We start from the raw sequence: 144,179 nt of genomic DNA, 5'->3' as shown, positions 1-144,179 counted from the left end.
CCATCTGATAAGCAGTTTGTAAGAAGCTTCTTGTATTCTGCTGGCTAGGGCACCCTTATAAAAGAAAAATAAGTAAATTAAAATATGAAATGAAACAACAACAACATAAATAATAATAAAACAATAATAATTTTTAAACACATACTCAATGGTATTGCTGGAGCTGATCAGTTTTTGCAGAAGAAAGAACTTCATGCCAAGATGGAATATGTCATTTTACAGCAATTGGGTAGTATATGATCCTATTTACTACACCAGATTTTTTCTATATGTCCTTTGTTTTATAGTAATTATATACTCTTTGCCTCAGAATTAAAAGAGAACAATCATTTGGATTATTACAAACCATCTGCAGCCTGGACTACTGGACAGCTATAGTATCATGCTCATGTAATTATGTCTGTCTCTGATGATTTTTTCCCCCCAGAGAGAAATGGGAAAAAAATGAATTTAATTTATATTATAAATATATTTTTTTTATATTATATAATATATTTTTGTACTGATTTATGTATCTTTGCCATACCCAGGGGATGTTGTGACATGATCTACTTGCTGTCTCGATTATCTACAGACAACTTCCAGTAATTAAAAACAATTTCTCATCTGTAGGCTATTCTTATCTTTGAAAAGCATGGGAAACATCAATACCTGGTACATTTAACATTTAGCACGTGTGTTTTAGCTATAAAAAGACTTCTAATTATTGTCTTCATATTTTATTTTGCACTTTCCCCAAATCTTACATTTTACATTTCTGTAAAAATCATCTACTCAATATGGGGAAAGGTATCCTTAACTTACCCTCTTTCTCAAAATGTGCATTATTACCCATGACAGGACTGATCAGATAATGCTGGTCTTGCCACAGGCTGCCACAAATTTCCACTTCCTTGAGATTGTGGTGGCAGCAATTCACTAGGGTGCAAATTAGCAGACTCTATCTGGACTGGACTGCGTAAGAACACAGAAATCTCATGAAGCTTCTTGACCGTTTAGAGTGGCATAAAGTGCAGACAGGAAAGGTTTGGACCCAAAGCATCTTCGTCAAGCCTTTAAACTATGAGAGATTGCTGCATTGCAGTGTTTTTGTTCCTGTGTTCATATGTGTTCTTACAGTAATGTTGATTCAGCAAATGGCTCAACTAATTTTTTGTTGAGGCATTTCATACTCCTCTCTGAAAATACATACAGTACATATACCTGGACAATATCTAAATAAGATTGGGAAAAGTAGCGGGATTAGCCACACTTATTTGTAAGGAAAAGGAGGTCTCATATGTTCACTTCAACTAATGTATTGCAGTACGCACACACGTGGAAAAGGCATATGGCTATCCTGAATGTACGATGAGACCAAGCACTGGTTCAGGGTTGAGTGTTTAAAACAGGCAGACCAGGTGGGCCAAATGGTTCTTACCATCAAATGCCGTTTCTAATGATAATAGTAGAGAATAGGGTCTTTCTTCTCTTCATCCATTTCATTGTTTGCGTTACATATATTAATGTGCTATATTACCTAATAAATAGCACTGCAGAATATGATGGAACATATATTGTAAATCAATAAGAAATAATATCTACTTGTCAATGACATTATGGAAGTAATGAAATATTTGCTATGACCATGATGCCAACGAGAAAGACAACTCTGGGGGATCTCATGCAGTTGACTACTCACTTATAGCAATGTCTAAAGTAGCTGTGGAGGGAAGATCACCCTATTGGGAAGTTGGGTTTCCCTTTGGGCTGCAGGTCAATGTTTCAGCAGCCTTTGCTGTAGCCTGTTCATTTATAGTAATGTCTGTGCTTGGCGATGTCATGTTTCAACACTGCACTAAGAGAATGTTCTGGGCAAGGAAGAGGTCCTTGAATGTATGGGGGCAACACTAAATTAGAAAAGTAATTTTCCCCCTTTTCCTCCCCTGGCAACATTCAGCCTGACTATTTAGTCTGATCTAAAATAGATTAACAGACGAAAGGGAATGCAAAAGAACACTGTAAGGAAAAGCATTCTTTCTTAAAGGCCCTGTTACATTAGACACCCTACTGGCTGCTTTTAGTAAGCCAGTGGCCCAGAATATTTACAGTTGCTTTAGAGAAGAGGCCGATGCTGAGCATATGTTTGCTAGAGGCTTCTCTTTGGTGAGCTGCAGTTGACAAAGAAGCAACAACCTTAGCTTCTCTATATGTAGAAAAGAGGAAACGTCAGTGGGCATGTGGAAGAGTGTTGTATATATGTGATGGAGAGTGTATGTATGATGAATGGTGTGTGCATGTATGTACTGTATATATATATAAGAAAATGTGTATTATCACATAAATTAATTCTCTTCGTCTACCCTCCCCTCCATTCACACATATACACTTACAAGGTCATAGAAATGAAGAAGTGGTTGATGTTGACAGTTAGTGTTATCCTGTATCTAAGATGACCAATGGTTTTAATACCATGAATAATGAGCTGAATGGTTCTTATGTCCTTAAATTTTATGTTTCTGTTTCCACTAGCTGGCTGGTATAGGAGCACAGGCTGAGGCAGTGCCAGGCATGCATTTAGGAAAGTGAGATTTTGTAACTTGAGCTTTGTATGCTTTTGTTATTGTCCTACGGTTGCAAGGAATATGTATGCAATATTTGTTATAAAAGGTCTCATAAACCGTAACTTTATGAATTTGTTCCTGTGTGTCACACAAGTGCTCATGTGTTCATAGTCTGCTATCTAAGCTAGTTCCTTGCAACCAAGAAGCACCAATCGTGTCACGCTTGACGCAGCATATAACATACCTTTTTTTGATGCAGATGTCATCAAACATCCTTATGCAAGACAGGAAAAACTGTAGGTTCTCTTTAAGTTCTCTTGCTCTTCTGCTTTAACTTAATGCCAATGCTTCGAACCCTACTGGCAATAAAAATATGACACCCTTTAAACTCATGCTGTCTGCTCACCCTTTACACACAGTTATGGAGACAATGAAAGAAAAAACCCACAAAATCTGTCACTACCCATGAGATAAACGAACCCACAAAGGTGAGTGCAATGAATTCCCCCTTTAATTTGTGGTTCTGGTGACTAATATTTTCAGTTAAGAAATGTTATTGGTTCCACATAGGAAACAACCCTTTTTAATATTGACAGCATGTTGAACCCCATAATCCCATTCATTGTATCCCACAGAAAAGAGACACAAACACCCAACCCGAAAAGCAACCACCCCTCACAAAACTAATAAAAACAAGAAGTGTCTAAAAATAAACTAAAAAGTTCAGCTTTGTCAACTTACTTGTAGCTCTTCTCCAACTGGAATCTCTTCTACAAACTCTGCCACCCCCTTGCCACTCTGGTGACCACCATAAGAGAAAACACCAGGAGAAGAAAAGAGACCAACCTCCCAAAGAGAGGCTAAGAGCCCCACTTCTGAACCTCTTCATCAGCACTCACCGAAGAAATAGACACCAACACGTCCATACTTTGAGGAAGGCTTTCTGAGTATCTTCCATCTGAGCTGCCAACTCTCTGGTTATGGATATGTATCTCATGGCCTTGACCTTTAAAATGAATATGACTTATTCAAAGTAAAATCCCCAGTACTGCTATTTTTTGTGATATAACCACTCTTGACAAAATTTATTGGTACCATTTTGAGTGCACTCATGGGAATCTTACATTTATTTTGATTTCTTGACTTCAAACCTTAATAAAAAATACTGCTGATGTCTAGTTGTATCTCAAAATATAACCACTCAGGCTACCAGAATCCATTACGTTCCGTGGGACCAGTTCACTGGGCTGAGATATTATCTGTCACCATTAACCATTTTGGAAAGAAAACTAAATATAGCCTAGCATGGTCGAAACTAAAAATAAAACGTGATCTGTCAGCAAGCTATTTTTGTGCATTTAATGTATTTCTGCCTGTTCTGGCTTCAGAATTGATGAAACTCCTCCAGGAGGTTTTAACGGTTTTAACAATAAAAAAGGCACAAAAGTTAAATAAAGTCATCAAGATTCACAAAGACATCATTGGCATTTCTGCATTCATATTAATTGGTTATTTTGCTTTAATTGTGTTGTCATTAACATGTCCAACAAGCCCAAACACATTTGAAGGATGGGGCTATTGTTCTTAACACTAATTTAAGCTTACATGTGCAGCAAAACCTGTAATACTTCAAACTTGGTGTGTACGTGTGTTAGAAATCACTAACCACCACGTGTATATGTTGCAAGGTGGTTAACATCTTGCTAATGGTGGTTACAGGTCAGTTCTGTTGTGTATTTTAGCCAACAATATAGTTTTGTTGGGAAAGAATTCTGTAAGCAAGATGGGCATTACTTTTGTTCAATGATTTACTTTGAAGATATTTGAGAATCAATATCTTCACTAAAGCAAAAGCATTATGTGGGCAAAAATAGCAGTATTATTGAAGTGAAATCTGTTCCCCAAACACCTCTGCACTTCCTAATTTTTACTGCAATGCCTTGCGTAGTCTGAAGAAGGATGAAGATGCTCTGCACCACTGGAGCTCTGTGTCCTTCACCGTAATCCTCCTACAGCTCACCAATACCATTGGCCTCACCAGCTCTACCAGCTGTCTACATGGGCTCCAAAACCTTCCTGCCTAGGCCTAGCAGTACGGTTCCTGTGTAGGGCATAAACCAGGTGCGTCCGCTACTCAATGGACCGGTTTCAATGGAGCTCTCATCTCCTGAACCAGCCTCCGTAATGCTACACCTGGTGTGCTGTGCCCTGAGGCCCTGAGGTTATACCATCATGGCCATTGATTAGTAATAGTTGGAGCATGGCTTCATAACCAATATGTACCCACTTACCATCTCTTAAGAGGTGGAGCTGTAGGTCGGTGTCTCTCCCAGGTACGTATAGGATGCCTTAGTATATACTTTTTATTGTAATTGAAGAACCGGTGTTTGCAGTCAGTCTATGCAAGCACCCAAAAGAACGTATAGATGCATATATATAAATATAGGAAAACCGGACCTTTGTATGTATGGGAATTGTCCTAGCTACTGGTTCATGTGCCACAGAACAGTAGGGTGGACAGATAAACATACCTAAACACATTCTGAACAAGTTGACACCCAATAACTATGACTTTTCAGGAAAATATCATGAATTAAGTCACCTGCATTTAAAGTGGGCCTGCCATCCAAAACAATGTTTGCTTTATATATAACTTTCCACCCACAGATTTTTTTAAATCGGCCAGCACAATGTATAGGTGAAAAGTCACCCACTACAAAGTGACACCCACAGGTGGGCTGTAAGATGACCACTTCTCCATCTCCACTGAGAATCTGCCTGTTTAGTGTTTCCACTGACATGGGAGGGGGAGACAGTCATAACTGCTAGCAAAATATCAGTAACAATTGTATTTTTGTTGGCTGTAACCCTTTACCTTCCAGGGGGTTAGCAGTGAAAGGTTTAAAGACAGGCTCGTCAATTGCAGTAGCCTGACAGGGTCATTCAGATTATAATCACCTGCTTATGAATCAGCAGGAAAGCAAGCATTTTAATATCGATTTATTGATGCTAATCGATGGTCAATAAGTGTTTTATAAAAGCATACCACGTGAACCGAAGTAAAGCCATTCCCAGCACTCCTCCATTCCACCTGCCTCGCCCTCATCCCCACCCCGGTTAGCTGCAGGGGACATTCCTGGGCGTATTACTGGTTTTACCGCCCGGGAGCAAAGCAAACCGAACCGGTGCGTCAGTGTTTGGAAATGGAGTGGGCGGGGGAGGGGGAGACCGTGTCAACCACAAGGAGATGACCAAGTGATGTCAGGGATCGGGGAGGAGGAGAAGCGAAGTAGGAGGAGATCGCTGATTCTGGAGAGAGAAGGGGAAAAAAAGGGGTCGGGCAGAGATCATGAAGACTATTGTAAACACACGGGCAAGGCAATCCACACGGTGCAGGCAGCACAGCAACTCCCCGGGGCAGCCTGTCCCTGTCCCACCAGGGTCCGCACACAGCCTAGACAGGTGAGTCTGCCGCTGGGCACTCTGGATTCTGGAGTGGGGTGGGGTGGGTTATACTGCACTACAGGGGTCCCATCTGTGGGGGCATCTAGCCATGTTAAAGTCCAGAAGTGCCAAAACTTTTGAACAGGTGCTCCTATGCAATGCTATAGGTAGGGGGTGTGTACTTCTTTCAGTCCATGTGTCCCTATATGTTACCCATGTGTCGCTCTATAGATATTGATTTATAGTTCAGGCATGCTGCACCTGATCTAGAACATCAGTCTCTTATTCCAACATTATTAATGGCAGTATTTTTTTTTTCTTTAATTCATAAGAAGCCGTGGGGAATAACATAAAATTAATGAAATTATCTTCGACATCAGGGATGTGTTCTGCTCATCCTGCAGTAAACACTGGTGGTTTTCTTTGGTCCTCCAATGTAACAGATCTGTCAGTTCTAGTTTTTGTCATGCCTTAATTGAATATATGGATTGTGTAAATTGTTAGCCTTATATAAATAAAAGATAATAATAAATAATAACATATTCTGGTTTTGTTACACCCTTTGAATGTATGTACTGTAAGAAGCGCTGCGTAAATTGTTGGCGCTATAAAAATAAAAGATAATAATCCATAAATGGTCATAAATTGATGTTCCTTTAAAACTCTGTGACATCAAAGTCTGCATCATAACTACAAGCGATAATATAACCAAATAAATGTGTCATTTTACTCCTGTGACTCATATACCATTAAATAGTATACTACACCCTAAATGTAAACTCACAGTACGAACAGATCTAATAATTCCAATTATTTTATATGATTTCTTTAATCATATGATGATTTCTTTTTAAACTCAAAATAAAGAATTATGGCTCTTTATGTTCTAAATGATATATTTGTCTTGTAATGTATTTTAGGTCCCCTTCCCATTGAGGTTTAATTTAATATCGGCTCAGGCGCTGTATAAAATGAAGTGAATTGCCAATCCTAGCAGTTTATCAAAGTGTAAATGTCAGGATCTCGCCTGAAGCAGATCTGGCTTCGCATTAGCACCGGTTATACTGTATGTGAGAGCATAAAAGGGAGTGGCGAATTTCAAATCGAAGATGATCTCAATTGCTACCAGCGAGGGTTTTTTTTTTTAATTTTTTGTAATTTTTTTTTACTAAGGCCTAATACAAAAAAAATGGAAAGCTGTAATGAAGCAATGTTTCAGGAAATTGCCATTCCCAAGGGTTATTAATGGTAATTTCATAGCAGATTGCATTTGAAATGCTGGTTTCTTATGAAAAATGAACTCTTAAAGATAAATGAAAGCAGTCATGGAAAAATTTAATTTTATTTTGTGTTGAGGTTTTTGAGTATCGCTCGTTCTTAACCCTTCAGATATCACAGAGATGACCCCCCTCATCACTTTTAAAGTAGCCGTTCCACTTTTTATGCATCGTGTACTGCCCCAAACAGCGTATCCAAACAGGAATGCATAGTAATATGGATTTTGTACTTTGTGCAGAAGAAATGTTGAGGTGGTGCAGCTGCGCAGGAATGCCCCCGTCTGCTCTCTTTAATCCCTACCAGATCTGGCTGCTTGAAGCAGCCAATCACTGTAAAAGAAAGGACTCTTATTTAAATCAATGTGAGCCCAAAATGCACATGCGCAATGGGGTTTCTATAGGTCCCCTGCAAATCTTGTGCAAGTCAGGGCTGGATGGAGATGCAATCAATCAAATGCATCTCCTCCAAGGAACCAGAGCAGAGGAATCAGGCCAGATGTATAGAGATGATTCTGAGAATCTCTCTATGCATTTGGATGCAAAAAAAAAAAAAACTGCAGCAATTATAATGTAACACTCAGCTATCACATGCATTAACGAGTAGAAGAGGGCTAAAGTGAACCTTGAATTGCTTTCTCTACCATAGGAAACTATCGAGGAAACCTTAGCAGATATTTTTCATGATATAATTTCCTCTAAAGGGTTAATCACAAGAACACCACAACTTTTTTAAAGTTTCTAAGGCAAATAACTTGCTTTTGTTGTCATGTGACTATTACACGTTCCCAACAAATTCTTTAAAAAACGAAAAAACGTGACGTGATAAAAGATGTATTATTGTATTATACTTTCTGAGTACTTTAATATGCATTATTGAAAAAGTTAAACAAAAAAATAAATAAATCAATAAATCTGCAGAACAGTGTAAATTTAAAGGGAACACTTAACATGCATATGATAGCTAGAACGTCCCTTTAAGCAGTGTATCTATTAACAGCCCCGTCTTGTTATATTTATTATCTCTATATGCATTATACTATATACTAATTGGCTGTATAGAATTTGTTGAGTTTCAGGCTATTGCTCAAACTTTCAAAAGCATGTAAAGAGTTTCTTTTAAAACCACTTAACGTCTTCCTAGTACAGACTGAAGTGGATATAACAGATGATGGTGGTTAGTAGTCCAACATTTTCTTAAAATATATAGTTTTCAAGGGTCCCAAGCTCTTGTATGAAGTAATGGTCTAAAAAAGGACGTTGTATGAGCAGCTTTTGATTTAAAATAAAACAAATGAGATGCCTTGCATTTTTGTTTTAGTAAAGTTTTAATAAAAAAATCATTACCACTTAGCCTTAGTTGAATGTTTTGAAGAAAAAATATTAGCAATGGAAAACCGTCCATGAAAGTAGGAGACACTGCCACTTGAGTGACTGACTTGGTTGTTTGCCAGGGGTCATTGGCACCAATTAAATAGGCGACGGACAATGCCTACTTTTAAATAATATTTTTTTATTTCAGCAAGTTACATTCTAATACAAATAATTTCCAAAGCACAATATTTCAACCTTTTAGATACAATCGCCTGCTTTTGTTACAGTGCCCATCATGTCTGCATCTCAACATGGACATCCAAATACATTATTCTTATGTGTACTTAGCTATTGATCGGCCTTACCCCTGTAGATCAATTAATATACCTTTTGTGTGTTTCTAATTCCTGCTAAATGTTTAGGGCTTGAAATCCAATATCAGTGCCCCCCCTGGTTTATAAATAGCAAGGGTTTTTCCCCAAAAGGGTGACCATTTTATGAGACTGATAACCACACATCCTGATCACTGCCCGACGCAAATTCAAACACACCTAAGATAGCCACGCTGGGAACTCTCTATAACGCTGATGTATGTTCAACAACATAGCCAATCTAAAGAAAAAAAATATTCTCGGCCAAATGGCACTTAAACATGCAACTCCCAGTCACGTCACTCTGTGCCACACACTCGTCACACTCAGCCACACAAATGTAAGATTATGACAACAATTTCAGACACTGATGTAGTGATAGAGGACAGTAAATTCAAAACAAGGACTTTCATAGAGGTAAATCGTGGCAACTTGCCTTGGTGATTTCTTTTGACAAAGGCTAATTTCGCATTTATTATTCCATATATATGTGAAACTTTTGATTATATAATGGTAAAATAGTGTTGTCATTACATTAAATGTGTGTTGAATTCATTCAGAAACCCGTCCACCTTTCTGTATTGCTCTCCTAATGTAATCAGTGTTTATGCATTGCTAAGCAACCGAGCCTATTGTGCTCTGCTGTTTCCTGGACAACATGACATAAACAAGAGGTTTGACCAGCACAGCATCAGTCTTCCTGCACAGTTCAAAGAGGTTGTGCTCTGTGTCTAAGCTTTTGCACAGACACATCAAGCCGTTTCGGCCATCTAAGGCTGTAATTTTGGACTGAAAATGGTGACTGAGAAAGACAAGGGAAACAGAAAAGCATCGGATGCTGCAGCTGGCAAGAACAAGGCCGCTTTTCGCTCTGAAGCTTTCACAGTCAAGGCCATGATGAAGAACTCTGTGGTGAAAGCTCCTCCAGCAGCAGGAGCGTTCAAGGAAAGGCCTGCGAAGCCCTCAGCTTTCCGTAAGTTTTATGAGCGAGGAGACTTTCCTATTGCCCTTGAGCATGATACAAAGGGGAATAAAATAGCCTGGAAGGTTGAGATTGAGACATTGGATTATCATCACTACCTGCCTCTGTTCTTCGATGGACTTTGTGAGACAGCCCATCCTTATGAGTTTTTCGCTCGCCAAGGAGTCCATGACATGCTAGAACATGGAGGCCCAAAGATCCTGCCTGTTATTCCACAGCTTATCATACCCATAAAGAATGCCCTCAGTATTCGGAATCGCAAAGTTATCTGCACTACTCTGAAGGTTCTCCAGCACCTGGTTGTTTCAGCTGACCGAGTGGGTGAAGCACTTGTGCCCTATTATCGCCAGATTCTCCCAATTCTCAACATTTTCAAGAACATGAATATTAATTCAGGAGATGGGATTGACTACAGCCAGCAAAAACGAGAAAACATCGGGGACCTGATCCAGGAGACACTGGAAGCTTTTGAACGCCATGGAGGAGAAGATGCCTTCATAAATATAAAATACATGGTTCCTACCTATGAATCCTGCTTGCTGATTTAACATAATAAAATTGCTGTGGCAAATTGGAAGCTACGTTTTCAAGAACTTGATTGGCTTTTCCTGCTTGCTGATTTACCAGAATACATTTTCTGTGGCAAATTGGAAGCTACGTTTTTAAGAACTTGATTGACTGTTCCTTTGATTTAAAATAAATAAGAAAAATACCATCTGTAATTTGCAGGAATTCACAATAAATGATTAAACGACACATTGTTTCAGTAATTCTTTGTTGTAAAATGTGTTATTAAGAAGCTGTTTTAAACTGAGAAGGTTATATATTTTATTGTCACTGCTGATTTTTATTGGGGGGGGGAAATAGTTACTGTGCTTATTTTTGCAGTAGTAGTAGTAGTTTGATGTACCCCTCTCCTGGACATGCACAATACATGTAGACATTGTAACATGCTCATCATGCCCTCTTATTCTTATAATCTGTTGTCGAAAGTATTTAAGATTTATCTGGGTTTCATTTCCATTCAGAGAATGTGTTTTTATTTGTTTAAGATGATGTAATAGGTTTCTACAATTGTGATTAAAATAACAGCAATGCCAGATGACAGCCTAGACCAGGCATGTCCAAAGTCCGGCCTGAGGGCCAATTGCGGCCCGCGTTCCGGACTGATAAGGCCCCGCAGATAAGTTGCCCGAATATAGATCTGGTTTTTTGATATTAAAGGCAGAGTGAATTAACACCTGTTTAGATTTGTCATCCAAGTCACAAAATGAAAAGTATGCCGTTTTCAATAAACTTTGCATAAAATAGTTAATCTGCATTTAATTTTAATGGTTCAAAGAATGTCAGGCAAAATGGTCGGCCCTCGCACGCGTTCACTTCATCAAATCTGGCCCTCTTCGAAAAAAGTTTGGACATGCCTGGCCTAGACGTTCCCCAAGGATAATTGTGTACCAGGACTGAGCACAGGGTGGCCATTTCAGCCATTTCTCCAGGGTTGCCAACATCAAAAGTAACCAACATGACAACTCTACCTGAACGACATGGGGTTCTATGTGAGTTCCAGAGTAAATTATCCAGGCCCAGGAAATATTAAATTTTGGGCCTAATTAACGCAACCTGGAATTAAATTGGGGAAAAACATTTTCAATAAAGTCAAACCTGAATTAAATCCGTAATTCAGACCAATCCATATATCAATAAAATCACAGTGCTGTCATCACAATGGCCCCCACATTCCCCCAAATACAGTATTTTAAAAAAAAAAATCTTGATGAATCTTCCTTCAGGTTTATCAGATGTAATCTTTTTATTTTTTTTTTATAGGAAACAATTAAATATGATGCTTCAAACTAAATGCTAATGGTAAATCAAACTTTATTGAGAGTTTCCAAAAAGAAAGGGTGTGGCAGAAGCAGGGGTGCTACAAACCCAAATATCCATATAGCAGTCATGGATTACAGGCATACACTGACATCCGGACACCACTGGTACAAAGACAGAAATATTGTACATCCATTTGTGGTTAATCATATGATCTGGATAGTATCCAGGCAGGGGCATAACTAGAAACTACAGGGCCCTGGTGTGAAAATTGCCCCGGGGGCCCCCAACTTCACAGCTGGCCTGTGCCATCATTGTCCCCAAACAACTTGTCTGTGCCTTGTTTGCCCCTTGCCTCCCCCCTTCCAATATGCACTCACACACTCATACTCACTAACACATGTACACATTTATTCTAGCACATACTCCATGTCACCCACTTACACATTCATGCTCACACACACACACAATTACGCATCCATGCTGACACACACAAAGACACATCCATTCTAACATACATACATATCTACAAACACATATACACATAGATAGCCTTGGTTTCACCTTGTGGTCATCTTGACCTCAATACGCTCCTGTCTCCCTGTGCTGGTTCAAAATAGTTTAGAAAGGGCCCTTCTGACCTAGAGCGGTCCGTTCCAGGTCGGAAGGGCCCCTTCTAAACTATTTTAAACCAGTGCAATAAGACTGGAACAAAGGGCAGAAGGGTCCCGCTGCTGCGACCCCTGTAGTTACTCTAGTGTATCCAGGGGCCCCTGGAAAGAGTGTCCAAGCTGGTAAAGTACATACCAGCACCCTGCCACATTGGGCAATGTCCCTACCTCTGCTCTGCATCTCCAACAATTTAGTCTAGGATATACGCTACGCATCCCGCTTGGCGTCCGGTACCAAAGTGTGAGAACCTTGTATGTGTTCTCTTGTATTCCCATCGCTACAGGACACTTACTGTATGTTTGAGCGTACATATATCTTATTTCACTGCTGGTTTAAGATTTCTATCCCCAGCATCCCCTCCCATCTGCCCATAAATTCCTGCACCCGTTACACTATATGTCCATATGTTGCTTATCCCACCACTACGTCATTACCCCAGGTTTGGTGAGTCCAGCTATATTGCTTACCAAGGAGCTGAATCAGTGGGACTGCTCTGCTTTTTAACCCACTGGGACTCTCATGCAATTTAAAACCCTCTCTGGACACCATTAATGAGGCATCTGTGGCAGAAGAGGGCTGCTCAACCCTTAAGTTTTATCAGAACCTGCAAATATGCAAAAAAATATAGAAAGGGGAGCGTACCCTGAAAACCATTCAGATTCACTTCTCACTCAACAGTTGGCTGCAAGGTGAGGTTTTTTGTTTGCTTAAGAAGTAGCCTATAACATAACAATTTGAGGAGGGCCCTGCTCAAAGGAGCTTACAATTAATGTATGCTGCATTACCGGCTAACACTGATGATATGTAAGATTTAAGATCGGTTTGTATGCATTTGCATCTCATGTAGTTACATTGCTTTATAATCATATATATTTTTGGCCTCATGTCTTCTCTTCTGCCCTATTAATTGTTGATTGGTTCAGGCAGCCTTTGTGAGCGTGGGTGAGGAGCAGAGAGGGAACTTCAGGACAGGGAACTTATAAAATAATATGTAACTATTTTGTACATAGACTATTATACGTTATAGGCTTATTTATTTATGCGCAAGGTCACCATCGCTTCCTGGCGCCTAGGGTTTCAGCTACCGGTTGTACCAGCTCAATACAGAGCCGGTTCATCTGTCCAGCAGCCAGTTCTACATAGCCAACTTATTTATTCTATGTGGCACTGAGATGCAGATGTTTGGTGGGGTCGCATAACCCAGCAGTAGTAACGTGGCACCGGCTGGCTCCTACATGCGCATGAAATTAGTTGAGCACTGCTATAAGTAATGTTGCCAGAGCTCTGTTGTAAAGTGGTTAAACCCAGTGTGTGATTTTTAGCTTCACTTTATGTTATATATAATGTAGTGTGTGTACGCCGTGTGATCATACCGTTTATTTATTCCACCTTTTTCCATCCTGGAATCCCACACAAAAACCCAACAGCCTCTAATTTCAACTAAGGAAGGATCTCAAAGAAGCTCTGGTTTACATATTACAGGGGACAAGTACCATAATTGAGGTTTCTTTTTCTAGATCAAAGCTGGCTTAGTGGGTACACATGCCCTTTTTTGCTAGATAAAAAGTAATTCAGCCAAACATTATAATTTGGGACAGAAAACAACATTTAACAATATGCTATGATTTATTTTGAGGTTCTAATAACATTTTGTCTCTTACCTCAAAAGTCACTAGTGATTCTATGCCGGTAAGGTCAAAAACGAATTTTATTGCTGCACAAGCCATAATTTCCCTAATATATTTATATATTTTAAAAAAATCATGCATTTTTTCCTCTCTGCTACCTCTTTTCAAAATTTTCTAATTCTTTGCTGGTCTTATGAGGATCTTTGGGGCATAAACATATTTTTTGCTAGACACTAGAAGTTACATTTAAAGAAAATATGTTTATAGTCAGAATTCTATCTAAAAGAAAATAGTTAATAACATAAACAGCTCAAACCACACCACAATAGAAATTCAATTAAAAATGTAAAACCTGCTTGTGGGTTTACTCTAAAAACCTGAAGGATACATTTCTTGTCTGTATTTATCCTGGTCTTTGTGCAACTCTGTGAATACTGAAGAGTTATAGCTCTATAGGGTTTCACTTTCTGTCAAATTGAAGAACATCACAACCATTTGTTAACTCGTAAATGTGTTTGAATGAAGATTTTTTTGTTCCCATTTTCGATATTTTTGATTACTAAAAAGGGACGATGCTGTTTCATCTGGACAACTTTCAATCGATGTTCCTTGTAGTTATACTATTTTAGAACGCTATAAAAATTGATTTTGATTATGACATGAAATAATGCAGTGTAGCTTATTTTTTTTGACCTTGGTGTTAAGGCTTTTTAATATTTTAAAATGTTAACCAGGGAGGATAACGTTCCTAAATAAATTATATGAAATTTACAAAAACACTGCATTAAAGGAGCAAGAAAGATGAACTGAAAGTCATCAGAAACAATATATCATATGTTTATTTCTATCACTCTATGCATATGTGTAGGTATGTATGTGAATGCTTCTGTCTACATGTGTATAGATACTGTGTATGTGTATATATATATATATATATATATATATATATATATATATATATATATATATATATATATTTCTCCGCATCTAGGGTCAGGTATTGAGGCGAGAAAAGTAGGCATTACTTCGGCTTAAGATGTATTTTATTAATTATTTCATTTTTCCTTTTCTTTGTTTTACTTCATTATTTAATATTCCCAAGTGTTCAATATAATCATGGTGTAGTTTTCACTGCAGCAAGCATTGTAGATGTCTTATGAGGGCCCTAGAGTATATAAATATTGATGACCCTTTCATTTCAGTTAGTATGGGGTAATGTGAAAAGTATAATTTTTGCTACATTTGATTTTTGTAGATCCCTACAACAGAGGCCTTATTATAAAGTTAATAGCTTTACACAATAAAATTAACTTATATAGTATACATTTTTGTATGTCATTCAGTCATATTTGAGTTTGCTACACCAATCCCTGTTTCAGTGAAATTAGAACAGCATTTCAGTGTCAAACTCCCATTTAATTTATTCACCTTCACGGAAGGCAGGAATATGGAAAGGCAAGAACTGAGCCAGGTTAGCCATGCCAATGCACAGGACCTCTCTTAGACTCAATATAACTCAAGAGCTCGAAAAGGAGCATTGTTTTAGCTGTCTCTGCTGTGTCTCTTCTCAATACCACTACCAATAAATTACCCCAATCCAGTCCAAATCCATATGGGGTCTGGGACAACCTACTTGTAGTGGGCTTCCAAGGCTCATTGTCCCAATTGGTATGGTGGTAGAGGTCTGTGGAGCAAGCGACACAGACCTCAGCATAGTTGATTCCTCCTTTGTGGTTTGTGTTCCTTCTACTGATTGTAATGCTCAACAATATTAGAGAAAGAATAAGTAGAGGCTGCACAGACCTCCACTGATGCATATAGATCTCCAGTCCCTGGCAGACATTGAAGATAAAGCGAGTTCCTGGCCAACTTTACCTTTTGCCCTCACACTAATGATCCTGATATTTGTATTGGCTTATAATGTGAGACTGTATTATTTTTCATGTGTTTAAAAATTCACAGCTTTTGTAAGTATCGTATCTTGTGATCGGAAATAATACCAGTTTGATTGCTAGAACAAAAATACCTGCGTGCTGTCTACTGGTGCGTTTTATTGAGATGCCTTTATTGGTATACTTCCAGACACGAGTAGACCTAAGCTCTTGTCTTTTTGCTTTTTAGCAACTAAACATTTCTTGCCATTAGTTCCTTTGCACAGTGAGGATGCCTCTGGATATTGACCGTATTAATGAGTAGCTGCAGAGTTAGCTTACTTTAAGTAATGCTTCTGCTCACCAAGGCTTAAAATAATATTCAGGGATTTCCACGTGGCCCTGTCAGAATGAGTCATGCTAGGGCTAAGGGTTCCCTGAATCGTGATACACCGTGCGTCAGCTAGGCATCACCCTAGTCGGTTTTCCAAAACATTATTTTTAGTACTGGCACTTATTTAACTGACCAGGAATGACTCATAACCTGTGATAGTACCCATGTAATATACTTTATGTATCATTCAGTGTTTAGCCAAACTAAACACTTGGTTTAGAAAAAAAAATATTTTTTTCCAGGCTGGACTTTTTATATTTCATACATTTTGTTCTGTGAGCTAGACTGGATGCCACGACAGCTGTCAAAAATGTAATCCACATTTTGTGTAGATGGGTGTGTGTATGTATATATGCGGATCTGCAACAATTGGGTTTCATTTCACGTTGCTATATGAAGGGTCGCCTGTGATTAAGCTGGGGAGTTGAAATGTTTTAGCTTTCCAGCAAACTTGAAGAAAGTCTTTGCAATGTTGGTTATAAAGGAAGCATCAGCATCAGATATAATCTGTGGTGTTCCTGTATGAACTACGCTTCAAAAGGTGTTCTGAAAAGAATGCTTTTGATGTTTTTTTTGCTTGCTTCCTTTTAGCAGAGGTGTGTGAGATGTTTAGAATTGCTTACTCCACACGCCACGCCATTCTCCATGTGTGATTAGCTGCCCCTCCCCATAACTTGTGCGAAGTCTCAATATGTAAGATGGGTCTAGAAGTAGTGAAACGCGGAATGGAATCTACCTGCTTATTGCTTTCACCAGTTTGTTACAGAATAACGTATAATGTGTATCCTTGTCTCGGGCAACTTGGACTATGGGTTTAATTCATTAAGTTTGCAGAACAATTGTTGGTTTGAGTTACTGGTTTTATTCTGCTTAATGAAGGGTCAATCCTGACAAGTTAGAACTGCAGGACTATTGTGGTTGGCCTATATGCATACTTCCTTGAAGTATGAAAATCGTGACTGGGACACTTGGCAGGGCTCAAAATGCACAGTACTATAATGAGCCACCTTCTGTCGCCTTGCTTGCAGTAGACAGATGTCAATTTGGGTTGTCAATTTGTGTGTGTACAGTGAACAAATACTATATCATACCTACAAAGTGTCCCTCTTTTCTACACTTGTGTTGCTCTTTACAGAAACGTTAAAAGAAGTATATTTGTCAGCCCTAAAAATCACAGTAATTTGTATAGAAACACAATAGCATGTTTATTGATAAAATTGTGTAGATTAAACATGTTGTTCTGTGTCTCAATGCCTTACTCACATAAATAGGCCACAATGTCCCAGAAGGTCCTGTTGAAGCCGCACCTTTAAACATACTCCCTAAAACAAAATGTTCCCCTTCGGCCACTAAACTGTCCTAAAGCATGTTTGTATACTTCATGGTATATTCACTTTTAGTCCCTACTGAATTACTTATTCAAAAGGCCTGTTTTGCTTTGCTGAACACTACTCTCTGCTTTTGTTTTTAGGAAAATATCTTGTTTCTTCCACGCCATTAGAAAATTAAGGAAATGTCAGCAGAGGCTACAAAGGCATACTAGGATACAGGAGGAAAACACAAAGGACCAGACACACAGGTTAGTGCAAAATGACCACTCGTTACAGACCTGACAGTATCGTAGGCTTATTTGCAGCATAGATGTGAAGAACTGAAGAGTATCGCGTCACCATTAGATGATATGTCTGCTTTGAGGAGTAAGGAGGGCCAGGAGAGCTTGAATGTTCAATGGTCATCATCCTCTTCTTCCATGTTATCATCATCTTGGAATGAAGCTTGTTTTTTGGCATAAAAAGCTATATGGAATTGGTAATACGGGCCTTAATTGAGCCAAATTGGTGCAATAAAGGTTCTAGAGAGAATTTACCATCTGATACATTTTAAAAAATCCAGAATACACCCTAAAAGCTGGATGTGTGCTTCCCCGAAATTTGGTAAATTCATTTTATTTAGTGTCCCATCAGTACTTAATATTTATAGTGTAATTGTAGAAAACTGTAATAGCCGCAGGCATTAAAGAAAAGGTTTAATTCCTGAAAAAAAGGCTTGATTTCTGCACATTGCATTAGGATAATGGCTCCATTAACATGTGTGCAGTTGCATTTAAAACTCTGGTGGGAATCATGGAGCCAGACAAACAATTTGCCATTTTGTGTGAAGAAGATAATTTAAAATGCACTTTCACTATCTTTGATATGAGCTCTCTGGAGGTTTTTTTTAGGTTGTATGATGTAGAATAATGAATGTGGCATTCAATCAACTGCATAACACCTAGGAAATATATGTATCTTGTCCCATGTTTCACATTTTTTTTATTTTTTTGTGGAAAACCAAGCAGTTTAGATTATATTGAGATGTGTTTTTGGTGAAACTGCCTTTTTGTACGCTCATCAGAGACATGTGCACCCAAACCTACTTCCCAGGCATAAGGTATGTGCATAACCATGCATGCAACCAAGTCCCAGGCCAAAGGGGGAAAGCCCTGACCATGACCATGGTAACCATGACAATAGCAAGCTGTCAAACGGCAGCAGCAAACACTGCTTGCTTCACTGATCTCTGGGGAAACAAAGGGATATGGCTGCCCCTTTAAACTTAAACTGAGTAATTTAAAAATGCTATATGTAGCATCTTTTAAATACTCAGAGTATGAAAATAATAGAATGTAAGTAATGAAGAAATGGGATTGTAGGAATGGTGTTTTTGAGAATTATTGTTTGGGCAGTTTGTTAGTTCTGAGGGTACATCACACATTTTCGCTCATAGCCAGGCAGGGGCTGGACATAACACATGGTGGTCAGCTGCTGGCCCTTTAACTAGTTTCTGTTTACAGAGAACATGGAGTCGCTTCCCACCGTGGGCTGGTGTGCTTCAAATTCACACCACTGATTGACTTATATGCATTAAAGTGCTTCTGTTGGCTGGAGTGTTCCTTTTCAAGGAGAAAGCTTTTGCCTGCAAAGCTTTTTACACCACTAAAAATATGACAGGATAATGTGTGTGTGTTTTTTTTTCTGTCACATTTTCTTAAGGATATATTAGCTTCTCAACACAATGCCACAGATTCCCATTGGGTATTTACTTACCTCTGTTTGTTAACCATGTGCTTCGTTTGGATTCCAGTATCTACAGAAATCTTTTTTTTTTTTTTATCTTTTGTGCGATCTCTCACTTACCAAGGGACTGCTTGAACAAAACATTAAAACCTGAATAACCTGCATTATGAACAATTAAATACATTTTGTAATATAACTATTATTTGTCTGTCAGTTATCTCGGCAGTTATACATTGTATGCATGCCTAATGCCATGGGAAGAATCTAGAAATGTTATGATACATATCGAACAGTGTTATGGCTAAATAGTTTCAACAACTACCTCCTTGCATATATCCCCATTCACTGATCGCTAATATATCTAAATCATTTATCACCAGTTATGTGGGACATATTTTTAGTAACGATAGACAGCCTATGTAAGCGAAGCATCACTGTGATGATGGTAAAAACCTCTTCTTGCTCTATCAGCGTGTCTATCGGCGTGTGTTTATGGCTCGGGTAAACGCAGATTAGAAAAAGGGTGTGCCATGAGATTACGTCTATCTTCGCTGATGCATTTGCACAAAGAAGAAATTCTGAGCTACATGGTTAACCATGTGGATAAAGAAATACTGTATACATATTTTCTGTAACCGAGGTTGCCACCCGCATATGCCACTTTTACCCTCCCCCGATTTACCAGTGCAACCTCCACTACTGCCAGGGAGGAGGATCCGGGTCCCCTGCAGCGCTGCGGAGGATCTGGATGTTAGTCTTGTAGTCAGACCTCTATTTGAGGTCTGATTAGAAGACGACCTTGAATATAAGACGATGGTTATTTTTCAGAGCATTTGCTTGTCCTATAATCGAGCAAATACGGTATTATAGGTAGACCCACTTCAATGATTGTACGTATCCTAGAGAGACAACTATGAGCACCGGTGGTATTTGTGCCTGGGGGCTCCCAGTGACACATCGTGGCCCAAGGTTGTAGATTTGGTGGTCAGCAGCCTTAGCACCACTTTACTTGAGGCTGATTGCTGAGATCTTACTTGGAAGTGGCTTGGCTGCACTGCGGAAGTCTGTGTAGGCCTCTGCTATACTCTGCTCTACTTTGTGGATTGCATAAAGAACGCATCAATCGATAGAGAGTAACCACCTTATCGTGGTAGGGCAGGGACTCCCATAAATATCACTAGGGACACCAGGAGGAAAAAATCTGCCCCTAGCTCATGAAACTTTGATGGAAAGGGTTTGGAAGACTGCTCTTTGTTTCAGTGGAAAATTCTACTAATTTGGTCAGTCGGCTGTTTGACAGAATTCATTCGTGATTGATACAGAAGGAACATAGAGTTCCCACATACTATTAGCAAGAGTGCTGTAATTCTTACTTGTCAACTCTTGCTATGCAGTTTACATTACCAGTACTGTAGGTTACAAAATAGCTGAAGAATTTTGAGTGATCTGAATTCATTATATAACGATAGCTAATTACACGCCTTCATGGGGAATGCATACATGGTCGTGGACTATGTCCCTTCTCCAGTAATTTACATGCACCTGTAAGATTAACCAGTGAATACAACACAGTATTGTCTCAGCAAATACGAAAATATTTTGTGCGAAAGCTAGTATGTCAGCAGTGCTACCCGTACTTCTAAGAACAAAATGTGAAAAATGTTTTGGGCTGAATATAGCCACATAGATGTGAATAGTCTTGCCCGTAATACAGGTTTACAAATACAAATACAATACAAATCAACCATAGGTTTCCTTTTTGTTCAGGAACTGCAGATATTACAGAATTTGCCCCAGAGAACATGGAGTACTTAGTCTTATTGGGCAACATAGATAACATTGGCTGAGGGGAAGGACCACTGAAATTACTTTTGGGGAGGCACTCATATGAGCTACCTAGCTCTCCCTCGCCAGAACAGTCAGGACCCTTGGGGTCTCCACCACAGTATTTTTGGTGTCTTCATCAATCACTTTCTCTGTGGCGATAATCAATGTGTCGCAGTACATATTGTGAAGAAAAATCCAAAAACATGTGCACAGTGGTACAAACTGTGCAAAAAATATGTGCCCGTGTCCTGGCAGGACCCTAGGGGTCCTCACTGGACCTTGGGGCTCCAAGCTACCCAGCCTTAAGAACAGAGGACCCACTTTCTCTCACTCTCAGGACTCAGTCTTAAATGATACAGTTGCATAAGAAATGCAAAAGAAAACTGTTTATTTACATGTTGAAAGGGTGGCCCTGTATATTACATACTTGAATTAAGATTCTTAAAAGTCACCTCACTGAATAAATTATGCATTACGCAGGGTCAGCTCAGCCCTTTATACAGACAAATACTGTATCCCAGGGAAGACCCTTTATAATGCATATTGAATTGAGGTAGTTGAAAACAAGCTCTCCTATAATTTTATTCCAACTCTTTAGCAGATCTGGAGTAAAGCATGTTAAGTTATACACTCAAGGTGGGTTTCTATTACATGTATATTGCGTATTTTAATCTGTGTTCCGCAAACACCGATATTTGTAAACTAGTACTAGTGCATAAAACTGTATAATATGGGGAAAAAACAAGACAGATCAGCGTTAAATATCAATTTTCCACTTTGATAAAACAAAAACCCAGTCTCTGCTTTATATCACTGTGTCTTACATTTCTTCATCTCTTCATATATTTAGCATTATTAATAATAATACAATTTTCAAAAGTTCTAGACTTTTTTTTTAATCTTGCCCTGCTGAAAAAAAATGTATCTTCTTTGATTTCTTCTTCTTTTTTTTTCTTTATCTAATTCTCTTTTACCTCGATCTTGTCTACAAACTGACAGCTGTTTCTGTGGGCTAGACGGACTGCCAATAGTATGATTGTCTAGACTGCAAAGTCTATGTTAAATGGTGACCGAACATTGAATTCAGGAAAATTGTTCTGTAGCGCTTATTGTATATTGAAAATCATTTTAATTGCTTTTGTATTTAGAATAAGTGTCTTGTTTATTATGTCTTTTTTTGTAGATTTGTCTATAACAAGGAAGAGAAAGAAGAAAACATTTTCCTAATAAGTGGCCTCTCTTTCTGCACTAAAATATAATCAGGTTTTTCTGGAATTTGAAATATCTTCATTCGGAACAAAGTTTATGATCGTACATTGTCCGGTATTTCAAAGAAACTGTTATAAGGCTTTTTGCACAAATGGATGGCATTGAGACGACAAAGATTGAAGAATATACTGTGTCTCAGGACAGTGAAGTGCCTAATGGTTTCCCCAGATCCATTTCATCCAATAGTGAAGATGACAAAAATGTTAAGATTAAACCCAAAAGTATGCCCAATGGCCTGCGAAAAGGAGCTAAGAAGTATCCGGACTACATTCAGATTGCTATACCAGCAGATACCAGGAACAAATTCCCTTCGGAATGGTGGAAAACTGGCATTGCCTTTGTTTACGCATTATTCAACATGGTTCTCACCACTGTCATGATTACAGTGGTACATGAGAGAGTACCTCCAAAGGAGGTGAGCCCTCCGCTGCCAGACAAGTTTTTTGACTACATTGACAGGGTGACATGGGCCTTTTCTGTATCAGAAATAAATGGAATGATTCTGGTTGGAATTTGGATAATCCAATGGATTTTCTTGAGATACAAGTAAGTATAGCTGTATATACTTACACTCCAAATATTACAATTCATCCGGTTTATAAATGCAACAAAGTATTTTTCTGTTGATGTACTGGTGGAGGACATATTCTGCATAGTCATTTGAATAATGGCAGTCAAGATCCGATCTTTACTGAGTTCCATGGAACAGTGTTGTCACTGCTGAAGGAGTTTGGCAGATGTTCTGATGTAGCATATTCCAGTCCCTTCTGGGATTCCATTAACTGTCATTTGCTAAAAATTACCATTTCGATTTTTTTTTTTATTATTTTTTTTTCCCAGGCAGCTGCTTAGTTGCCAGCGTTCTCTCCTTCGCTATTGAGGCTTAATGTAGTGGTGACACTAGGGGAGCTTTGATATAATGTCATACCCTATCCATGTTATGTGGTGGTATAGTGATATGCAGCTTAATCTGCATTAAGAGACAGTAGCAAGATAATGTAACACCCTGACCTGGCTACATTCACCTTTATTATAAGTTATAGGGAGCAGTCAACAAAGTTACCCATGCAAGACTTGCACAGTGAGGGGGAAGATGGCTGCCAGATGGCTCAGCCCCGCTACACACTGAAAAGAGATTGCGGATAGGACACCCTACAGTGCCACCATGTACACGGTATATGATTGGCATCTTGGGTCTACTTTGTCAACCACATACATGGTAAGCACTGAAAGGCTTAGCTATACATGATGAAGCTTCTCCTACAAGATGGGCACAGTTAGTATGATGAGCAAAATGCATTGTTTTACTTATAAGTCACTTCAGTGAGGCATCTACACTGAAGAAGAAATAAGGATGCTAATTTAAGTTTTTCTACCTAAATGCTTCTGCCCCAGTTGTGATTAGTGCTTTTTGCATTTGTCCTGTCCAGTGCCTCCAGGAAGTCACTTGTGACCAAATTAGAACTCTCGGCAAAAGTGGTAGATGCCAATAAAAGCATGGAAGGTAGTAATAGATCTGACAGGAGTTCAGAATGCTTGTTGGTTATGAGTAGGTTTTTTATAGCCCTAAAGTTCTCAAAAGTATACATAAATTATGTAATACATGCACTATTCTTGCATATTTAGAAAGTTCTATAAATATATCTATCATATATCTCAGTAGTCCTCCACCCTTTCCCCGCCTTTATCCACATCCTCTAAAGCTGTTGGGAGACACGTAAGACTATTACACTTACTATTAGTAGTATTTTCTCATGTGGTTGTGTGGTCTGGTCTTTTATATGCTTTTTGTCATTTTGTTCTTGGGTATCCCTCTTTGTTCATGATTGGTTAGATTGTCTCTTAATTGTTCATATATACTTGCAGTTATTACGATTTTAACTGCAAAATGCTTCGGTTCATTATATGGACTTTTCTATTGGAACTTTGTGCAAAATTGGTAGCGATACTCAAGGCTATTCTTACTTCTCAATATAACTACTAGATAAAATAAAATCCAGAATCTACTTGAGGGACTCTTTTCAGCCCCAAGCTATTTCATTTTTGCAATCATTTTACAAAGGTTTCACCTCTCTCTTCCACCACGTCTAACGTGTCTGGTATTTTTCCTTGCAGATCAATTGTTGGACGCAGATATTTTTTTATTATTGGCACTTTATACTTGTACAGATGCATTACCATGTATGTCACAACCCTTCCAGTGCCTGGATTGCACTTCCAGTGTGCCCCAAAGGTAAGAGTCCCAAACCATCTACTCCATCTTATTAAATGCGGGAACACTTAACCTAAGTGGTATTCTAAAAGATGGTGCTGAAGGAAAGAGTTTCTGGATTTTCGGTTTTGTAAACTATGAGTATGCTTTTAGTATACGGTGATTGCCGTGGAGATGCGTGCAAGCCGCTCATCACCTTTATAACGCCCTAGGTTTAATATTAAAACCTGTAGATACAGAGTCAATATATGGAATTCTATTACTTTAGTGTGTCGTATATTTTATTAACGTATCCTTTTTAGATGTTATGGAGAACCCAGTTCTGGTCGCCGCGTACAATAGAAGCAGTCAGAAGCCATTAACACTTCATAAATGTGAACTCTGGCCAGTTGTATTTGTGCTGAAAGTTATAACTGTTTATCAGTTTCATCTCATGTTATAAAATACACTATCCTACGCTGTCTGGATGTAAAGAAATAGCATGCCCTTGATAACTCCTGGCAATGGGTGTTACAAAAGAGGACAAAGTGATTGGGTCCTGAGTCTCTTCACCTGTACGTCCTACAACCTCTGGGTGCCCTGTGTCATTAAATATCTCAATATTACATAATTGCCCTGGAAGAAACATTGTGGTTTATGCTTTCAGTTACACGGTTGTCATGAAAATGACAACCGATTGGTGCCCAAACGGCATCACTAACAATGAAGGCATATTAAAGTCTGGGGCAGATGGAGCTGTGGGTCAACAATGATAAAAGGGCCCGCTCCAATATAATGAAATCTAAATAAATACACACGTGACAGTTACCAGTTCATAAGCAAATCCTTTGCTGTTCATCAGAATAATAACATTCATTTCTAGAATTCTGGACCATTGTCTCATTCACACACATACAATGCATATACATACACAGTTATGCAGCCACTTAACATGCACACGTGCATTTATGCAGCGATATCCCCAGATAAATCCATATGAGAATGGAGGGAGGGCACCATTTTTAATATTGGCTAAATTGCCACCAAATCCTGAACTTGTTACTATTGGTATATTATGAAATTGCCAATATATTAGTAGCTAATCTGGAATTGTGCAGGTTTAGAGGTTCCTGTTTTTTTAATTGAGTCAACAAAGGATTATATACGAGTTTGTGGATAACCTCCTCCATTGAAGAACAGCCCTACAGGAGTCTTCTGATTGTAACATGCAGGGGATGTATGCTAAGGTTGTGGCTTTAATTATCTAGGGTGGTGAATAGTGCAAGGTGTTGTTTGCCTATCCGGGTCTGATGATTTGCCGTTAATGGCAGTTAATAAAACAGAGGTTACACGATCGAGACTGTCTATAATAATAATGGGTAGCTCTCTTTCTGGCAACATATGCTTCATTCTGTTGTTCATTATTTATGTATGGTTAGTTGCAAAACACAATTCGCACCTTTTTGGGTTTTTATATAAAATATCTAGATGTACCGGTATTTGACCATTATGTGCCACATTGTGTTACGTTATTCTGCATTCTTCCTATTCATTAAAGTGAGAGTTACGGTTTCTCCACCCTCCAGCGTAAAGTGCTGAGCTGGTCCTGTATAATGCATAATTTAATGGGTGACAAGACTTTGGAGAAATGTCACTGATTTAACTATACGCTATACAGGGCTAGTCAAGCTCTTACTGCAACAGAAGTTCACAGCGGTTATCTCTTCATAAGATATTTTAAAGACAAGGAGCTGAAACTCGACTCTCCCTATAGTCCATGAATATTTTTGGTTGTTTTTTTATTCATGTTGCTTGCTTCCTTTCCCCCTTATTATTATGGAGCTTTCATTCTCTGTAAAATGTATATTCAATAAAAATACAGAATAAAAAACCTTTTCAGAGATGAACCCAACATTGTTATAGTAAAAGTATAGGAGATAACAGAGTCTTGGCAAAAGCAGCAGAGCAGCAATGTACCTTTTTTGTTGTTTGAACATTGACTGCGCAAGTTGAAATTGAATAAATAAAGTAGTTTAACCACCTGTAATCCTTCCTCTTTTCTTTTCAGTTGAACGGCGATTCATATGCTAAAGCACAGAGGATCCTCCGATTGATATCCGGCGGTGGCCTTACCATTACAGGCTCTCACATCTTGTGTGGAGACTTCCTGTACAGCGGACATACTGTCATTCTGACTCTCACCTACTTGTTCATCAAGGAATGTAAGTTCCAATAGAAGGCTGTTCGGTCGTATCCCTGCTGAAAGGCCCGTTTGAATATGTGGTATGGAGAAATAACAACATACTCAAAGCATCAAAGTGTCGAAAGGCATTTACACAGAAGTATGGGAAAACATAGTGTAGATGACTTTATATTCCTTCATCCCAATGTTAGTTAGATCTTAGCAAGTCAGGAATGAGGAGGGATGGTTTCAGGTCCAAATTGATGTTTTGGCCAGCTTCTAGTACCATCGAGTTGATGCCTGAGCTGCCAAGTCATTCTCTGCAGTAGAGACTTACATTTATCTGAGTGCTGATCATCATAGTTGGGAACTTCTCAGCTCCGGCTACCCGGAGCCTTCCCTTGCGGGACGCGGCCAGGACTGCACACTGACGTCAGCCCGACATCCGTGGGCAGCCCCGCTGACGTCAGGGGAGTTCCTGCTGGCGTCGGTGGGCGGTGCCGCTGGCGTCCGTGGGGGAACACCCCTATGTAAAGGGAAAAATGGGCGTGGAGCAGGGTGTGTCAAGACCCGGAGCAGCGCTCACCCGGAGAGTTCCCAGGTATGCTGATCATGTTTCTTAGTGGATCCTGTCTGGTTCTGGCCTACACCCCTCCCGTAAGAGTGAACCATATAATATTTACTGTGTGGCATTGTAATTTCAATAAATACAAAGCAACGCAGTGAAAGACATAGGGGGGAAAAAAGGACAGTAAATTCATTTTTTTATAAAAACATATTATGTTCTGAGAGGCTGGATTATATTAGCAACGCATTTAATCCTTTTCTGGTCATAATGAGGCTGGCAGTTGTGTCTGATTTCCTCCAAATTATTTTCTGATAAAACCAGAACACCATTTAAAGAGCATCCTGTATCATTGTACAGTGTTGTGGAAGCCAAATTGCTTATCGGGGCTCTTAGCGTCAGGATGCGAAATGCTGTAATGGTTTCTTTTTATAGTCCTGCATAAGCTGGGAGGGATACTGTTATTATTGGAGCGTTTTCTGATTTACTCTCATTACTCACGTGGAACAGATGATGATGAGACTACTATTCCCTTAAGACAAAATGTCGTTTGTCCACGCCACAAAAATGTCAAAAATATGTGATGCATTATCCTATTACTCCGAGGAGCATTGTGACCTAGGCTGCTGCATAGGGAGCAGAATTAGGGAGGGTGGGGGTTTCTGCATGAATGATATCAGTATGAATATGGTTTCAAATGAAAGCCCTGCTTGTCTATATATATATATATATATATATATATATATAATATTTTTTTTTATGGGGAATCATGGTTGAGCAAGCATGCTAACTTAGCAAACAGCTCTGGTCTTTATGGTATGAAACACACTTGGCCTTGAAAGGGTAAATCCCAGTTTGGCAAATGTAACACAAATTTGCTTGTGTGTAAACAATGAAGTGACTTTTTTTTACTGTGCATGAAGTTGTAGGGGACCTAATTTAAATAATAAAGAAACATATATATGCAAAACAAACCTCAAAATAAAGACACCACACAATGCATTTGGATGAACCAGGCCGTGGAATTTTATTTAGTTTCAACATTACATACAAAATTACTTTCATATAACTTATAACCGATACATATAAACCAAACCACTTTAGCCCTTGGCACAAGCCCCAGAGAACTTACTAAATCAAAAACACCAATTGCCAACCGCCCTATAAGCCAGCTGGCATAACTTTAAACATCAGTTCACCCCATTGACTTGTAGGGTAACCATACTCTCCTAAAAGTCACGACAATAAAATATTTATTTATTTATTTATTTATTTTTAAATAAAGAATAAACATAAGGGAGGGTGGGAGGGCGCATTTTCATCAGGTCTTCCATCTTCCGCTAACTGCTTTGCCACTGCTCACCAGTCTCAAGGACAGTGCAGTATCGGCTCGCCGGTTAGCAAGGTGAGTAAAACATTTCCCTCCTGCGCCTCTATTTATAGTTGAAATTCCCGCCGCAGCGCGAGCTAGGGCTCAACCAACCTAAGCGCAGCGCGAAGCAGGCGCGAGGCACCCGCGAGACACTGAAAAGCCCGGGAAAGCACTAGTGCAGGCGCAAAACACCATTTAGTAATATAACACATTTTTTTTTCTCTCCTGACCTTTATTTGAACCCTGTAATCAATTTGTACTAATAACTAACCCTGTCCCCACAACCTCATGTCAGCCTGTCCTATGGTTGCAGGCTTTCTCATTACCATGTGTTATATCAGTATCACATGATAGTTTGTTTTACTGTGTATACACTGTGTAAATATGACTCATATGTTCTTAAACCTGGCACACTAGCCATTGTATGCACTTTAATGCATATGATGGCCGAGTGTTACCTTATAATCAACCTTTTCTTTTTTTTTAAATCAAAATGCATAAAGTGAGTTATCGGAATACTCTTTATACACTTGGTCTGTTACCCCATCCCCAGTTTCTTGAAAGCCTCTCTTGCTCAGCGTAGGGAAAACATTTAGGTACTTGCCTCCATCCAGTGCTGGCTTGCAAATCTAATTAAAGATTACAGATACATAAATCACTACCCTTAGGTCAAAAATGTTGAGAGAAACTTGCGCATGTACAGTTGTGTGAAAAGAGGAGTTGACCCAGGGATGTATCCTGGCCTAGGCTCACAGGTCCATGTGCCAGCAGTCCCCGGTAAAAGACTTGGGGCCAGACCTCAGTATTCTGTTATCTGAATCTTTGATCTCCCCAATCAGCCTATTTACTCCATGGAGGCTGCGGCATACCCTCCGTAGACTTCATTTAAAGGCACTGCACACCTTTGACACACGGTCCTCAGGAAACTGAGCTGGGGAAACAGCACCTCACCTGGAAAGTTCCAAGACAGAAGTTGTGCAAGTACCGGTATCTTGGAAGTCTCTTGCTTTGCATGTTTATGACAGGACTTGCATAACCAAGAAAACTTTTGTTCCTAAAAAAAATTATCACGGTGTGCAGTTTTGAGAATGTTATACAGAACATTACAGAGATGCCTTCTACTTGGGTCTTACAACACAGTAGAGCCTAAATAGGTCTGTCTCCGAAATTATACAAATATTTGGCAGGCCCGTCTACTTGGGTATCACTTGGTCCTTGAAATGTTTATTCCTTTACCCCTGTAAGACTTGTAATTTTGATAGCTGAAAATATTTTCTCTTGCAGATTCTCCTCGTCACTTTTGGTGGTATCACCTAATCTGCTGGCTTTTAAGTGCTGCTGGTGTGGTCTGCATTTTAGTAGCTCACGAACACTATACAGTGGATGTCGTCGTTGCTTACTTTATAACAACAAGGCTATTCTGGTGGTATCATGCCATGGCTAATGAAAAGGTGAGAGGATGGTAAACTCTATACATTTCCATATGTTATGCATTAGATAATTTAGTATTGCGTATTTAGTACACGTCCACAAGCTTGGAGACCATATATTCTCCACAATGTCACCTTTACATTGGGCCAAATTGTAGAACACCTTCAGAGGGAAGGCCATGAGAGCTTTTAAGCATTGCAAAGCTATATCAATAAAGAAACTGAATGAAGACATACTCCAACAATGCTGTATAATGGTTTAATGGGTTCAGTTTCATTGGAAATATGCAATGGAAGGTGTCTGTGTCCTTCTTTTTTCAATGTAAGGAAGTTTTATTTTACTGAGATGGTGATAGATAAATAGAACAAGCTCCCATTAGAAGTGGTGGAGGCTAAAATGAATTAGTTTAAATATGCATTGGATAGGCATAGGGCTATTCTAATTCTAAGACAAGACCAAGGAGTGTACATCAGGAACAATGGGCAGACCAGATGGACCAAATGATCTGCTATCAAATTTTATGTTTCTATAAAATTTGTTTATTAATGTTGTCTTTTTGTAGGCATTGAAGACTTCATCCGCAACAAACTTCCTTTCCCGTGCCTGGTGGTTCCCAGTGTTTTACTTCTTTGAAAGGAACGTTCAGGCCTGTATTCCATGCAGCTTTGCCTGGCCAATCTCTTGGCCTCTCGGTTGCTTCAAGTTCTCATGTAAAAAGTATTCACGGGTTCAAAAGACGGGAGAGGACAATGAAAAATCCACCTGAACTGTCATGAAAGCAGAAGGCAACTTTGAATGCTATTTGAATCAAACTGTTGTGCTCTAAATTAACCAAAGGAATATTTTCTTATTTAACAAATACAATGAAGTGGACCAAGTTTGATGTATTTCATTTGAAAAAAAATATTTTAATGGGGATACAGAAGCATCACAGTCAGTTTTGTGTCCCCGTCCCTTTTTTTTGGCAAGTATTACATTTATGTCAAGGTTGCAAAACACACTAGTGTATTGTACCCTTATTGGATGAGGGCAGTTATTTGCTTTAGTGGTGACCAGGAGCTGTATATAGAATATATTTATATAGCAATTGATTTGTGCTATTACAATGGTGGTTATTGGTATACAGCAAGGTGTGTGGGTCACATTGACTCCAGAAAATGGAGTTTCTTTTAGTGTTGGTATACATTAGTGGCAGCTTGCAGATGTCTAAAATTACTTTCCAAGACCTGGTGCTGTAACAGTACGTCAGGTGTCTCAACGTTAGGTTATCTTTTCCTCTGACAAAGGTTCATTTTCATCAAAGAGCAGGCTTGACCTAGAGAATGCCCAAAGTTTAACTTGTGTACTTTGTGTACTTTACATGTGTAAAGTACTTGTGTACTTTACATGTGGTAGTTATTATTATGAAATAAGTGCCAAAAGGCTTTAATCTAGCAATTACAATTAAATATTCTACAAGTGTTGTCCTCTAATACAAGTAAAATTTACACTACAAACCAGTGTTATTCCCAGTACATTGCTAGTTTTTTATGAAGGTCCCTGAAGCTGGAACAATATCATCATCATCATCATCATCATGCTTCCTTTAGATGAGGACATGCTTGAAATTTCCACAGCAAGTGCATAGAAGAACCATAGCTTTTTTAACTGGTGCATAGAACATCACATTGACGTACCACTCACAGTCCTATTTTATCATACAACATTCTTTATTAATTCTGTTTGTCTTCCGGTTTAGCAGTAGTATACATTTTGGCTATGTGATGGACATTTCTCAACGCAGTACTAGAATGTTTAGTAATATATGTTCTGGAGTACCACTGACAATGCAGGCTTGTTTTCCATTTAACATAGATGATATTTGCAAAAAAGTTAATCGGTTAAAGATGCTGAGACAGTCTATCTCAACTTAGAGTGACTATTCGCTAAAGTCAAAGTTAGTTCAATAACAGTTAATATCTGTCACTTCCCGGAAATGATAAATTGTGTTGTGATAAAAAGGTCTCCAACTTAACTCAAGTTGAGTGCTGTCAAGTTCCCCCCTAGCTGGCAAGTTTAGTGAATAGTTTATTCCTACAGTCAAATGAATATTTATTACTACTACAGTCAACATGAGAACTTCACTATTGGTTATTGCAGTTATTGACTACAGTAACTATAGTTATTGAATCTATCTTGTATGTTGTTGGGGGTACTACATGGACTCGTGGTGGGAAAACTGTCTTAGTATAGTGCCTCCAGTTTGAAAGCATGGATACCAACATATTCAAAGTCTTCTAAACAAAAATGATTCCAGCTCACCCAGTTATAAAGCAGAACTGTTGGAAACAGGGAGAATGAAACAGATCTTGAAATTATTGTTCTCTGTTGCTATTTGCAGAGGGTTATTACCTCATTAATGTAAATATTTGATAAATTCAGAAGCAGTCATGCCCTAAGGGTCCACGTTATACTCATGCGACTTTAACATATTAAAAAAGAACCACAAGGTACATGATCGTTTATAGAGTCAGAGTAATGAATACATTGATTATTGCTGTTAGTGGTGTTGCAGTGCTGGCTTCTGTGTACACCATATGTCACAACGCCTCATTACCCGTACTACCCCCCTTTCTGTCTCGTCATCTAGTGTTTTAGAATTTTTTATATATTTCGGTTAACTTTTTGCATTCGTAAAGAAAGGTTATAATTTATTTAAGTATATACGATATCCTAAATAAATCAGTTACAGATAATTCTTGAAGGCAAATACAACAATACTGCAACGTTATGAGATGTAAGACTTAAATTTGATGCCAACATGTTTTTATAGGGCTGGTGTTTGCTTAACTCTCATTTGAATTTACCTTCTGTCTTTTAAATTTTCATTCTACGATTATATGTTTTGCTTTTCTGCGTAATGACTTGAAGTGATAATTTCCTACTGAATGCTCAACTCCGAAGCCTATTAGTTTACCCCACAGAAGAGGCATGTTCAGCGATGACCACAGGAAATTATCGGTTCCAACAGATTCAAAATAAAATGAAGTATTTTTTCGAAGTGTGCAATAACATGTATTTACATTTCTGTACGTGATTTGTATTTTATTTTTTCTTCTTCTTGTATGTAATATGTCTCTGTATAGTGTGCTTATATGCTCAATTAACCAAACTCATAACAGGGAGCACAGGTCAACATTTCACCATTAATAATAATCCAACCAGTATGTCATTTTATTTCTAGCCTACTGTTTCTTGATACCAAAAGGTGACTTAAATGGAGCTTTTAAAAATATATATATATAATTAAATAGCTTATTTTTGTATTTAAAAAATAAAGCCTTATTTTCCATGGATGGACAAGAGAATGCTTGTTTTGATAAAAAAAATACTTTTAAAAGGTGCTGTTAAATGCTTGTGAAAGTAGTCTCTTCCTTGAGTGTGATAAAAATACATTATTTTATATTGTGATTTAAACATTTATTAAACCTGTTATAAATTGGCACTTTTATTTTTTCTATGTTTGATATGTATTATGATCGGTCCAAAATAAACTCAGTAGCGCCACTGTTGAGAGTAGAGGCCAGGCTCCCCTACCCAGCTAGGTCCAGTACAATTATACTGAATGTACCCCCCGATGGCGGTCTTGTCCCTGTCCTTCCCTTGGGATTCCCATGCCTACTTGCCATCTTGATCTGCCTCGGCGCCTGTGCCATCAGACCAGGCCTGACCATGGATCCTGCCTTCTGCACTCACAATACCATTGGGTCATTGGGTACCTTTGACCTAGTGTAAATCGTTGCTGTAGCACATACAATTCTGACTCTTCTGAGCAAACCTGTAACACTGATGAAGATGGATATAAAAGTGCATATGATGGCTAGAGTGTTCCTATATATTTATAAAAAACATCACAATTCTTTTAAAGGGCCACATTTTGGTTTACACTTAAAGAGTCATATTTAATTATTTAATTAAATGCAGTGTTATACAGTATATCACACTGTAATGTGGTTTAGCATTGAAGAAAAGTGGATTTCCTTTCATTGTGTTCCAATAAACTTCCTTTATTTCCAGATCTGAAGGCAGCCATTGTTGCCCGTTGTGGGATATTTTGGGTGACTTTCCCTGCCCAAACACCCCACTGAGTTGATACTCACAGACTTTTATTAGTCCGGATGTCCGGCTGGGTGGTTAATAATGATCCAGTCTGTTTACCACAAGGCAATATGATAAGGCGTCAGGGTGTTTGCTTAGTCGATTGGTTTAAGATAACAAGGCTAGAAGAAATCCCTAATATGCAGCTGCCTGAAAGCATTATGTAAAAACATTTTAAAACTGAAAACCAATATTAATGCGATACTACTAGATACAATCTTGAGGGTCCACTTGAAAGAAATGGAGTATGATCAATATAGTTTGTCCCCCTACCATTTATAGTATTACCACACAAATAAGATTGACACCCTAGAGAAACAAATATAACAGTTTGCCAGTCCGAGAGTAACATTAATTGCAAAATGGGATGCTTGTAAATGTTAATCACAGAGGAATTACTAGCAATATCTATGTAAAACTGTCACAGCTCTAGTTACTAGACGTGCAAATTGGGCCAAAATACTATTCAGAGGAATTTTTTGATTAGTTTTTGGCCCATTTGGTGTTCTGACAAGGAATTCCGTTCCCTGCCTGTTCTTTTTGGACTCATTTGGTCATTTTAATTTCGGGAGCGAAATTTGTTGTTTGCCACCCAAATTTACTCTCTGACTCTCATTTTCGTTCACTCTCTCAATCAGGGGAGAGGACGTCACTGGAGATTATCTTCGGGCAAAATGGCGGAGGTTCTCTACCCCTATCCTCCAAACGTATCCTGTAACAAGTGTAGTTTTAGTAACTTATATTACTAGACTAACATAAGAGTAAATGGTATGGCAGGAAACATACAACAGCACAAGTAAGGCTAGGAAAGTTGACGGTGGTAAGCAGAAGGTGGGGAATTTATAAGTCAGTTGCTTTCCCTGAAGAAGCTGATTTTAAGGTAATTTCTGAATGACTGAAGCCTAGGGCAGAGTCTGATAAGCTGGAGTAGGGCATTAGGGATCTTACAGAAAAGGAAGGTGAAGATCATCAGATGAGCGGAGGGAATGGATAGGTGTCTATTTCAAAACAAATGAGGAGATGCAGGTTGGGGAGCTGTTATGATCTTTGCAGGTAAGAGAATTTTAACAGACACTTGCCGTGCATGGAGCCTGTTGACCCCACTAACCTCTTGCAATTACGAGTCGACTAATTCTGTGTAAAGAATTTGTTCCAGTATGGGGGGCAATTCCCCCACTTGGCCAGTCTGCCCCTGAATATATGTACTAGAAATGCCACCTTATGTATTAAAAATGCCACCTTATATATAAACAGTGGCAAGAAAAAATAAGGGAACCCTTTGAAATTACCAACATTTATGTAATAAGTAAGCTTTGGCAAACACTAACTTACATCCACCAGGCAAGCCTGTGTTTTTCTCCACAGAAATCCTATAGCGCAAGGGATTCTGAGTAGGTCTGCCTTAAAATATTATATGATCATCTAAGTTACAATAATGAACAAACAAAATTGGTTTTCACTTATAACACACATTATTGTATTGTTCGTGTCAATATTGAATACATCATATAAACATGCACAGTGTGGGTTGGAAAAAGTATGAACCACAAAAGCTAATTGGAGTCAGGAGTTGGCAAACCTGGAGTCCAATGAAACAAGATAGGAGATGTATTTTAGAGCTACACTTTGTAGCCCTTTCTAGCTTCATACAAATCTACAACCAAGATTTGTATGAAGCTAAAAGGGCTACAAAGTAATCTCAAAAAAAGTCCATATTCGACAAACGGTTTATAAATGGAGACTATTTAGTACAGTGGGTAGTCTCCCTACAAGTGGGCACCCAGCCAAGAAGAAACAGAGTAACAGCTAAAGGCTTGAAGGAATCAATGGAATCGGTTAACATCTTTGTACTTGAGTCTACCATATGCAAAGCATTTAACAGGCATGGAGTTCATGGCACAGTACACAACAGAGAAAGTAGTTGGTCTCTAATTTAACATCGCTGTTTGCCTGAAGTTTACCAATGAGCAATTGGGAAAATGATTTGTGGACTGATGAAACTAAAGTTGAATTGTTTGGGAAGAACATGCAGCACTAAATGATCAGATGAATTGCAATCTATTGCAAAGTCCCTCTTTGCCATGAAAATGAACTCAATAAAAAAAACATTAAAGCCCTGCCCCAAAAGGACCAGCTGACATGTCAGTGATTCTCTCGTTCACACGGATGAGAGTGTTGACGTGGACAAGGCTGGAGATCACTCTGTTATGCTGATTGAGTTAGAATAACAGACTGGAAGCTTTAAAAGGAGGATGGTGCGTGAAATCATTGTTCTTTCTCTGTTAGCCGTGGTTATCTGCAAGGAAACACATGCTGTCATCATTGCTTTGTCAAAAAAAAAGGTCTTCACAGGCAAGGATATTGCTGCTAGTAAGATTGTACCTAAATCAACCATTTATCGGATCATCAAGAACTTCTGGGAGAGAGGTTCAGTAGCGAAGAATGCATCAGGATGCCCAAGAAAGTCCAGCAAGTGCCAGGACCATCTCCTAATGTTGATTCAGCTGTGGGATTGGGGTGGCATCAGTGCAGAGCTTGCTCAGGAATGGCATCAGGCAGGTGTGAGTCCATCTCCATGCACAGTGAGGTGCAGACTTTTGGAGGATGGCCTGGAGAAGGGCAGCAAAGAAGCCACTTCCCTGCAGGAAAAACATTAAGGACAGACTGGTATTCTGCAAAAGGTAGAGGGATTGGACTGCCGAAGATTGGGTTAAAGTCATTTTCTCTGATGAATCCCCTTTCCTATTATTTGGGGCATCCGGAAAAAACGTATCCGTAGATGACAATGTAAGCGCTACCATCAGTCCTGTGTCATGCCAACAGTAAAGCATCCTAAGACCATTCATATGTTGGGTTGCTTCGCTGCCAAGGAAGTGGGCTCACTCACAATTTTGCCTAAGAACACAGCCATGAATAAAGAATGGTACCAACACATCCTTTAAGGGCAACGTCTCCTAACCATCCATGAACAGTTTGGTGACAAGCAATGCCTTTTCCACCACAATGAATCACCTTGCCATAAGGCAAAAGTGATAACTGGCTCGGGAAACAAAACATCAAAGTCTTGGGCACATGGCCAGGAAACTCCCCAGACCTTAATCCCATTGAGAACTTGCGGTCAATCCTCAATCGGCGGGTGGACAAACAAAAACCCACAAATTCTGACAAACTCCAAGCATTGATTATGCAACAATGGGCTGCCATCAGTCAAGATGTGATCCAGAAGTTAATTGACAGCATGCCAGGGAGGATTGCAGAGGTCTTGAAAAAGAGGGGTCAACCCTGCAAATATTGACTCTTTGCATAAACTTAATGTAATTGTTGATAAAACCCTTTGACACTTATGAAATGCTTGTAATTATACTTCATTATACCATAGTAACATCTGACAAAAATAAGAACACTGAAGCAGCAAACTTTGTGAAGACCAATACTTCTCAAAAGTATTGTAATTCTCAAAACTTTTGGCCACGACTGTATACTTACTTTAAAGATTTGAGTGATTATTTCTTTCCATTAAATTAGTTTGCCCTTTCATGACTACTTTATCTTGCCTCTTTTATGGTGGCTTTATCCTAATTATGTTATTTAGAGTTTGCAAGGGTGAGTGGAAGAAAAGGGAGAGGGCCATAGAACAAAAAAGTTAGTTAAATTGAACAACCACCCATCAGAAGTGGTAGGGACTAATACAGTGAGGGAATTTTAAAAGAAATGCACGGGCCAGGTATACAGCTATCCTGAATCTAAGACAAGACCAAGGATTGATCAAGGTCATTATATCAGGGACAATGGACAGGCTAGAGAGGCTTAGTAATTTTGCTAGATGTCAAATGAGAATCATTCTTTAAATTCAAATATTTGCTTGGGTGGAAAAACCTAAGACCAATTTAAAAAAAATCACTGCAAAATACTGCAAAGGATTTATTCTTTTTCAATATACCTGGTCCATATTCCCTTGTTGCACCTTTATATTTTGGAATGGCACTAATAAATGCGAAGCCTCTTCCCTAGGTGAGCAGCTCCCCCTAGTGATCTAATGCAGCACATACATGGTGAATGGAAAAGCACTTGTAATGATCCAATAAACCAATCAACATTTACAGGGCACTAAAAAAAACACCCAATACAACACTAATCACTGTACTGTACTCAAGTGTATGATTTAACTTGCATTATACTTATCAGCTCTCTTCAAATGCAGCACTAGCTGTGGAACATTACCTCAAAAACCACCCTGCCCGAAACACTTAACTTTTATTAAGTGGACCAGAATTTTAAAGTAAAATACGATGACTTGTAGGCAAAGCAGCAGAAAGTGTGCACTGTATTTGGTGGGATGAAGAAAGTGGAAATATGTCTACTGTCCTTTATTATGGTGATTGGTGGAGTTTTCAGGATAAGTATGCTAATTGTCCCTTTAGAGGAAAAGATGGTATATTAGGCATTTTATGTCAGCAGACCTCTGGTGTATTCACACATTGTAATCAGGCAGTTCAGGTAATTAGTTGGTGGACATTTGCAGCCACACATGTTGGTTTGTATCCAGCTGCTTCGGTTAAATTATATCAGGCGGTGCGATATTTCTTAGAAATACTAATTTATTAATATTAAAATGATGATTGAAGACAATTTATTTGCATTTTTGATTAAATTGATGTTATGCTGTATTACTTGTTGACCCAAATGTAACACAACTTGTATTGTCCAATCAGAAACCAATGAAATGGTGAAAATGGGGGGATGCTTTCCTCATTTTTTTCCCCAGTGCAAAACGATTCCATCAGTGAAAGAGCCCGATACTGTATCAGAGGCTACAACAGTTCCATCAGTGAAAGAGCCCGAGACTTTATCGGAAGCTACAATGATTCCATCAGTGAAACAGCCTGAGACTGTATCAGTGGCTACAACGATTCCATCAGTGAAAGAGCCCAAGTCTGTATCCGACGCTACAACGATTCCATCTGTGAAAGAGCCCGAGGCTGTATCAGAGGCTACAACAATTCCATCATTTAAAAAGCCCGTGACTGTATCAGAGGCTACAACGATTCCATCAGTGAAAGAGCCCGAGGCTGTATCAGAGGCTACAACAATTCCATCAGTGAAAGAGCCCAACACTGTATCAGAGGCTATAACAATTCCATCAGTGAAAGAGCTTAAGACTGTATCAGAAGCCAGAAAGATTCCATCAGTGAAAGACCCCGAGACTGTATCAGACGCTACAACGGTTCCGTCATTGAAAGAGCCTGTGGCTGTATCAGATACTACGCCTTGTAAGATATTGCTAAACACATATTGGGGTCTTGTTTGGCATTGCTTGGAAGCTGTAAATTCATACCTAAAATACAATAGGTGTGAAAACAAAACCACACAAAAAATTTCTACAACAAACTTTGACATAGGCTGGTAGTGTGCAGGAGGGAAGCAGCTCGGAAGATGCAGGTGCGGGAGGATCCATGACACAGCCCTGGACACAGGAAGGTAAACTTATCATATATTACACATCACAGCTAAGGTCCATCACACCTATCAATCACAACTCACTCTTATCACCTCTACCAATCACACTTCACTGCTATTACATAACTCACCTGGATCTCTTCTTTGGTAGACCAGTGAAAGTTTTTCAGCTCCCTAGCAGTCCTCACACGCTGATTGGTATAAATTCAGGAAATAAAATCCTGTGTAAAGGATTGGTGTTCTGGGATTGAGAGAGATCTCAGGTATGCCGGGCCTGGGGCGAAGGGAACTGAAGCATCTGGTATTGGGGAACACCCACTGGGCAGCCCCCTTATGCTGGGGCTCTGGTATACCAGTGTTTATTCTTTAAGATGGACACAACATGGAAAGGTATAGAGAGAGAGAAAGTGCTACGGAATCCTGTGAGCTGTGTGGTGGGGGCCTCAATGGATGCATCCACCTTCTTCCATTGCTCTGTGGCCCTGCTCTTACGCACACTCCTCTGTGGCTACGCAGCCCCATACGCAACAAACCGCGATGCACTGTGTGTTCTGACACCTTTCTATCAGAACCAGCATTAACTTTTTCAGCAGTTTTAGCTACAGCAGCTCGTCTGCTGGATTTGACTACACGGTACAGCCTTCAACCCCTACGTGCATCGATGAGCCTTGGCTGCCTATGACCCTGTCGCCAGTTTACTGCTTTTCCTTCTTTGGATCACTTTTACTGTTCATTGCAGACTAGAAACGCCCCACGATAACTGCAGTTTGCACTGACCCAGTTGTCTAGCCATTACAACAAGTCACTCTTGCTTCTAACACATTAATTTTAAGGGCAAAATGTTCATTTGCTGCATAATATATCCCACTTCCTGGGACAACAAGATGATCAGTGTTATTCACTTCACCTGTCACTGTCTTTAATGTTACGGCTGATCGGTGTATCTTGCACTTTCCAGTGGGGACCACAACTCTGTTTGTGTGTGGGGTAGAAGCTTGGGGCACCAGCTGCAAGTGTGGCAGGGGGGCTCTGGCTATTTTGTTACGCCACCGCTCAACACAGTAATCGTTGCGAAGGACCATCCCTAGCAAATGTCTCCAGTGAGAATGGCTGACCCTGCATGGTGTATTGTCATCCACCCCCCCCCCCATGTACTATTTGGGACATCTTTGAAGCAGGCCAATTCAAGCTGACCCCATCAAACCATTTTTTATTTTTTTATTAGAAACCCCAGTGAATTTCAAATGGTGGGACTTTAACACTTTCCATGCACTATTTCTACCACCAATCTTGCCCATTGCACTGCCTATGCAATGTTGTGACAGTGGTTTGATATGACCTTAAATAACACATATGACCTTAAAATTGATATGATCTTAAATAAACACACACACAATAAATGACACCTGCCCAAATGCTGTGACGTACTTTATTGAAAACAAACAGAATAGAGCAGTTAATCGCCAATAAATCACCTAACCACTTAAGCCATCTGCAGGGTCCCATCTAAACATTGCAACATGGTGTATCATCGACAGACCAACTGCCAGGTACTGCTGGTCGTTCCGACACAGCGGGTCGGGTTAATCCGTGTCACCCACTGACGTCATCATACACAACCTCTAACATCTAACCATGACCCAGGCATTAACGCAGGGGCTTCGGTGCGCTTAAGGGCCCCTTAGTACATTTCAAACGGGGTCGGGCATCTTCATACAGCAGGTAGGAACACTCTTTAGCTGCCATCGTGAAGAGGATGTCCCTTTTTGCTGATAGACCAGCCAGAGAACGTAGCGCGCTTCAAGACCTACCTCAGGAGATTGTTTCTGGCCATCATATTCAATGCTTCCTCGACCAACTCTACTTTATTACTGTGGCCCATCTGTTTAATGTCTGTAAAAACAAAACAAAGGAGAGTCATTTGCCCCAAACTAAGCTCACATTGGAAAGTATGCTTAACGCTCCCTGAGCCATCACATATTAGTCGGCTCGTGAACCAGACACACTGGAAACTGAATGTACGACTAAAGGAAGCTGTCAAACACTACTTTAGAGATGATGTCTAGGGGGGCGTGAAGCTTAGTAAGAGGTGCCGTTCCAGAAAATATGAATTACACGCGAGTACGCACATAAACCTCGACAGATCCGTCCTCTTATTCTATGCTCTGAAGGTTTAATTAAACCTAAAAAGCTTTAGTCAATCGCAACAAGTTATGGAGTGCCCTTTTGGGGTTTATGCCAATTCACTATTCATTATGAAGGGAAACAGTTTATGTAGGAATTACTGTAGGAATAGATAAGATGATTGAAGAAACCTTGGCAATCTACCTATACATTATACAGGGTCAGCCAAGCTCTTCCTGCCGCAGAAGCTCACAGGGGTTGGGCCTTCATAATGTATAGTGAAGTCAAGGAGTGGGAAGCACAACACTTTACTGGATTCTTTGTGTCAAGTGACGACCACCACCACACCAGGCGTAGAAGATGTGCGAGGACCTGGATAATTCTGGGACCTGGGAAAGGACACAGGGTGGATAGGAGAGTGGTGGATAGGCAGAGAGCAGACGTGCTTAAGGGGAAACTAACATTAGCATTCAGTGGATAATCACCTTTCCAGATCTGAGGTATCACGTCTAAACGGTTTTCCATTTCCAGAGCTTGCAGTGGATCAGTCATGCCTTTGATGTTTGGATAGTAACGCTAAGGAGACAAAAGGAGAACATACACAGGGCCGGCCCTACAATGGAGCCGACTGGGGCAATTGCCCCAGGCGGCACTTTAGAAGGGGCGGCACTTTGCCGCCCCAAGCGTTTTTTTTGGTTGTTTGTTTTGAAGCGGAGGAGAGAGAGAGGGGTGCCGAGTAGTTTTCGCTTACCCGCTCAGCGCCCCTCTCTCTCTCCTCTGCGGCGAGTCTCCCTGTTCAGTCTCGGTGCCGGCTTGTAATGATGAGCGCCGGAACTGGCGTCAATTTCCGGCGCTCAGCATTACAAACCGGCACCGTAGCAGAGCAGGGAGACTCGCCGGCAGGACTCTTTAAAGGTAAGTACCGGGGGGGGGGGGGGTAATGGCGTCAGCGAACTTTAAAATGCCGCCGACCCCCTCGCGTCGGCGGGGGGGGGGGGGCGTCATTTTAAACTTCGCCCCAGGCGGCGTTAAGTCTTCGGCCGGCCCTGAATATACATATAAAAAGGTAACTAATAATCACAACAGCCTGCGAGTTAATCTTTTTGTGTGTGGACCTACCAAGGGATGAACTCTCTATAGCACTCCAACTGATGTCTGTAAATTGGTGAGTGACTGTAAAAGTGTTTGTGTGTATCATGGATGTATAATTGATTTGTGGAAACAAGCAGGGTGCTTATGGGAAAAAGATGGCACAGGCTGGGCTGTTTGGGGACAAAGATGGCAAGTCTTGTGGGTGTAATCTGGGTGCTGATCAGGTTCTATGTGGACAGTGAGGACGCCAGGGCTGACTTTGGGGTGTGCAACCTGTGATCTATGCCTGTAATTTAGGGGGGGGGGTTACCTATACCTTTAAATGCTGAGCTTTGATGTAAATTCCAGTTGATCTATACCTGCAAAGCTGGGTTTGTGTGTTATTCTGTTGATCCATATCTGCTATGCTGTGTTTCCATATCACTAAAGTATTACCATGGCAAATTACAATCCTCCAGAATCTTAACTTAATCGCTTTAGTCCCTATGTACGTCCTGACTTTCTTGTTTTGTTTTAATTTATAAAAAAATAAAAAATACCCCAAAGCCGATTAAGTCTTAACTATTAAAAAAAATCCTACTCTATTGGGTACCAATTAAGGGATGGATGTGGCCCCCCAGAACATTTTTTTTTTTTTTAAAGTACGTAGGATATGTCTAATCAGGGAATACTGTTGAACATAAATGTGTTAATTGTTCTACGCTTTAGGTGTCCCTGTTGAAGACTAAAATATAACCTCAAGAGTAGGTGAAGGGTTGAAGGGTTAATTTGGTGCAGCTTTTGTATCCAAATACAAAAAATACTCGCTCAGGTAACTCAGTAGAAAAACTACTTGATGCATAACTTGACAGGGTTCAAGAACAAAAATATATTTTTTTAAAAAATTGGTTGCTCTGAAACTGTTTTTGGTCTGCTGTCAAGATATACATTCAAGTAGTTTTTATACTGCATTACCTGAGCGCTATGTCCTTTGTTTTTATCTCTTTGATTATTCATTGCAATTTTTTTTAATATACCATTAATTTTTTGCATGATTCTATGGTTTCAAATGAAACCCTTATTTGTTCTGAAAAAATGTGTAACTTATGTAGGTGCATCAAACACGGAAGAGTGGAATCTTAATTAAACCCACATATGCAAATTAAAAACAAAAGCTCCTGGACCGAAGGGATTAAGCAGTTTTCCTGTATCATACCATTAACCCGTCTATATGTCACAATAGCACAATTATCCTGGCTTATAAAACATGCCAATGAGATGATAATACGTTGCTAGGCTCGGTTCTACAGAGGGGGAAAAAAATATTCTCAACTTCCATCTGGCTCAGGTAAAAAACGACAAAGGCTCAAGTCATTGCCTTGATAAATGTATACTTATACTATACAAAAGGCTTGTGTGGGAGGGGGTAGAAGATCACCCTGGGGTGTACAATCACTTCCCATCACTGTGCATTTGTCATTTGCAACAGAAACCTCAGCACAGTTTGGCTGCACATTTATGTTTGGAGGTGACCTACAATTGGATCTATGCTGCCTGGTGTGTACATATTGTTACAATTGTCCTACATGACAAAAGTGAAAGAATATAAACAGATTTCAATTTGATATAAAAGCATTTTAAAAAAAATGACAGACAGAATTCTATGAGAAAAACCGACCACAGAACAAGGGTTTTTATGTAGATTTTTACCATAATGAGCTGCAACTTCTCACTGCATTTCTCTTTCATTACAGGTGCAGCTAGAATAAGCGCATTGAAAGTGTGGACATCCGCTGCAGAAAATATAAAAATAAATGACACAAGTAATAACCATCTGGGTAATTCTAGCCCAACACCAGCAAACTAGTCACAATTGTTACACAGGCCTTTGCAGGGGCAAGACTGACTCAACAGTGACTAAAGTTGACCATGTAGCACAATTCGCTGGCGGTTTCATGCAGCCGACCACGTCAACCTCACTGAAATCTCCAGCGATGCATTCAAGCTCTCTCTCTCTCTGTCTGTGCCAGTGAGTGTCTCTCTCTCTCTGTCTGTGCCAGTGAGAGAGCGAGCCCGAGAGCAAGCGGGAGAGTGCAAGCAAGCGACTCATTTGTTATAGACTAAATGCCATGTCTGTAATTGAGACCTTCACAATGTATATGAAAATGCGATAAAATAAAGCAACAGCTGTATATGTTTAAAAAATAAGTAATAATAATAATAATATATGTTCACGAACAATTAAATGAACATAACGCATGTAATATATCTGGAATTGCAATTCAAAATCTTGTTTATACTGTTTTCTTCTTCTACAGTCTATCTCAACCACTCACAAAACATTAACTTTTTAGTGACATGGGTAGATTAATAGATTACGTCCTCATGGTGGCGGCTTTTTGGAATAGGAGCCAGGCATAAGCTGTTGCCCACGGAGTATCGTGCAGCGGATAAGTGCAAAGGTAGGGGGAACAGCTCAGCTGTGTTCGTCGGACCGCCATACACAAGGGAGAATATCCAAGAAAGGCTCCATTGGCTGTGTCTTTCTCCTGCTCAGATGATTAGGGACCACACAGGGTTAAGGTGTGAATCCAGGACAGATGGAAGACAATTGGAGTCATAAAAAGGACACGTCGGTACCCATTAACACAACAATCGTTATTAGGAATATCTATGGGTATGTTATGAAACCGCGTTAGAGTAAATAAAATCTAACAGACAATGTTTCTGGAATTTTTCTTGCCTTTATGACCATGGCAAGACCATGGAAACAAGATTTCTCACTATGAACTGTTTAGTTCCTATTCCTGTAAGGGACCTGCGTGAGCTGGAGGTATGAAAGTCCTTTAGCTGGATAGAAACTAGATTTCTCACCGTAAACCGTCTAGTTTCTATCCCTGTAAGGGACCTGTGTGAGCAAGAGATATGAGTCCCTTTGCAGTATAAGAACTAGGGATTGTTATCCTTGGTATGAAAGTCCTTTAGCTGCATCCTGAATCTAAGACAAGACCAAGGATTGATCAAGGTCATTATATCAGGGACAATGGACAGGCTAGAGAGGCTTAGTAATTTTGCTAGATGTCAAATGAGAATCATTCTTTAAAAACAAAACAAAGGAGAGTCATTTGCCCCAAACTAAGCTCACATTGGAAAGTATGCTTAACGCTCCCTGAGCCATCACATATTAGTCGGCTCGTGAACCAGACACACTGGAAACTGAATGTACGACTAAAGGAAGCTGTCAAACACTACTTTAGAGATGATGTCTAGGGGGGCGTGAAGCTTAGTAAGAGGTGCCGTTCCAGAAAATATGAATTACACGCGAGTACGCACATAAACCTCGACAGATCCGTCCTCTTATTCTATGCTCTGAAGGTTTAATTAAACCTAAAAAGCTTTAGTCAATCGCAACAAGTTATGGAGTGCCCTTTTGGGGTTTATGCCAATTCACTATTCATTATGAAGGGAAACAGTTTATGTAGGAATTACTGTAGGAATAGATAAGATGATTGAAGAAACCTTGGCAATCTACCTATACATTATACAGGGTCAGCCAAGCTCTTCCTGCCGCAGAAGCTCACAGGGGTTGGGCCTTCATAATGTATAGTGAAGTCAAGGAGTGGGAAGCACAACACTTTACTGGATTCTTTGTGTCAAGTGACGACCACCACCACACCAGGCGTAGAAGATGTGCGAGGACCTGGATAATTCTGGGACCTGGGAAAGGACACAGGGTGGATAGGAGAGTGGTGGATAGGCAGAGAGCAGACGTGCTTAAGGGGAAACTAACATTAGCATTCAGTGGATAATCACCTTTCCAGATCTGAGGTATCACGTCTAAACGGTTTTCCATTTCCAGAGCTTGCAGTGGATCAGTCATGCCTTTGATGTTTGGATAGTAACGCTAAGGAGACAAAAGGAGAACATACACAGGGCCGGCCCTACAATGGAGCCGACTGGGGCAATTGCCCCAGGCGGCACTTTAGAAGGGGCGGCACTTTGCCGCCCCAAGCGTTTTTTTTGGTTGTTTGTTTTGAAGCGGAGGAGAGAGAGAGGGGTGCCGAGTAGTTTTCGCTTACCCGCTCAGCGCCCCTCTCTCTCTCCTCTGCGGCGAGTCTCCCTGTTCAGTCTCGGTGCCGGCTTGTAATGATGAGCGCCGGAACTGGCGTCAATTTCCGGCGCTCAGCATTACAAACCGGCACCGTAGCAGAGCAGGGAGACTCGCCGGCAGGACTCTTTAAAGGTAAGTACCGGGGGGGGGGGGGGATAATGGCGTCAGCGAACTTTAAAATGCCGCCGACCCCCTCGCGTCGGCGGGGGGGGGGGGGCGTCATTTTAAACTTCGCCCCAGGCGGCGTTAAGTCTTCGGCCGGCCCTGAATATACATATAAAAAGGTAACTAATAATCACAACAGCCTGCGAGTTAATCTTTTTGTGTGTGGACCTACCAAGGGATGAACTCTCTATAGCACTCCAACTGATGTCTGTAAATTGGTGAGTGACTGTAAAAGTGTTTGTGTGTATCATGGATGTATAATTGATTTGTGGAAACAAGCAGGGTGCTTATGGGAAAAAGATGGCACAGGCTGGGCTGTTTGGGGACAAAGATGGCAAGTCTTGTGGGTGTAATCTGGGTGCTGATCAGGTTCTATGTGGACAGTGAGGACGCCAGGGCTGACTTTGGGGTGTGCAACCTGTGATCTATGCCTGTAATTTAGGGGGGGGGTTACCTATACCTTTAAATGCTGAGCTTTGATGTAAATTCCAGTTGATCTATACCTGCAAAGCTGGGTTTGTGTGTTATTCTGTTGATCCATATCTGCTATGCTGTGTTTCCATATCACTAAAGTATTACCATGGCAAATTACAATCCTCCAGAATCTTAACTTAATCGCTTTAGTCCCTATGTACGTCCTGACTTTCTTGTTTTGTTTTAATTTATAAAAAAATAAAAAATACCCCAAAGCCGATTAAGTCTTAACTATTAAAAAAAATCCTACTCTATTGGGTACCAATTAAGGGATGGATGTGGCCCCCCAGAACATTTTTTTTTTTTTTAAAGTACGTAGGATATGTCTAATCAGGGAATACTGTTGAACATAAATGTGTTAATTGTTCTACGCTTTAGGTGTCCCTGTTGAAGACTAAAATATAACCTCAAGAGTAGGTGAAGGGTTGAAGGGTTAATTTGGTGCAGCTTTTGTATCCAAATACAAAAAATACTCGCTCAGGTAACTCAGTAGAAAAACTACTTGATGCATAACTTGACAGGGTTCAAGAACAAAAATATATTTTTTTAAAAAATTGGTTGCTCTGAAACTGTTTTTGGTCTGCTGTCAAGATATACATTCAAGTAGTTTTTATACTGCATTACCTGAGCGCTATGTCCTTTGTTTTTATCTCTTTGATTATTCATTGCAATTTTTTTTAATATACCATTAATTTTTTGCATGATTCTATGGTTTCAAATGAAACCCTTATTTGTTCTGAAAAAATGTGTAACTTATGTAGGTGCATCAAACACGGAAGAGTGGAATCTTAATTAAACCCACATATGCAAATTAAAAACAAAAGCTCCTGGACCGAAGGGATTAAGCAGTTTTCCTGTATCATACCATTAACCCGTCTATATGTCACAATAGCACAATTATCCTGGCTTATAAAACATGCCAATGAGATGATAATACGTTGCTAGGCTCGGTTCTACAGAGGGGGAAAAAAAATATTCTCAACTTCCATCTGGCTCAGGTAAAAAACGACAAAGGCTCAAGTCATTGCCTTGATAAATGTATACTTATACTATACAAAAGGCTTGTGTGGGAGGGGGTAGAAGATCACCCTGGGGTGTACAATCACTTCCCATCACTGTGCATTTGTCATTTGCAACAGAAACCTCAGCACAGTTTGGCTGCACATTTATGTTTGGAGGTGACCTACAATTGGATCTATGCTGCCTGGTGTGTACATATTGTTACAATTGTCCTACATGACAAAAGTGAAAGAATATAAACAGATTTCAATTTGATATAAAAGCATTTTAAAAAAAATGACAGACAGAATTCTATGAGAAAAACCGACCACAGAACAAGGGTTTTTATGTAGATTTTTACCATAATTAGCTGCAACTTCTCACTGCATTTCTCTTTCATTACAGGTGCAGCTAGAATAAGCGCATTGAAAGTGTGGACATCCGCTGCAGAAAATATAAAAATAAATGACACAAGTAATAACCATCTGGGTAATTCTAGCCCAACACCAGCAAACTAGTCACAATTGTTACACAGGCCTTTGCAGGGGCAAGACTGACTCAACAGTGACTAAAGTTGACCATGTAGCACAATTCGCTGGCGGTTTCATGCAGCCGACCACGTCAACCTCACTGAAATCTCCAGCGATGCATTCAAGCTCTCTCTCTCTCTGTCTGTGCCAGTGAGTGTCTCTCTCTCTCTGTCTGTGCCAGTGAGAGAGCGAGCCCGAGAGCAAGCGGGAGAGTGCAAGCAAGCGACTCATTTGTTATAGACTAAATGCCATGTCTGTAATTGAGACCTTCACAATGTATATGAAAATGCGATAAAATAAAGCAACAGCTGTATATGTTTAAAAAATAAGTAATAATAATAATAATATATGTTCACGAACAATTAAATGAACATAACGCATGTAATATATCTGGAATTGCAATTCAAAATCTTGTTTATACTGTTTTCTTCTTCTACAGTCTATCTCAACCACTCACAAAACATTAACTTTTTAGTGACATGGGTAGATTAATAGATTACGTCCTCATGGTGGCGGCTTTTTGGAATAGGAGCCAGGCATAAGCTGTTGCCCACGGAGTATCGTGCAGCGGATAAGTGCAAAGGTAGGGGGAACAGCTCAGCTGTGTTCGTCGGACCGCCATACACAAGGGAGAATATCCAAGAAAGGCTCCATTGGCTGTGTCTTTCTCCTGCTCAGATGATTAGGGACCACACAGGGTTAAGGTGTGAATCCAGGACAGATGGAAGACAATTGGAGTCATAAAAAGGACACGTCGGTACCCATTAACACAACAATTGTTATTAGGAATATCTATGGGTATGTTATGAAACCGCGTTAGAGTAAATAAAATCTAACAGACAATGTTTCTGGAATTTTTCTTGCCTTTATGACCATGGCAAGACCATGGAAACAAGATTTCTCACTATGAACTGTCTAGTTCCTATTCCTGTAAGGGACCTGCGTGAGCTGGAGGTATGAAAGTCCTTTAGCTGGATAGAAACTAGATTTCTCACCGTAAACCGTCTAGTTTCTATCCCTGTAAGGGACCTGTGTGAGCAAGAGATATGAGTCCCTTTGCAGTATAAGAACTAGGGATTGTTATCCTTGGTATGAAAGTCCTTTAGCTGCATTGAAACTAGATTTCTCACTATGAACCGTCTAGTTCCTATCCCTGTAAGGGACCTGCGTGAGCTGGAGATATGAGTTCCTTTGCGGTATAAGAACTAGATATTGTATTCTTGTAAAGGACCATTGTTAGCTGAAGGTATAAAAGTCCTTTAACTGGATTGAAACTAGATTTCTCACTATGAACCATCTAGTTCCTATGCCTGTAAAAGACCTGCGTGAGCTGGAGATATGAGTCCCTTTGCAGTGTAAGAACTAGAGATTGTATGCTTGTAAAGGACAATTGTTAGCTGAAGGTATAAGAGTCCTTTAACTGTATGGAAACTAGATTTCTCACTATGAGCCGTCTAGTTCCTATCCCTGTAAGGGACCTTTGTGAGCTGGAGGTATAATTGTCTCTTGGCTGTATAAGGACCTGTGTGAACTGAAGGTATAAAAGTTTTTTAGCTGGATGGAAACTAGATTGCTTACTATTATTATTTTTATTATTTATTGTTTTATATAGCGCCATCAAATTCCATAGCGCTATGAACAGTCTAGTTCCTATCCCTGTAAGGGACCTGTGTGAGCTGGAGAGATAAGGGTCCTTAAGCTGGACGGCAACTAGATTTCTCACCATGAACCATCTAGTTCCTATCCTTTAACGGGACCTGGCCACGATGGAGCAAAATGTCCTTTACAGGGATAGAAACTAGCTCTCTTTACATGAGTTGGATAGTTCCTATCCCTGTACAGGACCTGACCACTGGGGGGCAAAAGGTAATTTTGCTGGATAGAAAATAGCTCACACACACTGAGCAAGCCATTTCCTATCCCTGTAAAGGACATGGTCCTTCTACCACATAGGAACTAGTCACAACCATTCATTTATTCCCCCCACCTTACCTGAACTGCAGATCTTCTCATGCGGCTCGCAGACTTCCGTGGGGGCCGCTGTTTCCCTCTGCGTTGCTCTAACAGGAACAGGAACTGAGCGGAGTCATGTGATGCGATTTGCATTCACGTGACTCCACTAAATTCCTGTGTCACCGCGACGGATTAAGAGACGCTGCTGAGCAACACCGGGTTAAGCAGCAGGTCCCATTTCCAGTAAAAGGAAAGTTTTTAGACCCCAATTTTTTCTAATTTGATATTTGGTTTTCTTTACAATATCTGTACAATAATTCACATAGAAGGTTATCATTTTTTTCACTTTTTTGAAACGAGTTTGATCGCTTCTGTCTGAACTCCAAATACACATTCCTCAGTTTTTTGGGTTATCTCATATATCAATGTTCTATTTGCTATAGCACTGTTTGATTGCTTCTGCCTGCTGACACTAGTAATTTGAATTTGGTTCTCATTTTCCTCACTATTTCTGTGAAATAATTCACGTCGAAGGTTATTACATTATTTTTTACCTTTTTTGAAGTGAGTTTGATTACTTCTGTCTGAACTCCATTTTTATTTTCACAAAAATTTAAAAATACCATTGCTCCTGGTTCTGCAGTATTTGTTTTCAAATTCACATTCCTCAGTTTAAACATCAGTATAAGCCTATTGCTATACACTAAGCCAGAAATTGACATTTAGGGGCAGAGGCCTACAAGCAGCCTGCCTGTGCCACAGCTGCCCCTCAAGCAGCCTGCCTGTGCCACCGCTGCCCCCCCCCATCGGCCCGCCTGTGCCATTTCTGTCCCTAAACACTAACTTACTGCCTTCATTCATTCACCCACTCACACATTCACTCTCTCGCACCCCCTTACCTCCTTACCTGATTCCCCTCGTCCCGGGGCCAGCCGCACAGACGTCCATGTGGCCCGACGCCCACCTAACGCTGAGTTTCCTCATACAATGCGCGGGCGCCACAGCCCCCTTTAGGTACGCTTCTGTCCAGACAGACGAAGCGTTACGGAAACAGGGTTCGCTGAAACTAAACTCGGTCTTCGGGTTAATACGCGATGCGCGCCTTTAAGGGGGCGGAACCCGCGGCGGGAATCCCGTCTCTTCAGCAAATTAGAAGACGCGCTAGTAGTCCGTGTCCCGCTGGCGTAATGTTTGGCAACATTAGGCGATCGAGCGACCCTATATAAGCAAGCAGTGACCGCGACAGGGAAGCGGGCTGTCAGCGGGACGGCTGGCGGTGGGATGGCGGGACTAGCGCAGGACAGCGTGTCATGGCGGGAGCTCGTGCATTACTGGCTCCCTGCGGCTGAACATCTCACTATGTCAGCTGTGCTCCTATACACGTTGTCGTTCGTGGGGCTGTACTGGCTTATGGGCTCCTTGTGGGCCTATTACCTGATCATGTCTAGGAATACCCCTCCTGGCCCTACGCCTCTGCCCTTCCTGGGTAACTTCGGTTTCATGCTTGTGCCCGGGCGGCTGCTGCAGTTGCTAAGTTTCGGGAAAGACAGCGGGAGGCTGAGTAGGGTACCGGCCGGGACATCCCGAAGGGGCGCCTTCTTATACCCTCATATTGTTCTCACCAACATGGCTAAAACGTACGGGAAGATGTACAGTCTTTACATCGGCACGCAGCTCATAGTCATCCTCAACGACTTTGACACCGTGAAGGATGCCATGGTTAACCACTCTGAAGTGTTCTCGGACCGACCGAGCGTCCCCATGGTGACCATCATTACCAAGAGGAAAGGTAGGGTTACACACAAGACTTTTTTGAACATTTGGGGCGAAGAAGAGGATGTTTTTAATGTATACGTCTCATCCTGTTTTATTCATTAGACTCCAATTAGTCTTATTATTAGGGGTTCACATACTTTTTACAACCCACACTGTATGTTTGGATGATGTTTTCAATATGGACAAGAACAATACAATAATTTGTGTTCATTAAAACAAATTGTGTTTGTTCATTATTGTTATTTAGATGATCAGGTTAAGAGTTCCTTTTTTTGCCTTCTTGTATGTATGTATGTATTTATTTTAGATCTGAATCAAAATTTGCATGTATTATAAATCTCGGCAACCAAAATTCTTTTAGGTAGTAAATCCTTGAGGCTGTCTAAAACATTTGTTGGAACTATTTGTGGAAATGTTGTTACAGACAGCAACATAATCTTTGTAAATCAAGGGTCATGGTTGCTTTAGTGTGCTTCTCGTCAACACGCAGTATTCACAATAACTCCGAAACACGAGCTCTGAATTCCCCGTCGCCCAATAACTGTGTTCACAAACAGTAACTGAGAGCCAGTAGACTTTAATAGAACCCGCTGCTGCAGAAGGATCAGTCAGCTCTTCTATCTTTCTGACGAGTTTTCTGTCCTGTATCCTGTATAGCTTTGTGCTTTTCCTCAAAAGAGCGACTGACCCTACCACAATATTTCTCAATCTCTATTGTGTCCCGCTCTATAACTCACAGACAAGAGCTGGAACTTAAATGTGTATACTTATTAAGGTCACAAAAGCCATCCATTTTCAGCAACAAATTTGTTTTACTTATTGGGGGGGGGGGTTGTATTTTGCTTTTGAATGAATGGAATGCTGTCATGCCTAGACTTAGGCGGGAAATGTCAAGTCAAATTTTCAGAGCTATCATAATAACTACAGCAGATCCCATTAGTACATGCTGGTTTACTCTACCTCAACAATTGCGACACTGTGGCAAGCGTGCCACAAAGGCCAACGTTGGGTGCAAGTTGGGGCTTCTCAGATTGGAACCCATGTGCTGTTGCAGACTCTACAAACCAGATCACCATGGTAACTAGAAACCACTTCCTGGCTCCTAGGTTTTTTCCATGGCAAAGGGGTGAAAGCTGCCAGGGCTGCCACTGTAAACCTGGCACCCTATGGTTTCCTGTGAGGGCATTGTAATGCACGTCACGCCATATATATGTATGTATGTATGCATTTAAGTAAATGCTTGTGTGTGTGTGTGTGTGTGTGTGTGTTACGGGTTTTTGTTATGGAAGGTGATAACACTGCACTGCACCAGGTGTTGGCACCAACATGTAGTGTGAGGTCTGCCACTTGGTTTCATACAAAAAGTTTGGCAACGCAGGCCCAAAAAATGTTTGCCATCAAGCTTGAGATCTGAGTTTGCAGGTAAGTTGAGGCTCAGTATGCATCATGAATGTTTTTTATCCAAAAGCAGTGCGACGGCTTTTATTAAATATATATATATAATTAGGCCGTCAAATCTTTTCTTACACGAGAATTTTATTGGGGTTCACTCCTCATAATGACTGGTGAAGTTGGTATGTTGAAACCACTTATCTCCAAACAAATAGTTTGAATATTTTCCTCAGTAGAGGTCGTGCTACTATAGTCGTGCTATATTCAGGTACCATTTTTACAAATAATAGAGTAATTAATATGTAAAAATATTCCTGATCATATATATATCTATATATATAGATAGATAGATATCTCATTGTTGACTTTATTTGCATTCGCCTACCCAGAATTCCATTGGATTTCTTGGCATGTCTGGTAGATGTGGATGAGCGTTTAATAATGCTTCTGCTACATATATAAAATATACACAAAGAATTTGTAAGCATTTAAGAATCCATTTGCCTTAATCCTATTACAAACATTAATCATCTTCTGTTTTAGCAAAATTCCTTAAATTAGAACCTAGACTATTCACAACTTTTGGCATAGCTCAACACCTCTGTGCAAACCACCTATATGTTGTGTTTGTGGTAAAGATATTTGTTTTAAAGGTGCTGTTCCACTTACTGGTCTGAATGTAGCACTTTTGTAGCTTAATATAGCCTTAGGGACATAGCTTCTGGTACTGCACAAACCCATCCATGGAATTCTTTGATTCATGTGAAATCTTACCTAACCTAACCTGTTCCCCTTATCTGTTACTTCGTAATAGTTTTGGGAACCTCCTCAAGTGATTATCTTCTTCTGGGTAGAAAGGGGCAGTTCATTTATTGTGCCCTGGAATTAAACCTTTGGTAAATTCACAATATGTTCTGATAATGCCTGTGTTTTAGTGCTGAACTTAAAAGCATTGTTTATTAACTAGATTAGATAATTCCGATACTAGGTACAATAATATTCTTGTTTGTCATGCACAGTGTCCTTCAGGGTTGAACTTTCCGCTGGCAGGAGTGAGCTCGTAGACATAGCAGTTATGCAATGCCATGGTCACTGATCCTGCATGGCTCGCATTTACTTAATCTCTAATTATGCTTTTACGATAAGGAATGCATCTGCTGCTCTGTACTGCAAATACTTTATCCATGGTGATCTATACAATTAAGATGAAGACCTTGAGAGCCCTACCTTCCAACTATCAAGTCAATTTTGGCCACTACTCCGGGCGAGTACATGAGTCTTTACCATTCCGTATTCACATCATCACTGAATCTCATACAGATACCTTGAGCGTTTTACTAAACAAGCCTGTTGATGTTTATTCACTAATTTGGGGGCTTAAACATTAGTTCGATTTCAAATAATTTAATTCATTATCCAGGACTGACCCGGACAACTTTCTTTCAGACCAGAATGACTGAGCTGGCCCTGCATTTTTCAATCTCCAACTTTTCACCACTTAGTAAATTAGCCCTTACACTCCCAGTCAATGATTTCACCAGGCACAATGACTATTACGGGAGGCAAAAATTGGCATATCTTTTCAAAATGTTACCATTCAAAATCCCAAGACCCTGGTTAGAGATGGTTCAGACATCTTTTGACACATACAGCTGGAGAGGAAAGAGACCAAGAATGAACTTTCCCAATATACATTGGGTATATCAAGCAAACATAGTAGCACATGCTAGTTTTTTTTTTTTTACATGGTATATTATTGAATCCGACACCATCTCTAAAAAGACCTAGATTATTATTTATGAATGAAGAGTGGGAAAAAAATCTAAATTCAAAATCAGAATGGAATGTCATAAAATTAGGTCTGACTGGTTTTATTGAATCTGGTGTGCTACGTCTTCCCCAGGACAGACTTTGGTGTAAGAAATAATATCCCTTATCAACTAAAACAATACTTTAGTCATCTCACTCTGAGACTGTAAAAGCAAAGACTTGTGTGTTCTGTAACCTAATTTATACATGATTTGTTTCACATGACTAGCTAACAAGCAGCGTTTTCTTATTTTAATTCTTATTTTCATGCACTGGGTACACAGTGCCGACAATTCAGTTCAGAACATCCAGATTAACTCAATGGAAAGAGATTCCCAGTATTTCTTTTTTTATTTTATTTATTAATAGTAAGAATCATATATGTTTTTTTTTAGATTTAGAAAATTAGACGATATGATCAAGAAATAGTATCTGAAGGAAGCCCTTCTTGTACTGAAAAAAAAAAACAATATATAAATTTGTGTGGGTTCAGTAAACAGGAGAGGAGAAAATTACAGCTAAATACAAGCACCGCAACAGTGTTAAACAGTCTTGGTCACAAATGGTACAAAAAAACCCCCAAAATAACAGCCTGGTCCTTAACGGGTTAAAGAAGTTAAATTAGATAGATATTTCAATGTGTTTTGCCTCTGTTATCTTAGCCCAATCTACTAGACAAAAAGACTCCTTATTACATTGCCTGTGGTAAACAATAGAATAACTTGTTGTTAATCATACAGCGGGACACTGTTACTAAGTCTATGGAGCATAAGCATCACAGTAAAGAATCAACTCAGTGTGGTGTTTGAGTGGGGAACGTCACCCAAAATATCATGACTGACAGCCCCCAGGTCTGCAGATAAAGGAAGTTTGTTGAAATGATCAGTGCTATCCTACATTACTGTATACAGCACTGTGTTTTATGCCACAGGAGATATGTTTTTTTTCTTTTTCATGGGACTTCCCTGTTAAGGTGTGTTAATTAGGATCCAGGCACTTAACCCAGCCTATAAGTCATTACTCAAGTGATGTACAAATATGTCACCATAAGACCATGGATCATGTAGACATTGCACATAATAAACTGCAAAATACTAAAATATTGCATCTTCTGCTCTCAGGTATAGTGTTTGCAAGCTATGGACCAGTATGGAGACAACAGAGAAGATTCTCTCATTCGACACTCAGGCACTTTGGGCTAGGAAAGCTTAGCTTGGAGCCCAAAATCAACGAAGAGTTTAAATATGTGAAAGAAGAAATGCTGAAGTTTGGAGAAAAGCCCTTCAGTCCATTTCAGATCATCAATAATGCAGTTTCCAATGTCATATGTTCCATAAGTTTTGGGAAACGCTTCAACTATGAAGATGAGGAGTTCAAGACGATGCTGAGGTTCATGTCCCGTGGGTTGGAAATCAGTTTGAACAGCGAAGCCATATTGACCAATGCATGCTCTCTTTTGTATTATCTACCCTTTGGGCCATTTAGAGAGCTCAGGCAAATCGTGATAGATATCACAGCCTTTCTGAAGAGAATCATTGCAGAACACAAGTCCAGCTTAGATCCTGAAAACCCCAGAGATTTTATTGATATGTACCTGCTTCACATCGAAGAAGAGCTAAAAGTGCAGGCAGGGAGCAGCTTCAATACTGATTATTTGTTCTACATCATTGGTGACCTCTTCATCGCAGGAACTGACACGACGACAAACACTCTCCTTTGGTCTCTGTTGTATATGTGTCTCCATACTGATATACAAGGTAATATTTATTTATTTCCTTTGTTTTTTTCTAAGTGAACAAGAAACACTTTTCAGACACCAAAATACAAGGGGTTCAAACACTTATTTGTTCCTGGGGAGTCCTTTGTCTTGACATGGTTATGTTCTGATAAGCAGGTTTCCATTTGTCTGAGTAGGTGACAGAGAAACCTCATAACAAAAGACAGCGTTGACGTATATGGATTTGTTCCAATTTGTAATTTATAGCTCTTTATAACCCACTGCTTATAGCCATAGTTTGAGGTTCTTACACTGCACAAAGGTTATTTGCATTTTCAATAAAAACCATAAAAGCAGCCCTTTTTAGTGTAATCCAGTAAGTTTAGGCAGAGAAGTAGAACCTGACAAAATGTTTATAAAGTAAAAAGTAATCTTTTGCCTGGAAGAATAGACATTGTCTTGGGAGATATTAGAAATCAGAGTGATTTCACATGACAGGGTCCCGATAAAGTATAATTTCCCAGATGTTCAAAGTACATTATGAATGCTTAAAAATGGGCTCATTCCCAGCTATGTTGGTGTCCTTATGCTTTCTGTCTGACCTGAGGAGGTCAGGTAGATATGATTGTGTTTAGTTGGAAGCTCTACTCGGGCAAAGTTTAGAGAGGGAACATGCCACATGGAATGTAGCAATCAATATTTTCACATATCCATGACATAAAGGTGCATTGTCAAACAGTACCATGTTGGGTATATGTGGACTTACACGCTAAGCTGTCTGTTATTAAAGTGGACATTTTTGTGTGTGTACACTTATTTTTATATATATACCGTATTTGCTCGATTATAAGACGACCCTGATTATAAGACGACCCCCCAAAATCTGAATATTAACTTAAGAAAAAAAGAAAAAGCCTGAATATAAGACGACCCCAAAGGAAAAAAGTTTTACCAGTAAATGTTAATTCATGTAAACTATTTTTTTAATAAAAGCTATGATTGAGAAAAAGATTTTTTTTGTTTTTATTTCTTGTATTTTCCAACCTGCCCCCCTGTTACGCACATCTGCCCCCAGGCTTGCCACTCCAATATGGCACTGTGGCCCATGATATGCCTTTTAACCCTCTATATGCCACTGTGCCCCATGGTATGCCTTTTGACCCCCTATGTGCCACTCTGCCTCCAGAAATGCCTTATACCCCTATATCCCATTCTGGCATTTAGGGGGTTAAAATGCATATTATGGGGCAGAGTGGCATATAGGGAGGTATAAGGCATTCCAGGAGGCAGAGTGGCATTAAGGGAGTTAAAAGGCATTGTATAGAGCACTCTGCCTCCAGAAATGCCTTATACCCCTATATGCCACTCTGCCATTTAGGGGGTTAAAAGTCATATTATGGGGCAGAGTGGCATATAGGGAGGTATAAGGCATTTCAGGAGGCAGAGTGCTCTATTAAATGCCCCCTTAACGCCACTCCAGAAATGCCCTATGCCCCCATTTAACACACACACACACCCTATACCCCCATTTAACTAACTAACACACACACACACACACACACACACACTCTCTCATCCCCCTTCCCCCGCTCTCCCCCCTCTCTTACCGGTGCTTCCAGCCGGGGCAGCGGGTTGACGTCGCCTTCTGCTGCAGCCGGAAGGAGGTGTGGCTAGCAGCGGGGGTTTGTATGCGTCCGTCGCGTATACTTTCCCCGGCTGTCAGAGATCAGCTCTCTGATCTCTGACAGTCGGGGAAGGTCTATGCGACGGACGCAGACAACCCCCGCTGCTAGCCACACCTCCTTCCGGCTGCAGCGGACGTTGTCTACGCGGATCGTGTAGACGTCAACCCGCTGCCCCGGCAACACAGAGGAAGCAAGGAAGCACCGGTAAGTGTGTGTATGATGGGGGGGGGGGGGGGGGTCGGATGAGACAGGAGGATCCAGGTCCCCTGCAGCGGTGCGGGGGATCTGGATCTTAGTCTCCTAATCAGACCTCTATTTGAGGTCTGATTAGAAGACGACCCCGATTAGAAGACGAGGGGTATTTTTCAGAGCATTTGCTCTGAAAAAAACCTCGTCTTATAATCGAGCAAATACGGTAATCACACTGCAGTACCAATATTACTAGTAATTATATATATATATATAAACTATGCACCTCCTACATGAACAAAAGTACACGGCCACCTGACCATCACATTGTCATTGTGTGCTACAGCATTAACATTACATGCAGTTCAGTGTTTGTGTACTTTACACCACTCAGCTGACACTTGGCACTGTGCATAGTGATCTTTGGTTTGTGTGCAGCTGTTCAGTCATGGAAACCTAATTAACCCCTTAACGACCTATGGACAGGCCAGGCAAATCACGCAAAAATGGTCAATTAACGACCGATGACGTACCTGGCAGGACATGGCATTAAACAAGCTTAGAAAGTGACCTATGATCACGTCACTTAAATGGTCTTGTTCTAATGCCTCAATGTCGAGCATCAGGGGCCATGTCCTAAAAGTTTAGGAGGAGATCAATGATGCAGGAGCCTCAATCTGCCTGAACAGATTACACATGCAGTGTTTGAGGCCTGATGGCGAAAAATCACTCTTATGTACCTGCTACACATTTCATATTTTTTATGTCCTTTCAATAGAAAAAGTCCAAGCTGAAATTGACACTGTAATTGGACGTGGCAGACCTCCATCGCTGACTGACAAGTCCCAAATGCCATTCACAGAAGCTACTATCATGGAGGTTCAGAGAATGACTGTGGTTGTCCCTCTTTCAGTTCCCCACATGGCATCTGAAACTGCAGGTATGTAGTAGTAACCCCTTCATGGCAAAGGGTATTTGGCACCCAAGGCAGATCCTGTATTTGTCAAGGATGTCAATATTTTCAAGAATATTGCACATATTTCAAAATCAACTTAAACGTCACCGGCATTTTACCCAGGGTGGGCAATCAGTGGGCAATCAGATTCCTTCTGCTTACCCATTGAAATATATATACAGGGACAACTCCGCCATTTCCTACGTCATGGAACATGCATGGTTTTCTTATCTATTTGCATTGGCATATACATATACATAATACATAGTCCTTGGCCATCGACATCCACTGTCTCACTACTTCAGCTGAAGCAGACATGCCCCATAAATAAGCTATGTACATACTTGGAAACTTCTGAGCTCTGGTTACCCGGAGCCTTCCCTTGCAGGACGCGGCCAGGACTGCCCACTGACATTGGCGGGCGGTCCCGCTGACGTCGATGGGAAACACCCTCATTTAAAGAGAAAATGGGCGGAGAGCGGGGCGTGTCAAGATATGTCTCCGGGTTTGAGTTATGGCTATGTATTACAATAATGGTTTTCAGACTGCTGTTATCATATCTATGGTCCCTAGGACCTTCAAAAAGAAATATTTGCGGTGGTCCTCAGGCCCACCAAAAAGGATTGAGAGTCACCGGATTTCAAAGCTCTGTTACTGTTCTGCCTCTGAACATTTCACTAGTTTAATAACGTATTGTTGACTTAAGTAACGCTGAAAGGGTACAAATTAAGATTCTCTTTTTCATAACTATGCCTCTCTGATCTACTGAGTTTAGTAATGCATTTTGATATTTTTCTGATATCCAGGAGTACTCAAATTTCTTATCTGTGACCATGTCGTAATTCTCAATAACACTCTTATCTTGTGCTTATCACATGGAAACCTTGCTGACTTTACTAATTTTATATGTGCCTAGTGTTCCAGGGATATACGATCCCTAAGGGTAGCGTGGTGTTGGCCAACCTGTGGGCTGTACATAGAGATCCGAAGGTGTGGGAGAATCCAAATGATTTTAACCCTAGTCGATTTATAGACGAACATGGCCAAATCCTTAAAAAAGAAGCATTTATTCCTTTTGGAATTGGTAAGTTTATTGACTCTCTATTTGAATTCTTCGCTGAGTGTTTTTAACCCGCTTGCCTAGAGAACTGGGCAGAGGATCTGTCTCATTCCAGAGTATTTAATATCCTACATGAATATTAAACACATTGCTAACAGAATTAACAAACTTAAATTGAAGGTCTTGCACTTTCCACAGATTACTTTTTTCAATTAAACAAACCAACATGCTCATGTAACGCTGTTTACATTTGTGTTTAAAACTATAATGTCTAAAATGTAATCTGTATTATTCCCCAGCCTTTGATAACTTATTGACATTCTGGTGGCAGCTGCTCAGGCAGATTGACATACCTGGCACCAGAGACTCCTGGTGAAGTGCTGCTCAATATAGGAGCAATATCATAACTGATGGGCTAGATTTGGAGAGCTTCATGTGACCTGTTTTTGATCACGCTATAAGGGTTTAAATGGACAGACTAGATGGGCCAAGTGGTTTTTATTTGTGAAATTCTGTGTATTCTTGCTACACACCACAGCTAGCATATTCCCTCTGTAGTAAATTGTTCTGAAATGCTTGCGCATGTGTATCTCTCTGGCTGTCTCCAGTGACAAATTGTGTATAAATTGTAGTGAGAAATGTAGTCCTCACACTTATAATTAATATTCTCTTCTCCTTGCCAACAGGCCGTCGTGTTTGCATGGGGGAGCAGCTGGCCAAGATGGAATTGTTCCTAATGTTCGTCAACTTACTGCAGTCTTTTACTTTTAATTTTGCCGATGATACATTCAAACCGATTTTGGAGGGACGTTTTGGTCTGACACTCGCTCCTTACCCATATGACATTAAGATTACCAAGAGATAACGTACTGCGATGTGGCATTACTCTGCGACCAGAGTGCTGAAATACAACTTTAGAGTTGTGGGCACTAAATTGTGCGGATTAATTAAACCAAATCAAACCTTGACTATAACGTTATTAAATATAGCGTTATGTTGAGAGCTTTTGCTGAACTGATGCACATATTTAGAGATACACATATATCGCACATAGCTTGTGCATTCTGTGTAAATAAGAACAGAGGGTTTGCTGTTAAACAACAGTGTGTCCTCCGTCTTTAACTGGAAATACATTGAAATGTACAAATGCAGAGAAAAAGTCATAGGATTTTTACAGTAAACCGTAACTTTGACTTTTTTCTCCAAAAAGGGACCGTGCCTTTTTAGCATGGCTGATATTTTCATCCATGGAGACTGACTTTAGTTGCGACAATGACAATATAGTTCCACGCAAAGTGATAATTATCCTTTGTATGGTAATATGTATTCTTATAATTAGGGCCGAGCAATTACACCAACGGAGCAAACGGCCCTGGAATTCCGACGCGTTCATGCCACTCATCTGTTGGGTCCCAAAACACTGGGCAATTATCCCCCCTCACTGGTACTGCGCGCCCTGAAATGACCTCACTTCCTGGTGCACATCATCTAAGAGGGAGGATGATTGCCACCCAATGTTGGATCGCCACTCAGTGAAGGAGCTGCAGGCCACAAGGAGCATACAGGAGGGATATGGAGGATGTGGAATGTACTGTGTGTGAGTGTTGTATATCACATACTGTATCTCACAGAAGTGAGTACACCCCTCACATTTGTGTAAATATTTTATATCTTTTCATGTGACAACACTCACTTTTGTTGCCAAGGTTTACACAATGGCTGTGTGTTGAGTTATTTTGAGGGGACAGTAATATACTGTATACAGGCTGCACACTCACTACTTTACATTGTAGCAGAGTGTTATTTCTTCAATGTTGTTACATGAAAATATAAATAAAATATTTACAAAAATGTGAGGGGTGTACTCACTTTTGTGAGATAATGTACATGTATCTGTGTGTGAGTAATGTATTTTTGTCTATATGTGTATATGTTTGATGTGTGTGTGTGTGTGTGTGTGTGTGTGGGGTGTGGGGGGGGGGGTTACGTCCTGTATAATTGCTCCAGGGCCCAAAGCTCCTTAATCCGGCCTTGCTTATAATCAATGCATATATTTTCTAATACAGAAACACGAAAATACACTGAAGCTAATTTTAAAAAAAAGCTTATAGATAGATATATCTTTTGTTTAATATATCTTCCAGGGCTCAATGTTGGCATTGAGAAAAGACTAATGCAAAACACAATGCAAATTATCGACCAAAGTACTGCTGCTTATATATCACTGATTTGCCTTATTCTTCTAGATTGTTCAGGGGGTTGACTCTGCTTCTTTTTATGTAAATTTATATTTGCCAGTTCTTTGTAATGACTGAAACAAAAATAAAGAAAAATAACCAAAACGAAAAAACAATTACCCTGCAAATTTAGCTCTTCACGTTCACTGAAATCTGTATGCAGAGCACTGGCTCTTTCATTAGCAGTTGTGGATCTGACAAATTCTAGGCGTCACACTATTTGCACACCAATCACACGTTACAACACTTGCAACCATAGTCTATTTACTAAAACCCTTGAAGGGTTTCTCAAGGGAAAAGGAAAGTGGTGGTAGGTTGTGTCATCACAAATTAAACGAACAGTTTAATGTTCCTGACATCTTTATTATAGAAGAATGCAAATTAAAGTACCTGAGATGTGTGAATGTGAGTTCTTCACTTAAAAGGTGTTGCTGTAATGCCTCTGTGTCGAGGCATTAAGCAACACAGAGAACTGCAGCAGGGGCCCTGTGAGGCCCCTCTCCGGGCTGTCAACCTCCGCCATATGGAGGTGGACGACTGTTGCATGGCGGCAACCATTAAAAAAATTTAACAAGTTTCCAAGAGCTCCTTAGAACTTTGGTACTGCATTTAACCAAGTCAATGGAGCCCAGCTTTCAAATTACAATGCAATTAGTAAAATCTATTTAAAAAAAAAAAAAAAAACGCAGTAACATATAAAAATAATTATCTAGTGATGTCACCATCAGGGGAACCATCTAGTTCCAAAAAGAAGTTAAAAATTAGCGCTATATCTTCCCAAGTATATTGGCATGGAAAGAGTTAAAATACTAGCATTTGAAATACCCATGGGGTGTTCAGTTTTTTGTTTTTTAAATGTATGGTATTTATTGAATTGGCTGGGTTCAAAGATGTCCAAATAGGACATGGGAAAACACTATGCACCTCCCAAATGTGGTATTTTAGCCCCTCAACAACCCAACAAACCCATGCATGGGTGGTATCACTGTACTCAGGAGATGTTGAACATATATTGAGTTGTTTATTGTCAGTGACATACCAAATGCTGCAAATTCATACCTTAGCTACAATGTGTTGTAAAACACACAAAAAATGACTACCACAAATTTTGTCAAAAGCTGGTGGTAGAAAAGGTTAAAATACAAGCATTTGAAATACCCTGTGTGTGTTTGGGTGTCAATGTGGCTGTGTGTGTGTGTGTGTGTGTGTCCCTGGGTGTTGGTGTGTCAGAGCCTGTGCTGGGGTGTGTGTGCCTGGGTGTCTGTGTGGCAAAGCCTGTCCTGGTGTGTGTGGGTGTTGGTGTGGCAGAGCCTGCCCTGGTCCTTATCCAGTACACATGGATGCCAAGGAGTGAAGATTCTGCGTATTATTTATTTACATAAAAAGGCCACCAAAATCCTCAGTACCAGACCCATTATGATCTTAATCCAGCCCTACCTGTCAGGAATGTTGGGCTTTTGAGGACCCTGCTCATGAGTTTACAATCTAAGTTTGAAGCAATCAGTGGCGGGAAAGTGCTCCAACTGAGATCAATGTCTGCACTTTTCACACTAGATCCCAAAACATTTCAACGCAGTTATGTGGATGCAGTCTCGGTGCTGGGGGCAAGATCTATGCCTGCAATGTAGCTGCTGCCAATGCAGGTGGGGCATGTTTATAATGTGCTCATATGAATCTGCCCCAAGAGCTTTATACAAAGGGCGGAGAGAAAGGTGGCATAAATCCTTGCACCAGCCCTGTAGCTGAGGGGTGTGGAAACACATGGGACATGATGCAGTAACCCCTCATGCATTTGCAAAATGGAACACACAAACACGTAAAGGGACCATGCAACTATCATATGCATTCAAGTGGTATGATGGCTGGAGTGTCTCTTTGAAGATGATTTAGCTTCCATCTCTTTTGCTGGAGTTGACTAATGGAAAATGCTGTAACACATGCACATGCGTATTACAAACACAATGCATATAGGGAGATTCTGCAGAATGCTCGTATGCATTTACAAAAGGAATACCACGGAAAAGAGACCTCTCCGCTACCTTATGCATTAAAGCTCATATCATGGCTGCAGCGCACTGCACACAGAAGTTCCTACTAACATAACATCAGCCAAAGACCTCAGGAAAATAACACACACGTCGCCTAATAAACACTAGGTGGCAGCACGAAACTGCAGCTTCACAACTGATAAAACCCTACCGCACAACCAAACGTATGAAGAGCCGTTCACCTGTAGCGCTGTACAAAATAATCTGGGCGCGGGGAAATTGTCACACTCGACTTTTCTCTAGAGTTTTACGCATTCTGGGTATATAACGGTCACGTTTTATAAGAAATATGTGTGTTTTATTATTTTGCTTGAGTGGGTCGGTTATGGCCACGCGTTGGGTTTAGGACTGTCGTCCTATCCCGTTAAAAATTCCGTCATAACTTTACGTTCTGACGCGTGCAGCGCGGACAAATATCAAATAAACGCAATTCATATAAAACCTTATGCAACAAGTTTGACAACCGCCTTGACAAGACTCCTCAGAATTCTGTCCGAACGTTGGCACCACCCCCTTTAAAAGTCACGTGTAAATTCTGCCCAATTAAGCACTAGGGTCTCCTCGCTCCTCCGTGGTCTGACGTCAGTGGCTGTCAGTGCGTCGTGCCCTTCAGCCTGCCGTCCGTCTGTCCGTCCAGCTAACAGCAATCATGGCCTCCGCCAGCCAGCGGCTCCTACTCCGCTGCATGTCTACCGCCGCTGCAGCCCCCATCAAAAAGCTGGTCATTAAGCACGTGACGGTGATCGGAGGGGGCCTGATGGGATCCGGTATAGCGCAGGTGGGTGACCGCCCCCAGGGTAAATGAGGAGGGGATGTATCTGTTGCTGTATACGGTGGGTGTGCTTGAAATCAGGTGTACCAGAAGCCAATGTCGTGAGTTTCCATGCCATACGTGAAATAGGGCTGCCCTGCCAATCTTGTCTGTTCTTGGACACATCTAATTTTTCCATGCTGCTCAGCACCACCTAAAAGTGCTTCCCTGCATAATGGGGGGCTTTAAAACTCCAGTTACTTAAGTACTTGAATGATGGGAAGCTCTTTGGGGTGGTCAGCAGCATGGAAAAAATAATGGTGTCCCTGCAAAAAAAAAAATGGCAGGTATGGCAACCCTGGCTGCAGACTACTATGTATGTAGTGCTATATTTGGCACATAATTTAACGGGACAGCCTAATGCCCCTGACACCCCCGCTAGTGAAGAATGTGTATTAGAACAATTTCATAGGTATTCTCCGAACTTACCTGAGGCTGCGGCTGCCTTCACGGTCTGCCCAGACATGCCGCTTGATTGGCTACTTGAAGCAGCCAATGAGTGGCAAGAAAGCATTCTCATTGAAATTGGTGGGAGCAGTTTCTGGACGTGCGCACAGACCCCTGCCCCCAGCATTCCTGAGGTAAGTATATCACGTGCGGGGCAGGTAGGTGTGGAAAGGGCCAAGGGGGACACAGCCAAAAGTTAAACGCACCACACACACTATTCAGCCTCTTGTGTTGCCTGGGGCTATGTTTATCACATTGGAGATTATTTATTTTCTTATATTTAATGAATCTTCATCTGCTAGTTTAGGAAGATCCGATTTAGCAACAAAGGACTTTCTTTAATTTTCACTCTTACTGGAAAAGTTATTGAAAGTACCTAGTAATAGTTTTTAGAAACCTGTCCAATTTCTTTTGGTGAATAAAAACGCTTGTCCTTTTCTACTATTCTACTTTTGTTTTTGTCTATTTTACTTTAATCTTAGTATCTACTCTATTCCAAAACGAGTACCATGTTGCTTTTACTTAATTCGATTTCAGTTATTTAATCAAGATTACTTTTCTTAGCCTTGTCCAGATTATATAGCTGAATATATAATTCTGATAAAAATGTTCCCATTTTCTCTTTAATACATGTTTTAAAGCGCGCTAAACTTCACCTTATCACATTCTATAGGGTTCTGAACAAATTCCCCTGTTTTCTCCCTTCTAACATTTGATTCAAGTAACCATTAATTCACTCTCCGATCATTCCTATTAACATATTGTGAGTCTGTTTATAAATCTATTATAATTAGAGCATGGTCCGATCAAAAAAGTTTTTTCTCCATCGTTGGGATGCATCACACGCCAGATATCATAGTAATTACTTAAAACTCTGGTGTTTATTTAACTGTCCCCTCCTATAAAAAGTAGTCCCATCCTATAGTTTTCTATATGGTTCTTTAAACTATTCAAACGTTCTCTTGGTTTATCATTTGGGGCATATAAAATAACAAAAGTGTACATTTATCTTACACGCTACTATAATAAACTTTCCATCCTCACCAAATCATTCAGATTGTTTCTTCTTTCGTCATATTATACAAATATTATCTATTATATGGTGAATTTATTGTTGCTATTTCAAAGGTTATTGTAACCCACTCCACCTACATGCCCTTAGTCCCCCTGGGTCTTCTCTGACTCTCCTCCATACGTTCTAAACTTTCCATACATCCCTAACAAAAGCAATGATCTGAAATATCAATCAGAGTATCTACTACCAGCACCCATTTCTTCTACTAGTGTAGACCTCTCTCCGGTGTGGATGGTCACGGTGAGTCCGATATTACAAGATAAATGGATTTCCTGCATAATCAAATGAAATATGAAGGAAAAAATATCTGTTGAATACCATGATTTCTCAATAAAATCTTAGTTAATTGTATATCAATTAAATAATAAAAACGCCTTTGTGTTTAAGTAATAGGAAATGCCATCATATCCCGGCGCTCCGACTCAACATGCTGGGACTGAGGGACTGTGATGGAGGGGACTTTCCATGCTTTTATATACTCGGGTATAATACGCACCAGCCTTTTCAGGACTCTTGAAAAATGGGTAGATTGTGCTGTACACAGGGTTTTACGACAGATACCCTTTCCACCAAACAATGAAGTGTATCCACTCAATCATTGTGTGCGGTCTTCAACTTCATGGAGTGGCTAGAAGCTCATATCTATGGAGAGAGGCTTTCCTTTTTGCCTGGTGAACATTCGTTTCCAATGTACATACCCTACCGTTCAAAACCTTGGGGGGCACTTTTGGGGCACTTTTGTCCATCATAATAACCAGACAGATCAATCGGTAATACGGCACAGACATTAATGTACAGAGGCTCTTTATCAGCAGTCATCACTCCTGTGTTCCAATGGCATGTTGTGTTGGCTAATCCAAGTGGTCAACTTGACTATAACCACCAGTTTCCCAAGTTGTCCATGATAGGACTGATAAGTCTTGCAGAATTAGTGGAATGTCTCAGCAGAATGGTTGGTTGTGTTCCTCTCTATTAAGTCTTTATCTGTTAATTAGTATAGATTTGTTTTCGCCGCTATGTGCTGTATTTTGCAAGCATTGCATATACCGGTCCTAATGTTATTTTCGCAGCCAAGTAGACGTAGCAATTGAGACTCAAGGTCACGTAGGCTTGTCACTGGGCCTTAAGATGGACTTACCTGATCTGAACTCTAACGCTGTAATCCGCTGTTGCTGTATCATGTTTGGTAGAATTTTTCAGGAACTGGCCAAAGAGTAGTAATTTATCTTTCTCTTTTCTAAGAACCTTGTTTATTAAGTATCACATTTAGTACAGTGTGCTTATTCTAGTTGGGAAGTATTTAACATAATTACGTTTATCTCACGATCTGAACTCTTGTAGAGATGAATAGGATTTTTATGGATCAATGGCCAATATATTGTAAATAGGAAAGTATGGTATAATTTACCATTTCCCTTTTTATTTTTTAGGACACTCCGTGTTTTTATGATTCTTTTCTTTAATACTCTTCTATGATCTACAGTGATTGTTGCAGTATTTTATGACTGTACAAATATATTTGGGCGATGTTGGGGGTTTATTTTCTCATTGCCATGAGATGAAGAATGTCATGGTACCGCATAAACTGCGTATAAAGAAGGGACAACTTGGCAAGTTGTGCAAGAGGAACTCACCAGTATTGGTGCTGTATTTTCCATAGTACAATGAGATAATATCTCTCTGCAAATAACTGCTTAGTGAATAATCCCAATGAAGGTCCTCACAATAGACAAGATGAACTGACTGTAGTAAATGCTGTTAGTACTAAAAAAACTAATATATAGGTGGTCTGGTTGGAGAAGTTTATTTTTTTAAGTGGTCTGCAAAGAAGAAATTGTGATTATAGATATATGTCTCCGTATCGCATTCCTCTAAAGTGTGTAGATTTGCAGTGGACCTGTACGCTTTGCAGAAACAAACCGCTTTATCAGCCAGGTGAGCGGTCTGGGGAGGAATAAGCTTGAATCTGTGGAGCTATTTAGGATAGTTGGAGCCAATGGGTGTGTGCTTTAATTCAGATTGCATTTGGCATGCTAGCAAAATCTCATGACCTGTACCTAAAATTACTTGTCTACCAGTACGTAGGCCTGGGTTTTTTTAAAAAAAAACAAAAAACCTCATTAGTTCCTAACTTTCACGTCATGTTCTGATTCCTAACATTTAAAAAAAAAAATATTTAATTTAATTTTTACTTGTTAAATAGAAATTCCATCAAATCTGTGCATTTAGTAGTCTTATTCCCCACAACACTTTCTTGGTTTATTATTCTATCACCTTTTCTGATAATTTAAGCTTATATTAAAAGTCCTCTAAGTAGGACTTATTGTTCAGCTCTGTGGCATATGATGGCACGGTTATATGTGGCAAGTCATTGGTTTGGAGGTTTGGCTTAACATACCTGAATAAAGTTGCTTATAGATATGTATTTTCCTTTTCTTCTTGCACCCCCTTTGTAAGATGAGTTAAGATTTAACTTTGCTCCCGCGTGTAGGTCCGTAGGGTTGCCCTTTGGCCCAGTTTAATAGACGACCTTGAATAGTGACAGCCATGCGTTTCAGAGAGCTATCTTCACTATACCTATCAAATGCTTTCGCTATTTCCTTATCGTAAGCTATTTTTTTCTGCAACAAAATATTAAAGTCCAGTCAGTCACTGTTCATGACTGCATGTGATTGTATGTTTAAAGAGCTGTGCCAATGCACTAAATCTAAAGGGGTGATATTCAACATCAGTTATTGAGCTATAAAATATTTAACGTTTCGTCAATGAAAGCATATTCCCTAACTATTACCCCCCCACCCCAATGTATGTGACAGATGTATGCAGAATACCCTGGACCATACGAGCAACAGTCTAGTGTATATACAGCAGCACAATATGCAGCCAAACCACATTCCAGCTACCATAGGTCTGAGTGGCTCCATGCGTGGGGGATTTGTCATCTCTATGCCAGATCAAAGGACCCTTGTGGTTGCCCTACCTTTGTTGCATCTCTGAGCAAAACATCATCCCATAGCAGGATATCCAGGAGAGACGTGTACAAGTGACCCAAGTGTGTATTATGCTGAGGAACGTAGTCTGCATGCAGCCAAGTGTTTTTTGTGAAGAACATGGATAGACGGTCATGCAGTGGCTGGTTTAATGAGTTGCGTGTGACAAGATACCTGGTTTGTGTAATAGTTTCTAATCTTCTGTACACATTATATGTCTAATCTCTGTTTTTTTAGGTGGCTGCAGCTACTGGTCACACAGTCGTATTAGTGGACCAGACAGATGACATCCTGAAAAAGTCTAGAAAAGGTATTGAGGACAGCTTGAAAAGGTTGTCCAAGAAGATGTTTGCTGAGAAGCCTGAGGTGACATGCTGGTATTTTACTTACGTGTCTAAAATTCTAATGTCTTTTTCTTCTGCCCCATGGTTTTCATCTAACGTTCTTGTTGTTTATGGCAAGATAATCTGATAAGATTTGCCTGGTTTATCTAAATGTTAACAAACTGGCATACAGTGCAATTTGGAGTCTGATATCAAATGGCAAAACATGCAAAAATAGCCAGAATGTGTGATTGCTGAACGCTAAATAGCTGCTGCTTGTTTTAGCTTTAACGAGTTACAATAGAAGATGCCATTTTAAGGCCCTATATAATATCTACATTTTAAAGGTGCTGTTCCACCCATTTCTTTAAGCATTACTACTGAATCACATAAAGAGGTAAGGTTTGGGCATTAACAGTTCAGAGGAAATACTAAAACCACAGATCTAAAGTTTTTGTCATGCTAGTGGGGACAATGTTTTGTCTAAATTAAAAGAACCTAGTGGAGCATTGACTAGTGGAGCCTCCCAGTCTTTGCTATTGAAATGATCGTAAATGTGTGTGTGTGTGTGTATCTATATATATATATATATATATATATATATATATATATATATATATATATATATATATATATATATATATATATATATATATGTATGTGCCTTACTACTTTTTTGTCTTCCTAACTCTGCAGGCTGCGTCCCAGTTCATTGAGAAGACCTTGTCAAACTTAACAACTAGCACGGACCCAGCCACCGTAGTACACAGCACCGATCTTGTGGTGGAAGCCATTATTGAGAATTTGGACATAAAGCACGAGCTCTTCAAGAGGCTGGATAAATTTGCCCCAGAGTGTGTACATTTTGTGATATAATCATTTTTAAATGATGCTGATCATTGCATGTTTTGAATTTCACATCTGAGATAGAAAGCTCTTCTGAGCCCACGTGGTGTTCTTGGGTTTCATGTTTAGACAAAGAGTGTTTTTTTCTTAAGCAATTTATTTTATGGCTTGCAACATTTAGGTGTAGGTATCAAGGCCACTGCATTAACCCATTAGTTGCTGTCAGATAAGTTTCTAACTATTTCCAGATAGTATGCTAACAGCACCTTAGCAGGTGAAGGTTCTTGTGGCATGCAAGCAGAGGTGGATTAACCTCAGGCGCTACCATCGACCTGGCCCAGTGTAGCACCCCCTCAGAAGACACCAAGATGTGTGAATGAACTGGTTGAGCAGCAGCACACCTGGGAGGACTGATCGACCAAGACTTGAATGCATTGCTGCGCGCAAGTCAGATCTAGGCCCGAAGCGCCTTCCACAAAGATTATAGTCTCTGGCCAACCTCAAAATGCAGTTCATAAATAGTTAGGTCACAGATTCTCTACAGTTTGTCTCTACTATAAATGCATGTAAGTATACAACAAACTAACTGTTAATGAATCTGTTTCAAGCTGCTACAAGACCTTGTTGTAATTCTTGCAGACACACCATATTTGCTAGCAACACATCGTCATTGCCAATCACAGATATTGCCAATTCCACAACCAGGCAGGACCGGTTTGGAGGGCTGCACTTCTTTAACCCAGTGCCAATGATGAAGCTCGTAGAGGTAAGTTGTTGGTTGATTGTTAATGTGTATGTGCTGTGTGTATTATTACTATATTAATAAATAATAACAATATAGTTATTGGTTTTTATGATCTTTAATTTTTTTACAAGTCTCTTAAGACTTATTGGTTTTTCTTTTATGGCCTCTCTAATCAGGTCATTAAAGCTCCAATGACCAGCCAAACAACGTTTGAATCTCTGATAGATTTCAGTAAAGCTCTTGGAAAGACTCCGGTGTCCTGTAAGGTAAGCAAATGAAAAGTGTGGATACAGCGCCTGCCAGAACTCAAGTTCTGTACTTCAGCATAAGCCTTATTTATATTCAAGCTTCTCATTCTAAGTCAAGGATGTAATCTTGGCTCCTGCCCCCAAAGCTTCTTGGTTCACGTTTTGCTGCTGCTGATTTCTGTATTTATTGTCAGCCAGGCAAAACGTGTTTATTGCGTAATTGGCAGCCAGCGTTTATTCATTCAGTAATATTTTGCACGTGTATAAACATGCGTAATGACATGTACCCAGACACAGTGATTAGAATCTAAAACAAAAACGCATTTAAATGGATCCCCTCAACACCGCTTGTAGGGGAGCTAAATGATTTATATGTTTGATATGATTTTTATGTTTTATATGTAACACAAGTACAAGAGGGAAGATTATTTCAAAGGAGGAGAAATGTTAGAACAATAGGTAGTAGCACAAAACTGGAGGCTCAGAGGTATAGATGTATTTTAAGGAGGTTTTACTTTACTGAAAGGGTGGTAGATGGATGGAACAACCTCTCATCAGAAGTGGTAGAGGCTAAAGCAGTAAGCTGATGTAAACATTCATGGGATAGGCATAAAGCAATCTTGAATCATTTCAAGTCACTTGAGCTGTAGTGTTTAAGCTGTAATGTACACAGCCTTTTCTGAGCTGTTTAACCAAAGTTATTTATTGCTTGTCTCTACTCATTTTGTATCTTTCATTTATATACTTGAGTTTGGGGCAAAAACTATCCAACTTTCCATAACTGTTATGTTTATTAATTAGGACACTCCTGGCTTTATTGTCAACCGTCTTCTTGTACCCTATTTGATGGAATCTGTCAGGCTTCATGAGCGTGGTACGTGGATGCTAATATTCTTGTGATTGCAACTGCTTGCTCTAAATCCTATATATCGTTAAACATATATTATACTTCATCCAATAGGCTCTAATATAGCATGGTATCAACCTCTTCTAAGAACTGTTGAGTAGCATAATACATCATCGGGCATTCCTAAAGAGAAAGCTTTGGGTGGCCTTCATACTAAAATCAGCTTCTTGGGTATGATATTTTTATACACAGTTGAGGTACACTCATATGCACACTGATGTGCACTGAACACATACTAGTCACCCATACATATACATCGCTCTCATCCACACACATCACTCTCATCCACGCGCACGCTGCCCACGATCAGCTTACCTCTGCTTGGCAGCGCTAGTAGTGCAGAACTGCCTATCTCTGCCAGGAGTTACAGAATCATCTGACTCTATTGCGGTGTTTTTCTTCTGTAACAAGGATTAGTGCTATAATAGTGAGATTTTAGCATTTATGACATCCGTTTCAAACTTTGGCTTAGTGATACCATCACCAACCAGAAACTTCACTTATTTACACGTTTTTGCCCCATCTGATTTTCTGTAAATTTTGGCAGTGAGGGTAATTAGATCTTTGATCTTCAACCAAAACCTAATATTATATAAAAGGGATCTGACTTAAGAACGCTTATGAGATTTATTAATTAAGTAAATGTATACAGTACTATGTTTTAAAGACACATATGTTGATATCTAATGAAAACTCTGCCACTTTTCGTATGCAAACTGCAAGTCTTAGAGGTTTTCTTCTCCTTTGTTAAACCTGCAGGACATGCATCAAAAGAAGACATTGATGTTGCGATGAAGTTAGGAGCTGGTTACCCGATGGGCCCTTTTGAACTCTTGGACTATGTTGGCCTTGACACAAGTAAATACATCATTGACGGTATGTACATATCTAGTATTCCTGTTTTTGTACTCTTACAAATAAATTTGCTCATGTTTAGGAGTGAACACATTCCATGTATTTTTCGCAAAGCAAATAGTAAAACAAATTATTTCTCGTTTCCTTTTCTCTTCCGTATTCATAAACAAATGATCTTAGTCAGGGCCGGCCGAAGACTTAATGCCGCCTGGGGCGAAGTTTAAAATGGCGGCGGCATTTTAAACTTCGCCAACGCCATTATTTACCCCCCCCCCTGGTACTTACCTTTAAAGAGTCCTGCGGCGAGTCTCCCTGCTCTGCCACGGTGCCGGCTTGTAATGCTGAGCGCCGGAAATTGACGCCACTTCCGGCGCCCAGCATTACAAGCCGGCACCGGGACCGAACAGGGAGACTCGCCGCAGAGGAGAGAGAGAGAGGGGCGCCGAGCGGGTAAGCGAAAATCACTCGGCGCCCCTCTCTCTCTCCTCCGCTTCAAAACGAGCAACAAAAAAAAAACGCTTGGGGCGGCAAAGTGCCGCCCCTTCTAAAGTGCCGTCTGGGGCAATTGCCCCAGTCGGCTCCATTGTAGGGCCGGCCCTGATCTTAGTTGAGATGTGTGTTTAAAGCCGCCACGTTTTATATTGCTGTTTGTAGGGTGTTCTTTAGGGAATATTTTAGCTTTGGGCATAGTACCTGTCCAGGAACAATCCCTGGTGATAGACCTGTGGGGACATAGAGCACAAGAAATGTGTTTACTGGTTATGTGGGCTAAGTTAATGTAATCTTCATTGGGTGATTATGGAAAATAGAAGACAGGGTATTCAAGGACATTGGTGTCAGCGGCAAAGATGGTGAATAAGCTTGTATATAGTTTGTGTCCCCTGCAAACACATAAAAAGAAATATACACCCCCCCACTCCTATGTAAGCCTTGCTTTTTTAAAACATGTAAAGCATGGGACACCTTGAACGAGTCTGATAACGGCTAATGTAGGTTGGCATAGCACATCAAGGGTGCTTCTGTTATAAGCACACACATCGGTGAAAATGTAGCATTTATGATTTGTGTAAAGATATTGTAATTACAAATGAGTCTTATGCAGTCATGCTATCAATCGTGTCTGCTATTGATGGTGGACAGCTCAAAGAACCAAAGACGTAGTGGGTCTTCAGCCCGTATATACCCACCTATATGCATCCACGCACAATTCTTTCAAGCATTGCATTCAGGGTAGACTGGGTATGTCTGCTTCGGGTAAACTTTATGTACTTTATCTATACGATGACTGCCTCAACTGATTATATGTCGATTTTTCTGTGTCGCCTCGATTTACGTCTTTTTGTATATATACTCTCTAGGATGGTACGAGATGGAGCCAGACAATCCTCTGTTTGCTCCTAGTGAATTGCTGAATCAGTTGGTCGCTGAGAAGAAGCTTGGGAAGAAGACTGGAGAAGGTTTTTATAAATACAGATAAATCTACGCTGAAGCCACCCATCCTTCATATTTGAAGGATATATTTTTTAGGTTCTGTACATTTTGCGGCATATGCCATGCTTGCCATGTAACAACTGTATAATGACCGTTATGTTTTTCAATGAAAATATAATCATTACCGTTGTACTAGCTTGCTTTCTGTTTAACAGGAAATTCATATTGATTACTTTTGCATACTCGAGTCTGTACACACACTAGTGCCTTAGTCTAATAATTCTCCATCCACGGTCAAAATGCTTTTTTGTACAGCTACCTAAAAATGTTATAACTGAGCTGCTTTTTTGGAGGTAATAAAACATTGCCAAACTTGTTTCATGCGCTTCATTCATTCCATGTATGGAATCCAGACCTTTCATTTTAAAGTGAAGACTACTACCAAACATGTTTAACTTCTAGAACTTCTGTTAGTAGGTTGTTTCCAGTTATCTACTACTCTCTCAGTAAAGTTTTCCTTGCATAACTTTGAATGCAAGCTCTCCCAAGTTTATGGTCTGTCTAGAAAACATGGTAAACACTTTTCTTGAATGTTGTTCTATCAAAACTGTTTGGATGATGGGGTGGTCTGCTTGGACTAGGGACCTGTGCTCCATTTGTATGTGCTTCTTTTTGTATACTTTTACGTTTACATACTAGACCCATTCTGTGATGGACTCACCACATTGCCGGTGGAGTAAGTTGTAATAAGGTTTAAAAAAAAAAACCCCAAACATTTTCCCTCCTTTTTTTTGTACAATCAATACCTGGATGTAACATTTATGTATGGGGACTGCATAGTGTGGTCACCCCGGCCAGGAATCTCTGATACCAACTTGGGAATGTGTAAAGAACATTTTATAAATGTCTGTCAACATACAAAAAAGAGATCCTACAAAGTAGATGGTCTCACTAAAGCCTGTGAGGCAGACATGCAACCTGGCACATGAATCACAGAAAAGAAATGCCTACGAACCAAATGACTTAAGGCAAAGGTAACTTGGAATTCTGTTCCCTGTGGCTTCTCTGTCTCTAATCGTACCAAGGCACACAGGGGTCAGTCCCTTCATTGCCCAAAGACCATCATTGCGATGAGGACGCTGGGCCCCTGTGTAACGTCCCTTTTTTGCCTATTGGCAACACAGCAGCGTTTGTGGCTACTCCTAAAACTCAAATCATATTTGTGATTCTCCTTGATCTTTAAGGTACAAGTGTTCAGCAGAGTAAGTGAAAGCAGCACCTTTTAAATAGCACGCCTGACGAGGAAACCTGCTCTGCGTGAGCATTGTTGGAGCGTTTTTTTTAGCCGTGTAGCCGCTGTTTCTGAGCACAGGATTGCATTTGCCATCTCAATGGAAAATGTTCTTAGATGACTGTAGAGATCACAGTCCTGCCTTCCTATTTTAAAATGGCACAGACTGGCCGTTGTAGGGTAAAAGGAGTGCAGCTTGCAAGTCATAAGACAAACAAGATGTTGATGGAATGAAGGGCTACACGAGTGGAACTAGTTTTGTGAGTTATTCATTACTACAGGCCAATAGTATGTTGTAGAACTATTAGCTGCCACTAGAGGGAGTACATGCAAATGAATACAATACTAGGTAAATCAGATGTTATTGTGGATCTTTTCATAACCAGGCTCAGTTAAATTAAAATAAAAAAGTCAAACACAGCCTTATAAAGTGATGAGATTTGACTGTTTCACTAAGACCTGGAAAGACCATGAGCAGAAGGGAGAACAATAAGTAGGGGCACTGCTATAGCTTCCTTCCTAGGGGTTTTTATAGGTGGAACTAGAAACATAGAATTTGATTGAAGATAAGAACCATTTGGTATATGCATTCAGATTCCTGGGTTGCTGCTAGAATAATAATGACCAATATGGTGCCTCGATATTAGTGTCAAGAGAAGACTTTAAATTGCATGACAGTCTCATGGTTAAAAAGCAGTGCAGTCCCTGTGATTTAGCTCCTTGGTAAGCAATATAGCCATGTAATGTTAGATAAGACTCGCCAAACTTGGCAAACTTTGACATAGTGACGAGCTAAGCAATATATGGCTATATTGTGTGACAGAATCCCCAATATTTATGCCTTAGGTGTTTTTTGAATGGCATTCGCTGGGTATGCGCTGAATTCTTGTTCTGTTTTTTTGTACTTATTGGTCATTATTATTCTAGCAGCAACCCGGGAAAATGAATATGTGTGCCTTCAATGCTTTTTAGGTTGTGCGCTCCCCTTTGGCAGGGCCTTAGGGAGGGTGAGGCGAGAGAGGCACTCGCCTCGGGCGCAGAATAACCTCAAAACACTGTGGCTCTCGTTTTTTGGCCTTCTATTTCTAGCAGGGAGATGTGACTTGTTTTCAAACAACAGATGCTCCAGAGATAGATAGAAACCACAATCCAATGACTATACTCTCGTCACTCAGCCTTGCCATATTTTTAATGAATACAAAAATATTCTCAAAAAAAATGCAGCAAATCCTATCATGTCAAATTGCACAAATCAGAAAGGTGAGCAGCATTATTTGTAAAAAAAATTTTGGCAAATGGTTAAGAATAATACTTGTTTTCAAATCTGTCTATATTGGACACTCAACAAATAGCCCTTTTAAATTTTTAAATAATTTGTTGTCTTAGTCTTCTACATTTAGCTTTAAAATAGCTATTGCCTGTAGCTAGGGGGGGGATAGTTTCCATTTTAACTTATTCAGCCATTTTCTTGCCAAATGGATCTAAGCAATAACTCTTTTTTTTTTTCTTATTTCCAGTTACTGTTTTTGTTTTTTTTGGATCATTGGTAACTTGCAGTGCTTGGCCTCGGTTCGCCATTTCCCAAGCTTTATTCATCACACTTGTGGGTATCATTTGACAGTCAATGAGTTGGCAGGGGCTACTGCCAGGTTTTACGACCACAATGCACTTCATCTCCTGACTTTGCAGTTATATTTGGGTTTATGTCCATTTGTACGTTTTTTTTTTTTTAGAACGTCCGGTAAAGATGATGTTTAGTCTTCGCTTTGCACAGTCAGCTGAGCTTCTTTGAAAAGGTGTTATTTCTGTCTGCTCAGGATGTAACTGAAGCGTTTTGGAAAAGCGGTCAACATTATTATATTCTCTTACCAAGGAAACACTTATTTTGTGTATCACTGTTCCTAAAAAAGGTTTCCATCAACCACAAAGCGTGAAAAGAACTGCTTATGTTGAAGAACATAACCCATAGATATTAAATGCGTAGCCTACAGACCCATATAGACCAAAACGTTCATTTATTATGTTTATGTTGGTTCTGTGAAGGCAACTGAATTAAATGATGATTGGGGTTAGTGACACTTAGAGGAACCATACAATTAACAAAATAGGAAATGCTAATTGTCAAACACAAGGCTTAATGATGTTTCAGGCTGTGGCCCTAACTTTGTTGTGCAAGAAAACTATGCCAGAGGATACAACACCAGATGGGAAATTAGATTATAGATCTCAATTACCAATTACTCAGTGTCTGCTCCAGTCAACTGTTGCAGAGATGCTTTCACAGACCACTATTATTATTATTGTAACTTTTTTTTCCTAATATCCCAACTTTCTTACTCATCCGAAGCAAGTGGCCTGCTAGACAATACTAGCCCTGTATGTTTGTGTGTAAAAAATATTTTGAATACCGGGCCAAAAGCTGCCACCTTTACATGTTGCAAGGTGACCAAAAAAATAAATCACATGACATATTCAGACAAATAACTTGACATTTTTTTTTATTACAAAGCTTTTTTTAAAAACATATGCTCAGCACATTAACTTATATTGGAATGACAAAAAAAAATTGACATTTTTTGGGTGGCAAAGTCTGTGCCTTGCTATTAAAAAGTGGGATACATCAAAATGTGGTTTTTTTTTCTTCCAAACTGGCATCAAATTCGACTATCGGCTAACAGAAGAAAATACAAAAACAAGTACAATACAGTACAATTTACATCGAAGTGCTGGGCTTTTTTTTTCACAATGTAAGGAGGGGAGTACATTGCTCTGTTCTTAAGAAATATGTTGAGTATTTCCAATGGGCAATAAGTCTTATATTAAATAATTATTTGACATAACACAAGAGTCTGAGTACTGGACTTAGTTATTAAAAATAAATGGTCCTTCTAAAACACTTTTGCTGTAAGAGGCACTGTTGTATGATGGAGCCCCTTTGCCAGCAAAAGGGTGAAAGTCTGACACAGCCTGAATACAATGTTTAGAATTTATGACATGTGATGTTAAACCAAACTATCTAATGATCACCTGTTGTACGAAAAGCCTCAGACATATGAACAGCCATTTTGAACACATAGCCATTCAAACAAAATAAAGAGTATACCATGATAATATACCATCTTTTACACATGTGCCAGTCAAGACGGAAGATTAATGTTAAAATATTCATGTTTTCGTGCAAGAAGAAAAGCTCTTTTTTTTTTTTTGCAAGAAAATGGATTCCACTTTATACCCCTCACTAATAAAATATACATCAACGCTAAAATCTGATATATAAAAGCATTCAAGTCTTATGGAGAATAAACAATACAATGATGAAATACAAAACAAAAAAAAGAAACAAAAAAAAACAGTTGATCCTTTTGCTGCATTCTTAAATAAAAGAGGTCAGCAAGAGACAGATTGTCTCCTCTTTCTTTATTGTCCAAGGTCAGCACTATGTTTGGTCTGTGGCTGGATTAAATAAGGACCTTCACATACGCACTGATTCCTGCAGGTAGGAAGGCAAGAAAGGTGAGAAATAATAAATGTTTCATCTCTGACGACATCCCAATGTCTTCCTATCCTTCGGGATTTGGGTATAGTAGCATTATGTGAAGACCTGGCAAGTACCAGGGATGCCAGACTCCAGGCAGTGATTGTCTATACGGTACAGTGTCTCTAGCAATGACAGGTCAAGGTCACTGGCAAGGCTCCGTGTGGAATAGCATTGCTGGTTGGTGATGAAGATGTTGTGGAGTTTAACAAGCTTCCATCTCCAGGAGGCCACCTGCTGTTGCTGTCTTTGCTTTACACGTTGAGAATGAATTCTTCTTTCCTCCTTAACAATACAAAGAAACAAGACATTAGTTTGTGTTCCACAATTCTGGAATTATCTAGCAAACAGTGGGTATTATTCACAAACTATTTTGTAATGATGTATTATTGTATTCAATGTTTCTTCGGTTTTTTTCCCTACATCCTCAGATGAGGCTCCCATGGATCAACGGAATAAAAATATCACGGTGAGATAACACTGCCATGGAGCCTACCATTGCCTGGTTCTTCCTGAACATGTCAGGCAGTGTGACTTTTTGCCAACTGGATGAAGTGGCACTACTTTTCCTGCTTTATTCCTAATCAAACAAACTCAACAACCGCATTGCAGAATTTCATACACAACAAGGGGATTTAATATATCTAAGCACAGAAGACTGTGTTCTTGATGTATTCCTGTGGTTAACCACATACTCGGATGGTTTCATTCTTCTGCATCAAACTGTCCTGTTCAACAAAGAGTATAAGACTAGCGACAAACAAAACAATGACGGGCTAAGACATGTTCTACCATTTTAACTCTTCCTAGCTACATCAAAGAGCCAGCAAATAACCCTCATTATCATTGGAAACTATTTTTCATAATAGCCACATTTAGGCCAAATACCTAAAACAGAAGAAACAACCCATAAAAGAATAATTAATTAAAGAACTATCTTAAAAAGATCATGATACCTATAAAAGGGAGTAAAACCCCCGATTGGTGTTGATTTTGCACCATTTTTTGAAAAGAAAAGTTACTGGATATGTTTATGTTAATGTTCCTTACATTACAGGAATATTCTAGCTACGCAGACTGAACTGTAGGTATCGCAGCATTTTCCTGCTACCGTGTCTCCAAGCGCATGTTACAGGACTAATGGTCCCACAGAGCTTGCTTTTTCATTTGCGTTAAACAGAAGCCAAGCAAACTTTTGAGGAATACTAGCAGCAGCACCCTACAGCTTGTGTTTACTTTTGGCCTTTCATCCCCAACGTTCAAAGGGTTTAGTCCAGGTTGCTCTTCCTGGGAAGGTTTTCCTTTCAGCCTTACAAGAAAACACTGGGCTTCCTGTTGAGGAAAGGCCCGGAGGCGCCAGGCCATTAGGTTCACAACAGCCTGATACAAGAGCAGCGATTCAGAGATACTCTCGATTAGGAGCCAGGAATGTCTGCAGCACAGAGAGAACTAAAACGCTACTCAGTTCAGACCATTTCTTCCCTGAGCTGCCTTTGAAGTCTGGAGGTTGTAATAATTATCACAGACCTGTGCCGGACCTCTGCTCTGTATAAGGGGCTGTGGAGTTGGATGGAATTAAATGACCCCGTGGCAGAGATGCCTAATACATAAGCACACAGAGTTGACGAATGTAGAAGTCCGGAAATTGACAGCGGCACTAAAATGGCTAAAGTGCTGGTTTTTCATAGCTACAGATAAGGTTTCACATGGAAAAAGCTAAACAGTATAAGCATTGCAGTGATACGACTTCAAGCCAACCAGCCTTTTGCTTGTGGAAAATGCGCGTAAAGTTAACTATTGACGGGGAAGTAATAGTTTGTGTTTCTTCATGTTATAGATTTGAAGTGAACTCTATGCAGGAACGCACAATTTCATCAGATACTGTTGCACTGGCAAAATGTTGCAATATCATGTCCACAGTTAGTTTAATGTTACTACTAGACTGACACAAAGCTGTAACCAGGGTCCCTAGCATCTGGGGCAAGATTGGAGGTCCTACTCTGCACTGAACTCACAGGTCCAGGCTGCTCAAGTGCACCCCTCAGCTTGTGGTGCCTGGGGCAGCTGCCCATATTGCCCCATGGATGTTACAGCCCAGGGCTGAGGCGACTGGCACTTGCATATGGGCTGTGTTAGCGAAATAGAGAAGAAGTATAGATGACAGTCTGATGAACCTCCTATGATTACACCAGGTGTCTCTAAAAGGGTCTCAGGCTAGTGTTTATTCGTGTTACTTTGTCGTTGCTGAAAGTCATCTTAAAATAATCCTCACCCTTTGTCTAAAGTCAACTAAAGAGGCCTGCAACAGCTATGGTAAATAGTCAAAAATATGGCTCGTTTCAGTTAACAAATAAGAACTGAACATGCCAGATCTTTAAGAAGGAATGCAAACAAGAGGTATTATCAGTAGGTGAAGCCACAACATACTTCAGGAATGAAACATGGGATGAGAGAAATGGGAAGTGCCTGGTGAAGGAGACAAGACACCTATTTGTGTCAATTTGTACCGTACTAAACGCTGACTCCTCCTGACTGGATCTGAGAAGATGTGAGAATAAGTGCGGAGTGCTTACTAAACGTGTGATTAATACTTCAGATAAAATGCCCTTTAAAAGTATCCATCAACAAAGATAGTTTCAGCTGCTAAGGAGTCGCTGTCTCCACTGCAAATTGGCTTCACTGATCAACACTCTCTACTTGTGAGGGGGAAATTGTTTACATGTCCAAAAGGGAAAATATTTTTTTAGTAATAAGGTGGGACGGGCTAGGCCAACGCTGCCAACCACATGTCTCATGTGTGTTAGCACTCAGAGGGTTAAAACAGCTACATAACTAAATAAAGAAATATATATACTCATTTTTAGTAACTAATCTTCTGGATTATAAACTGGTCAACATGGACATCACGACCTTGCATTCGTTTTATCTACGTGCAAATAGGAATTACCCTATAGACTGTGTAAATCACCGCATTAAGAGTTGGCACATTCTATTCATTTATGAATTGTGCGGTCCTATATAATATTAAATAAACATCTGTAGTCAGACTCGAATAAATGTGGTCAGTGCAAAGGTCAATGGAGTGGGTAGAAACGACCTCGCATGACTAGGGTAGGTTTCTTCTCCAGGTTTTTTAAGCTGTCAACACCAGAAACAAACACCAGTTTGTGCGGCAAAGCACAAATAGTTTTGTTCTTTCCATTCTTTTTTGACATATTGGCAGGATGGGGTTATCATCTGAAATGAATTTGCATCTATTTTGAGGGTTACTGACTGATTTTAATTATAGAAAAATTCCACATAATGCTTTGATGCAAACGGACCCAACGGTGTTGCCGACTAAGATGCACGGTGCATTACAAGCTGCGGGAAGGCTGAACGAGGAGCACCACTGGGAGAAATCACTGTGGCACCATTTTTGCAGACAAAAAAAAGGTTAAATCAGGATCCTTTTCATGAAACCACAGGCATGCACCAAGCAGAATGAGCACAGCCCACATCTGAGACTTCACTGGGGGCTTTTCACAGACGTCTTGCCAAGCCAGGCATGCTGCTGCACAGCCCAATCCACAAGCAAAGTCGGCACAATCAAAGGCTGCAATTACAGCACCCTAGCTGTGGCTGAGCTTCAAAGAAAGTGCTGCAAGTCACATTTTACATATGTGAAGTCCTAGGCTCCATGCGCAATAAAAGCAACTGTGTACTTATTATTTTTACTCCGTATTTAATGTTACTTTTGTGAGTTTACTGCTAAAACCACAATAGATACCCAGGGCAAGCTTCGATGCCTTTTCAAGCTTCGACTCTTTTGTTTAAAACGCTCCAAAGCTGCGCTGAAATTGGAGAAACAAGTCTCTAAGCTATTTGGGGTTTTTTGTTCCAGTTTGTAAAGAAATATTGGACTTTTTCGGGTTGAACAAAAAGTATTACAAGAAAAATGGGAAAAGGCATCTGACAAAGACAACACAGCCAGAATTAAATGAGGGGCCCTGAATAACAGGGAAATGCCTCGCTCCAAAACTAAGGCACGCTCTACTCTCTTTCTTTCCAAATCGGGGTTAGCAATCGCCCTCAAAGAGGCCACCAAATGATAGTTTTAAGTAAAACATTTCAAACTCATTTTTATTCTCTTCCTTGACAGCTAAAACGTCTAATTCCAATTTCCTACAGCACAAATAACAAGAATAAATGGTTATTCCTTGCCAACATCCTTCTAACCATGGCCACTATAAAGCTTTGCATGCCGCACAAATTAAGTGTAATAAACCATAAGCACTATGCGGCAGCTGTTTAAGCTCCAAACTGTGCGATTTTAAAACCAAAACCGCACAATTTAATACAGGGATATGCTCCAAGCTATTCTGTAGACCAGGACACCACATTGTGACGGGAGTATTTGCAAAGGTTTGAAAATAACAAGATGCGCATCCAGCACAGACATCACCGGGGATCCTAGTGACTAATTATTTCATAGAATGATGCGTAAGTATGGAACAAATCATAGGGTTCTTACAAAAATGGCATTCTGTTATAATCTTTGAGAACACAGGGATCCAAAGCACTGAACCTATTAATTTCAGAATACTCTGTCCTATCTTTTAAAAAGAGATATTACATTGGGAGATAATCTAAAACATCCTCCGTCATCCATAAATGGAATAATAGCAAATCAAACAATTACTTAAGGAACAAACCACAAGCTGTGTAATTACATAGGACTATAGAACTAACAAGGTTCATCTTTCTCCAGTGAGACAGATGTGCGTATGTGTACGTAGCTGCATGGGGTGCAGTCCCACTGTGTTTTGGTTGGCACCATTTTCCATGCCCTCCTCTGCTTTACAAATCCTCACAAAGTCTCCTTCTGCCCAAACAGAGTAGGGCTCAATTTAATATGACCTATGCGCATGGTGCAGTCGTGTTTGGAACATGTGACCCATGTACTTGCCTCCCAGGCCAAAAGGTAACAGCCCTTCCCCAACTAGCACCACGCTTAAATAAGCTTGTGATCCTCCTCAGCCATTTCCATGTTTGTGTTTTTAATGATACAATTTTCTGCTTGTTAGCTAATTATTTCCCCCTCCCAACTGAAATATTTCTGCGCTAATCCTTTTCACTTCCTTTATTATGTCTGCCCTACAAAAAACATACTTAGCTATATTGAATAAAAGAAAATAGATATGTAACGAAACATTCAGATCATATATATATGTATGACACAGATTTTTGTGTAGATTTTGTGCACGGATGGGTCCCTAGGGTAGTGCATTTGGAGAGCAGGGCAGGCCAATAATGCAACTCCAGTTTTTGCAGATGGATGTCTGCATGGACCAGTCTGAGATCCTCCTGAAGCCTGCATCATGTGCAGAAAGAGGACATTTAAACAAGCTCTTTTAAATATTTGAAGGTATTTCTTCTATAGAGTAAATGCACTAAGTTTGCCTGTAAACAGAGGAAATGCTCTCTTCCACTGGACCCAATTAAGATTATACCATCATAATTCATTAGTCTATACCAGCCATCAATGCAGGATCAGAGCATATCTGATCTTCCATTAAATTCATTAGTCAATTACATAAATAGCTATGAAAATGTCACAAAAGTCACATAAGTAGTCTTGGTAAAGAGCCACCATCTAGTCACACCTCCGACCACCTTAATATTGGGCAGTATGTCAGAGTGAAAGGAAATATAATGTGGTAGACAGCATACACCAGGGTAAGGCAAAGTGCCCGTACAAGGACACCACTGTCTGTGGCAAGGTTGGTGAAGGCCCCTAGAACACCATTATATTGCCCACCACAGACCCCAGTAAATCTCCAGCATGAGCAATGTTGGTGCCTACTTCACTTCTGGGGTATCTCCTGTTATTCTGTGATGACTAAAGTTGGAGACAGCCAGTCTACACACTTTAGAACATAAAGTAGATGACCAGTTTCTGTGTTGTTTTATGGAATTGGAGCTGAAACCCTGTGCATTGCCAATAGGTGTCAGTATGCTACCAAGAAACCACAAATATAAACTGCCCCTCAAACTACAACTAATCTATTCTTCATTTTGTTGGCTTTACCACATGTGAATCCACGTTGTTGTATGTTGTAGCCAGTGAACCACTCTGAAAGCTTGCTTCAATGCTAGCAAACAATACCAGTTCCTGTATGTTTCAAGGCGTGTAATGTAAATTATTCCTAAAATGTTGTTGACTTCAATCGATGGCTTTAATGCACATAATAATAAATTAAATACTGAATTTTAAGTACAGTTACAAACTATCATTCCTTAGCCAGTATTTATAGCTTGTCACAGGGGAGAACTGCATGTATTTAAATCAAACCTGTCTACTTTCCCTATCATGTGAAATATATACCTTTAATTCATCCTTCCTGCAAAACATTAACACGTGGCACATTGTGAAGTTCTTATTCAGAACACAAACAACATTTGAAACCATGAACTTTGTTGTTTAACAACTTTTAATAGGACAAGACGGTAGTAAAGCTGTCTGGCCTCCAGATGGCTTTATCGATACAAACTGGGCACTTTAAACATATGTTTTAAGTATTCCTAATGAAAATAGGTAGTGAAAATATAGACCATATATGGATTAATTATAAAGCCCTGCTTCGATTTGGAATCAGAGTCTGGAGAAATGTTCTAGACGTTTAATCTAAGTTGCATAGGTAACAAGCCCTCTTTAACATCACTACAAATCGCTGGTTTTCTGTGTTACGCTTCATAATAACATTCTCGGCCCTTTTTATCCGGCTGTTTATTCTGTCCCTGGCTGTCTAGTCTGCCTCTCTCGTTGGGGAGGTGGTCTAAGGCAGGATGAGACACAAACGATGCCACAGGATAGTAGAATGTGAGAATGCTGAACCTTCTCCAAAGGATCGCGGCTGAAGATTCCTTTGTGTTTATGGAACTCATTAAGTTACTCAACTAAAACCAGAAATCAGAGAGGAAACTCTGCACCATGATTAAAGACGAATGAAACAATATGAAACTGGCCCTGGGACAACATTTTAAATTACACACTGTGGCCAATATATGGCAAACTGTCAGTAATATGTAGGATACTGGGATTTAAGAAACATACAGAATACACCCAAATGTTAGAAAAATTATATATATATAGGTCAGGATGGAAGTGAGAAGAAAAAAGAACCGGGGCGGGAAGTGAGCACAAAGGAAGACAGTAACAGCAGGAAAGCTGGAGATGTTTGCAAAATATCTAAGATTGTTACTGTGTTTCTCTTGTGGACTGGGGTTTTGCGGAACTGGATACGTGCCGAGTTTCACTTAGAGTTTATAGCCCCACTGCTATGGATGGTTAGACCTGCCGCATTGCTGCAGCAGTACCCCCTTCCTGCCTCATATAAGGATCAAGAGAAGGGGAGAACTTGGCCATCTGACCTGGGAAGGTCCCATGTAGGTTGTAACAGTAGAAGCAATGAGTGATATAACTGGTAAAAATATTAGATATATTTGCCTTTCACAACAATCATAACTTTGAAGCCATCGGGGAGTCTCATTCCCCTTACTCATTTTTATTATTATTATTGCTTCCACACATTTATGTTCAAATTTCAGCTCACGTTGCCATTTTTTTACGGTTATTTCATACATGTTGTGATACTGGCCCTTTAAGTATACAGAAAACAGTAGAACATCCGCACATCGGAATCGCTCACATTCACAGATGGTGCCCAAATGTCAGCCACAGGCTCGGTGAAATGTTACCAGTATGGAAACATATTTCAGGGTATTATATTCATGAAAACCAAAGGGAAAGGCCAATTACGCCCAACTGCTCACCCCTAAAATACGTATGAACGGTTATGGTGCTGGGATATCCTCCAGAGTCGGTGAACATCGGGGCCTCCGGTGTTACAGGCTTTTAACAGAAGGTTTTTGTCTGGTGGCTGAACAGATGTCTTTATTAAAAGAGGGCACTTTTGCAGAATGACATGTTGCAAGCAGTAAGACCACACAGACCGCCAACAATGGAACGGGGCCAAATGAAAGGAAATGCCTACCATTCTAAAATTCCGTTTATATACCGGGCAAGGGAAGAGACAGCGAGCTTTAACAACTGCACATGAGATTCGCAAATGAGCAAATTACCTGCCTGCATCTACAGATACGTTCTGGCTGACTGTGACAGGCAGCAACACGATTTTGGCTGCACCTTTAAGATCTCAGGAGCCAGTGGTCTGGAATCCTACTCGACATTGTAAACATTTCGCTGTAGCCAAAATGGAGGCTCCTTTTAATGTAGTTTGCTGACAAAGTCAAGTTTATTATTGGACTGTTTATCAAAGACTGGCTACAGAACTGAAGTAAAACCAGACCTACTTTCCTCACACCCAAAGCAACCCTTCTGAATGCATTCCTTCATTACCCGTTTTAACACTTTTTCTGCTTTGATCAACATTTTAGTATAAATAAAAACAGCGCTATAAACGAATATAGATAAAACGTGTCTGATTGCCAAGACCTAAGTTTACTTCAGAGAACCCAAAATTTGATATTTTAAACTCTATGGTCATTAGTTTTTGCATCCGCTGAAACGTAAGCTTGGCGCAGGCAGACATGTTAACTGGGCACCTACCAAGTTCAGTGGCGTTAGGAGAGTCTATAAAAAGATGAACTTGGAAGGAACATGTAGCCAACTGGGTTAAAGTGTTAGGGTCTAGTGACGCCTTTTTCTTTCTTTTAGGGATCAGTAAAGCAAATGATGTTGGCTTTAGTAATGACTTTCTTTGTGTGAAATGACAGATTTTACTCTTCCCGACAGATGCTTCTCTTCCAGTGTATGGTGCATACTCCCTATGTACTTTCCTCTAGCTGGAGGGTACAGGAATCTCCTGTATGTGCCGTTGGCATGCTAGCCTACTAAACACGTGAACATGCCATCAAGTGATAGGGGGTGAGGACATGCAACAGGAGGGCTAGCGCGGCTTCAATATTTCACACTTGGAAAATACAACGATTTTCTTTCTTTAATACTGAATACAAATATGTATTTTGTACCTTTTAGGTATTCATTTAAGTCAGCACACAGCCGGTATAAAAACCACCAAATATATATATATATATATATAGATAGTTCGATTTTGATATTTCAATCTAAATAATAAGTAATAGCGTTGCAGTCTTGTTAATTTTAGTAATAAGCAGCAACGTGCTTATCTCTTTAGCCGACAAATGGTTGGTTTATAGCAGATGGGAATTTCAGAAAGCATGTTATACCCCATCTTATTGAGACATTAAAGCTAAAGAGATGTTCTTACCATGCTTCAGATGTAGGCTGCTGTCATTCTTGGTGGGCCTGCACCTGTAGAAAATTTTGGTCTTTTAACAAGATTGTAAATGAAATGTTCACACTGTATATTTATCTCAATGTATCGTTTTGGACATCTTACATATAATGGTTGTTATACCAGCTATTGGGTTGTTTTATACCGATGAGTGATCTGTATACCACGATTTCCTGCAATAATTAAACGATACGTACTCAAGTAACTGCTGATTTTATTTCAGAAATATTTGTTGAATGCACCGTGCTGCCCTGTACTGCTATATTTTAAAATTGCTTCTATAACCAGAGGTTTTTGCAGGCTGTGTTCAATTAATACTGCATGAAGCATCACATGATCCTCAAAGACCATCTGCAGGTCAATTGACCCCTCTTAATGCATAGCGAGCTTAAACCGCAACTCTCCAGCAAACTCCTGCTTTAATTTTTGAGCCTTTTCCAGTTTTTTGTTGACTTTTTGGCTGTAAGAACCAGAACCAGGAGAAAGCAACTTGAGACAGGTGTCTCAAGAAAAAACTATTTTTGGAGGACTAAATATATCAATGGAGATTAAGAAATTGAGAAACCACAAAAGCAGTTGTGGTGCCTAGAAAGTTAGCACATGTTAGGATAAGAAGCTCTGCTACACTGGCGTGTATTGACTGAGTTTAACACATAATTCAATTAGGCGGTCAGTTTGAAGGGCTCATAAGAGAATGCCGGCGACAGTGGAAGGGAAAATCGCATTGTACACGGATTGACCTTTGGATAAATGGACAGTCTGACAGCCTTTCACTCTCTCTATCACTCTGCGCCTATTCCTTGCCTGCCGTGAGTGGGTTAAGCATTTTGATCTCCACCAAGTGCTGCAGTTGCCAGAACGATGCTTCTCATTCCATGGAAACAAATGTGACTTTCAACCTAGCCGATAACATTACATAATGTTTGGGATCGTTTAACAGCTGCCCGGAAAAATTAACAGTCAATAAATATGACAGGCGGACCAAATGGCCTGGCAGAATAAGAGCAACAGAGGTCAGATCAAGAAGAAAACTTGTCATTTCAGAATATTTCCTATTATGTCCAAGGTTTATTGTAAGCCCTTTTGTCACAACGGCAGAGAGGTTGCGTGTGACACTGAACACATCAACATGTTCGCCTACTAACAACACAAAGAAGCTCATGGCGTATTGCAGCCTATGAATTAAAGCGGGTAACATGTGGCTCAACCTTTCACCGAGGTTTGTTCATTAAACCGGGGCACATGAATGCTGAGGTCTGGCCGTAAATAAGTGAATTGGCCTGCGCAGCAGACTACATCTCCAGTTTCTTATTGAAGTCAAAGTGAACCCACAGCAAATCTGAAAACTCAGCTCAACAACACAAGTAAAAGAGACCAAAATAAACGAGAAATAACATATTGATAGCGTCTCCTAAAGACTGCCTCGAATACAGGAGATCTGTTTGGCATTAATTGAGAGCACGGAGGGAAATCCATAGATACCGTCTACTGGTAATGTTTGTATGGCGGTATAATGGCGTATAAAACAAGCACAAATGTCATGTTGCATTTCATTTGAATGAAGCAGTATCTATTATGGAAATTTCCACCTCAAAAGCTGGAAAACGACATCAGATATTAGAGAACTAACCTGATGTGGATTCCTGAAGCTTTTCTCTCTTTCTCTTCTTCTTTTTACCCTGCAACAGTAAGCGATATAGTTAGATGTCTATATACCTTTAGGTTTCTGTATTCTAAGGTTAACGGGTCAATTCTGAGTGTAAATAACAGACTTCCATAATAAACTCAGTCTAATAAAAATGTAGTACTTATTCACTTATGTTTGTCCTGTTTGCTAACATTTGCCTGTTCGTATGTTTGCTGATCAGATCACGTTCCTTCGGTTCAATAGAGGAAGGATGTCTAAGGAGTAAGCACTGTCACTAGACTATTTCTGTAGCAAAGTCCATACAGAGGTGCTAAGCCGCTCTTTGCTGCATATATCGGTCTATTTCGCCTTGCCAGCTAAGCCACATTTAATCCTGAACCCAGCTACAATGTATGCATTGGTAATCAATGAAAGCTTCCTTCCAACTCCTATGAAACAACCTTTCTACATGAAAGACCCGCTGGTTGATGACACCAGTGAAGAAAACAGATTGCTTCCAATTGGTGTAAGTCCTACAGTCCGTCATAACAGCCACATAGAAAATTACCAAGTTTTTGTAGGCACATATGGAAATTACACGTGTTTAAATTTTTCTGCATATATGGAGCTGCTTCAGAGCTACGACATAAGCAGCATAACCATGGAAATATATACGATCATAAAACTTAACTTAACATAAATCGAGAGTTTCACTGAAAATGTCTCGGCTGTGTCAGGGGAAAACGCCTTTGTGGAGAGTCCACTTTTAAAAAGCCCACTTATGACCCTGATCGGAAAAGGAGTGACGTTTTATTCCACCCCAATGTTTACAAACAACACCAGGATTCAGTTAGCATAATCCTTTGATAGTTAGTTACAAGATCATCACGGAAATGAACCGTGTAAGCACAAGAAAGGTTCGAATACAAAACATTAACGGAGAATTAATTAGGATTTTACCCTTCATGTAAGTGAAGAAAGTATATTACATGTCCACAGACACTTAGTCATTCTAGCGTGATTACGATCACTGTGTGTATAATGTTTTTTTAATTAATTATAAAAAAAAAATACTCAGAAGTAAGAAGTCTACATTACATTTTAAGAAAACCAATAAATCACCTTAATCCTTTCCTTCTTCCTGGCATACTTTACCCTTCTGACTGTGCAAACATTAATAACACAAAAGCTAGAAGTAGCCTAACAACTAAACCCTTGGGTTTAAAAAATGTAAAGGTTTTAGCCAAATTTTTACGTTATCTTGGCTCCTTTGGTTGATTCGCATTTGCTGTTGCAATTTTCAGAAGATGAGGTAAATCTACTGAGATACACCTCATTCCCTATTGCTTACTGACGTCAGTACTTGACTCAGTCAATGAGCCGAGACCGGATGTTGACAGAGCAATCTTCTCGTCCTTCACATGCAACAAGGATGGCTTTTATTGTTTCACAAAATATTTTGGGGGAAAACGTTGTCATCCTTAAAATAAGCCAAAGTTTACTGTCATTTAAATCACAGAAATAGGTAGATTGGGGGTTGGGCAATTGTCCAAAGGAAATACTTACATAGTTGTCTCTTGCAGACCATCCTGGGTAGAGCTGCATGTGTAGCTGCCTTTCCTTGCGGGCTAATTCATAATATTTGGCCTGTTCTTCACGGGACAAAGCATGCCACTAGATGGAAGTGAACAATGTATTAAAATATCTATAGAAGGACAAAGTAATCAAAAGCAATGGACACCAAACACTAACATGTTACAGAGCCCCCCCAAACAGCTTACTGCTGCCATTTTACCTTGGGCCAGTCTGAGACTGCAGAAGACATAAGTCTACAATGGCTGATCGTTTTGCCTTTTATTGCGTTTTCCATTTAACTACATGATGTAGGATATATCTTTAAGGCTTTTAATAACGTTTTAGGTTGTATATGTCAAATTTAAATGAGATGATCTGAAGACAAGCTTTTTTTTACAACAATATGATTATAGGGAGCTTCTATTAAATGCGTCAGATACCTGTTTGTCTAAATTAACATACTGCCATTTGCTACACGCTCAATCACAAATCCTTCCAAAAAGTGTCACCATAATCCCTTTTTGTTGCCAGCTTTCCATCAGCCGGTGTGACATATGTGCCTGTGAAGTGAATAGGCCTATGTTGCCATGGAAAATGCTATGGTGGCTGTACAGGTTTTAAGAGAGGAAGGGTTGATAGCCTTAGGCATGGAGATTAGACTTTTGCAAAGGAGAAATAAAAATGCTTATCCCAGTGAACATGCTTCTGGAAAATTTGGAAGTAAAGGTTGAAAAACAAGGAAAAATCTACACAATATAAAGGAAATTATATTTTTTTGTGCGTAATTAACACTGATCAATGATCGGTGGTCAGGGTACTTGGGATCCACTTGCAACAGCTGTATGACCAAGACATAAGTCAGCAGCTCCTTATCATTAATGTCTTATTCCGGTAGCTCTGTGAAATGCACCTAATTAGCAGCCGCAGTTCTATATCAATTTTTTAACTATGTGGAGATAATAACTGTGCTAACAGCTCTGGCATAGTGAATATAGATTTGTTAAAGGAACATGCATAGCACATGCTAAGGTAGACAACCAGAGACGGGATACAATGATTCATTTCAAACATTCAAAATAAAGAAATAGGTGATTCTATTTAGTGGTGTAAGCATGCTGTACAATCACAATAACCACAAAAATACTTCAGACTTTTTACTGAGCTTCTGTGTGCAATTATTTATCATTTATAATGGACCCTTCTGACAATGCCACTGTGATATATATATATATATATATATAATTTAATTTTTTATTTTTTTTGTGTTTCATACAAAAGTCACTTGTCTGATTATGTGATTGCGTGAAAGAATGATCTTGTTAATATTAATGTGGAGATAACAATCTGCTATTATTTTAAAGATTGTTATGTGTGTATCCCCCTACAGCCCTGTCACATCCACTGATAACATTGGAAGATTCAATCATTTAAAGGAAAAAAAATCTGTGCATTCTCATTCTGAAAACATGTCATATACGACCGGGTAGTACTCATTTTAGCGGCCCCCATTTAAAAACCCCAATAATGGCCACTCCTCTGACTATACCCCCAACTAAACCCTCAGACACACCGCCTGAAAGAGTGCCCAGGAAATGGCTTCTCTAAAGGTGGTAATCCCATGGCCGAGGCACAGCCTTTTAAAGAGTGTCCAGGACACGTCTAAACAAAAGATGGCAACTCTATGGTGGATGGTTGAGAGGCTGCAACCTCCTATGTATACAAAACTTTGAATGCCAAGTTGGAGTATCTCTGGCACCCAGTTTCCATAAGTTAAACATTATTTAAAGTCATGGAAGATACATTATGCAATGTGCAGCCTTTAGAAGAGGCATCTATGAAATCCAACTTTCCACAACCTACCCGTCTCCCAAGAATCTGGTTGATGGCGGCACTTTCTTTAAGGGTGCACTCTGCTACTACATTCGCTCTCATTTCTTTCATATACAACATGAAAGCATTCAGAGGTTTTTTTATGTGAGGTCTTTTTGGCTCCTGCTCCTTTCTCTGATCATGATGAGATTTCCTGAAACAAGAGGAAAGATCCAATGAATAAAGCTACAAATTCCATTTAAAGTAACAGGACATTCAATAGGAGAAGCAAAATAATATTTTTATTGAAAATAAACTTTATTGGACACTTGGTCTGATCAGTAAACCCTTGTCTGCTTTTGGCTCTTGGAGTTGGACACCTTGAAACTTTAGATGGTTATATATTACATATTATATGATTCTTATACTACTATGCTAAGTCATGACTCAAGCTGCAGAGAGCCTATGGGATGGAAGGGTATACTATTCAATTTCATGAAGTACTTGAATAGTAGGGATGGCTACTGACACAACCTAATACAAATTAAAGGTGCTGTTACTAAACAAAACACTTACACATGCATTAGGTCGTCACTGTGGGGATGTTCTTGTTTAACCTGAGGATTAACAATAGCGGGGTGAGGGATTCCAGTTGCGTGAGGCCCTGAAGGTCCGGGAACCATGTGATGTGAATACCTATATAAACAGAAAGAAATGGGTAACACACTGACGTTTATTAAGAACATACACAACAATATGTGAACTAAACAGAGTCAAAGGGGATAATAATAATTACTCTTTGATGCCTTTGAACTGCATTTTAAGACCAGTCCAGTCCTACAAAACCACGTATTTATTCAGACGAGTTTTGAATAAATAAGCAATGCTTTATATTTTGAATAGTTAATATCAGGAATATACATTTGGGTTTACGTGGACAGTGTCATCAAAAAGTAAAATTAAGTAACTATTACAGCACTGACTTGCTTTGCAGAACACTAACAAAAGCCATGTTTACTGTGACAGTCTGGGGAAATGACAACTGCTAACTGGCTGGGTTCAGGATCGATTCAGACATCCAGATCTAAAGTCCGTCATGCGGGTTAGTGGAATAGGTTCTTCATCTAGTGGCTGGGTTCAGGATCGAATCAGACACCAGATCTAATTTCATGCTACACGGGTTGTGGTCCCAGAAGCAACAAACAGGAGGGCTTTAGCAGATCAGCAGAGTGTTTTCTACAGAAAGCCTCTGACAGCTACGAGGGGGGAATGTAATCATATACATTAATTATTGTAAAACATAAATGATGTGGCTGTTCCTTTAACGTAATTATTTTCAAACCCGTAAAACGATATATAGTTTTACAAAATCATTAACTTCTCCTGAGGGCAATAATTATCAGATCTTATAGTTGATTGAAAAAAGGCACAGCTAGAAAAGAAGAGACCAACAAAGAGAGGTAAGTATTATTGTTTACATGAACACTTTGAACTGCTTAAATTACATTATGTTCCCTTTGATTGGATCTGCTTCCCACTTTGAACTGGATTAACATATTTAAAAGGAAGAGTTCAGACAGAATAATTGATTCATTCCTAGCTGACCTGGCTCAATCAATTCAGTTCAAACAAGTTTATTGATTGGCAGATTTCATGTAGAAATGGCTTTAGAAGTTGTAGGCGTCTACGAGGCCATAGACACGACAATCCCTGCACTGAATGAATTATCCTCTGGAAGGGAGAAGTGGGGGGATTAAGATTATTTAGCTATCCGAGACTAAAACAGATTTATTTTTTGGTAAATTCCTAAAAATAACACAATGTTCTTTTTAGAACAAAGCTACAAGGGAGCTTGCAGCCTAAGAGCCAAAAAATGTCCCCTAATTGTAAAACAGACACTAAGAACAAAGGTGTGATAAATGGGCGATATTAAACATATGCTGTATAGGTATAAGCCTATCGACCCTTTCAAAACAAGCAGAAGTTAAAAAGTAGAGGACAACAGGAATATCATCTATGACATACCAGATATTAAAGAGGCAACTAAAGCGCTGAAGTACTATCAAATAAGTACAGAGCAAAAAAGGAGTAAAATACAGGCTACCTAATCCATAAAATCTGTCTCTCCACCCTGAGGCGGATGTGAAACCCTTCACATACTAAAGTATTTGAGCTCGAGTGGCATTAACGGACACTAATGGCAAGAGAAATGTACGCAGCGTAGGCATATTGACAAAATATATGTCACATTGATTTTAAAAACGTAGAAAAAAACAATAATGCCATGCCTTCCATTTTACTGAAACTGTTTGAGGACAACCCATGTGAGGAACCAGTGGAGGATCCAAAGGAACTTACCAACCAAGAGGTGGTGTCATCTGGCCCACGCTTCCTGGGGATAGCGGGTAGAAGGTAGGTAGATCTGGTGCTTGAGGATGTCTGTGAATGCCTGTCAATAATGCACAGTGTTACACTTTGTATCAAGTACCAGATGTCTCAGTACACAAAACAGACAAAATAATACTTTTTTTTTCAGTGGTGTGCCCGACAACAAACAATCTTAAGCGCAAAAAAAAAGTGGTAAGTACTGCTATCTTACCCCCGAAGACATTAATTCCTTCTTAGCCATCAATGGATTAGTCGCTGTCCTCCAGTACTGTTCTATTTTTTGATGGATGAGCAAAAATATACACGAACAGCATGCATAATGCAATAACCATGAAATTTACATTTATAAGGTGCTTAGGCTACTTCTGATCTCTGGTTAACCCTTGTGTTACACAGCCGTTAAAATGGCCCAATACCAAAAATGGACTATTTTATTTCTAGACCAAAATAAATATTTTTGGTTTGTTTGTTTGATCTGGCTTCTTTTAAGCTTGGACAATCAATTAATATTACACCACGTATTCAAGAATGACATTTAACAGACAGATTAGGGTTCGCCCCTTAAAACCAACTCCCTTGGGCTGTACAGGGAAAAGAAGTCTCCACATTTGCAACCAGAGAGGATCAGTGGCTAATTATGAATCGTTTTTAGGCTCGTAATGCACGCACTTGATATGATTCACTTGGCTCCCAATTGTCACTCTGGCTTCTACTAAGCTTTTCATAAAACTGACGCCTTTGGGCTGCAAGGTCAAGTTGCTTTCCATTGGTAGTACTTTTTATAGAAAAAAAATGATAAAATTAAAAAAAAGAGATCCCTTAAGAATTTACACATCAACTAACAGCCCAGGGAATTGCAAAGCCCTACAACTCAACCAAGTACCTTGCAATAAAAAGCTAATCTCGGTCCTCTGTGGACGCTTGCTTTTCTGTACCATAAACCTCAATGTTATTTCACAAAGAGGAAGGGTAATGGCATTACCACTATCATTAACCCCTATATTGTTGGATGCTTTCATTTGCTTTGTTTGGAAAGCAGATACCGTATCACCACCTTTTTTAAATGAAATAAAAGCACAAAAAGCTTTTTTTTTTTCAATACAAAAGATCAAAACATAAAACTGAGTTTTGTGTAGTTCGGGAACACTATACAACTAAGGTTCCGCAAAAAAAAAAAATCAACCACAGGAGCATTTTAAGGGAACTTAATTAAAGTCTGCCCAGAAGTCTGTTTCCTGTAGGTAAAGCCTCCGGTTTTATGGCCTAGATCTAGAAACGCCATTAGCGTGAGTTTATTTTTGTGTTTTGTTCTTATCACCTGAGAAATGACCTTAGAGGAAAAAGGTTGCCTAGCGGGAACAGATCAAAAAAAAAGGATGACCACCTGCGGGACGGAAGGTCAGTGAGTAATGAAAAACAGCAGAACCAAGAGGCAGGAAAGCTTGAGCAGTATCCAGGTCGAGACTTCCAGAAATTTCAAGAAATCTGCGTTTTACAAGTCGGAGCTTGATTAATCCGCTGCCAAACAGACACACGTACAGTTGTGTGCCGTTAGACATCTTTAGTATGAACTGGGAACAACTGCATATTATCCCATAGCAGAGTGGGTGGTAGGAATGTCATGGTCCTTTGCCAGCCATGTCGCAATGTGGAATTTCAACATTTGTTGCATAGGAGAGGTATCCTAACAGGTAGCTATTCAGCTGTTGTGGAACTTTTATGTTGAGGGCTTTGGCTGGGCACATGTTGGCAAGGGAATGTTTGAGTTCTTAGTACACAGAGGGCGGTGGATAAGTGCATCGGCCTTCCAAGAGAAGTGGTAGAGGTGTTAGAAGTGATGAGGGAATTTAAACATGCACGGTAAAGGCATGAATGTAAGGAAAAACCAAGGATTAAGGTCTGAGTTATTAAATGCTAAAATCCTTCACCAGCCATGTTTTCCATATCTCGATTACAAAACTGGATTTGTTGATTGTACGTTATGAAACATATAATGTAAATTATGCAACATAATTACTGTCTCCCCTAGTATTTTGGTCAGAAACAGTAATTTAGAAATAATGTTATTTATACAACTTCTCCATGATAACATTTTGAATAATGTGCCCAATGTTTCAAGTTTGCTTTGTGGCACTTTAGGGCTACAGCTTGATGTTGGCCTAAAGTTTAAGTTGCCATTGCTACCGATATTGTACAGATGGACACGCTAACCAGTGGCGTGGCACGGGCCAGGCCAGAACCCAAGGTTGGCATGCCATGTTTGAGCCAGCTCATCTCGCTATCAAATATTTCATGAAAAATTATATATTTGCTTCAGAACAAGGGTCCAGAGACTCAGCCCCACGCTGATATGCTAAAACTGGCTCTATCTTTGTTTAGTTTTTTAGTTATTAAAGACAGAATAACGTTAGGGATGAAGTAGGCTTGTTCTTACTTGCCACCATGTTCTATTGTTTACAATACCTGGAGGCATGGAGTTTTCCAACTCCTGCAATGTATGGAATAACATTACCGGTGACAGCGGCAGTGATATGAAATACTTTGGGGTGGTGTACAGATGAGGCCCAGCTTGTTGAATTAATATACTATAAATTTAAGGATGGTCTACTAAAGCCTGCATTTTTTCCCACTGTCACACAATTACTTTTCAAGCATACCTCATACAAAAAAAGGTGTGCGGGCACAGCTTTGGGTTAGGAAAAGGAGTAATCATATTAGTAATTTCCCTGTCAAACGAATGCCTCTGCTGGGCTATGCTTACTACCTGTGGCCAGCTGCTCGAACCACTGCTGCGATTTCTAATCACAACAAAACAACCTCATCAGAGTAGCCGTTTAAGATGTCGCTTTATTTCTAGAGGATTTTAATCCTATTCTCCTGTTGGGTAACTTAATCAGCCCATTTTAAGATTCCTGTTTTAACATTACATTTTCCCATGGTTATAGTAACAGCAGTATCTCTCCGAGCCTCTTCTAATTCGATTAGGGATTGAAAGGTACTCACCTAAACAGTATTGGTAAAAAACAGCACAACAGACAATTTCTATCAAAAAGTATTGCTAAAAAAATAATTCTAAATAAATGATTCTCAAATGTAATAAATAGTACACTTGCAAATGGTGTTAGAATGTCTCGCCACAAAAAAAACTTTTTCTCCTGTTTCAGCCAAAATTATATATGCCTGTAGTCCCCCGACTAGTGTGAGGCTAGAACTCTTATGGTGCTCAAGTGGACCCTATATGAGAATGACAAGCTTTGCCGTTCCACCACAGTGGAAAGCCACCTATTGACTACTCTTGGCATAGATCAAAAGCGAGGATAGTTTCAGCCCCATGGCGGTGCCATATGCAACTATCTTCTCAAATGTAGCAGCTCATGTGCTGAAAACAAAAGGACACATTGCCGAGTTGCTTTGGATTTAGTAAGTTTATCTTTTACCTTGTTTTGATCCAACATCTGGAATATGTGATGGGTGCGCTCCTGGTGCAAAGTGCTCGTCACTGTAGGTGATGAGGGGTGTGAGAGGATGGACAGCATGTGATGGTTGCACCACCGGCACCTTGTTTGACTGTAACACAAAAAAAAATCAAGATTACATTTCCGACACGTTTTAAGAGATAGAAATTCCTGAGAAGCTGTGCAATAACATCACAGATGGAAATAAAGTATTAAAGCTAAACCAGGCACCTGGCATATGGGGATTCGTCTGCTGAATGCTAACAGGCTCTATACAGATCCTGCTTTTAACTTGTACGAGACGCCATGTGATGCCACCTAGTAGACGCCACGGTAGTAGTGCAGCAGCTCTTGGCTCCTGAGTTTTGTCAACTTCTCCTACGCGTGCAGGTAATTTGACGAGCCCCGAGCTGAGCTGATTTTATCAAAATATTATGCATAATGTTTTTTTTTACTCAAACACCTTAGGCACTGTAAGAGTTGGTACGGGAGAATTGCATTTTAGCTCCTTGTCTTCACTGTACATTACGAAGAATCTCCACAATGAACTTGGCTTGTCAGGTATAATTTATAATTAAATCAATGAGATTTCCTTTGCACACATTGAATTATGCAATATACAGGGCCAGCCCAGCCATTCTTACTGGAGGAACCTGCCGTTGTTGGTCCTCTCCTGCAAAGTCTCCTGTCATCTCTCCCTATAGTGGAAGCAAGGCGTTTTTCTCATTATACAAGCAATATGGAATGGTCTGCTTGGGTATGGCCTTTGCACAAAAGGTTGTGTGGAACATAAGAACAACTCCCAGAATCTAATATCAATTCAAACACCCAGAGATAAGTCTAACAATTCATACTTATGCATGATTATCCAAACTGAAAAAACATACTATTCTAATACAGTATAAGGATGACTGTAAATAATTACATTTTATAAATTTACGGTCATTTTGGGGGGGAATTTAATCCTTATTAGTCATTACGAGTTGGCTATAATCTTTGGATGATTAATACCATTTCAAAAAGTGAGGCTTTGGAGTCCCCCTTTTAAGCTGCATGGTGTGTCATCTGAGCATTTAGAGCCATGGACGCAACCGATATTACTAACCAAGGGTGTAAATGTGGGTTTATAATATCCAGCCAATTCCCACAAACGTTTCCACAGCCTGACGGTTTAATTCTAGACTCAGCCCTTTAATGTAAAGTTGCTAACAGGCCAAAGATGCAGATTATTAACAATAAAACACTAAAAGTTTTAGAGTTTAGTGCACAAATACTAATTACAGCTTCTGCCCTTAGGACAGGGAAGGAGATTGCAGATACCAACTGATAACATCTGAAATTTTGTAACGAATGGGGTTTGCACTTCTTCCCGGCATTTTGTATATTTGCATTTATTTTCTTTAGGCTAACATGCAAGTTTCACATGTTCTTTAAAACTCGTAGATGCTAAACTTCCTTGATAGAGTTGTAGCTGGGGTAGAAGTTATATAAAAGCCAGATTCGTATTATTATTTGCTCTTTACAAACCACATTTTACCCCTATTATTGCTATGCAACCTGGCACCACAAACATTGATGTGTGCACATGCACGGTGCCACGAAATGCTATGTGCAGTGACAGACAGAAGGAGGTCGAGGTGAGTGTGCATGTGCGCATGGCAGACATATTGGACAGGATCTGGAACCACTTTGGCACTGATCAGATAAGTTTAGCTTTTTACAGATATTTTCTAGAATTTTTGCTAGCATAATGAATACCATATTTAAAGTGTCATACTTACCTCCAGGAGACCCTGTCATGGACACGTTTGTGGATGATAGGTCCATTTTACCCATACATTAAACAGCCCATTTGAAATACATTCACCCTATAGTTAATTAAATGAGCTGAAAGTATTCATTCCTCTCTAAATCACTATTTAGTGAATCAACCCCAATGCAACACAACAGTATACCATAATAAACACGATATTATTTTTTTTTAGAAAAATATACATTAGATATTACAATATTTGTGATAAATGCCATTTTTAATGAAACTGGAAAAAAAATAACAATAATAAACAAGAAATGAGGAGCTTTTTCAATTTATTTTAAAAACCTTTCTTTCACACAGTACTGTCTCGCTATGACGTTTCAATACAGTATCTTATTAACGCCTGGCCTATCCCTCCAGTCATAGAGCTCAAAAAATATCTGGTACCATGAATTCTCACTAAATTATGCTATCCTAGCTCTCCTCTTAATTTTACGGTTTTCAATACAGATTTGCTTTCCTGTGGGAAAGAGATAAGAACCTAAGGATTTTAATTTAAGCTTCGGCCTTGTCTTATATTTCGCCGGGCGGTGGGTGAAAAGCAGCGCTGGTAGGTATGTGCAGCTTTAAATTCCTCTATTTTTGTTACGAAATAACAAAAGAATTATAAAACCCACTAATATGCATATATATGAGTTAAATTCCACAGAGGTAATTTTTTTGCCTGATGCAATGCAACCATTTTAATACAATTTGAATGTTTTACAATTAGAAAACTACACTCTGTAATTTTATTATATTCTTCACAAGTACATTAATAATTGTGGATATTCTCCACTTAACACTTTTCTATTCTTTCTACAACACAATCTATGGTGTCTTGAAACCAAAGTTAACGCATACTATGACATCGCAGGACAACTAAAAACATTTTAGTGCCGATTGCTAATATTAGCAATTAATGTTTAGCTGGGAGTTTACTGGGTGTCACCTGGAGTCTCTGGGTAAAACATTGATTCTCCAGGGCTCCAGTTTAATGTCTTCAGTCTCCGGGAAAGGGTAAGGTGTTTCGTCACACCCATTCCCTGCTCGGCTTCAAGGGGTTTGGACTATGAAATACGGCATGGCTCACAACATTCGATTAGACTTCAAACGGGCAGGCAGTAGGCAGGAGTGGGCAGCAGCTGAGCATGGGAATGGATAATACTAGAATATCTATTATCAGCAATTAGTAATTTAGGGGTGAGATAACTTTATAGGGAATAATCATGTAGATTTTAAGAACAGTTAAGGTGGATGCCCCCATACATTTATGGTGGATTTTTAGGACATGCATGTGTGGTGCCCATTTGTGACAGACAGATGACCATATTTGCTCATTGAAAGGCTTAGAATGCCAAAATAGTCTGTAGCTAACATTTAACACAAAGAGTGTGAGAATATGTTAAGCCGTATTCAAAGGTCCATGAAATCTTATGAGATAAAATGTATCAGAGGTTTCATGCAACAAATAACCAACATTTCAGCTGGGTTACCTGCAAGTCTGCCGAGGACCTGAGCATCATCAAAAAATTCCCACAGAGCAATTTGTTTTGTTAAAGGGAGTTTATTCTCATATGATTTATCTTTAATCCATGAAAATCAGTACATCGCCGTGAGGCATTCTAGATTTTATCTAAAAATAGAAATAATCAGAAGTTTTCTGGAGCCACATTATTGACGCATCAAAACCAGCGACAACATAATATGCCCTAGTTACGAGTATCTAGCATCTGATCACCAGCACAGCGTCCTCAATCCTGATAACCACCAGACACATGCCAGGCGGTCGCACATACAGACTTTTTAGCGGCCAGTTGTCTTAAAGTTCCATGGCCGATTTTAATCGCCAGACTTGATAACCACAATCTATGCCTCGAGCTATTCTAGTAGAAATAATCCTCAAAGCCCTCCAGTTGACATAATGCAGACTGACCTGTCCTATGACCTACTGTCCGCTACACAAGTTTCTCATGTTTAAGCAGAAGTAATTACCCTAACTAGCTTCTTGTCCTTTGGCAAAATAGCTCTGAGCACCAGCCTCTAGACTCTGATGTGCTGCACAAAAGCTAAGTAGAAGCAGTTCATGATTTATTAACAGATCTGTTTTCCCCTATGAGTCTTGCAGTTTTCAAGGCAATACCACATGATATTCAATCCCGGGTGTATAACACATTGCAGAACCTTACAACGTGATTATTTACAAAGTCTTTTTGGCAAAGAAAAGACAAAGAAAAGAAGCGTCTTCAAAACAAACTGTTTGTTCTCTTTCCACATACTCCATAATTAATCCACTTTTTTTCTCATTGGATTTCTCTTTTGAGCTAATACTTCTAAGATGGGGAGGGGAGTGAAATCAGTTTGTGAACGCTTATAGGATGAGAGTATTTAACTATTCAAACCCTGCTTTCTATACACGCCTTCAAAAATATTAGAGCGGAATTAAAAATAATCCTCAATGAGTTCCACCATCTTACTTTTTATTCTTTTTGAATGTTTATAGTTCTTCACCACCATGGCACTGCAGTGGTGGAGGAAAAAGACTGGGTCATTTTTGCAATCAATGACCTCACAGGGTGTATATTATTGAATTTGATTTAACAAGAGAACTGAATAGCTCGACTTGTAATGGGCCTACTGGTGATTTACTGGAGTGTGAGGTCAGAGATGTTCCCTACATAATGAGCAGACAAAAGAAACCAATTTATGGTTTTGGAAATCTATCCGCTGGTTATGAAATAGGACATTGTCTCCCTGCCCATGGTGGGACCCTTGACTTCTAACCTCTGGCTTTCTTTATAACTGCAGAACTCAATTTTCAGAGACAGTAACAGAATATGTCTACCCCCCAAAGCCAGTGTTTCCCATAACAAACTTAATTAACTATACTCTCAACTGAACAGCACAAGAGTCATCCATTACTTTCTTCAGTTTTAAAACATCCAGGCTAGACAAACACTAACAGTCAGGCATCCATGGCTCAGAAATTCGAACTGCTTTTGCCCATTAATTTGTTATATTTATATGTATCCCAATAATTGGTCCATTTATGGCTACCAACACATCACATTGGCTTATATTCCAACCCAAATTCCATAACTCACATTTCATAAATGATTATCAGGATCTTCTATAAGAGATCACTAGTCAACAAGGAGGACTCTCCAGGTTGTAAATACCATGCACTAAATGACCATAATAGACAGATCTTTGTGTCCATTAGTAAACAGCTAATCACAGACTTCTTCTATGAGCCACAGGAAGACAATAGTCTTCTGTCACTCCATGCCTCGGGGAGGAACACAAAAGATCTGAAACTTAGGAGTCACAAATGTTCTCAGAGCAAGGGAATGGCTGCGGGTTTTACTCATTAAACAGCGTGGTAGGTGAGATGTGGTGAGAATAACTCCATGTCACTGATTTAACTATACATTATTAATCTTTTAAATGTCATGTTATATTTAACCGTGCATTCTTCAGGGCCAACTCAAACACAACATTCTGACATTCACACATCTTTGTTTTAAACCAGCACTGAATGTTATATTCACAGTTATTTCATTTTTTAGATGTGGCGGGGGGGTCTGCAGAATCTTCCCTGCATTTAAAAGGAAGACTGCACAAAAGTTTAATGGGACTACCTATCTGTCATATACATTAAAGTTCATACGATGGCTGGAGTGTACATTTAAGACAAGCTGAAAGATGTTCACAGACTCAAATACTATTGTGTGGAACAAAAATGAATCAACATGCTTAATAATATCCGATAAATAACATAGTGTATCAATAATACTGTAATCAATCTCAAGCAGATCTTGCGAAAAGGAAGTTGTGATACCATGAAATACACATAAGTTGGTTTAAATTTGTAAACACAGTTACATGGCCTTATTTAGTGTACTATAAACGATAAAATGTAGGGTTTTGGAAAAGTGACAGACCCACTTCAAACCAAGATGCATAACCCATTGTATGAAAAAGTTTATTACTGTGAGGTTTACATTTCAGGCAATGAGAAGTCTGTATTACAATTAACCCCCACACAAAGGTAAAGGTTCCATATCAGTAATCAAGGAATTGATGAACATTTCCGACTGTGCCACCCAATGTGTTTCTGATCATTTATGTAAAGTTGAAATGATCTTCTTATGTTTGTTTTCTAAATGTTATTCTTTAGCTGTGGCTTTTATGTACCGAACCCAATGACAGTGACGTAACGTGGTTTAAAAAAAAAATTCTTTAAAAATGAACTGTTCTCCAGAAAGAGTAAGAATTCTTAAAGTCCATTGGAGAGCAATTGTTTCTTGAAATAGTTAAACAAGGACATCAGAAAGACGGAAGGTCATCACATACTTCAGTACCTCAGTGTGAAAACATCAGGCTTTCCCGAAGTTGCTTTTTTCACCCCTTGTTCATTATCTCACTGTTTGCCAGCACGATCAAAGTCCTGAGAAAGGTCAGGCATTTCTGGAGCTCAGATACTTTGTTACATGAAAAAAACAATCTCTCCCCCATCCCACAACTTCCTTTGACTCTCTCCACTGCCCCGCAAGGCCCAGGGCACGCAAAGGACTTGAAAGCTTTTCATGTTTTTTTTTTTTTTTCTCTGTGTAAACGGCTGTGAAAACCAGTCTGTAAATCAAGTCCACAAGCCCAATTCTGCCTGTCTGATGAATGGCAACACCTGCTTTTAGTTCTAGATTGTAAACCATGTCCTGGGGTAACAGTTTGGCTATGGAAATATTTCATAAGAGGTCTGGTTCTATGTCTCCACCACTAGCCTAAAGACCAGGGTGTCTTCACGTCCATGAAGATAGATCCAGTAGGATTCTGTTCTCAATTCCACAACGGGCCTTCACAAACCTTATGGGTTGTGGGCCATATGTATAGATGCTGTGAAATTAACTGACTTCCAGACGAGGTTGAAGACTAAACTAGCTAACACTAGGTTGATGACAAGGAAAGTTAACCATGTAACGTCTTTATATACAAATCCCTTGTGATTAAAAAAAAGGATGTATCTACCCTCTGAGTATACATATCCATTGTATAGCGATGCAGGATAAGATAGTGCTATACAAAACAATAAATAATAATAATCATATTGTCCATTAAGTCAAGTATTTTGTTTCTGTAGCTGGATAAAAGGATGGTCAAAGAGTATTCTGGTGCTGAGGGTGAAGATACTAAACTTACAGTCCATGCATCACCAGTTGGGTAACTGAGAAATATATTCATAAATATAGGATGAGAGACACAAAGAATAAAAGGAAATGCGGAGTCGGGCAAATATGTTTAGAGAGACATATACAACTAGAATGTTAGAACCTTACAGAGGAAATCTACATGAACCTTAGAATTCAGTATACCTCCACGTCTCCAGTAGTACATATCAAAATTCCTGTGTGATCTTATTTCACAACTGAAAAAAATAGAAGGTTTACTTAAGCCCAAGCTTTGAGCAGCCCTGGAGCAGATTGGAGCTGCGCTGGAAAGAGTTGGCAAAACTAAAACTTTTTTTTTTTGATGAGATAAAAATTCATTGATGTTCGCTGGCTCATATGAGGTCCACTTCAGTACCGCTCGTGCTCTGTTCTTCCATGGCATATCTGCTCCTTTTCCCCTCTTTCTGCTTTAGCATAACTTTATATTTCTCTTTTATCTCTAGATAACTGCTCCCAGGGACCGGAGAGATTGATTTTTTGTTTTGACTTATATTGTTTGAAGATCTGTAACTCAAAGCATCTCTCTCACGCCTCTGATGTCTCTGCCTCAACAGCATAAAAGGTAACTGTGGTCTTGTATATGAAACATCTTCATGGCCTGGCTTCTAATTATTATTTTTTTTTAATTTCCATTTTTTGTCATTTACTTTTCTGCACTTCTAGGCTGTCATTCTGCTAGATCTCAAATCATAACCAGTGGTTTTTTTTTTTTACATAGAAAAAAATTCTGCTAAAATGAATTTCAATTTTGTGCATTGTTAATATTTACTATATTGGAGAGAGAGAGAGAGAGAGAAAGAGAGAGAGAGATTTATATATATATATATATATATATATATATATATATAATATATATAAATAATTTATTGTTTTATGTAACACCATCATATTCCGCAGCACTGTAAAATGGCCAAACATGACATAACAAATAGCAAATAATATAACAACGTGTCTTACAGAAACAAGAGGCAAGGAGGGCCCTGCGCAATGAGTTTACAACCGATTGATATAAAAAGTCGACATCTGCTCTAGCGTAATACACCCGTAATAACATTTGAGGACCTTCATGACCACCTTTGTTAAACTTGCTCATGCCGTGGAACGGGGCGCTCGAGACAAGCAGGCAGCAACAAAGCTGTACAGTGTATCACTAGACACTGCCAACTGTCTAAGCTTCTAAAGCCTGTTTTCCTAATTGGTCCTTCCCCTGAGGGATAAGAGAGAAAATTGGCACGCTTTATAAAAACTAGCTGGTATGATTGTCCAGAAGGATTTCCTACTTGTAATTTGTATGGTTGGGAGCACAGTGTATATAACAACAGCACAAGAAGAATCGGCGCATGTGGCAGGGGCTTGTGACATTAAAGGCTTTTACTATTGCATAAAGTGGTTTTGAGAAAAAAAAAAAGTTTTGTTTCTTTTACTTACGTAATACTGCATTCTTAGTGGTGTTAAGGGGCCCCTCATAATGATTATATCCTTTTTTGGTATAACTCTGTATATTATGGGGGAAATAATGTGGCCGTGGTACGTTAACAATTGCTATTTGATTAACTATTACAGACGTCATTAATAGCTGATTTGTTTTAAAAGCCCTTTTTCTGCAATAAGAAGCCTTTGGGGGACCCAAAGACCCATTTTCTATCTGCTTTCCAGCTAATCATCTGGTCAATGTGTACAAAGTATATACAATGGTATAAAGGCCGTTGGCTTTGAGGAGCAAAGAAACTAAAGTTCAACAAAGAGATCAAAATTAACATAACAGTAATATGTCACATTTTTGGTATTGCTTCTAACTATGTGGGCAATTCTCATGATGTCTAATAAACTGAAAGTGATAAGTGGACTGGAATTAAATATATATTTTTTTTAAATCTAAATGTGTGCAGTAACATATCACATCAATAATACACTTTTGTACATATTTCTACAGCCCCTAATCTAGTACTGGCCCACTTTTGGGCTTATCAATTTAAATTGGGCAACCCCTCTAACCCTCTGCCAGCTGTTCCACTAACCTTACTGTTGCTGGTTTCCCTAACAGTTAAACTCAACTCTAATTCGAAACGACTAAAACGCAACAATCCAGATATTTCCACGTAAAAAGTATATACAGATTAACCACTGCATCCTACCACATAAACTACGCATTAAGAAATGCCCACTTTGCTGGAGTTCTCTAAGAACGACCGAGCTAGACATGGATAATGGATAGTTAACATGATGAGTTGAAATATTTGATCTCATTACAGTTTTCCCACAACTAACTGTTTTGTTAGTAAACCTCAATATTGTGACAGTGAATGTGGAATGGCAGGAGTTCCGCAGAGTCGGTCCTGTGGGTCACAACTTAGAAATCATTTTTCAGCAGATATACAAAATAAATGTGTCAAGGTTCCTCTAGAAAGCTCAATGCGCTAAGACTGGAGACGGCGTTGTGTACGCCCAGAGCCACGCCGATATCCCAAAGATACTTCCAGTTTTATCTCGCGGAGCAGTCACTTTCTTTACTTGGTTATCCATCAGGTTTCTATTGTGTTCACTGTCTTAAGTTACCCAGCTTGCTAAAATATGGTTACATATGCAAGCATTATCTCCCAATTGTAACCTCATTTTCTGCTCTGTTGGACAGCATGACCATCATTTGTCATTGTGTTTCCCCCCCACCCGCCATATCACTCATGTGCTTATTATTGTCATCAGAATGTGGCGTGTCAGCAGGACTCTGCTCCCCATCTCCACACAGTCACTCAGGTAACAAACCCATAATCTCATCCTGGTTCCATGATGGTTGAATTACACTTAATTGTTCCTGCACAGTGATTGATTTCTGCCTGAATAGAGACCTCTGCCTTTTTTCAATGCGAGCAAACAGCAGCCAAGTCTCCCCCATCTCGGAGGAGGCAGCAGCCTTTGAAGAGATCAAAGCCAAGGCCGCAAGCAGTTGTGCGCCCTGGGAATACGGAAAGCCTTTATGCTCTCACAACCTCATTTCCAGAATCATGTATTACTGCAGCTGCATCACATTCTGCCAGGATTCTCAATGCTCTTAACACTGGCTCTGACATCAGCCTTTTTGGGTCCCCCCACCACCCCAACTATTTAAAAAAAAAGATGACTTCTTTCACAGCTCTATAATTGAAACTTACAAAGTATAGGCAAAAGAAAAAAAAGAACACATTTGTTTTAATTCAAATACAGTTAACATGCGAGTGATCCATGGCTTTTTTTTAATACCGTGCTTCGGATACACGGCACATTCAGAATTCAGAATACCCACGGGCTACGATCATGCATGGACACATTTAGGATTCTGTAGGAGGAGAGTTGTTTTGACCAGCATCCAGTCTCATTATTTTCTAAACAAGTGAAGTAATACGACACAGGAAGAGGATACATATGACACCTATCTGAGAACTTTGCCACAAACAAGGTATTTCAGGTGCTAACCTTAGTAAGAAAACAAGAGGTAAGATAAATACAAGGGGGAAAAAACTAAACATCCTGTTTTTATTCTGGTGGAAATCAATTAAATGGACTATAAACTTCCCTTTAAAAAAAACCAACAGAAAACACCTTAGATGTGGGTTCCCGGGGAGGGTGGGGGGGTTATTTATACTGAACACCCAGCACCCCCTGGAAAAAAAACTTGACTATTACCATACGGTAAGTCCATGTCATCGAATTTATTTACTACAATGTTTTTGGTATTTACTAATTTTTGATGAAAGCTGTCAAAGACATGTGTCCCTGTTAGACACACCTAAGACATCAAAATACGTTTTTTATAAATAATTCCAGATTTCCAGTGCTGTTTTCCATTATCCAGAACGTGACGTTGCAATGTGATGTCAATTTTCATCTTGTATTTTTGTGACTGGTACCAGGTAGTCCATGTCCACGTGGTAATGGTTTATAAATCACTACTGCATTTCCACTGCAATATTCATGTTTCTTTTGTCTTATATTATTAATCTGGAATGCCAGATTGTAGGGGACAGAACCAGACAGCACTGAAACAATTATTGTCATTTATACAGAGCCAAGAATCTACACTAAAGAACGCCACGTGAAAATGATTATTAAGTAATTATCTCTTTTAGATCGAGACAGTTTATGAAAGCACAGTTTGTAAACTCCCAATGAGAGAGACGCTACATAAAGATTCACAATGTGTTTTAAACCAGTTATTTCTCGCTGGATGGGTTTTTAGCAAAGAATTCAAAGCAGATCACATTTGACATTTTACGGTTTAGTAAATAAACATATGCAATGCTGTTTCCATTAAATATGTGTAGATAGAAAAAATAAATAGATATAGAATAGAATATATTTATAGAGAGAAATAAAAGAGAAAGAGAACAAGAGAGAGAGAGAGAAGGACAGAAGGAAAGAGAGAGAAGAAAGGAGAAAGGGGGCAAGAAAGAAAGAATAAATGGGGGTTAGAATGGAAGAGGAGTTAAGGACCAGCAATTATCTAATAAACTGAACTGCTAGAAATCTAGTCTCCATAAGGCACAACAAGCTACTTAAACCAAGCATCTCTAAAACATTACCACTATCTAAGGTTAATCGTGTATATTTGCATATTCAGGAGGTTGGTGCACAGCAATTCCATGGTAATGACAGACCAGAAAATGCACAAAATATGAGACCCTAGGTGGTATATACCTGTAAATATGTAAATGCAAAAGGCCAAAAACCTATTTATTCATTAAACTGGGAGTTGCAGGTGCAATAAGTGAAGTGAGCGTCAATGATTTATTAATACTGGGACATTCGGAATGAAGGGTCAACTTTAGCAAGGTTATCTTGCAAGAAGGGCTAAATTGGCCTTGCAAAATGAATGGGTAAAGTCAGTAGGATAAATGGTTTCATCTCATTGCATAATGAATAAAGCCTGTTGAACGTAAACATACGGATATATAATTGTAACTTCTGTTCCAAAAGGACTGTTTCATACACATGTGGATATAGTCAAATTGAATTTTATGCCAGGCATGAAAAAAAATGAAATATACACAAGAGACAGAATCTGAAAAAAGGAGGGAAGAACTGGTTTAAAGAAAGAAATTAAGCACCTTCCAAGAGTGTCCTAAGGACACAGAAGGTGGCAAAGGAAAACAAGGTATCAGGGAGAAAGAATATCGAGCAAAAATAAATACCAGTACAAAGAGCTGCGTATTACTATCACCCCACTGAGATATAATGCCACGGGAACCATGCCAGTCCAAAGAAGTATGTGGAATAGTTAATGATTAGTGATCATACGCCTTGGAATTGCAACTGTATGAATGAACCATTAAAAAATAAATAAATTATAAATCAACATTTAAAGAATTTGTCTAGATCATTGCAAACCGTGCTCGAAATAGGATAGTGTAGCAAATTATTAAAGAAACATAGCCACATGATATATTTTGACCGAACTGAATTAATAATAACTATTTTACAAAAAATAAAACAATGTATGTTTAGGACATTAATATTATTAATTGTTTTATATAGCGCCATCATATTCCGCAGCGCTGTATAATGGGATATGGTACAATGTCATTAAACCTAGTAATTCATTATCTTTTTTTTTTTTTTACACTGCTTTACTATTTCTGGTGCATATAGCATTTTTTTTTCATTCATTTCTATGAATCTCTGACAGGCAAAGTAATCTCTAATTTCATGCCCCACTTTTAGAGCTAAAATATATGCATCAAAATTTAAAGCTGCATCAGCCACAATGCATCTATTAAAATCATTTAATAGCCGCCATTTTGTTTTCCACCAATTATGACCACCAATTGTTAAAAGGGAACTGTTACCATCATAGCTTTTTACAAGTAAATGTATTGAATTACTTCATTTATTTAATTAGTATTACTACGTTAATTACTATTTAAGTTTCATATGCTGAAGATAACTCTCCTCCCACGCCATTACAAAGGCTACCTAAACAACAATTGCAACTTAACGATAGGAGAGATATTGTAATGTAATGAGTGTGAGATTTTACGATATGGCATTGTATACAAACAACATGAGGATTTAATACATTTCTATTTTTATTTTAAAACATATTTGGGTAAAAAAATGAACAGACTGTACTTGTTTACTACTTAATTATGATATCCACTAACAAAATCGCTGCAAACCTTTCCCAACCCCCGCTCACCCACTTCCTGCACCCACTGTAAAAAGACGCTTCGAGTAATGTAACAAAACCAATCCTAATTCACAGTTTCAAGCTTTCTTCTGCATAGAAAACCTTGGGATAATACTTAGGCATAATAACTTGAAGATAAATTGGTGGTCTCTATAGGGTATGAAGCATCTCTATGGTACGTTGTTGTCCACTGACTTCACTCACTATTGTGATTGTTTCTTAGTCCCATCAATAACAGTATTCCTCTACCGTAAGACAGTGAGAAAATGTAAAAACACGTGGAAAAGGCGTAAGGATGTCCTGAATCTTTCATGAGACAAAGGACTGATGAAATCAAATTTTATTTTTCTACCAGTCGATTAAACTTTACCAAAGCTAAGCATTTAGAGATGTCCATCGTGCCTCCCTCTATGGACACTTTGCATGCCCCTACATTTCACTGCCATGGGACAGCACACATAGCTTACTTTTTGGAATACAATGGCTTACTAACCAAAAGACCACAAATAAATGTAAAGCCTTGTGGGTTTCTCCAGCATCCCCCATCATGCATGGGAAGTCTACTGTCTTTAAATGACATCATTGTTTTGATAGGGTGTGCCCCACTCGCACATGAATCCAAACCATCTGTAGCCTCTTCATTTTAAAGACTAACAACATGAGTTTAACTAATGAAAGTAATCGTTGAAAAGCAAGCTCGCCGAGGTGCCTTGTTCTTTATGCGTTCCTGCATTCATTTAATCCCCCACCTAAAACCACAGGTGCACAGCACAGAGCCCTGGAGGCATCTGTCAGGGTTCGGTTTACATAGCATCACACACCTTTGCTTAGTGATATATAGAAAAGGTGATTGACTGAATGATCAATTAACTGTTAATTGATTCCTAAAGCAGTTTCCTGAAGGTGGCTCTTAAGGTCTTAGCAATGCACTCTTGACCCGAGCTTTGCATATAAAGAATGTGCATAGGAGGCCAAAAGGCTCTATACTGCAATTAAATGCTTCACACTCTTATGGTACATATTTTTTTTTACCAGTTAGTGCGTGTGGTTATTCAATCTTTAGGGGGTGGAAATGCTTGTGTTCTAGAATCTAGAAAAGTGATGTGCGTTCATTTTGAATCTCCAAACCAGCACATTCCTGAGAGCAATGCCAAGACTCCAATAAACAGGAAGGCATAACATTCCATTAAAGGGATAGGAAAACCAGCCCTCCATTTTGTAGCAGTGGAATAACCTTTGAAAGTGATCCTTCAGACTGCACGTCTGTTCTTAACAGCATAGAAGGCCTACCGGTTCTTTGAAGTTTCACCGTTTGCTTACCTACAAATTGTATAAAACAAATCTCAACAATTTTGAACCTCATTGGCACCTTAAAAAATACCCTATTAAACAGGGCATTTTACCCATTATGCTCAAAAACTGAGCGCTGGCCTTCCAAATCTATGTGATTAAGGAAAGGAAAGAATCTTGTGTCATATTTTTTTGTGTCCGAAGTATGTCTTAAAAACGACTTGGAAATTGTGGATTCGTCTATTTTCCCTAACCCTACATTGTAGAGTTAAGTACACTAAACGAATATATGTAATGGTGTTTACTGACTAAACATAAGAGATCTATATATTATTTAGAATCGCACATTATTTCTGCTGTATTTTAAGCTAATGGCTGTTCGGGTAGCATCTTTAATGGTGGGATGAGGGGAAGGAAGATAACTAGTTATATAAGCTAGTCTTTCCTCCTTATGCTACAGATCTCAATTTATTTAAAATAAATGAAAAGACTAAATATCGTATTTTAATATAGAAGAGTTAAATTCATTACAACAGATTGAATGCCCCATTTAATAGCTTTTTTTAAGTCATACATACATTGCATATCAGTGTGTACGTTCTACTCCTCAAGGATCTAGAAGCCATAATGGTTAATAATGTCATACGACAGAAGAATTAATTGTGATAAAAATCGAAATGTTTTAATATTAATATAGTTGCACATATAAAAGTTGTGAGGGGCTTAAATAGTTACACAAGTCTTACATGGAAAAAAAGAAACATTGCGCAACATTCTCCGACATTAAAACAAGACACAGATTTAACCATTAAAGCTTTGTCTGCTAGTTCATGACTGCCATCCGGTAAAGAAACCATGCGGTATTAAATATCTTTCAACACAAGCCAGGCCTTTTCACCCACTCCCTATGTGGTACAGAGTGCAAATGCTTTAAATTAAATCGATGTACGCCGCACCACTGGGAGAAAACAAAGAATGCAAATTATGGGATCTCTTTATTTAAAACAGACTTCCCTGCGCATGTGAAAGTAGTACAGCAAAGAGCACGGTGCCAGTGTTCACTACTTTAATTATAAATAAGAGGTCTTTTGCGCACCGACACTATATACTGTACTATATATATATATATATATATATATATATATATATATGCTTACAGAAACATACACTGGAGGTTATGTATAAAAAGTCGTCTTCTTGGCGTAAAAGTTAATGCTATGATCTAATCAACAGGAGAATTGAACATTTACATCGTGATCACATTTTCCGTAGAACCCGCATTATGCCACCTTTGGTCCTACGTTTCCCCCAATGAGACGCACGGCCTGCTGGAAACTTCTCGGTTCCTCCATAAAGCCACATGTGTTGCGCCTGCCGTTAATAGGACAATTGCTGCGACACTTAAACAATGGAAAGCACGCGAGAACAAAAGTTGTCTGTGTTTACATGTCCACGGGGGCCGGGAACCTATGCTTTTCAATTTACCACTTAGGTGTCGTTAAACGTTTGCTACATGACAGACAATTGGCTAGCCGTGCAAAATGTCTGAGGTGCTAAAATAATCACCTTGCGTGGAGTTACGCTTTGAATGGTAATAAAGTCCCTCATCATGTTGTTCATATAATGCATCACGCTGTGTTTACCGCTGTTTAACACATTGCATTGGTGTTTTATCTTTAAAGGGACACAGCAGTCACCATACGTACTTTAATGAATATGATAGCCAAGTATCCCCTTTAAATGTACACTTCTGCCCTCATTCTAATGAATAGAAGAATCCCCGACGGAAGTGCCCCCTTTACCTGCCCCAGCTCCTTGGTTTGCATGAGATGATTGCCAGTGCATACACATAGCCGACCAGCTCTGCTTACTAAGTACTTTTAATAAGAATTCCTCATTGGTTGGGCTGTATGGCATACAAGACTGTGTCCTTAAAAAAAAGACTATATGGATGCATTCGAAAGTATTTGAATGAATCCATACCAAATCTGACATAGTAAACACGTCCATAGCTAATACACAGTGGAAACACTTAGCTCATACCAGGATGAAAATAGAAGAACCTTCCTGATGGCATCACAAAGAACCGTGTCTTAAAGTTGCAGCACTATTGGTTAATATTTCCAAATAACAAGGTCTTGACAGCCCAGACCACCAATAAATTGAGACTCGAAGGTAAGTATTAGGGTTTAAGAAGGTTCTTGTGTATGATCTGATCCCTGCATTTGATCTGATTATGGTAGCTATCTTGCCTTTCTAACAATAAGGCTTTAATAAACTTTGTGGAAAGTAGTTCCCTTGACATTTTTCCATACAAATGTAAAGCTCTTTAGAAGGCAGTCAGAAATAACCAGTAAAAAAAGTCATGAATAGTTCCTTACTAAACTTCTATTATGTCATATAAGATCTACAAAGAGTCTTAGCCAGAGGCACAACAATAGACCATGCTTCCGATGTCTACTTTATATATCAGATTCATTCAGTGAAAGGGGAAAAAATACCATTTAAAAAAAAAATATTCACTGGGTATTTGAGTCTATTCCTGAAAGACACAAGCAAATTTATGGACGTCTTTCTCCAAAACAAACGAGTTACATTCTAGAATATTCCAGATGAAATCTTGTGTAAAAGCCGTGAAAGGACAATGTTACAGAACATTTACATTTACAAGAATTTGAAGAAAACGAAGGCAGGATATTTCAGTTCTGAAAAATCCAGTACGAACATTAACAGTACAGTTCACATAGCAAAGTACCTTGTGCTGCCAAGCCGAGCTTGAAGGCTTATAAATGTTACGCAAAAATCTGACTTGGCCCAAGTCTCAGAAGAAACATACTTGTAAAACACAGTGCACTTACTGTTCTTGGAATGGGTGGAGACAAAGATCCATTTGACATGTATGGGTCATTATTCATGTTTGGCATCATGATATAACTTGGGTATCCAGGATATGAAGGGCCTTTGCAGTATAAACCACAATCCGGATGTTTTCCAGCTTTTTCCCAAAACGGAAAAAAAAAAAAAGTCATATACCTATGAAATAGCTTTTGAAAGAAAAAAAACGTTTTATATAAGCTAGGGTCGGGCAACCTATAGCCCTTCAGCCTATATGGGACTGCAACTCTCTCTTAATTCTGAGAGTATCAGTCCAACAGTAGTCCACAGGTTGACCAACAGACACTCAAGACATAAGACAAGACTGTCTAACACCTACAGTGTTACTATGTTTAAAAAACTGTCCATGAATTGAAAAAAAAGCAGATTAATTAAAGCTATGCATTTTGACTTAACCTAACAAAAGCAGAAGTGAACATGGAACCTAAGAACAAGAACTCCTATTGAAATACAATTTACTAATAAATAAATCTTCAGTTTCAAGACATATAAACATGCATGATTAACTCTAAATCCAATAAAATACATTGTGTCCAAACATATTATGTGTAGTAGAAGCTATGCGACAGTTTAACGTTATAGGATGTTGTGATGAATTAGAGAATGGTAACATGGTAATGTGTATATATATATATATATATATATACAGAGACAGCTATTACACTATATAGAGCCAGGAACAGAGCTTTAAGTGCACTGTATGGTTCTTTATTTAGAGTGAGGCAGACAGATGTCTCTAAGAGACTAAAGCTAGCAACTGTATTTGATACGACATTTGGTCATAGCCCATATTTGCTTTCATTCTCCATTTATACTATAAAATGGTATCATGTGTGCACTTCTGCACTAGTAAAACAAGTATGCATACCATGAACACACCAACTACATGGTATTTGGCAATGTTAGGTAGTTCGTGCACCAGAGGTATTTAAGGACCTAGAACAGAATGGGACAATCCAAGCACTTCAAGGACTCTAATCAGTTCCATTGCCTTCCAAATCTAAAATTAAATTCAAAGGTCTAATGAAGTAGCATGTATCAATGGAATTCTAAGTTAGCTCTCTATATAACTCACCATCATCTGGATGATCCGTAGATTTTTCATGATATGAGTCTTGCCTTCTTCTGGAGTGCTAAAAGTAAGGTGAAGACAACAAAGTTAAACAGGAGAACAATAAATATGTGATGTTGTTTTTCGCATGTAATTGTGTCATTAGCAGAGAACGTGTTGCAAGTCTAGTTTGGAGACATTTCAGTAAGAACTTAAAAATGTTGGCCTTCACGCATACACAAACATAACTTACATTTTAATATTACAAGCACACACACATACTAAAAAGGTCTCCTCCAGTTTAATGAAGACCTTGGTGTCAACAGCATCTGACAACCACCATACAAGTCTCACAGCTTCCGATGCTCCTCTTAGTCAACTCTCTATAGTGATATGCGTATAAGACACTTTCGGTCTTAATAGTTTAAAGATGCCATAATGCCTACAATGGAAGCATATAGTTATTCTAGACCAAATCTAACAAAGCCATCAAGGGTGCTTCATCAAAGATTTTCCCCAGTTAGGTAATGATGCTACTTAAATTAACGTAGGGACGCCACAAATAGATCTAGTTATTACACTTTTCTCACATATTAGTACTCTCGAGCAGCACTTTTATCTCAGAGGATTTCCCATCACTAGTTATACTTTCATAATTTGTACATTTTAGAAGAATACATTTCAGCCATGCTTTCCCTATGTACTAGTGAAGTCGGGCATAGCAACTAGAGAACAGCTGAATTTACTGCAGCTTTGCTGGAGAAACCTCACGGAAATAATAAAGAAAGGGGGCTTTTGACTCTGAGCTTCCTTCCTCTGATGTAGCCAGGTAGCCGCTAATGTGTTTACCAAACCGAGGCCAATGCCATCTGATAGTAATTATACAGTTTGTATCTCTTCATTTATTCACATCCTGAAAGTGGGTGTCCCAGATGCATTAAAATAAATATTGTCAGAAGTGTGTGTGTGTGTAGGGGGGGGGTTATTTTTTCCTAAACTATCCTTAAACTATGCATTTGGGGCTAGATGTTAGCCATAGTAAAGAAAGTTAAAATAAAAGGTTCTGTAATATATATATATATATATATTTATTTATTTAAAATATTATGGATGTGTTCATTTCTATTACTTAAGTTTATATGAATCATAAAAAGGAAATGAAAAAGTGAAAACTGTGGTCATACATTGAAAAAGGTCATTTGTTATTTGGCAGTGATTAATTCTCCCATGGGTGTAAACTATTCAGTTTTGGAATATTTTTAGATTGTATTAGCGTAGCGCTTCGGCCTTAACAACGTCACTGTATATGTATGTATATATATATATAGAAATATATATCACTAGCTCTTGCACTCATGGCAATATATGGGATTATATCTGGCATCACTAAAGAAGGATAGATTTAAGACAGCTTCAAGTATCATGGGCCTATGCACAGCAATATCACATATCCCTTGTAGTGCTAGTGTCCATCAAGTTTAACCCGTCATTTAACTTTAACACAACTTTGAAGAGGAGCTATGTATAATGTGAGAAGGTTTAAGGATGTTGTAGTCCACTGATGCTGTGAAACTAGTATTTGCAATTCAAAGTAGGATTTTAGCCACTTTCCCCTTATCTTGAGCCCAGGAGTAGATTGATTGTATGGTGTGTTACTTCCACCCTAACATGAGGTTGTTAACGGTATATCTTGAAATAGGTGCTCCAAAAGGTCCCGTTGTGTCTCCTGAATTTAAAACATGTTATTTACATTATGTATGCATAAATGTAAACTTAACACCTCATGCCCCCTAAATCTTTGACGAGAACCTCATATAACTTTTCTGATACATGAGATAAACCTGAAAAACAAAGTAGCCATGGCGTCTTAATCTGTTTCAACATGATGGTTTCCTCTTACCACCAGGTAACAATAAATAAAATAAAACACCCGTGTGGTGATAAAGCAAGCTAAATATCCAGCATTACTAGTATCATAAATTTCCCTTTTTTTATAGATATGGATACAAGAACAGGTGGTCCCCACAGAGGGCTAACTGGCCATACAGAAACAAAATTATGATTTGCTATGAGGGTTTCTAGCTATTCAATAAGACTTAAATACAATATAAATCTAATTAATGTCGTTATATCAATTTGCTGTTATTTTTTTGACAAGGAATTTGATTTTTTTTAGTTTTGACTAATAAGTTCCACTAATAAGTAAAGCCTAGGTAAAAAAAATGCTTCTATGTAGATTTCATTACATGGTTTTGCAGATCGGTGTGAAATGTAACACATGCTACATGCCCCTACACAAGAGCGGCCCACCAATCCTCGATTAATCCTTTCCACATCCTTTCCAGCGCCCTGTTCACTAATAGACAGATGGTCGAAGATCCAACGGATGGAATTTACAGTAACATTCAAGTACGGAGTCTACCGTCTATTTTTATCGACCAGGGTTGTAACATGACAAACTATAATATATATATATATATATATATATATATATATAATAGCTCATTAATATTTTATAATTTTCTCTTTTTGTTGTTATATATATATATTTTTTTAATTTTCGTTCCTTGAAACATGTGTCCACCCCAAGCATCTGCAGCCAGACATGCCTTATAAAGCAACAGCTGGTCAAGAGAAACCTACTGTGCTGACAATCCAATTCAGAGCATGAGTGTTCTGTCAGCAAGTATATCACACTCGCTCGTGGCCTACGGGATGGCTTTATTACTGGTGGTTGGTTTTCTGGGTTACCATTTGTAAATGTATTTTTATGACATCTCAGCATTTGGCATTTGTCCGTTAATCTCATTAATTACTATCATGGGAGTGTTATTGTACTTATCTACAGTAGGCATTCCCTACTGTGACGCTGAGGGGCTTTCAATGGTGTGACCGTAATGTATTACTTTACAAAGGAACTTAATTTGTCATCTATCAGTTTACGGGGCTATCAATTCATTAGAATCATAAAATCGACCGAGAAGTGAATAAAACTAGTCAAAGCCAGCAACTAAAAATCAGTATGTGCCAGCACATGAGAATTAACAGATACAACATATTTGGTTATAATAAATGTTATTCTATGATGTTCATTATACAAAGAAATAAATATATACAGTATTTACGTTGAAGACTTCAATTGCCAAACATAATTAACGATGACAAACTATTTATATATTTATAATGATTTATTATTATTTCTTTGATATAAAACAGCTGGATACACACATGGTTTATACAGAGCGAACATAAGGCAATACTACTTTTTTTAACGACATTAACAGAAAAGCTATAATTTAGGATATAGAAATATTTTGGCTATTGATGCGTGTAAAATTATTAGCAGAGATTAAATTACCGGTCTTTACGTTTTTTAAGACCATATCTGACTGCCCCCTCTTAAACGGTCATGAATTCTTAGTTTTGCCGGAGCTTTTTTTTTCCCGGAGCTCGGATTTAATCAAGTCACATGATTAAGGTATTCTCTAAATCTTGACGTGTTTGGCTTAGATCAAACTTTGCAGGAAGGAAGAGTCAACATGGTTGTTAGACTTTTTTTTTCCCCTCTACACAACGACCATATTGTTTATGTCCGTTCCTCAACATTTTACCATCCAGGCCTCTAGCGCTATCATTTTCTTAATGCTATCATTAAGAAATTGGCATTTACTTAAAACCAAAATGGTATTGGTAGTAAATGCATGTGTACACAACAGAAACTAGAGCTGTTTCCTTGAGTGGTCAGACTAAGTAAACAAAAATGCCGAAAAATTCAAAGGAGCGGGGAGGAGGGGTATCATTGCAGGGGTTAATCTTAGATTAGATAGGCAATAAAATAAAGTTTACATACAGGCAAAAGAAAGCAGACATACAGCTTCAGAAGATAAGAGAGACTCCAGTCATTAAACAGTCATTGAGCTGATATTCCAATAACTTCATTATTTAAGGCAGTGAGTAGTTCAATATATATATATATATATATATATATATATATATATATATATATACATGTCACTCTATAATTTTGTGTTACATTTTAATTGGTTTATTGGTTTAGTTTAAATTCTTCAAAAGCAAATTAAAGCATCCTACTGTAGGCACCAGAAGAGGCATTTGCGTGGTTTGTCAGATGTTTTTGACACGTGAATAAGTGGGTTACATTATATTATATTATTAGATGATTAGATTACAAACCACAAAAAACATGGTGATATATGTGTCAATAAAAAGAAATAGTTTCTCAATACCAAACATATTTAATGTGAATTTAAAGATACTTAAATTATTTTATTCCAGAATAAATAATGTTGCTGTTCATAATTGGAATGTTCATCATCCTTGTTCTTCAAAGCATAATGATTGTCTGTACTTTCATGCTAAAAACATTGCTACCTATGGTCAACTACAGCTCATTGTTAGGTAGGGAGGACACCGGCGTTACTTTTGCCTTACTGAATGCTGCCTCGTTGGCCTCATAATATCAAGTCCAATTATTAATAGTAATGATACACAATACATAGTTTAAAATTCAGAATTACCGGTACTACAGAGTGATCTCTTTTATAAACACTCTTATGCAACTCAAAATGATCTCAGTATATTTAATATTTAATTGTGCATTCCAGGTTCTGCTGTGTTATCACTGCTAACTCAATATGTAGGTGGAAGGAAAGTTACATATACAAAATTATACACCGGTAGGTGTAAAGAGGTTATGAATATCCCAGGTGAGAGTAGAAACCTTAGCTATCATATACATACATGTATATATGTCACATGAAAGTTATACCCCCCCCCACATATAATACTATGGTGAAACCACAGCAACCAAAACAAACAGCAATGAAGGGGAATCCCATGGAAAAGGATGTCTCTCTAAAAGTTGGCATAATGCTGAGGTCTCCACCTTTCTTGGATCTTGGCCCAGGATATAGAAGCAGTCATGTAACAAAATGTGCAACAGCATTCAATCAGACACTTTTCATGGCAAATAATACCTTCTGCCTGAATGGTTCTGTAATGGATGTGGGACTAGACAGATTATTGACCCAAGTTTATAATATTTACTGTCCTACTTTAATTAGCCTCCTTTGCAGTTATGCCTCCAAATCCTATGGCCCATGGACATTTTGAAAGATTGACACAATGAGCACCAAGGACAAGTTTACAAGGGGCAGTTTCTTCAATATGTCAAGTGATTGCCCTCATGGCAAGTATGTAGAAGTCTGAGTGACACACGGTTCTGTAAAGGACTGCTACAGTAGTATGATCAATCAGAATGGAAAGGGACAACATGGGGTTCACTAATCCTCAAGTGAAGTAATTCCTCAACCACATTAGTAACATCAATCTGGAAACTTCCTAAAGAATGAATTCTAGAACAGGAACTAGGAGATGATTATTCCAAATGAACGGTTAAATGAGTCAGTGCCAAGTGAGTTGTCCCTGCTACTCTATGAAGTTTAAGGCACAGCTTAGAAACATGTGGCACACAAATGATTATACACACGTGGGCACACAAACACTAAGGTATCCTCAAACCCACCCAAGTGAAATCCACTTTACCTCGTGACTGTTGGTGCTTGGAGTGATCTCAGTCTCATTGACTAAAGAGGACTTGATGTCAGCAAGGTCCCCTTCCTCCTCTGGATGACTGATTTCGGCATAAATCTTCTCCTTTTGGGGATCACCTTCATCCTTGAATGGGATCATCTCGTCTGTAGCACATAATTCAGGGTCTCCTCCACCCCCATTGCCTCCTCCTGCTCCAGAGAGCTGAGGCATGACTTTTTACCTGTGTGCACCACTACTGTGCACAGAGGGGTCTTAGCAAACTGCAACAAAAATGGACCCCAAGCTTAAAAAAGGGGTTTACAACTTTATCCACACTACCTCCAACTGAAATCCTTAATATCAGCAATGACGAACTGACACCTATATCCAGATTATGGATGCTTCTCTCTTTCAGGAAAAAAAAGATGTTGCTCCTAAAAATATTCTTGTTCTTCTAAGGCTGATTAGGAGTGTCAATCCTTGTGTTTGGCAGGAGATCAGTCCCCAGCTGGATGTCCTACACACTCCCAAGGAGAACCTGTAGACTCAGATCCTTGGAATTTTTGAGGGGTCGACGGTGCGATCACCAAGGTCTACACTCCAGGAGCCAAAGCTTCTTGTGCAACCATCCAAAAACTTTCTTTAGTAAAGGCTTCAAGTTGAGTACTGCAGAGAAAACACACACAAAAAAAGGTTTGTTGTGATTGTGACTAACAGAAAGTAGGTTTTTGTCCCAGGCAGTGACTCAGAGGTGAGTAACACCACAAGGATGTCTGATCTTAAAAGAAGGAGACCTCGCTAACATTCGAAGTAAAGAATAAGAAAGCGTGCTTTTTTGTGTTCTTATTCTGTAATCCCCCCTCCGGATCTTTCAAAAACAAGGAGTTTAGAAAGCAATGAGATGAGGTTTTAGAAGATCGGTGAGAGGGGTTTACTTTCCAGCCCCTGGACCTTCAGGTAAAACCCCAGTCTTCTCTAAAGCCAAAATGAAAGGTTACTCCATCACCTTGATCCTTGAGTCCTCTCTCCGGGAATCCTCTGTTCTGCCTGTGCTCTCCCCAGTGAGTTTGTAGAACTCCTGTACTAGCTATAGGGTGGGATTGCAAGTGGCAGGCTGTTATCCCTGCGAAATGTGAAGGGGCAAGCAGTGTGTGTTTGTGTAATGTAACTTTAACATCCCCCCTCCTCTTGTGCACCCCCTCCACCCCTTCCTACCTCCTCCTCCCCCCCCCTCTCTTTTTAGTCTGCTGTAGGGGAGGAGGCGGTGGAAAGAGATGAAAGAGTTGCCGCTGCCGTGATTGACAGCTCGCTGATAGAGGGGGGAAACAGACACACACACCAGCTCAGCAAATGAAGGGGCAGGAGGGGACACGATGAGAAGGGGAAGTGGAGAGGGAGGGGAGGGAATCATCTAAGGGGAGGCAAAGCACACCGAAATGAAATAATCCTAATAACAGCAATTAACAAAAACAGACGAGAGAGATCTAATAAACCGGCCAGGTGTACGCATCGCGCACAGAATAGGGGTTCTGGGGTGTAGGGAGGGGGTACATAAAAGAAGCAGGGGTATAGGGGAAGGGGGTGGCTGGACTTCACAAGGACTTCAACTGAGTATTAACCAAAGTCATAATAATAATAGTAATAATAACAAGAAGAGCCAAAGGCTTGGAGGGAGAGAAGGTGAAAGTGTGTATATCATGAGAAATGGGTTTAGGACTTTATGTTATATATACTATACGAACCGTGATATGCAAGTGGGATATAATATATGGACATATCCATACACACAGAATATCAAATATAATAGTAAGGAAAATATCCCAATACCAATTTAAAAGTGTGGCTCTACCTAACAATTATAAATATATTTATATGTATCTGTCAGTGTATATATATATATATATATATATATATATATATATATATATATATATATATATATATATATATATATATATATATATATGTATCTGTCAGTGTATCTGGATTTGTTAATCTATTTACACATCCTACCTGGGGTCAACCATTAAGCAAAAAGGAAATAATGCCCCATCACCCCAGAGGCATACACAGAAGTGCTTTTTAATGTGGGGTAAGTATAAGCTGAGATCAAACAGAAGTTACAGCAAACAGATCCATTTGAATGATGAAGGATAGAGCCCTTCTTTTATTATTAGCAGAGAGGACAGAGAGAAGCATGGAGCTAATCTATGAGCTCTTATTATTGAGGATGGCATCTGGGATCTCGAGGTGAGCCCATTCATTGCACCCTCTTCACATGGACCAACTGCACCTCTCACTCACCCACTCACCTATACAAAACCACACAAGAGCTAGCCATCTAATCCACACATGCACTCTCTATTCATCGCATAGGAGGAGAGAAACTGCACTTGCATAGATCAAACAATGTAATGCATTATATCACAATATTATACATATGCTATGATCAGAACATTATATGTATTTGTATTAATATATCATATAACAAATACACAGAGAAATCTAAAGAAAACACAGTAAATTGTTGCACGATTCCTACCTTGGATGATTGTCTGATCTCATTGTGTTTTTTGCTCGCTGAATAAAAGTGATACACTCTTCAGTATAAGTATTTAAAACCTTTTGTACTCTGTCTGGACAGGGATACAGCCAGTCATTTGTAAGTTAGTGGTACACAATACAAGAGAATCACACCTATTGCCAATGCAAATCCTATTTTCTTCCTCATGCTAATAGGTGGGATTTACATACTAATTTTTTAGAGCACCTTATCCCTGTCCCAGACCTCATTGCAAGCTGTGAGATGGGCAATAAATGCATTGAATAATTAGGAACAACTGACTGATTGTTTTGTCAACCTTGTAGGTTTACAATACAGTCAAATCAATCTAAAGAGGATATATTCCAAAAATGCATATATATCCTAGAATATAACCACTGTCATTTTTTTCTATGATGTTCTATGATGCCTCTACAAAATTTTCATTATATATATTTTTTTTTTCATTATATATATATATTTATATACTCAACTTCATATCATTTATTAATTCATTATCTATTAACGTATATTTTTTTCTAGGTAGTTATTATGGAATAGAAGAATTAACTATTTAGTGTATTGCTTTATTTATTAGCATAAGCGAAATGGGACAATTAGAGCTAAAAGCAAAATTAAGGAAAATAGTGTAAATCAAAACATGTTTTGGTTTTAAATAGCTGAAAGCTGAGTAATATCTACAGATTGTGATCTGTCAATCTAGTGTTAACAGAGCATTATTCTCCAAATATTTCTTCCTCTTGAGTTAGGAGAAATAGTTAAAACGATATAGGTTTTTTTACATGTTATATTTAATTTTAAAAAAATAAATGTGGTTTAATAATTTTAAATAATATATAGGGAAATTCCCATATATTTATGGGAAATTGGTGTATTATAGAGCAATCTAAGATCCAGCTTTACAAACTGTTTCATTAAATAAGGAGGAAGCATAATGCAGCCTCCCAATCTCTTACCCCTTTTATGTGGTCTGGAGATTATCCCAGTCTCATTTTGGTGTTAGAATTTATTTTTCTATCTTTCTCTCTATTTATTTATTTTTTTCTTTTGCAGACATTGAAAGGGGAAAGATGATTTATCTCAGCTCAGGATAAATTAGGGAAAAACCTCAACACCAAGCCCAGCTTTCATTGTAGACAACAGAAACCTTCAGGTTTCTTTAACACAATATTTGGGGGGGGGGGGTGTAGATCGGGATGATAAGAGGTTTAGGAAAGGATGCTGATTATTATGAGAGCAAGAAAGGAAAAAGCTGGAGGAACACAGACATCAAACTATTTCTTTTAACAGTTTCCTTTCAAATAACATCTGCATTTAATCCAGACTTGCAAGAATTCATTTAGTGGGTAACAAGTACTAAATGATAATAAAATGTTTTATGATGTCACTGGAGCATATGACTTTTTTTAGAATAGGAAGTGACCACATTATTGCCTGCATGCATATTCCAAATTTAACTGAACAGTTTTTTTTGGGGGGGGGGCTGTCAAATAGTAAGTCTCTAATAATCAGGTGTATATTATATTCATTTTTTGCAGTGGAATAACTATTATTTATTTTATTATTATTATTATTATTATTATTATTGCCAAAACATTCCTGATTCATCATTATAATAAACAAACCCTTAAATTTATTGGATTTCAGACAAACATTGTCTTTTAGGCAAAACTCTTCCAATATATCAATATTATTTTTCCTTTGTCACTTAATATCGTGAGAGGTGTGTAAAATGAGTATCTCTACAACTTTATAAATCGTAATTAATATGTAGAGATTTTACACAACATTACAAAAATGTTGCTATTTTGCAGGATTGAGTATTATGATACAAGGATTACTTATGGTACAGGATGAGAAGACACTGATACAGAATAAATTCCAAGTATCACCGATTTAAGCAATGATTAGATTCATGTAGATGATAGATCTCTATGTAGTCCATAAAATATATTTTTTATCTATTTATCTTTTATCATACACTTGTTTTACAATTTCTGCTTTATCACCTCCATCACCTGCTTTTTATATTCTTTTTGAATTATTATTTGATCTATAATGGCATGGTGTTTGCCTCTCTATACAATTTCTAGATCTTACAGAATGGCCAGTCATCTCCTATATATAGAGAGAGAAAAAGAGATAAGACCCTTTCAATTATAAGCTCTTCCAAGCAGGGTCCTCCACACCTTTCTCTCATTTTTAAGTATGACATCATTGTACAGTGCTAAAGAATATGTTGAGTATATATAAATCAAATAATTATGATAAAAGTACAAATTCAGGGGAATTGTGGATGAACAGAAAAATAGAAACAGTCCCTGGCTCTTTTTTGTTGACTTGAAAAAGACATAAATAAAGATAACTAAAAAGGGCCACTAAAATGGTACATGGTCTTTCTAACAAAACATACCAGAAAAGACTGGATATGTTCATTGCAGAAGGGAGATAAAAAAAAGCTTTTTAAGTAAAAAGTGGGGTACCAGAATTAGTGTGCATGATTTATACTTAGAGAGTGGTAGACTGAGTGGTAATGTAAGAAAATCCTAATCTACAGAAAGGGTAGTTGATACATGGAATAAACTTCCAGTGGAAGAAGTACCTGGCAAACAGCCACGGGAATTCAAGAAGGTTTGGGATGTGTATCCATGTAGCTATGTGCCCAATACATATGTCTTTTCTTTTGTGAAATCATTCTGCTTTATGTTTTGAGTGGTTGGTTATACCCAACTTTATGTTTTAGTTCAGCATGTGCTTATTCCATTGTTAGAGTTCTAAAAAAAAGAAAATGGAGGAAATATAAATTTAAAACATGGCATTATGACAGTGTTCATATTTCAACATATAAACATGTGGTGTAGTATTGTGTAATTGTATAATATACAATTTATTAAGTTTGTAATTCGTCTCCTGTTCCGAACAATAACTCATATCAGTGACCTGGGAGTTTATAATAGCAGTTAACATCTTACCCCCCCCCCAATTTCCTTGGTATCATCCTAGATTTTCCCCCAGTCTCATTCTTGTTTACATTTTCTTGCGTGCAGGTTCTACCACTTCTGCTGGGCGGCTACTCCACTCATCTACTGCCCTCCCCATAAAGTAAAACTTGCTTACATTACATCTAAACCTCTGATCCTCGAGATGCTTAGTGAATGCAACCGTTCCAGTCCGCTTTGGAAGTTGGCAAAATAGTCACATAACAGCATAGCATAGGGTTCTGATGAGCGTCATGAACCTCTGTCTCTTTCTCTCTCGGCCTTTGCATAGCTGTGTGAGACTTAAAGGGTTAAACATAATGGAAAAGAAGAAGGATGCACCATGATATTTACAATGCGGTTGTCAAAAGGACCCCTAAAGTAGGACATTTCCATTTTAGTTTTTTTTTTTAATCTGAAATAATACTGTATATGTTTACCTAAAAAAACGTTTTCATTCATCTGCATTCAGTTCAGGATTTTAGGAAAATCAACAACAGGTGAATAGGCCACAAATAATAGTATGGATGATAGGTGATTCTCTTTTCTGCTTCTACCAGCTGCATCTGATGGCCCAAAATTCAGAGCTGCCCTTTCCACGGGGCAATAGAGTGGGTTCATGGTCCTGTTTTCTTTTGATTTTTTTTCTTAGGGTCCCAGGGGATGGATGTGGGAAGGAAAAAGAAGTACCACTTTAAACACTATTGATGTGTGAGGAAATGCATAGCCGCCTGACATATTGTTCATCTGATGTTTGCCTATATCCAGCGTCAGGTGATTGACTGGCATTCGCATACATAAAACAGGGCTCAATGATTTCAATGGATTTCCTCAGTTCTGGAGCATTCTTAGCTGGACAAGGATTGATATTTTTCTGCCCAATTACAACAATAAGGTTAGTGTATCTATGCGAGCAAGCATGTTAGATAATGTCAACCTTTATGACACAATAAAAAAGATGAAAATTAACAAATACTTTAAGAATCCAAAACAATAGTACGCACAGGGTTAAATTCTACACGTTGCATGGAAACTTAAAAGTTGACAGCAGATAAGAACCATTGGCCCATCTAGTCTGATTTAAACCTTATTTAGCCCTTGATCTTGTCTTAGCTTCAGGATAGGTTTATGCCTCTCCCATCCCAGAGCGATCACATTTGCTGCATTGAAAGACACGATGTTTTAAAACTGAGATTAAAATTAAAAAAAAAAAAGATAGACACGATGTATTTCATATATGGTGGCGCCCTGCTGCTGTAAAGAGGAAGTGTTTAATGATCGCTTCCTTCACTCAGCCAGTGTGGCTGAAATGCCTCGAAAGGTGCCGTGTGATCGCTTTTTGGAGCGATCACAAGTGCAATATTGGAAGACAATATGCATTTCTCAAGATGGCAGCGCCCTTCTGTTGGTCTGAACCAATAACAGTGAAAAAAATATGTTCCAAGGGGGTCTGTCCTCCTATCAGCAATTTCAGGGAAAATTGGCCCTGTAAATCTAGAGATCAACAATTTAAAAATATAAAAAAAATGAAACCATCCAATTCAAAGAAAATGTCAAAAAAAGAAAAAAAATATTAAAAACAACAAATAATAAAAATTAAACAAATATGTAAAGATAGGTGCCCAAACACCGGGTGCCCCTTCCATTAGAAATATACATTTAAAAAACCTTTCTTGCCCCAAAGTACAAAAAAAGAAAAAAATAGTGTAGAATGAAAAGGGGCATTTTACTCCCCTAAAATAACAATATGCCACTTGTACTTATTCCCCTATAACTTGCAAAAAAAATCCCCATAAAACATTGAGTTTTCTAAACATAGGACAAATCTTTAGCAGGTTTTTCATTACTTTGTAGATGAGTAAAACATTTTTCACCATATTTTATTATTATATATTATATGATATGATCAAAATAATAGCATCTAAAGAAAGCCCTTCTTGTCCTGAAAAAAAACATTATGCAATATGTGTGGGTTCACTAAATGAGACATTTTATATCAATGTGAACATAAATTTGATAACATACCTAATAACATTTATTAACTTAACATTCCGCCACAGATTGACAGTTATGTATACAATAGAATAGCATTAGGGTTTGTGGTAGTCGGGAAATGTATTGGTTTGATCTCATCTGTATTCAATCATTAGAAACTTCTTAAGGCCAAAAAGACCCATTTTATGACTCAAAATCATATATGTTAGACATATAAGACAACCAGCATTCCTTAATATCTACTTTTTGATTGCTATAATATTTTTTATTGTTGTGGCCCTTTTTATTGGCGTGTTTTATAATAAAAAAATGTAATTCATAGTGGCCAGATTGACACCCAAGACGACCAGCCTGAAAGTATGTAACACTCTGCAAGTTGTATTTACCAGAGGGCAATTCAGTGCCCTGTATTACATTCTAGCTTGCAAATGGAAAAATATTCACAAAGGAATTCAGGTTGGAGCCATCAGTACTTTTATTGTAGACGATGACAACCAGGAGAAGTGGCGTCTGTGGATTCAGTTATCTCTTCCCAGTTGTACCTCTCGCTTGCCTAGTTTTATACACACACCTACACCAATTTTGCCTATACTCCGCCACTTGTAATACCAGGAAAGTACTAATTCACACCCCAATACGAAGTAACCTAGTTAACGTCAGATGGGCAGAAATTGGCTGATAAAATTCCGCCCAGTCAAGTGGCCTATTTGTACAACAATACAAAATACTAATAAAAGACAACGCATACTCACCAAATGGGAATTAATTAAAAGCAAATAAACGGAGCACAGAAAGGATTCAGGCAGGGAAGCAAGCCACATCTCCTTGCGACTTTGTTTTGTCTGTTTGTGTAATTACTAGTAAAACACAAAAAAGGCTTCTGGTAGTAGACCAACACGTTCAAATCCAAGTAGCCCAGGAGACCATTCCCCTTCCCGCCTTGACTATTTTACTGAGCTGCTCTAGAAGGAAGGTCATTTCCAGCAACATTTTTACTTAAAATAAGATGTAGTTAATAAAATAAAATCTATCTGTGTTGTGTTGTGTTGTATACTAGGTCTACTTTATAACAATCTGGGGTGTATTAACTACCAGGCATCCCAAGCTACTAGCAGGGTACCCTGTCAAATTAATGAGCCCAATATGTTCTTTAGGATCTTCTTTGCAGGTCAACTTTTCAGATAAACATGCGCATGCTCTTTATGTTGTCCAGATCTGATGCTGTTATAAGGACAGCTCCAGCTCCTGAACTATTCGCTATAAGGCAACAAATAACAAGGGATGAGAAATGGTAGAACAAAATGTACACAACATATGATGTGCACTTCGACATTTAATTTTGGTTGGGCTTGCCTGTGAATACAACAATTTTTTAGTGCTCTTCTCATATCAATGATTCAAACAAGTAAACTCAGCCAACCAACAGAACTGACCTGTGGCAGCCAAAATTTCTGTACATATTAAGTTCATTACTGTTGCTTTGTACCCACGGAATTGGCTCAGCGCATGTAGGCGCAGCACTAAATCACGCCATCATTAATAACTTTAGAGGTGCCGATTCCTTTGGTTAAACACAAGCTGAAATAAGTTCAAGCTTCGCATTTCCCTACCGTGCCATGGGGTGTTAACCCTTTACACCTTGTAAAGGTGTAATACCCGAAACGGATATACCAAGTCACTGTTGTGGTTGAAGCTTACAGCATGAGTCAGAGTAGAAATTGGTATGTTTATGTTAACATGATGCATTGCGACGATAACGTAGATGATAATGAATGTAAGGCATGACTACCGATACTGTACTTTGTATCTGCGAGGAGCTGGGCAAGTTGTGGGGGTCCAGCCTTTCCCACAAATTAATTTAATTGAATTAAATCAGATAACATACTTAAAAATGATTTGGACTATACTTAAGTGCCTTCTTCTGTGTTTAAGAATATCATTATAGATTTAAATGTCTGGACGTAGAGAGGAGTAACCAGACCAACATTTACACAGAATGCCTCTAGCCACCAGAAAACAGATTTGCTCTGTGTACACTAGTGCGATCGGCATGCAGGGCTGAGTCATCATCAGGTGACAATCTCTAAAAGTTTTATTACCTGACAGTGACTCAATGCCAAGTGATCCAATCACTTCAAAGAGAGCCAAAAACACTCAAGTGACAAAGTAGTCTAAGCATGCACATAACACACAGCACATATGGACTAAAGGCATCGTGTGATATTAAACATTTTTTCATAGTAAATTGTATATTTTTAAGGAACTTTTCAATACGCTAATGAAATCCTATGTAAGTGCGCTTACATATTAAAATAAGCTTTATATGTGTATTAAAAACCCACTCAATGTGCAAACGTTTAGGGACACTTTACTTTATTTCCTTATTTTTGAAAGAAATTTTGTCCATTAAAATAACATCGAATGGATCAGAAATACAGTAGACGTGGTTAATGTTGTTAACCATGATTGTAGATGGAAACGGCTGATTTTTAATGGAATATCTTCATAGGCGTACAGAGACCCTTTATCACTCTCATCACTCCTGTGTTCCAATGGCCCTTTATCACTCTCATCACTCCTGTGTTCCAATGGCCCTTTATCACTCTCATCACTCCTGTGTTCCAATGGCCCTTTATCACTCTCATCACTCCTGTGTTCCAATGGCCCTTTATCACTCTCATCACTCCTGTGTTCCAATGGCACGTTGTCTTCACTAACCCAAGTCTACCTTTAAAAGGCTAATTGATCATTAGAAACCCTTTTGCAATTATGTTACAGCTAGAAATGTATTTGTTTTCAACAAAAACAACTAAGTGACCCCAAACCTTTGAATATTAGTGTATATATCATGGAGGAAGGTAGTTTATCGGTCCGTTTTCAGGGCCCGCAAGATTATTCCTACCTTTTATGTTATCGCTGACCTGTCGTAAAGTTGCTGATTGTTATTAATTGGTTCAGACCGCCTTTGGAAGTGAGGGTGTAGAGATGTATGATGTGTAGGGGATAATGTCTGGACAGGGAGTTGATTAGATAATTCTGGCCCTGCAACTAAATGCTGCCAATCACCACAAGGTTAACTTTATTTTCAAAACAATGACACTAAATGAGAAAGCACAAGCTATAGGCAGTTTTAACGAATGCTTTTGAGTTATAATTAGAGCTGCAATGACAACACATCGCCTTTAGTGGAATTACGTTTTTTACATTTATGATTTAATGATCTATATGGCTCCGTCATATTCTGCAGTGCTGTACAATGCGTGGACAGTATATACCAAGTAGTAAATCACATAATAGTTTGGATTTACAGAAACAAAAAGCGAGGGTCCCTGCTCAAATGAGCTTACAATCTAGGAGTGTGGATATATTATCTATACGGTTATAGATGACACGACAGGTGATAAAACATCTAGGCATGATGGGAGTTGTAGTCCCCAGCCCTTGCAGTGCCAGAGATTGTCCGTCACCCTATCCAGTTTGCAGGGCCTGCGCGTCTGTGGACACGCCGCACGCCTCATGGTTGTGCACAGACTTGCGTGAGAAGCGGTAGGGCTGCAGTCTGCCGGAGGACGGGCCTCACACACACACCAGGGCGGGATCTGGCTGGCCAGGCTCTATCCTTTCATCTCCAAGCGGCAGTCTCTTTCATCTCTGTGTTTTCCTCCATCCCCCTCCTCCTCCTCCTCTATTTTTTTTTCTAAGGCCCCTTTTGTGTGACTAAAATTGGAAGAAGAAAAAAAAAAAAATCCTGGCTCTGGCGCAAGAGGTTTTTTTTTTTTTTTCCACGTGTGCTCAAAAGCTCCCAGCTGAGCGGGCAAAAGAGGGGTTTTCTTCCGGGTAAAGAAGACCGAGCAGAAGATCAAAGGGGTTGAAGTTGGAGCTGAACTGTGGATTGAAGGAAAAAAAAAAAAACAAGACTGGACAGATTCCAACAATGAAAAAGCAAAGCCAGGCTCACAGCAGAGAGAGGAAGGGAGGGTGTAGGAGAGAACTGCAGACACTGGGGCAAAGCTGCAAGGGAAGCCAAGTCTAGATCGTTAACTTTGACGCTTATGTATTGTGTATGAAAGCTCTCGCATGGGACGGCCGTAAAGAGAACACATAACCAACACAAAAAGGCCAATAATTGGGATTTATTTATAAAGCACCACGATATCCTGCAGAACTGCTCAACGGGGGGCCGGGACAATAGTGTATTTCGATGGAAACATATGGAGTCATATGTTGGAAGCAACATGTGTGGGTTATAGGGAGCTGCAGGTCTAGGACTTGGCTACTGCAGAATAAAATATTGCTATAAAATACTTCTAAATTCAATAAATGTATGTTTTTGGCTTCTTTATTTCATACAGCTCTACTGTCCCCCCATATTGGATTCATATTGTTTTAGGGGGAACCTCTAGTATGTCTCCAGACTCAGCATGACTAATGTAGATTAGTTTATGCAATTTAATTAAGATCCAGTAGGGGTTCAGCAGCCAAGGTCAAAGCAAAACTGCGCAACGTGGTGAAATTTAGTTTATTGAGTAAACCTAGAGTTTTCAGGTGAGCGCAAACATTTCAAAATGCTTTAACCCTAGAGTGCAAGCAATATAGCAGGCAAAGTGGGCTTGGATGGCCGGTTACTTATCTCCTACGTAGCCAGACTTGGAGTGATTGTGGAAAGCAATTGTTCAGATCACTTAACTGTAGTGTAAAGTCTGCCTGTCTGCCTGTCGTTACATAAAATATCTTGGTAAAGCCCCAATTCCAGCCATGTCTCTAACTACAACCCGTAGTAGTGTCCATCTTTGGCCGCTAGAAAGGTTGGAAAGATGTGTCACTGAGGTTGACCTTTTATAATTATATATATAATTATATAATAATAGTTACATTGACAAGCTGAAATGTTTCCAATGACATGCCAATGGTAAGCCACTTAGTTTCTGACTTGTTCATTTCAGCTACTGGGTGTTGCATGACGTGAAGGACCATTTTCGACACAATGCAGTTCTGTATATGATGTGGATTTGTGTATAATGAGCAAGAGCTGACATGCTATATGTAAATAGTAAACATGCTGTAAATGTGCCCTGTGCCTGCAGGTTTTCATATTATAGAAATGTTAAAACCGCTGTGAAGTCCATCAACAAAAGTGACACTGACATGCAGTAGGAACAGCAGGAAGAAGCATTCAACGGGTCCAGGAAATCAGGAAATGAGGGACAACCAATGCCAGCTGTTTTCATAACAACTCTCTTATACCAAAATGCTGGTCTCACCAATAATAAACAAAAAAAACCCTACAAAAAATGATTTCTTTATGGAAGGTGAGATTAGTAGCGAAGGTAGAACAGCTAACGTACTATACATACAGTATATATATATATATAAATATATCATTATGTATTTTATATAATGAACTGCAAAATATAAGATTTGGGAAAAGAGATGTTTTAAATCAGCAAGCATATTGTAGTCAGGAGCAGAAAAAAACAACAATCCCATGGAATTAAGCTCAGGATGTTATCAGCATATGAATGAGAAGTTCATATCTGTACCTATTTTTGTGATGTAAAGCACACACTATTATAGAATCAGTGAATAATGGTGTCTCCTTTAGAACGGATCTACACAAGGGTTACTTTGTCGTAGCAACTAACAGAAGATTCCAAGTCTCCCTTTACAGAATGAATGTTGCCATATGTTCTGTTCACACAAGGAACTGTTGATTCAATAGTTATTCCATGATGTTCAGGAGATCATCTGTCACATCATGCTTTATTTGTTATTAACTCAATGATGCTGCAGTGTCCAAGTACAGAATTATTCTGTTTTTGTGATCACAAGAAGGTCATCTGGGACATCAATTAATCTAACTTTAGGTGATCCCTCCTACTACTGTTGTGTAAAAAAAAAACCTGCTCCTTCTACTAATAATTTTACAGAAGTGCCAAGGTTTGGGCAATTTAACCTGGGAAGTGATCGAAAAATAAATAATTTGGCACTGTATTTGTTAGTTATTATCATTTGATTAATTAAATGTAGATTTAACAATATAGAATGTATAGTTCTATACACCAATGTAATCTTGTCTATATATAAAAATAAGCAGTATATATGTATAAATAAACCTTACACCATGACAGCAGCAATCTCAGGACCTGCATGATTTTTCTCTCCATTAATTATTTGCTCCCCTATTGTTAAGTTGCTGATTAATGTTTTTTTTTTTATTATGAAAAATAGAAAATACATAGACAATTAGTATACAAATACATTATTTACATATTATATATATAATATATTATATTGCTGATTAATGTTGATTGGTTCAGGCAGCCTTTGTAAGAGAGAAGAAGAAAGAGATAACTTCAGAACAGGAAATTGATTTGATATTTTAGTCTTAACATAATCTCAGCTCTTTCAAAATACAAATCGCCAACACCTACAAGCTTTAGAGAGTTTTAATAAATCAATAGCTTAATGATAAACAGTGTATTGTACAAATTCCCATTAAAGTTTCACTTTATCACTTTGCCACAGTATTACTATGGTTTACTGTTATAAAAACCATAATTTTGTAAAATTATTAAAATATTAAATATACATACATGTAGTAATATTGTTTAAGAAAATGACTAATACTTAAAAGCAAGACATTTGTATCGGTCATCACAAAATAAAAGTTACGCTAATAAAATTAAATAATTACCTTTTTAATTTTGTCAACTGCATAATTCCACCCTGGCTCCAGTATTCTTTTGTAGAGCTAAAAGTACCTTTATAGCTAAAAGATCCAGAGCTTTGATTAATGGGTAGAGCCCAAAGTCACCCACCAGCACCCACCTGAGGTTTCTCCATTGCTCTTACCGTCTTCTGTACTATGAATTAGAACACAATGTTATATCCAGGTGCCATTCCTCAAAAGGATACATGGAGAAGATATACTAAGTGTAAATGTGACAAGGGAAATCCTTGATCGCTATTTCAACTTTGGATGTTTGGATGCTTGGAAGCAGAAAGATACAAAAACACCTTACGTGTTTTAAGCTGTTAAACAGCTCTTAATCATCGGGTTCCTGGTCTCCAGAAAACCTGATCCCCTACAGGGTGATATACCCCAGGAACAAAGCACAGGTGCTGCCGTTCCCTTCCTTCCAAACCTACCAACCTAGGCCTAGGCGAAAATTGTAAGCTTCCAAGAGCAAGACACTTTTTACTTTGCATATTGTCAACCCATTGGTTTAAATCATCAACGGTCCCCATCAAAAATCCACATATCTTCGTCATGTAATACCTATGTTGCTCTTCAGTAATCAAAAACAGTTATTACTGTGCCATTAGCCACGGGTGCTTTGGCACACAGCATTACATTTGCCTTTTGCTTTTTTTATTTGCCTTATCCTTTTTTTTATTTTTTTGCATTTGAATAAAGTAAACAAATATCCACTCCTAACAAATGCAGAATAAAGAGGATCTCTACAGTTTAGCCCCACCTTAAGCTGTCAGTCTTCCTGTTCAACATGTATACACTTGGCAATATTTAACATTATAAAAAAGGTAACCCCGAGGCCTTAGTAACATCTTATTGATGGATAATGTAAACACCGTTTTGTGATCTCTTTTATTCATTCAAAGTTAAAATGTTACTTTTCTTTAAACCATCACTGATCATAATAGGGTGAAAGAATGAAGACTTTGATGGTTTGTTTAGTAAATTAGGATCAGCTAGAGGTTTTCATTCTTTTGTTTATCTGATGAAATAGAATTGATAGCTTATCCCTTTTTGGTCAGCTAGAAATACCTGGTGCAGCTGATACAAGTAGTTAACAAAACAGAATCATGGTACTGGGTCTCTATTATTGTCTTGTTATCGCTGTTTGATTGTTGTGGTTAGTGTTAACAGTGTCTGCAAATCTCTCATTGATCAGAAGCCACAAAAACAGTAAAAAAAAATGTTGCTCTCGTGTTTATTTCAATATTTGGCTCAGCTTCAGTAAATTTTTTCTTGGCCAATACCTGACATGAGTGAAAGGCTGAAAGGATGGCTACTTTGGAACAGCACCCTTTAATCATTAAGATAACCTCCAGGATAGACAAGTTTTACTCAAGTACCAAGGTGTTCATACAGGGAGCATCAATGTATTATTAATGAACCTATAGAGGCATCACACACTAGTAATAATGCATGGGGCATCGGAATCATCTTAATCAGTTGCCCCACCACACAGTTCTTTTTTCAATTTAGACTACAAATATAGGCATTCACCTCTTCCTCGCATCTCCCACAATTTGCGGAGGCTTCCGTTGTGCCACTGGTTGGCACAAGACTTACTTCTGTGTAGTAGGAATATTTTTTTCTGGGATAAGGCCACCTTCCCCTCCTAGCCCATGTATTCCAAGCTGTTACCTGAGTCATCTGGCATTAAGACTGGTCGGTTCATACATTAGGTTATATGACTACTTTGTCAAACAGTCAATCCGCTTCGCCTCTTTCAAAATCAATCTCCCAAACAATCGTATTTGGGTTTAGCAAAAAAAGTATTCTTACATCCATAAAAAATATTTAGATGGATACCAAATAGACTAAATTTTTAACCCAGGTGCCAATTTGAATATCACAATGTCTCTTCTAAACTCCCAACTGATAAATTCCATAAGCCTTGGTTTTTGGAGGAAAGGCATCCCCAATATCCTGATACCAACTCTGTTAGCAAACTTTACCAGGCGATTAAAATCCATCTTATTATTGTATACATTGCTTTATGTAACTCTAAAAAACATATAGGTGTAATAAATACATGTTGTCATCCAGCCGCAGATCTTGACTTTTGGAAATGTCCTGGGATCCAGTCATTTTTGTTATAATTGAAAAACAACTGCAAATCTACTCTAAACATTGACTTGGACCTCAATTAACCTGCCTTCATATTAGGCTCATACTACTTCCCAAAAGGGACATCTAAACATCTTCTTAAACTACTAGACTTCACAATACCCCTAGCCCTGAAATGTATTCTAACTCCTGGCTCAACCCAGACCCGCCAAACTTAAATAAATGAAAAAAATAAAATACAACATTTTTTATGGAAATGGAGAATCTCGCTGTCCAAAAAATTTTTAGTTTCAACTACATTAGATGGTTAAACGTGATCCAACTGGACTGGCCAGAGCTGTTGACTCAACTTGAGGTCTGATATTCATTCTGGTCACCGCTTGAGAGACACATGGGGGGGGTCTTGATTTAGAACATATAAATCTTAAACAAAAATATCAGCTGCCCCTAGCTATTTTACTTAGTTCTCCTGTGCAAAAAAGTTTAATAAATTTATGTGCAAGACACTGCATATCCTGTATGGAGGCCACTTTTTCTACCTTACCCGTTTCCAGGCCTGGCCCCACAGCTCCCCACCTTTTGCCATTTACTCCTAACACAAGTGTGCTGATTTGGACACCTGAAATGTTGGTGGTGTGCTATAGTGATGTTAATAATACTGTTCACCATTGCTCTGCTATTATTCCTTTTTATTCACTTGGTATAACATTACAAAGTTCAAGTTTTATGTGTGCTTGCACTGTACAACAATTGTATATATTTTTTGATAACTGATATTGTTTTTTTGTTTTAAAGTGAAACATGCTGCTACCTATCTAAAATATAATGAAATAAGCAGGAGGGAGCAGATAGCATTCTGTCCTGATGTGTCTAGGACCAGTCCTGGGTACTATACCATCAAATGAGTATGTTACTTTGTAAATAACCACCAAGATGGACTAAGCTTGGTTGATACTGAAAGCTTGTAAATGTTTACCAAAATATCACATCCTTGAGACATTGATAGTATCAAAGCAACTGCTCTGCGTGTGTTTTTCTTCTTGTTTTTGGAGTTAAATGAGCTATATCGTGAAACCTTGCATTTAGTTGTCAGCTTTGTGTTACACCCATTTCCAGATTCTAGTATCGGTACAAGGTGGCTGTTTGTTGTCTGAAAGCAGCCGGACCCAACAAGACCCAACAAGTCTGAGTTTATGACATGCGGCAGGACCTAAGTGTATGTAGTGTTTGTGGCTTTGTAAATAGCTACAACATTATTCATCCAAACAGACTGATGTGCACCTATTTGTTCATGAAGAAACGGCTATTGACTTTATTGCCTCTTTCCCTGGAAAATGGGGGACAAAGCTGTTTAAAATTAAATTAATTGTTCTTTTAAATTAACAGTAACTGCAAACATGTAATTAAAAATATAATTTATAGAAAAATTACATATTGGCTAATAAATGTCATCAAACTCTTTTAAATGTATACCTTTTATTGGGCCAGCATAAGAGATATGTACATTTTCCAGAAATTAGGGGTATCTTTTTCAGATAGAATAGACAGAATAAATAGACAGAATGGTTTAAATATGGCTTATACAGGGCTATCCAAGAAGTTACTGGAGCAGATGCAATGAAATGAAGCTGTAACTCTCCTGCAAACACTCCTGCCAACCCCCCTTTGGCTGGCCCAAAATTCTTCAAAAAGGGCCAGTCCAACTTTGACCAGCCGACTTGTGAACTGACCCCTTGCCAAGAATGAATATAATTTAGTATAAATGTGTGTTAGTGAGTGTTAGAGTGTATGTTAGAGTTTGTATGTGTTATAGTCAGTGTATATGTAATTGGATGCCAGGGGCAAGACTTACAGTAACTGTGGAAGTGTGCCAGTCCTCCCCTGAAAAGTACCCGCTATGATAGAGGTTACCTATCCAGAGGACAAAAACAGGTGGAAAATTCTATTTTTAAAGATCATATTGACTACTTGAAAGTTTAGCAGCAGCAGTTGCTGGAAGTCAGAAGTCTGGAATGACAGGAAAGGTCACCTGAATATTTCTGAGCAGTGCATTAATCTATGTTTGATCAGGCTTGT

The 144,179-nt window shown here is 39.0% G+C and overlaps 5 protein-coding genes across 7 annotated transcripts; 4 read left to right on the top strand and 1 right to left on the bottom strand.

Annotated features, from left to right (window-relative positions):
- Positions 1–5,840: 5,840 nt before the first annotated feature.
- On the top strand, positions 5,841–30,988 carry SGMS2 (sphingomyelin synthase 2). The gene is made up of 7 exons (XM_053461517.1): positions 5,841–6,005; positions 17,789–17,896; positions 22,384–23,015; positions 24,585–24,702; positions 26,729–26,882; positions 30,064–30,230; positions 30,773–30,988. Exons 3-7 carry the CDS (start codon positions 22,561–22,563, stop codon positions 30,974–30,976), a joined length of 1,098 nt encoding a protein of 365 aa, XP_053317492.1. The 5' UTR covers positions 5,841–6,005; positions 17,789–17,896; positions 22,384–22,560; the 3' UTR covers positions 30,977–30,988.
- PACRG (parkin coregulated) lies at positions 9,568–10,684 on the top strand. Its single transcript, XM_053461518.1, has one exon. The coding sequence runs from the start codon at positions 9,742–9,744 to the stop codon at positions 10,474–10,476; it is 735 nt and encodes a 244-aa protein (XP_053317493.1). The 5' UTR covers positions 9,568–9,741; the 3' UTR covers positions 10,477–10,684.
- A 21,439-nt stretch (positions 30,989–52,427) lies between the features above and the next one.
- On the top strand, positions 52,428–62,973 carry LOC128473416 (cytochrome P450 2U1). The gene is made up of 5 exons (XM_053455611.1): positions 52,428–53,020; positions 57,330–57,965; positions 60,578–60,739; positions 61,671–61,838; positions 62,501–62,973. Exons 1-5 carry the CDS (start codon positions 52,513–52,515, stop codon positions 62,677–62,679), a joined length of 1,653 nt encoding a protein of 550 aa, XP_053311586.1. The 5' UTR covers positions 52,428–52,512; the 3' UTR covers positions 62,680–62,973.
- Positions 62,974–66,682: 3,709 nt separating this feature from the next.
- On the top strand, positions 66,683–77,153 carry HADH (hydroxyacyl-CoA dehydrogenase). Its single transcript, XM_053455598.1, has 8 exons — positions 66,683–66,877; positions 71,660–71,788; positions 72,442–72,599; positions 73,231–73,357; positions 73,513–73,602; positions 74,386–74,458; positions 75,251–75,367; positions 76,705–77,153. Exons 1-8 carry the CDS (start codon positions 66,749–66,751, stop codon positions 76,821–76,823), a joined length of 942 nt encoding a protein of 313 aa, XP_053311573.1. The 5' UTR covers positions 66,683–66,748; the 3' UTR covers positions 76,824–77,153.
- Positions 77,154–80,717: 3,564 nt separating this feature from the next.
- On the bottom strand, positions 80,718–126,900 carry LEF1 (lymphoid enhancer binding factor 1). Of its 3 annotated transcripts, XM_053461514.1 has the most exons (12): positions 126,756–126,900; positions 125,762–126,415; positions 120,221–120,278; positions 119,109–119,245; positions 101,760–101,889; positions 98,293–98,383; positions 96,511–96,630; positions 95,986–96,148; positions 94,117–94,224; positions 92,554–92,602; positions 90,897–90,940; positions 80,718–81,888 (listed from the first exon to the last, which is right to left on the bottom strand). In XM_053461514.1, the coding sequence occupies exons 2-11, from the start codon at positions 125,978–125,980 to the stop codon at positions 90,903–90,905; spliced, it is 1,113 nt and encodes a 370-aa protein (XP_053317489.1). In that variant the 5' UTR covers positions 125,981–126,415; positions 126,756–126,900; the 3' UTR covers positions 80,718–81,888; positions 90,897–90,902. The 3 variants fall into 3 exon arrangements, with proteins under 3 accessions (XP_053317489.1, XP_053317491.1, XP_053317490.1); XM_053461516.1 differs by lacking the exons at positions 90,897–90,940; positions 126,756–126,900 and having other exon boundaries at positions 125,762–126,585; XM_053461515.1 differs by lacking the exons at positions 92,554–92,602; positions 126,756–126,900 and having other exon boundaries at positions 125,762–126,585.
- Between the last annotated feature and the right edge of the window lie 17,279 nt (positions 126,901–144,179).

Source organism: Spea bombifrons, chromosome 1 (genome assembly GCF_027358695.1).
Source record: "Spea bombifrons isolate aSpeBom1 chromosome 1, aSpeBom1.2.pri, whole genome shotgun sequence".
Classification (NCBI taxonomy): domain Eukaryota; kingdom Metazoa; phylum Chordata; class Amphibia; order Anura; family Pelobatidae; genus Spea; species Spea bombifrons.
This window is presented reverse-complemented; position numbering and strand designations above follow the sequence as displayed.

Excerpts from the sequence above, each read along its gene's own strand:
- PACRG (XM_053461518.1), top strand. The coding sequence starts at position 9,742 with ATGGTGACTGAGAAAGACAAGGGAAACAGAAAAGCATCGGATGCTGCA.
- SGMS2 (XM_053461517.1), top strand. The coding sequence starts at position 22,561 with ATGGATGGCATTGAGACGACAAAGATTGAAGAATATACTGTGTCTCAG. Across the intron at positions 23,016-24,584 it reads TGGATTTTCTTGAGATACAA|ATCAATTGTTGGACGCAGAT; the intron begins GTAAGTATAGCT and ends TTTTCCTTGCAG. Across the intron at positions 24,703-26,728 it reads ACTTCCAGTGTGCCCCAAAG|TTGAACGGCGATTCATATGC; the intron begins GTAAGAGTCCCA and ends TTTTCTTTTCAG.
- LOC128473416 (XM_053455611.1), top strand. The coding sequence starts at position 52,513 with ATGGCGGGACTAGCGCAGGACAGCGTGTCATGGCGGGAGCTCGTGCAT. Across the intron at positions 53,021-57,329 it reads CATCATTACCAAGAGGAAAG|GTATAGTGTTTGCAAGCTAT; the intron begins GTAGGGTTACAC and ends TTCTGCTCTCAG. Across the intron at positions 61,839-62,500 it reads ATTTATTCCTTTTGGAATTG|GCCGTCGTGTTTGCATGGGG; the intron begins GTAAGTTTATTG and ends CCTTGCCAACAG.
- HADH (XM_053455598.1), top strand. The coding sequence starts at position 66,749 with ATGGCCTCCGCCAGCCAGCGGCTCCTACTCCGCTGCATGTCTACCGCC. Across the intron at positions 66,878-71,659 it reads TGGGATCCGGTATAGCGCAG|GTGGCTGCAGCTACTGGTCA; the intron begins GTGGGTGACCGC and ends CTGTTTTTTTAG. Across the intron at positions 71,789-72,441 it reads TGTTTGCTGAGAAGCCTGAG|GCTGCGTCCCAGTTCATTGA; the intron begins GTGACATGCTGG and ends CTAACTCTGCAG.
- LEF1 (XM_053461516.1), bottom strand. The coding sequence starts at position 125,980 with ATGCCTCAGCTCTCTGGAGCAGGAGGAGGCAATGGGGGTGGAGGAGAC. Across the intron at positions 96,149-96,510 it reads AGTGACGACCTAATGCATGT|GAAATCTCATCATGATCAGA; the intron begins GTAAGTGTTTTG and ends CTCTTGTTTCAG. Across the intron at positions 92,603-94,116 it reads GGTCTGCAAGAGACAACTAT|GGTAAAAAGAAGAAGAGAAA; the intron begins GTAAGTATTTCC and ends TTACTGTTGCAG.